Source organism: Drosophila rhopaloa, unplaced genomic scaffold (assembly GCF_018152115.1).
Source record: "Drosophila rhopaloa isolate 14029-0021.01 unplaced genomic scaffold, ASM1815211v1 contig_178, whole genome shotgun sequence".
In the NCBI taxonomy this organism is placed as follows: Eukaryota; Metazoa; Arthropoda; class Insecta; order Diptera; family Drosophilidae; genus Drosophila; species Drosophila rhopaloa.
In genome coordinates this window covers 10438603-10544449 of record NW_025335059.1, presented here as the reverse complement: position 1 = coordinate 10544449, position 105847 = coordinate 10438603, and the positions used below count along the sequence as shown (strand labels likewise).

At 39.3% G+C, this 105847-nt stretch overlaps 11 protein-coding genes and 1 non-coding gene across 27 annotated transcripts; 7 read left to right on the top strand and 5 right to left on the bottom strand.

Moving 5' to 3' along the window:
- Window positions 1-315: 315 nt before the first annotated feature.
- LOC108049070 (protein tipE) lies at window positions 316-34164 on the top strand. The gene is made up of 2 exons (XM_017130117.2): window positions 316-1140; window positions 31617-34164. Exons 1-2 carry the CDS (start codon window positions 371-373, stop codon window positions 31684-31686), a joined length of 840 nt encoding a protein of 279 aa, XP_016985606.1. The 5' UTR covers window positions 316-370; the 3' UTR covers window positions 31687-34164.
- A 3348-nt stretch (window positions 34165-37512) lies between these two features.
- LOC108049059 lies at window positions 37513-38056 on the top strand. The gene has a single exon (XM_017130091.2). It carries the CDS (start codon window positions 37550-37552, stop codon window positions 38039-38041), a length of 492 nt encoding a protein of 163 aa, XP_016985580.1. The 5' UTR covers window positions 37513-37549; the 3' UTR covers window positions 38042-38056.
- Window positions 38057-42530: 4474 nt separating this feature from the next.
- LOC108049051 lies at window positions 42531-43074 on the top strand. The gene is made up of 2 exons (XM_017130080.2): window positions 42531-42726; window positions 42785-43074. Exons 1-2 carry the CDS (start codon window positions 42531-42533, stop codon window positions 43072-43074), a joined length of 486 nt encoding a protein of 161 aa, XP_016985569.2.
- A 33-nt stretch (window positions 43075-43107) lies between these two features.
- LOC108049063 lies at window positions 43108-62537 on the bottom strand. Of its 9 annotated transcripts, XR_001769517.2 has the most exons (5): window positions 62429-62537; window positions 59777-61574; window positions 49956-50298; window positions 43357-44168; window positions 43108-43280 (listed from the first exon to the last, which is right to left on the bottom strand). XR_001769517.2 is itself a non-coding variant. In XM_017130095.2 (4 exons), the coding sequence occupies exons 2-4, from the start codon at window positions 61186-61188 to the stop codon at window positions 43773-43775; spliced, it is 2151 nt and encodes a 716-aa protein (XP_016985584.1). In that variant the 5' UTR covers window positions 61189-61574; window positions 62429-62537; the 3' UTR covers window positions 43108-43772. The 9 variants fall into 9 exon arrangements, 8 of the variants coding, with proteins under 8 accessions (XP_016985584.1, XP_016985585.1, XP_016985586.1 ...); XM_017130095.2 differs by having other exon boundaries at window positions 43108-44168; XM_017130096.2 differs by having other exon boundaries at window positions 43108-44168; window positions 62433-62537.
- Window positions 62538-64622: 2085 nt separating this feature from the next.
- LOC108049067 (WD repeat-containing protein 44) lies at window positions 64623-70280 on the bottom strand. 2 transcript variants are annotated; one of them, XM_017130109.2, is made up of 10 exons: window positions 69865-70280; window positions 69604-69808; window positions 68636-68725; window positions 68409-68547; window positions 67563-68340; window positions 67301-67501; window positions 66518-67241; window positions 65639-66457; window positions 65450-65578; window positions 64623-65373 (listed from the first exon to the last, which is right to left on the bottom strand). In XM_017130109.2, exons 1-10 carry the CDS (start codon window positions 69948-69950, stop codon window positions 65218-65220), a joined length of 3327 nt encoding a protein of 1108 aa, XP_016985598.1. In that variant the 5' UTR covers window positions 69951-70280; the 3' UTR covers window positions 64623-65217. The 2 variants fall into 2 exon arrangements, with proteins under 2 accessions (XP_016985598.1, XP_016985599.1); XM_017130110.2 differs by lacking the exon at window positions 68636-68725.
- Window positions 70281-71822: 1542 nt separating this feature from the next.
- On the top strand, window positions 71823-77322 carry LOC108049064 (zinc transporter ZIP13 homolog). Of its 5 annotated transcripts, none has more exons than XM_017130103.2 (6): window positions 71823-72191; window positions 75642-75980; window positions 76045-76152; window positions 76209-76622; window positions 76686-76841; window positions 76900-77322. In XM_017130103.2, the coding sequence occupies exons 2-6, from the start codon at window positions 75770-75772 to the stop codon at window positions 77076-77078; spliced, it is 1068 nt and encodes a 355-aa protein (XP_016985592.1). In that variant the 5' UTR covers window positions 71823-72191; window positions 75642-75769; the 3' UTR covers window positions 77079-77322. The 5 variants fall into 5 exon arrangements, with proteins under 5 accessions (XP_016985592.1, XP_016985596.1, XP_016985594.1 ...); XM_017130107.1 differs by lacking the exon at window positions 71823-72191 and adding an exon at window positions 73549-73628; XM_017130105.1 differs by lacking the exon at window positions 71823-72191 and adding an exon at window positions 74710-74820.
- A 115-nt stretch (window positions 77323-77437) lies between these two features.
- On the bottom strand, window positions 77438-79289 carry LOC108049065 (40S ribosomal protein S8). Its single transcript, XM_017130108.1, has 4 exons — window positions 79185-79289; window positions 78806-78912; window positions 77835-78246; window positions 77438-77617 (listed from the first exon to the last, which is right to left on the bottom strand). Exons 1-4 carry the CDS (start codon window positions 79186-79188, stop codon window positions 77514-77516), a joined length of 627 nt encoding a protein of 208 aa, XP_016985597.1. The 5' UTR covers window positions 79189-79289; the 3' UTR covers window positions 77438-77513.
- On the bottom strand, window positions 77689-77734 carry LOC123037596. Its single transcript, XR_006417569.1, has one exon. It is a non-coding gene; the product is annotated as a small nucleolar RNA R442 (small nucleolar RNA).
- A 451-nt stretch (window positions 79290-79740) lies between the features above and the next one.
- On the top strand, window positions 79741-81116 carry LOC108049071. Of its 2 annotated transcripts, none has more exons than XM_017130119.2 (2): window positions 79741-80538; window positions 80619-81116. In XM_017130119.2, exons 1-2 carry the CDS (start codon window positions 79750-79752, stop codon window positions 80877-80879), a joined length of 1050 nt encoding a protein of 349 aa, XP_016985608.2. In that variant the 5' UTR covers window positions 79741-79749; the 3' UTR covers window positions 80880-81116. The 2 variants fall into 2 exon arrangements, with proteins under 2 accessions (XP_016985608.2, XP_016985607.2); XM_017130118.2 differs by having other exon boundaries at window positions 80598-81116.
- An 851-nt stretch (window positions 81117-81967) lies between these two features.
- LOC108049056 lies at window positions 81968-83547 on the top strand. Its single transcript, XM_017130088.2, has 2 exons — window positions 81968-82099; window positions 82158-83547. Exons 1-2 carry the CDS (start codon window positions 82030-82032, stop codon window positions 83216-83218), a joined length of 1131 nt encoding a protein of 376 aa, XP_016985577.1. The 5' UTR covers window positions 81968-82029; the 3' UTR covers window positions 83219-83547.
- Window positions 83548-83808: 261 nt separating this feature from the next.
- On the top strand, window positions 83809-86809 carry LOC108049061 (KAT8 regulatory NSL complex subunit 2). 2 transcript variants are annotated; one of them, XM_017130094.2, is made up of 5 exons: window positions 83809-84417; window positions 84475-84667; window positions 84895-85058; window positions 85117-85517; window positions 86434-86809. In XM_017130094.2, the coding sequence occupies exons 1-5, from the start codon at window positions 83904-83906 to the stop codon at window positions 86629-86631; spliced, it is 1470 nt and encodes a 489-aa protein (XP_016985583.1). In that variant the 5' UTR covers window positions 83809-83903; the 3' UTR covers window positions 86632-86809. The 2 variants fall into 2 exon arrangements, with proteins under 2 accessions (XP_016985583.1, XP_016985582.1); XM_017130093.2 differs by lacking the exon at window positions 86434-86809 and adding an exon at window positions 85828-86346.
- A 14-nt stretch (window positions 86810-86823) lies between these two features.
- On the bottom strand, window positions 86824-101109 carry LOC108049060 (cadherin-99C). Its single transcript, XM_017130092.2, has 12 exons — window positions 101018-101109; window positions 99893-100045; window positions 96486-96643; window positions 95294-95472; window positions 95092-95214; window positions 92423-92599; window positions 92298-92363; window positions 89108-92017; window positions 88517-89044; window positions 88329-88447; window positions 87411-88139; window positions 86824-87346 (listed from the first exon to the last, which is right to left on the bottom strand). The coding sequence occupies exons 3-12, from the start codon at window positions 96637-96639 to the stop codon at window positions 87211-87213; spliced, it is 5121 nt and encodes a 1706-aa protein (XP_016985581.1). The 5' UTR covers window positions 96640-96643; window positions 99893-100045; window positions 101018-101109; the 3' UTR covers window positions 86824-87210.
- Window positions 101110-105847: the final 4738 nt, after the last annotated feature.

Below are 105847 nucleotides of genomic sequence, written 5' to 3'. Positions count from 1 at the left end.
TGTTGCGGTAGGCGGACGTCGCAGTTGCACACACAAGTGCAACGTCGGCAGCAGAGCAGCAGCAGAGCGGCAGCAGAGCGACGGAGCGGCGACGGAGCAGCGTTGATGCCGTTGCAGCTGATGCTGCGCAGTCAGCGACGACAGCAACAACAGCAACAGCAGCAGCAGCAGCAGCAGCAAAAGAAACAGCAGAACAACTCGCAGCAGCAGCAACAGCAGCTCTCGCAGCAGGAGCAACGCCAGCAGCAGCAGCAATACTAGCAGCAGCAACAGCAGCAGTACTCGCAGCAGCAGCAGCAACACTCGCGACAGCAGCAGCAGCAGCAGCAACAATCAGCAACATCAGCGCCCTGTGTGCACCGACAATAATATGAGGAGTGGCAGTTCGGAATTACTACTCGAGCAGCAACAACAAGAGCTACGGTTACGTAAAATCCGAGAACTGGCTCCGAAAAAGAAAAATGGCAATCGGCGCTTTCGTTCGTGGCGGGAACGTGCGCGTTTCTATGGCACCTCGACACTGGCCTTCTTCTCGGTGACCGCCGGCGCCTCGCTGCTCTTCCTCGTACCGCTCTACGTCGATCCGGCCATATCGACGCTGAGCCACGACTTTATCGAGAAGCCCACGCTGTGCACGACGACGCGTCGCGAGGATCTCGTGGGCATCTTCAACTGCTCGTGGAGTTCGTGTCGCGAGGGGTGCACCTCCGATTTGTACCGCTGCGTTCATATCTATGTGACGTTTGTCGAGCAGAACATTACGATACCAGAGAACATGACCGACTACAGCAACTTCACGTCGGACTTGGAGCAGTCCGGCGAGGCGACGCTCCTCGTCAACATCAAGGGATGCGGCTATCCGCCGTCGGTCACGTGCAAGAACTTCAACGGGTACTACGGCATCGAGGGCGCCATCTTCCCGTGCTTCTACTCGCGCAAGAACAAGACGGTGGTGCTGACGTCCTACAACCACGACGACCAGGTGGCCGTGATCATCCACTTCTTCGCGGTGCCCTTTGTGATAACGGTCATCTCGTCCATCGCCCTCTGCATCATGCACTGCGACTGCCGCTGCAAGAAGGATCGCAGCCACCGCCGCAATCGGCCGCAGTGCCGAAGGCCGCGCATCGAGAATCTCAGGTGAGTTACGAATTCCCCCCTGCGAAATGGTGCTTAATTAAAGGCCGGTATAGTCCGGAAGTTCTTCCCTAACTTCACTCATTACAACTTCGATTAAAGTTAATTAGACGGAAATATGGCACATTGCTTTTACACTTGAATTAAGGTTTCTACAAGCCGACTGTTATTACCTTATTAAAGTTTCAGGCAAGACGAAAACCTTTCTCTTATTTAAAATTTTGTAATAGCTGAAACATGTGGAAATATCGCACAATAGGATTGTTTGCATTACTAAACGTTTTCCTCCAAGCAGTTATGTATTACACACAAAAAAATAGCTACACAAGCTAAATTGATCAGAACATTTATCTTATAAGATAAATACACTTTACCACTTTATTTTGCATATTATATTGACAGGCAATTCTGAAATTATTAAACCGTTTTCAAAAATTGAAACTATAATTTTGGTTGTGAAATAACAAAATCGTTTGAAATCCAATTTATTTTAGAAAAAACTGACAGTTGCTTTCATACTTAAAGTAAAAGTAAGACCCTTTTACACTACAAGAAGATGCTTTAATTCGAAGATTGTATTAATGAGTAGAATGGTATATCAATTCAAAAAACAAGCTTAAGAAAATGCGACTACTCTGCTTTTCGATTATTTTATTCAAATATTCATGAAATTAGAGCGATATTTTCATTACAAACATTCCTTTCTTTGGGCAGTAAGTTAATTTAGCAAAACCTTCTCAGCAGGAAGTTCCTTCCTGGCTGAAATGTTTGCTTTCCTGGCGGCGGCGTAATTTAAATAATTCACTAATGACAGTTTTTGTGTGTGTGCGTACTGAGTGAACGTGTCAACGGAGGGGGTGTTGTTATTTTGGAGTAATATGCGGTCTAAATTATTTATAAGACCAGGCGTCGCATGTATGTGCCACCCTGCACCGCAGCCGAGGCATTAGAGCTCGCACCAAACACGCACCACATTGCGTATGATTGATATGTTGAGCTGTTGACAGAGCCGCCGGGGTTTGAGTTTGTATCTGGCATCGACTGCTAATGGAATGCGCGGAGTAAGGGGTGCGGGGCAGTACTGACAATTACATTTGGCCATCAAGTAAATGGAAAACAAAAGGCCATTGATTCGTGCTTCAAATCCACAGCCAGCTGGTCTTTAATGCCTGTTTTTATTGAATTCCCTTAGAATTGTGGCATTATCGAATCTGTGCCATTGTTTTGCCTTCCATTTTCCCTTTTCGAGGAAATTTCCATCAATTTTCAGTAGTCATTGCACATCGATTCAATCGATAATGAATTGGTGGTCTGTGTTCCCCCTCCTGTGCCCCCTCCCCTTTTGGGCTGCCCCCGCTGGCAGTTCCTGTGTCTACTCCTGTCCGCCCATTCACTTGGTACGTGCATTATTCAAATGTCATGGCAGCCAGGGCGCTCTCATATGCCAGCCAGGCTGGGCAATTTAAGTTCGTCGAGTGCTGCCCCTCCAATCCTTTGTCTTCCTCCGACTGGCTCTGGCTCATCCGATTGCTTGGCTTGGACTGGCCCAGAGGCTCTATCAATTATCGGTAAAGTGCTAGGAGTGCCATGCCTTGCAATCGCTCTTTGGGCGCAGAGATCGTCGAATAATTGCAGTACCTGAACGACCTTCGATTAAAAAAGTGACCCCATTTCGGTTCAGGTATTACACACGGAAAAAGGTTGCGTTTTGAAATGTTTTATTATTGTAGCATACTTATTGCCGTTTAGCTACGAAGGGCTATTTATATCAGTGTTTGAAATTCTTCTAGAAAAGCAGGAAAAGTAGTACAATTTCATCTCCTATTTTTTGAAAAGCTTCACTGGATAATTAAGTACAAATAAATGAGACAAAAATTGCATTCGGTTCGGCTTGTGGAATTTACATTTAGGATTTTCAAAAGAAAATCCCATTCCACGAAGCTTAAGATTAAGATTTTATATTGTGTAAAATATTATATCGCTAAGATTATAATAAATTTTAAATGGGCCGACGCGGAAAAGCATTATTTTTAAGCTTTGTTTATTTTATATAACTGATATTTAAATTTAATTTACCCTACTTCATGATTCATGAAATTACATCTCACGAGACCAAATTAGTTTTTAAACTTTAAAATGAGTTACTGTGCTTATATGTTAAAAAAGTATATTATAAATAATTTTTAATTTTTTTAGAAAGCTAAATCTTTTAAGAAACAAATTTGGCGTTCAATTTTTGAGCTATGCATGTGCAAGGCTGAATCAATATTAAATGTGCGAATAAGTCTGCGGACAGCGGCAGGTGCATGCTCAACATATTCTCCCACAAAAACTTTAAGTTGCAAAATCCTTCAGCCGCGGCGAGGGCAGGTGGTGCAGAAATGTATCTAATGCGCATATTTTAACTTGTTTTCAACGGAAATCACTAATAAAAACAGTTGAGAAAGAGCTGTTGAAAAGTTGCGAAACAAAATGGCGTCAGCGTGCGACGGTTTTTAGCGCTATCTGGCATGCACACAAGCACACACACTCAGGCACACCCACATCCACAACCACTCCGTGTGTGTTACATAATCAGCTTACCTTTCGCTGAAGCTTTTTCTCGTCACTGAATGCGACTTTGTTTCAGTCACAGTTGCCGTTGAAGGATTTGCAGGATATCATTCACACGACACTCGACTAAAAACTCGATCGACCGATATGCAAAACAATCAGCCAGCTCTTCAGCAGAAAGTTAAGTAGAACGAAAAGGTGGGCAAGAGTTGCAACTCATTGCCAGTTGGCTAATGATAATGGGGCAGCATTATGCCCCATTTCGAGTTCCTTGCCTTGGGCACTCTCCGCATTAGCGGCACTTTTAGGCCACTCAATCATTTGGCCATAACGCAACTAAATCGCAGCCAATAAAGAAACCAACTGCCTCCGCAACTAAGTAGCCAGCAGGAGTTAAGAGCCAAGTAGGCGAGTCTGGGCCAACGTGGAGTCGATGCCGAAATACCCTAGAGCTTTAACCGGTTCAGTTTTTGGCCACAATTGTAGTGATTTTTTTATTGTTAATTAACTTTTTTTTTATTAAAGTCTTCAACTATTTACTTCTTTTTACACTAACATATCTGTGTGACTTATTAGTAACAGCTACTTAGCATTTTTTATTTCTACTGAAGTCTATAAACTATTAAACTGTATCGTTAGCTAATTTTTCAACACTTTGCTCACGCTTTAGCCACACAAGTTGTCTTATAACTTTAATTGAGAAATTTGATATTACAAATAATGTGTTCAACAATATGCCAAACAGAGTCAGTTATTTAATACTAAAGCCCAGAAACTTTTATTGAAATAAATGTATCCTTTCATATTTTTATACCCGTTACTCGTAGAGTAAGGAGCGTTTCCGACCCTATAAAGTATATATATTCTTGATCAGGGTCACTAGCCGAGTCGATATAGCCATGTCCGTCTGTCCGTCCGTATGAACGCTGAGATCTCGGAAACTATAAAAGCTAGAGGATTGGCATTTTGCATGCAGATTCTAGGAGTTCCTACGCAGCGCAAGTTTGTTTCAAAAAGGTGCCACCCCCCTTTTAACGCCCACAATCGCTTATATACGATTTTAAAAATATAAATATTTCGGAAAAGTAAAAATGCAGTTTTATTGTGTTTATCAATACCTATCGAAATGTAGAAGAAATTTTTCAAATCGGACCATTCGTTAAAAAGTTATGCGTGATCAAAGTTTCTATCTCCATCTCCCTCGCACTCCCTTTACCTGAGTAACGGGTATCTGATAGTCGGGGCACCCGACTATAGCGTTCTCTCTTGTTCTATCTATATTTTATTCTGTTAATTCAAAAAACATGTTAATTTCATATAAAATTAGGTTTTGAAAAGTAAAAGAGAAATATGGTGTTAAATTAGACAAACCGTTAATAGATCCCAAGCGGTAAACTTATAAAAATCAGCAAGTTATAAAAAGATTCATCCGGGCAAGATTAAATCAGAGAGCTTGAAAAGTGCGATTTAGCGAAACTAGCTTCATGGTTTTGGGGTTCCCCCGACGAGGGTATAGCCACCATCAGCATCTTCTTCAAGTGCAGCTCAAACAAGAGTTTAAGGGTTCAGTAGTGGGTGGTGTTGTGGGTGGGGGGTGGCTAGTTGGTGGGTGGGTGTGTGGGTGCCACGAGGGAAATGCTCCTAGTGTGGCCTACTTCTGTTTCTGCTTTTGCGGCTGCCTAGAAGCGTTTTTCTTTGTGCACGGGTGTGTGTGTGTGTGTGCCTATGCAAGAGTGTGCCACTTTGTGCTGCTTTCCTTTCTTTTATTTTATTTTTTATAGAAAAATCAATTTTGCTCCTTTTATGAACATCTCAAGCAGCTGAGAATGCAACGAAGTCACGTCTTTCATTTTCCTAAATGATTTTTTACGAATTGTGTGTGTGTTTTTTTGGCCATCTATTTGGCAAAAATTTGATAGGCTTTGGTCAGAAAAAAGTCATTTTCGGCTACCAATATGAAGAGCTTATACATCAGCTTACAATCATTGCTCCCTTTAAAGAATGCTCACCTGCTCTGACCCTAAAAGCTCACATAATCATGTGGCTCGTGTTCGATTTGGGTTGGCAGCCTGCCGCACTCTAATGACAACAACAAAAGGACCCATGATTATTGCTGAAATGCCGTTTAGTTGCAGACAGATGTTGCCCGCTTTTGCGTTTGGGTGAGTGTCACGTATCCCTTTTGCGAAGCTGGAAACAATGGTGGCACAAAAAAGCGGATCCCCTTTTATCTGCAGATGCCCAAGAACCCATCGCCATTGTTGTAGGCCCCCATTTTTTATTTATATGTGCCGAAAGAGAACTAGAGAAGTGCAAGCTATCTCAATCTCGGACCGACACATGTATCGGGACACACAAGATGCGCCAGTCACCCTGAGACGCTCTTCGTCACGATTTGATTCGCCCACAACGCCCCCTAATCGATATTAATAATGCGCAGCATATGAATGCTGTTCAATAAATTTCCATTTCTTGTTCGGTTCAATTGGAGATTGCCTGGCTATATGGGCGTGGCTGGCAAGGAGCTCAGTCGTCGTCAGTCAATTCATGTAAATCCCCAGCAAATCCCTACACCTCCTCCCAGGCTATTTTCCGCAGTTCGTTTGGGAAAAGTCCGCCAAGTTAGTGGAGAGACGTTGCAAATGCTTCATTAATAACATGAGCACACAGATAGAGAGTCGCATTCCCCGGGGAATACATATTCATGAAGGTTCCTTACGTAAATGCGAAGAAGTTTCTGTCCCAACTACGAGTCCGGAATGAAACTGCAAACGGCCAGAGGATGAATAGCGGCGCATATGCGACCTCATTGAATCTCTTTGAGTTGAGCAGGGAAACAGAGCTCCGAAGAAATGTTGAAGTCCCGGAATTTCTAAGCGCTGTGGCCCGGATAATTAAGATGTCTGGATAACTCCGTAAAGTTTTCAGGCGTCCGACATTGCACAATCTAATCCACGACCATACAAAATATATATATCTGGAGAGGGTGCAAGCTTTAATATTGCACTAGAGGCGGATATTATCTAAATTTGAATATGTTATTAAAAGGAATTTATGGCACCGCCAGCATATTCCTTTTTTTGCTTGACGGCCCCTTAAGATGAAGCATCTCATAATAAATTGCGCACACACATACTTGAACATATACTCAGAAGGATACACAAACTCTCGAACCCACAGCTGTATTCAAAATAATAGCAGCTGTTTTTTATTGCCTCAGTATTTTAACAATAATTAAAAAAGTTTTCTTACCACTGAGGGTACTTCTGATAATGAACATATCAAACAAGACACTTAAATGAATTTCATATATTTTAAGTTTTTGATATATTTAAAAAATAAAAAAAAAATTGACTATTGTATTATATATTTATTTTAAATAATAATATTCATTTTTGACCAGTGCTGTCTGAATTTTGTTAAGAGAGCGCGTGCGATTTTTAATGGTCAGACATTTGGTTTAATACGCCTGTTAGAACATCATAATAAAGAACATAAGCATGTTAAGACATACGGACTGAATAAAACATAGAAAAAAGTCAACACGAAAAAGAAATGGCCTAAATCTGTGTCAATTCCTACCATCATGTGTTTTCAAATTTTCCAGAAACGTAAAACGAAATTTCAGCTTAAATGAACTGGGTTTCAAACTCCACCTAATTTCTTCAGATTACCACGAAAACACACTGAATTAGCAACATTTAAAGTTTTAACTGCACATTAAGGAATTCCGTTTTGAGTCCTCCATTTGCCACCCCCCACAATCGCAATTAAGCTGAAAATGTAAAGCGTTAAGTGTGAGTTGAGAGTCGCACCACGGGGCGTATGAGTTATTATCTGGGGGGAGACGCAGCTCAGTTCATCTGTTAGTTTGTTTGTCTGGGCCCGTGAAACAGGGCAAACAAAGCTTTTATTCAAAGCAATTCACGTATATAAAACATTTATCTTTATGGCCGTCTTCAAGTGTAGTCGTGTCTACGTGCGTTTTTGTGTTTCAGGAGTAAGTGAGATGGCAGGAAAAGGAGACAGAGACAGAAGAAGCACATACCACGTGTGTTTATTTAGGTTTAAATTGTCAACAGTGTCACATTGTTTGGCACTAATTTGGGGGCAGGAGAAGATTAAATTTCGATGCCGGGAAACCTGGATTTTTCTTTTACAAATTTAATTACAGCTGCGTGTCCTTTTGCCTGCCATTGCAGTCACTTCAGAGTGCTGTGAAGTGTTGCTGCAACAAGGACATGCAGCAAAACAATTTTTGTTGGCAATCAAGTGCAGCAGTGAGCAGTGAGCAGCGTGCAAGGACATTCAGCCAGCATCCTGAGGATAATGCAACAAATTTCAATGAGAGACCACCTGCCGCCATGTCCCCCGGCACCACCCAAAAACCACCCAAGCCACCCAAAGCCACCCGATCCGCCGCCCCACTCGAGAGCCCAATGAAATGCCTGGGGTGTGGCCTCGGTCACGACACGTTGCACTTGTTGTTGGCCGTGTTTTTGTCGGTTATGTTGCTGATGGTGGTGCTGCCTTGCTGCCTTGCTGCCGTGCTGCCGGTGGTGCATCCGCATCCGTCAGAGGCAGGACATGCCGCCAGGAGCAGGAGCAGCAGCAGAAGCAGGAGCTGAGCCGACCGGATATTGTAGAGCCACACCCCAAGGCTGATCCACCCACATTGTCCGCCTGCCAATCTATCTAGTCAGTCAGCTAGCCAGCCAGCCAGCCAGCCAGCCAGCCAGCCACCCATCCATTCATTTACTTTGGACAGTCCATCATGCATTTTTGGGGCCAGCTGTCGCTGTTTTAATTTCGTAATTACAAATCCTTTCTCTGTTTTGGCCAACTGCCAAAAATGCATTCGCTCTGATACGGCTTGCCAATATTTTGCAATGATTTCTGACAGTTCTTGCGGCCGGCCCTGCCAATTATCAAAGCCTTAAGGATATTTGATTTAATTAAAACCCACAAAAACACAAAATGGGAGCAGCTCAAAACTAATTACAAAATTCTTCGTTTCTTCGCTTGGCAGTGACAGGCAATTATAGCAAAAAGGCATATTTCGGGCCGAAAGGACCTTGTGGTTTGCCATCTGAAGGCTTTTATAGAAATCGATTACTGCCTACTTTCTGGGACTGATAAATAAAATTTAATTTAACATCCTTTAGCTTAAAAATGTAATATAAAAGTCAATGGGAAGCCTTAAATAAAGAATAAAACAAATTTCAAGTAAAAATATATTATCTTTATGCCCAAACAATCATGTCCTTGAATTTCCTTTGAAGGAAAGAAATTTTAGAATGTGGTTTAAAAAAAAAAATTGATAAAAATTGTAAGCATAATACATACTTAAAACGAGAACTATTTTTCGAGTTATTAATAATAAACAATATTTAAGTCATAAAATTTGATTATTTACACAGTTCATTAATGAGTAATGAGTAATGAGGATATGAAAACAATTTGATGATTTACACTTTAATAAAACATCAAAAAACAAAAGATTAAATTCAATAAAAAAGACTATTATTCTTATCTCTTTAAATTAACATTTCTATTTGAAAACTTTAAATTACTCAATTAATTATGCGTATAAATATTTGTATTTTTTTTTATTGTAACTACCACTTGTAAAAACTCACTTTTTAGTGGGTGTTAAAACCTCTCATTTCCCGAATCATTAAAATTTAAGCACCGATTCAAATAATTTATACAAGACGCCTTTTTTGCTATGTTATAAAAATAATTTTCCATTAGCTTTTTTCAATTAAAAATGGTAAAGCTTTTTTGCAATTTTCTTCTGAATTCATAAAAATGTTTGCAGCTTTAAATAATCAACAAATGTTTATTATACAAACAGCTCAAATAATTTTGGTTTCCCATAAGAGTTTAAGCACAAATTTAAATAATTTATGCAGTATTATTGCTCTTGTTGCCTGAATGGTCAAAACCTGTGTGCAATTGTGAACAATGGTTGTCCTTTTTGGTGATCAGCTTGTTCTTGCTGTCTTATTTGTTGTCCTCCCAATTTGTTATCCCTACGGACAAAGTGGGGTGTGAACCGGCCTAAATGCTGCCGTTTTAATAAGCGTGTTTCACCGGATATTCTAACGTTTAACGCCTGGCTACAAATTGTCGGGATTGCTCCGTTCTGTTCCCTGTCGTCCTCCGTTTCCCTTTTTTTTGTCTTTTTTTTAACAATGTGACATGTTGCCGTTGTCCAGGCCAGATCCATATATTTTTATTACAAAACGTTCCTTACACCCTTGTCCGCTAAACTCTGGAGGCGGACTCGCTCGAGCTTACACTGAGAAAAAAATCTCGATCTAAGTATAAAAAAAATATATTTTTCTTCCAGGAGCCCGTATCAATTTGTTTCTAGATATAAGATATCTTTGGCCAAGACAAACAATAAATGAATCAAGATATTCCCGTGCTTATAGATAGAATACTTTACACTTACAATTAACTTAAAATAAAGAACATAGAGCTAATACCAAGTTATAATTTAATTTTTAAACAACATACCTAGCATTTTTATACCCTTGCAGAGGGTATTATAATTTCAGTCAAAAGTTTGCAACGCAGTGAAGGAGACATTTCCGACCCTATAAAGTATATATATTCTTGATCAGCATCACCAGGAGAGTCGATCTAGCCATGTCCGTCTGTCCGTCTGTCCGTCTGTCCGTCCGTCTGTCCGTCCGTCTGTCCGTCCGTCCGTTTCTACGCAAACTAGTCCCTCAGTTTTAAAGCTATCTGCTTGAAACTTTCCCAAAAGTTGTCTTTCTATTGCAGGTAGTATATAAGTCGGAACGAGCCGGATCGGGCCACTATATCCTATAGCTGCCATATAACTGAACGATTGGAAATGCCATAACTTTGGTGTTTTTAAAGTTATCAAGTTGGGATTTTCTATGGGTTTTATTTTTGGCCAATCAATCCGACCTACCAAATTACATAAGGATCGGCCGACTATATCCTATAGCTGCCATATAACTGAACGATTGGAAATGCCATAACTTTGGTGTTTTTAAAGTTAGGAAGTTGAGACTTTTTATGAGTATTAAGAATACACCATATGAATAATTTTGAAGAATATAATTTACAGAATATTCTGCAAGGGTATATCAACTTCGGCTCCGTCCGAAGTTAGCTTTCCTTTCTTGTTAATAGTTGTTTTAAAGCTTTCTTAAATCAATAATACATGTTTGTAAGCTTAGTCGTATTCGTCTTACTTTAATTTCTTGTTATTCTAAAGTTTGAGACCAAAATGTACGTCAAACAAAGGATTCTGAACACTTTGTCTTGAAATTGTTTTAATTTTAATTTTTTTTTATTTCTGTGTAGGTGGGTGGCCGGGGCAGTTTGCATGTAGCTCACCTAAACAAGACGAACATTTGTATATTTCACAATTTCCGTTTCTGTTCCGGAACGTTGTCGTTTGCCGTTGTTCGTGTCACATATTTTTTGCCCTCTTTTTGCTGCCTTCATTTTTTTATTCGCTATTTTTTGCTGGCCTTTTCCCGACGACAACAACACCAACAACGGAAAAATGGGACATTCGGGAGCTTTCAACGCAATTTGAAAGGAGCCCGCCCCCGCAGTTCGGCATTGTTTGTCTGTGCCGCAACTTTGTCAGAATCTCGCTCCAAGTGCAACGCGCCGGAAACTAAAAGCACCCAGCAACAGAAATAAAAAAAAAACAGATGACAAAAAAACCCTGACAAAACATGCAAATAAGTCGACATCGTTTCGTGTCCATGCTAGTTCCATCCGGCTATGGCAATCTGTAAAGAGGGGAACGGCAAGAACAACATAATAATTTCTTAAAAGTTATTGTGGCTGCCCGCTTTTTGCTTAGCCGCCTTTGTCTATGCACCACCCACCGCCCTCGACCACCCTCAACCACACAAAACCACCGAAAACCACCCAACACCCACTATCCACCCCCGATGCCAACTCACCTGCTAGCTGAGATTTATGGGCGCCTTCACAGTTGGCTTTCAATTTGCCAGCGAGTCGAGAAGCCTTGCAAAACGCATCCCGACGCTCGTCTGGCAGGATGCCTCAACTTTTTGTTTGTTTTCGTCCTGGCTGGCTTGCCTTTGTCTTTTGGTCCTTTTAATGAATTGTTGTCGCTGGCAAAGCATTTTGTAATTTATTTAATTAAACTTTTTTCGCTCTTTTCTGGACCGCTTGAAACAAAAGTTTCCGCCCGGCGCTTTTGAAGTTTCCTCGAAATGATAAATGTTTGGGAAATGACAAAGCGAACCTACGATTACAAAGGTTAAGATTCTTAAAATAAACAATAAGAGGATTTGTTTCCTTTAATTATTATTTTAATTTTTATTAGATCTTCAAATTTAATTTTGCAACCAAATTAATAGGTATCTTCATTCGTCTAATTCTTATTCAATAAACTAAAAAAAAGAATTTAAAATTGTACCCAGAGAAAAAAAATGGTTCCCTATTAAAAATAAAATAGTTTGGAAAATAGTTTAATGGAACATATCTACGTTTAAAAACGAACCCTTTTAAAATAAGCCGTTTTTGAAATAACAGTTTTATATCCTTACCGTTTCATTTTCATTTATTTAAAATTTATAACACTCTTACAGTCGCTTACCTTCAAGATACCCGCTTTATACCAACATTTATTTTCTCATATGTTTAGTTGAAAAAATCTTACCCTCATTGAATATTTATAACTCATTTAACCAGAACCCAACCTCATTTAAACTCAAACAACATGTCACATATTTTAAAAAGGTCCCATGAGCAGTAAATCTGCGCTGGAACCTAATAAAGAAGTAAGCTTAGAATATTTTCATTAGGTATAAGCATTTCACTTATTGGGCAAAAACTGCAGCTGCTTCAAAAATCTCTCGACGGCAGGACAAAGGATTAAAGAAAACAGTTGGGTCCACTGGCAAACAGGACAAAGGAAATCCCCTTTGCACGATTTTGACAAATGTCCAAAATCATTTGTCTAATTTGTGGTCCCCAAAAACGTTGAACGGGAACAGTCCCGGAGAGTAAAGGCTGAAATTGATTTGCTGCTCGAGAACTGAATGGGTGGGAGACGGCAGCAAAGGGAAATTACAAAGGCGATCTGAATCGAACTTAATATCCCGGACCGGAGGACAGGATGTGGCCACTGTGGAGCCGGGGGTCCTTCGTAATTTCACCCGTTTTATGTGGCCAATAAATGTTTTATCTTCGTATCCAAATTGCCGCCAGCTGCGTGCATGCGTGCCGATAAGCACTGGCCCGCCCTTTATCCTTCTGCCCCTTCCTGATGCCAAAATTGGTAGCCCAACCAAGGCTGCAGTGCGTCGCTCTGCCTGCCGAAAGCAAATCGATTTATTGGCCATTAAACCCTGGCTTTTGCCACTAATATTTCAGCCCAGTTGCATTTAGGTTTTGGTCCAGGCTTTATCGCCTTAAATGTGTAAAATAATTTCGCTGTCCTGCGGCTGCTGTCCTTAGGCTGTGCGTGACTTCTGCCAACTGCTTGCATTTGGATTACGACTGCAAATTGCCTATTAAACCCGAGAAGCGTCCTCCACACAATTTCACTTTTTGGTCACGTTCTGGCTTTTAATTTGAATTTTAACAGCTCGCCAGACACTCTCTGTGCCAGCCAAATGAAATCGCAATTAAATCATTCTTATTGAGCCATTGATTTAAATTTATCGCTTATTTTTAAGTATTATTACAGCCATCAAAAGAATGGCAAACGAATGGACAATTTTTAAGTTCAATTTGGTTTTGCAATGACTTGGAATGTGTTTGAATTTTTCCCAGAAGAATTTAAATGTTGTAGGAATTTAAATATAAAGTTTTACAAACTGAATTCTAATAAGTATTTTATATTTACAAACTCATATATATCATTACATATACTCCTATAATACTAATTGCGTTTGCGTTATGGAAAATATTTTAAGGGTTATGTAAGAGACTTAAAATGTGTTTTGAATTTCTCCCCGAAGAATTCGAATTTTATATTATACATAAGTGAATAAAAATACCATTTATTACGAACTGCGGTGTTCATAACAATAAAAGCTTTTAAACTTATAGTACTTGGTAAGATGCTTAATTGGCAGCATCTTAATCTATACATACTTGGCAAAACTTCATAAAACCAACACAATTTTCACACCGAGTATGATGGGTTCAAAATTCATGGCAAATCGATTAACTTAATATGAAATTAATACCGGAGTATCATCCCTGACAGGCTATAAGTTAATTTTGAAAAGCCCCTCTCGGCCATATAATAAATGCCTGGCCATGTGAACAGAACATCAATCAGATTGCATTGGACTCGGTCCATTGAGACCGAGCAGACGGACTAATTGGGGTTAATAAAACAAACAATGAGTGGGCACTGAACCAGGCTCATCAGAAGCTGATTGGATCGAAAGAAGACGAATGCAGCTCTTGATAATAATAATTCGTTGGCAAAAGGCACAAATTAATACTAGCCACAGATCAAGGGGATTGGGTAGAATTTAATTGCCATAATCAGAGATAAAACTCGAGGTAATGAATTAAACAGAGAGAGTTCTGTCATTCGGGTCCTGAGTGCTGGACGTGTCCATAACCCGTTGGGGTTAGATTGGCAATGAGGAATCCTTGCAAGTTTGGGCTAAAAGTGTCCTTTTCCTCCCTACCCCCTCCTCCCTACCCCCTCCTCCTTACTCCACCCCTCCCATGACCATAAATCTCTTGACCTTGCCGGACGGTCGGCACGTGTCGAAACCAGCATGAATTCACAATGGCCATTTGTCGTCGCCCGGCGGAGAATCACTCCTCGTTGGTCCATGGCTAAGCCGCTAAGTAGCTTCCCTCTCCACCAATCTTCCTGCCACTGCAGTATAGGTAATGTGACCCCTTTATGAATTATAAATTAATAACTTTCAAATGAAGCAACATTTTATGGTTTGGTTTTTATACCCTTGCCGAGGGTATAATAATTTCTGTTATGAGTTTGCAACGCAGTTTCATATGTTCAGTTAAATAAGTCGTACCCTCATAGAATATTTATTACTCACTTAAGCAACTTACTACTCAACTCAACAGTCACCATATATGGACATATTTTAAAATACTCTAGAAGCAGCAAATCTTAATTATCACAAAATAGGTCTTAGAATATTTTCATTAATAATAGGCTTTTTGGGCCGAAAAATAAACACATATGTATACTGCAACGATATCAGATTTGCTCTTAAAGAACGATTAAAAAATCTTCCCAAAAATAATTATTTTAAATATTTGTAAATATGTAAATGGTATACATAGCTTGCATCTATAACTTATATAAGCTTCGTCAACTCGAAAGGTACTTGCCTTTTTTTTTGAAGTATTAGTAAAGAATATTTATTGTTAATATTCAATTTTTGACTTTTGGGCCTAAATAATTAAACAAGGAAGCATCCGGTATGGAAAAGTGATGAATGTGCCGATTGGAAATGAAAACTCGAATCGAAAACAAGCGCTCCATCACTGATTAATTTTTAAGCATGAACGAAGTGTCAATATAAATGGATCAATGCGTAAGGGCAGTTTGGTTGGGCCAACAATTAAGCACTCTCATCGATCGATTGGACTCGACCTTTCGCAGCAAATTGCCCATGACAACTGAAACTTGTCAGCCGATGTTTGTGTTTGTTTAAGTGTGTTTGCGTATGTTTGCGCGTGAGATTGGCTTTCATTCGTGTGAGCGGTGTAAATTGATTTTGCCTTATCACATCAATATTTTGTTATAATTAACCAAGGGACATGGAGCTCAAGGCAAAATATAATTGAAATACCTCATTATATCAATTTTAAGCTGGAGGCAGTAATTGGGTTATATTTGTATTTTATTATTTTATGTATGTACCTTAATAATGCTTGATTTAAAAAGATACGTTGACTTAAAGGTTTATTTAAATTGTGTTGTTAAACTTATGCAAACATTAAAATGTAATTACCATTTTAGACTGCATTTGATTGCACTTGAAATTATAGGATAAATCTATGAGCTAAACAATTTATTAAATTTTCAGCTTAAATACTGCTTTATAAAATAAACTAGAAAATCTATTTAAATATAATCAGATTTATAAACTAAAGACCCCATAATTTAAACTATTGTGGTTCAACGATAGTACATTTCTACTATTCCACTAAGAATAACGAATTTTTTCAAAGAAAGCGATAAAACAGTTCTAACTCCTTTAATCCTTCGCCAAACGCAGCTCCGCGAGCTCATTAAATTAATCTGCAGCTGTCAAAGTCGGGAATTAATGGTCAAGTTAAGCCAACATTAATTTGGTCCGTGTCAGGAGAAACTTCGTTTTGTACTCCACACAGGAGTATTACGTTTCTTTGCGGACTAATTGATTTGTTACCGAACTGACTGAGTGACTGACTGACTTTGGGTTGTCAGAGGAGTGGAGACCCGATCGGATAATTGACATGTGCCTGCCTAAGCACCTCAAATGCCAGATTGCAAATGGTAAAAGTCGAGCAGTCCGTAACAGAAACTTCAACTGGTGGATGGTTCTATTTTATGGCTCGACTTTCGCTTTCACATAATCAGAAACGAAGCGAAATGTAACCGAAATGCGAGGCGAAATCAACTTGTCGTGTGGAGTTTGCGAGGTGTGAGAAAATCAATTTGTATGGCCTATTCGAGTGGGTGGTGGCCGAAAGTAAAGTTCTTTGAAAGCGGCATTGGTCACCTTTGTGGGGGCGTTGAATGGGGGCTGGCTACTTAAGCTCGTAACTCGCAGAGCTTCACACGAATCGGAATTGCCTTTTGCTCTGTTTATGGCTGTTTATTGTTGCTTTCTGTTGGGTTAATGAAACCCAAGGCTCACAGTCCCTTCGCCAGTTCACTTGAACTCGATTTCCCTGCCAGCACATGCATTAGCCATTCATTCACATTCATTCCAATGACAAACCGTGGAAAATCGAGAGTGTGGGTTTGGGCAGGAACCAGTGGCCACCACATGTGAGCGGAAATGGTCAGTCATATGCCGTGCAAGAATGTGACATGTGGAATGACTGGCTGGCGATGACCCACAACACAAAGTTTCCACTCCCCCAATTTATGCGCTCTTTACTGTAATTGGCAAGGCACCGCGAATGTGACTGCAATTTATTTTCCCATTGTTTGCCTTACATTTTCCCCATTCGGCCGTGTAAACAAATCGTTATCGTTCTAAAAAAAGGACTTTACAATTTCTCTACATTTTACAGGTTGAAGGTTGGGGCAAAGGTTGTTTAGCTTTTTCTTTCATTTTGTCGTTTTCTTCCCATTCTTGTACCTCTAACTTTACAATTTTAAGCTGAACCACTTTGTAACTTTTATTGTTGTTTATATACATCACTTTGAAGTTTAGAGTGAATTGTTAGATTGATTAGAATAAAATTGCAATCAATGAAAATATTGTTCTTTGTTTATCAAAATGATACATTTTTAATAACGTTATAAAAAATACTTAAAAATTAGAATTTGTACATCAGAATTCTTAAATACTTTCAAAGAAATGTACATTTCTTTAAAAATGTTTTTTTGTAACCCCTATGAACTTTTCCTTCTCCGCTAAATAGCTTTTCTAGCCTTTCTAATTGCCCTTTTCTTTAATGTATTCGCACTTATTAACCTTTACGCCTGCTGCACTTTTTCTTTTTATTGAAATGAACGCCCTAAGTAGCGACCTGCAGGACCTCCGATTACACCGGAACAAAAGTCCCCGTCGGTTCCTTCGGGGTCAGTCTCCGAAAAACGGCGTAAACTGAACAATAAAATGGAAATTGTTGTACAATATTTGTTTTGTGTAATAAGTATTTCTAGCTGCCGCTGGCAGTCTTTGTGTTGTCCTTATAAATTTCACATAATTTATGCAGATCGACGTTACGTGCAGCAGCCGTTGGGTGGCAAAGGGAAATGTGGCGGTGTTTTGTGGGTGGTCGGGTTGGTTTGGTTTGGGTGGCCATTGTGAGGGCAGTGGAGCATTTAACATAGAAATAACAATAACAATTTAACAAATTGTCGCCATCGCTTTTGCTTTAGCTCTCCCTCTCGCTCGCTCACTGCGACTAAACGTCTAGCCGAGCAACAAAAGAAATTTACTCGCAATATATTTTACTTGGCTTCCTGCTCTATGTATATATATTTATATGTGTATTTCTGTGAATTATTTGCCTGCCTAAAAGTTCCTCAAATTGTGTGTGCTTGTGTGTGTGTGGGTGTGAGAGGAGGGGGTGGACGGAAGTGCCAGAACATTGGCAAAGAGGAGGAGGGGCAGTGGGCGGTATGGAGTAGGGAGGCGTCCACCCACGCGACGAACGCCCCAACACTCGACCCTTGGCACAAAAGCTGGTTAGTCAGCCAGGCGACTCTGCTTCGCATGTGTTGGTTACTGTTTCCGCGAGTGTGTGCGCGTGTGTGTGTGTGCGAGTGTGTGTTTGCTGGCCATACACACAAAAAAGCGATGAACTCATAAAAAACTTATGAAACTAATTTTGTTTTGCTTGCTTTTGCTTTTTGCTTTTACTTTTGGTTTCGGTTTTTGTTGCTATTTTTATACCCATTATAAGTAGCGTTTAAAGGGGATATGGGGTTCATAAAAAAGTAGATATAGCGTTTTTTAACTGCATAGAAAATATACATTCTGGCTCTTGACTCTTTTTAGCCATCTCCATAGCTAAAAATACTTTTTATGATTTTGTGCTAAGCTTTCAGCTATACAGAATGAAAATATTTGAATTTATATCATGACATCATTTTTTTTAATTAGAGAGAAGTTTTATTGCTCGAAATAAATTTTATTTCATATCATTTAAGTGTATATTGGCGTGTCGGTCTTTACTGACTAACGTTACCAAGCTTGATGGATTTTTTTCTTAAGATCGCCCTTTTAAGTAGGCAACATATTGCTTAAAATGACAGTAAGTAACGAGTATCTTTTAGTCGTGACTCTCAACAAATTTCTTGTTTTTTTTTTCGGATTTTTACTGTTGGCTTTGTTTGGCAACCCACTCGGCAAAAGTCGCATCACCCACAAAACATTTTCAGCGATATAGCCATGCTATAATTAAATGGGTGTACTGGACTAAAATTTAAATAAATTTTAGTTTTTACTTTAAGCTTGACCCAAAAACTAAAATATGAAATATAGGGATTACATTCGAAGAGCTTCCCGAAAAAGATAAAGAATTCGCAGTGCAAAATATTCACCAAAAACGATCGGTATTTTAAAGTCGCGACACAATGCGACTGTAAACTTTATGCTTGCCAGCGGCATAGGGAGTTGCCTTCGCCGACGCCAGCGTTGTTGTCCTTTGACTATTTAACTGGCCCCGGGACATGCCAATGGGTGGGTGTTCCATAATCGCTGTGTGTGTGATTGTTGGCTCATCGCTGGCTTTTGCACGGCATTTGGGCATGGCCAAGCCAAAAGCGTGTTGCCAGTCAACTTTTTGTTTTGGCCATTCGTTGGGCTTTAGTTTTTGCTGGCAATGAAACCGAAAATATAAAACCAAAGCCCAGGCGGAAAATGAAAAATCAATATTATTGCAAATTGGCCTGCGTAGCTGGGGCGCCCGTGGCCTATCCTTTCAGTAGCTGAAGCAGAAAACACGGCATTCGGATGCCCCTCACATGTCCTTTGGACTGTTGCTATGCGATTGGGATGTGGTTTCTTTGCCGCTGGCCAACGACGTGTCAGCTGTGTGTCCATGAGCGGAATACTAAGTGACCGACTCCTGTGCAGGACTCGAACACATACTTGCAGACTGGCACAAAAGGCGCCGTCAAGCGGAAATATTGCCATACGCTGCGTATGAGCAATGCGTAATTTTAAACACATTTATGCGCAATATTCTTGATTTATTCGTATTTTCCCCTTTATTTTTGCTTGTTTTACTGTGTCAATCGCTAGCAAATTGCATAGACGAATTTAATGATGCGTGCCGAACTCGGAGTTTTGTGCACTCCGAGCTGCTTTCAATTCAGTGCCTTACAAATAGGTCTCTTGGGGCAGTTTTCTTATATTTGATTTTTATTTCCATCGGAAGAGTTTTCTTAAATTTACGTCTGACTGATAAATAAAAAAATATTTTTGTGTTGAAGTGCCCGCAATTTGTTAAATTGTTTATTTCAAAGATTAAAGATTTATTAAAGAAAGGTAATTTATTTATTTTTAATAGGTTTCAGTCAATTGCAAATACAATTTACCGCAAAATAAATTCATTTTAATTTCCGGCCCAGGCTTCATTAAACTAATATATTAAACAATTAATTAACAAAGCAATAATTTATTTCTTTTGATTTATTTTAAAATGTTAAAAGAGATAGGAGATCAATACTCAATTAATATTTTTTATTGTTAGAACATGACAAAGTAAAGTAAAAATATTATATTAATATTGAACATTTGCTTGTGAAGATAAAACACTTATAAATATTGCAATATTTTATTACAACTGTGGCATTTAATTTAAGATATCTTGGCCAATTGGTTTGGTGCTCAAATCAAAATTCGCACAAAACCTTGCCGTTTCCACAATTAGGCTGCTCAAACTTTAAGGAATACGAATCCAAAAGAATCCCTGTTAATTAATATTGAAAGTCTTATGGGTCAGCTGTCCATTATAATCCAACAAAAAGGGGCCATCCCACTGGCAGTTGTCAAAGGTCCTCCTAATCCAACCATGTAAGCTCACCCCCGAAAACCAAACCATTTCTGAAAAGGAGCTCATTGTTTTCCTTTGGGCAAATGGCAGAGTTTTGAGACGGAAAACTTTTTAATTAGTAAATACCAATTAAAATGGAAAATGTAATATTATATCTGCGGGCCTGTCCTGCTACCAATTATTCTTCAATTTGCTGATTGGATTAAGACGCGAAATTGAATTAGGCTACCGCATTAACGAGCTGGAACTGGGGCGGGAATTGTATCTGGAGGAGATGGAATCTGTTTGCTGGCAATTAAAATGCTTCATAATTTATTTTTCCAAATAATTCCATTAAAAGCGCAAAAACCAAAGTCTAATGAGATGAGTTTGGCCGGCAACAATGCCAAAAGAGCAACGTCGAAAAACGAAAACTCGGTTAGATAGAAATCAGCCGGAGAAAAACTGCTCGAAACTTTTACAGATAGGGATAGGAAGGCGGCGGGGACGTGGAGGTGATGGAAAATCTGGAAAATTCAGTGCAAAGTGAAGCGCAAAAAGCAAAAGCATGCCCCGATCTAAGGACACGGCGGCTGCTTTTAAGCACTTTTATGCTGATGCTGTGATTTTTTACAGCTGCCATTTCGAGGCAGCTCCTCCAACTTCAAAATGGCATCGAATGGAATGGGATGGGATGGGATATGATGGGACCTGATGGAATGGTCTGGTGATGGTGCGTGCGGTCGTCGCATCTTCGACAAGTTGTAGGGATATGTCGCAAGTCGATGGTGGTGGGGTCGTTAGGCAAAACGAGTTCCAGCGCGACTATGCCAAATGATGTTTGACTACGGCAGCAGCTGTGCCTCCTCCTCCAGCCATCCATCCATTTTCAGGGTGGGTGGTATATATTGAATTTTGTGGTAATTACAAGTAACTCACTTGGGCTCATTCACAAGCGAGTTGGGCTCCCCAAACTTCCCCGTCCTCGGGCTCGTGCTTTGCATACTTTTTGGCGACCAAACTGCTGACTGGGTTTGTTGACTCGCCTACTCGTAATTGGCATCGCTTCACTTGGCCCATACCACAATGTTGGCCTATACACACACTCACACAGGCACAGAATGCCCGCCCTGCATTGATAATAGAAATGGGTTTAAAGCTTGTTTGCCAAAAGTTCCGAAAATGTTTTTATATTTTTTGGGGCAAACTTGTAGAAGCCAGCGCCTTACAATAGCCTGATTTTTCATTTAAAAACCCAAACATTTTGTGACACAATAGGGGTTATACAAAAATTTGTATTAAATATGTATCATTCTGAACTCTTTTTATAAAGTTAAAGGTTCAGAAATATTTAAATATTCTTTTGTCAAAGTTATGGAATGAAATAAATATGTTTTTTATAGGAGAATATTTTTTCTATTTAGCTTTATAATCTACACGCTTCGTTTGAAACAAATTGTATTTATAAAATACAAATAACAAAAAATAAGAATTTTGTTAAATCAAGAACTTGTTCTTAATTTTATATGTAAACTATTTTCTTGCACAAATACTGGTTTATATAATGTTTAATGGTATTTTGTAAATCAAAAAGGTCCAATTACATACAAATTTCTTGTCTAAGGACTGCAATCAAGCTAAATGTTACAGTCATTGAGGTTTTCATAATCTTTTTCCAAGTTGAATGAAATCACAGCATACTTAATTGCTCTTGCTTGCCCCCTAAAAGTGTACAAAATATGCAACATGACATAGCCTACATATAATCCTTTAATGATTCGCTCTGCACAGTGGCCGAAGTGGTAAATCTGCAACGCAATGATAAAAGCAAAACATTTTTTGTTAAAATGAAATAAAATACATTTATTTTAAAATGAAAACAAATTTTCTTTTCGGATCAGGCAAAGCTAAATCATCCTCAGATCATTTCATTTGTTTCCTTTGGAGAAAATTCTCAAAAGATTCGTAGTTTCCTCTGAATAAAAAAAATTTGATCGTAAAATTTAAAAATTAAAAATTATAACCTAATTTACATATCTTTCAGATGCTTCAAATTTCTTAGCCGTATTTGGTTCGTCTATCTTAATAGCGCTAAAATTTAGAATAGGCTACTTCTGGCATCTAACTTTATTTACTTGACATTTCCAATAGCCCAGATAACCGAAATACCAGGAAAAAACATGAATTTTGCTTCATAAAAATTTTGCAAAAAGGAAAAATGCATATTATCTAAAATACTTAGTTTTATGTCGTTGCACAACTAACCCAATTTAGTAAGACTTTGTGCCATTTTGCCCACTGTGCCGAGGCTCAGTCCTTCCAGCCCGCAAAAACTCTCGTCCTCAGCTTTATTATGTCATTCCCTGCTGGTCTCTTCCAAGACTCCAAAGAAGTAAGCCGCAATAATTGAGATAAAAATGTGCAATTAGTGAGGAATACGCGTTGGCTTCGCAGCTTTAGCTGCGGGGATTGTACGCAATTTACGTGGCCAGCAGAGCTCAGCTGGGAAAAGTGGTTGGAAAAGCGGGGGGAAGCCCCGGATGCAAGAGGTGCTTCTTGGCTTTCTGCCATTACTGTTGTGTGGTTTGCCCGTCAAAAAATAAAGGCGAGTGGCGAGAGTTTTGCCTTAAACGCTGCATTAGCACCCGTCCGTCGGTGCTTAGGTGTGGTGGCAGCGGAACGGGAAAGCGGAAAAGTGGAAAAGCGGAAAAGTGGAAAACTCGAATTGCGGAATGCTGCTGACGCTTTAACTGCTCTGCTGCAGGCTGCAGAATTTTCCCGCAACTTTCGGTGCAGGAGCCGTTTGGGGAAACCCAAACGCAAAGCGAAGCCAACCCAAGTTCTGCGGTGGAGCTCTGGTTTGCCCTTTGACCCGTGCGCTGCTCCGGGGGTCGAGTTGTGGTGCACCCGATTGTGTGCTCCTGCTTGTTGTTATTTTTGTTTTTTATTTGCCGCTTGGTATAATCACAATCGCACCAGTGGAACAAGGACATGCTATATTGCAGGAAGCAAACGAAAAAAAAAAGAAATACATAACTGAGGCCAAATAAATATAATAAAATAAAAGGACACCCCCGGGGGCAGAACAGCTGCGGCAGCAGTTATGGAAATAAATATTTGTTAATGTTTTATTCACTCAACTGTTATGGCACATTCGTTTGGGAAATATTTCATATTTGCTCTTTGCACCCACTCCCACGACAGCATGCCATTAAGCCCCGAACAGCTTAAAGGATGTGGGGAAGTGCATATAATTTATGAGTGGGATATAACATATTCCACTCCAGTTCCCCGCCACGAAAATCAAACCAGTTTAGTGTTCGCCGAATTCGATTTAAATTTAAGCACGGCCACGAATTTTAAACCGATGGTTTGGGATGCCACCTCGAGATCATAACTAAAATGTGTAATCCATTTGGAAGCGGTTTGTTGTCTGCGTTGTCTGTGTGTGTTCCGCAGAACAATGACAATCCAATTAAAATTCAAACTTGATTCCAATCAACACATTTCAATAATCGCATTACGCATACGCCGCGTTGTCGCGCACAGCCAAAGCTGCGAATTCGATTTAACAATTAAGAGGGTTGCACGTGCATCTGGAGTGCGGAGTGTCACGGAATGATTTCATTAGGGGCGTGAAAAGAGGGAGGCGTCGCGAAAAACCGTCAACCGACAACCAGAAATCGAAATCGAAATCGAAATGGAACTCGAAATCAATGCGGGAACGGCAAATAAATCATTTGACCGACCTTTTAACGAACATGGCCCAAAATTAAATTCAGACCCCGGGCTGAAATGATAGCCTCATTCCGCCACTCAACGCTCTTTTCAATAAGGTTCGATTTTCCACCGTCAAGTGGAAATCATATTATAAAGCGAGAAATATGCGAAAAAAGGAGAAACCTGATGATTGAGCTGTGAGCGGAAATTAATCAACGGAAACTAAATTTCTGGGTTTCCAAGGGTTTTCCAGAATTCTCTACACTACAAAATATGACAACGTTTTGTATTATATTGATGAAAAGATTTTTATTTATTTCACAATAGGGTTTTCATATTTAAATGAGGAAGGAAAAATTATCCATACAAAATTAATTTAATGAACTCCAATAATATTAATATTTTAAAGCTATTTTACATTCTAAATTGGTGTTCATTTTTTTCCAGAGAACGTGTTTCTAAAAAATATTATTTTGGTTGACTCTTCATTTTTGTCAGAAAAGGATTTCCAAACCAATTGTTCAATGCTAGCGATAAATTGCTTATATTGATTTTTTAGCATTTATTACTTATAATTTCTATTTGAACAATTTATTTTTTGGAAAATTTTCTTTCTGGGAATATTTTCTTGAATTTCATTTTTAGCACGATTTTTTTCCAGAATAAGATTAATTTAATTCTGAGTGCAGGTCCGCCGCCGGGTTTTCCTGGTTTCCTGCTTTCCTGCCACATCGATTGCATTTATACTGGCAATTGCCAGCCCATCACTCAGCATCGAGCTGAAAAAGTGTTTATTTGCATAAATCCTTTTCGGCCAGCTTAGATTTTTCTATTCCCTGGGAGCGGAACGGGTTTATTTATGGCCAGAAGGACTAGACATCACGTAGCTGGTTTGATTAATGGCTGCCGGGCGGACACATCTTCTTCATGTCTTGGCCCGCAGAGAAATGGCCGAGAAAAGTTTTCACTACACTCGCCAAAGTTTGCTGTGCGATGTTGTCCTCGATGATGAATAGTCGGTGCTTTCGGCCAGGGCTACTTAATATCAATGCCCCACTGTTGACTTGGCCAAGACAAGTGTACAGCCCCCCAAACGCCCCTCTTCATTTGAGTTTGAATTCTCTTATTTGAGTTCGACTCGAGTTCGATTGCAAGTTGGCAATTGAAACGGGCCACGCCCACGCAAATGACAAAACAAAACTTAGCAACGCCCCAGTTGTTTTTGGCTTCAAAAATGCAACCCGACTTTTGTTTGACTTGAGCCGAGGGGGGGGCATTGATTTGAAATGTCAGCCAGCAGCAGTGACCTACAGGCGAGCTGTCATTGGAAGTGTTCAAGGTGTTCGGAGCGAGCTAAATACATATCTCCCAGAACGAAGGCCAGGCTCAACAAGTATCTAAAGCACATTGTATCCGCAGTTGCAGTGCCTTGACACACAAAACTTTGGCCGTCCATGAGCCAGTCACGTGCCATCAGGACCGCAAGGAAAAAGCCTAACCGAATATTCATTCTAGTTGGGAGCTTTATGCAAATTTCGCCCCAACCATTTGAGGGCGAGGGGCGGACGAGCACTTCTCAAATCGTTGGCGACCTCGACGCACCACATTTTGCCAGCGCCGAGGACAAGCGCTCAGCGCTTTCATTTGCATTTAAAGTGCTGCCATATGGCCGGCAATATCAGTGGGACAGACAGACAACACCGATATATGGAGAACCCAGGGGGCATTTGCCACTTCCCACCCACTAAGTATATATACGAAGAAGTAGAGAAACGGAGGCTCAGAGAAACGGAGACCCAGAGAAATGGAGAAACGTGACCAGGCATATAGAAGCTGTTGAAAATTTAAATACCCAGTATATGCGCAAGTGTTTTCCAATGCACTTTTTCAGTTTGCAAACATCGCTTTTGCCCCTGGCTTAGTCAAACGCACAGAGAAGAATTATATTGCGAATTGGTATTTATTAATAAAGGTGTATAAAAAACTGTATGCATTTTAATTAAATACTTTAGTTTTGTCCTTGTGAAATATTGCTGTGGTGCTGTTAAAAACATTAAATACTTATTCAATATTCAAAATGTAACGTTTATGAGTATTTTAAAAAACCAAATTTTGCTTATATGTAAAACGTTTAAAAAAATGTAAAGTCATCTCTGGAAAAAAAGAGTTTCGATAGAGCACCCAAAAACAACGACCCATATTCGCAGTTCTTTTTAAATGTTTATGTTTATTTTCAACGAGGCACTAAAGGTTTAAGCATCTTTTAATTAAAAAAGCGAATAATTTCAGACTCTGTTGCCTTAAGTGGATGAAATCCAAAATGAAAAAACCATTTGTGTATTCTCTTTACCAAAAAAAAATATGTTATTTTAATTTTTCCCGTGGAAGAAAAATTTTGTGTTTTTGATTATTTTTGTTTTATGTTTAACTTTGAACTATGTAAACTTTAAATTTCATATTATTTTATCAAGTGTTACATGCTTTTAAATTGAAAACTTAAGGCCTCTACAAAACGTTACAAGCCAATAAACATTTTTAAACCAAAATTCTTAGTTCTTAATTTTGGGGGACTTTGGGTTTGAAAGGAAAAACTTTTGCAACCACTGAAAGAATTTGATTTTATCAGTTCAAACTTACACAGTCGAAAGAAACGCGGTCAGGCTGGCAAAGTGAATCCCGAAACGGTTTGCCAAGCTGCACAGATTTTCCGATTTCCCAGTCAACTTGGGCGCCAAAAACTTCAAGTTGTTGCTGTTCCGAACTGACAGCCAAATCTCGTGTCCTCTCAAAAATGTAACTAATGAGATTTTAAGTTTCTCCCAGTCCCACCTCTACCCGACACTTGTCAGTTTTGTGAGGGTGTTCCGGCGTTTTGGGTTGGCTGCTTCGGGTGTGGACGTTTGTGTTTACTTGTCGCCTGCAGGCTGCGGATTTGGATAGGAGCAGAGATTCTGGCTCCGGCCCAGGTGACGCGCCCCAAGCCCAAAGCCCCGAGCCCGCAGCATTTTGACCTCTGAGTTGATCCCCACTTTCGCACCCCTGAAATCAGACCGCCTGCCAGTTGTATCTATATCTCTATAGTTGAATCTGCACACTGAACTAAATTTGAAGGCAAAGTTCTTGATTTGAGACCTGCATTTTATATCTTTACCTCAGGTTAATTTAGTTTTTTATTTGAGATTTATCATTAAAAAAAACGAAAGCCAAAGTTATTTTTTCAATTCTATTCGTACGAAAGACCTTTATTCAACATTGGTTCATTTTCCTTTTTGTTACAAACAAAAATCAGATGACTTAGCAGCTATTTTGATTATTAAAAAACAATTATATTTTGTTTTTTATAAACATATTGCAAAATAATTAAGAATTGTTAAAAGTTCTTGAAACAACACTAAATGATATAATAATGAGAACTTCCATAACTCAAACTTTCCTATTCAGTTGAACCTAGAAGTGGGTTTTAATATAGTGTATAAATGCACGTGAAAAGTGTGCCAGATGTTGGTTTGAGTGATGGAGGTTCCACTGAATTTCGTATTAGCTTAAGTTTTTTTTGTAGAACTCAATTTCTTTTTCATTTCGTCTTTATTTTACAATCACTGTCTTGGCCTGTGATAGTTTTTTCTCTGTGTATCGCCGCCTGTTGTTGTTTTCACGCGCCCAAGGCTGATGTCCTTGCAGCGCCTGCGACTTGTTACCAAAGTTTGTGGGACTTTTGGCCAAATGAAAATTTAATGTACCTTGTTTCGGGTTGGCCGGCCTATCCCCAAGTCGCCGGGAAGGTGTGGCGCGTGTAATTTAATTTACACCGAGCATTCAGCACGCCGCAGTGTCACTGTCGCATTTTCAAATTAAATACATTGGGAAGTTTTGCAGTCCTGCGTCCTGCGGCCTCCAACTCGAACTCCACCTCCGCCTCTGCCACTCCCAGTCGAACCTGCACACACACACCTGTTTTGACCTGGTTTTCCAGCTTTTCCTCCTCACGGATGACGGCTCCTGGTCTTGGCCAAGTGGCGGTGATGCCTTTGGCCATTTCGCACTGCCAGTTGGCATTTACATTGCCTGTTGTCGTTTGTAATAAGCTTCCTCTGGCCTCCAGGTTGGCCAGTTGGATGGGAGTTAATTGCATAAAGTTGTTGTGCCTGTCCGCTTTGTGGAGTTAGTACAGAAATCTCCTGCGTCTTTGGTTTTGGGTCGAAATGAGTTCCTGGCTAAGGCAAAACTTTGACAAAGTTTTGTGGGAACTGGAACTGAAAGGAAATCAGATGGTTTTAATCAATTGCTACCGTTTTCCTCCTCAAATCTACTCTGCAATATGCATGTTCGCAATCGATTTCAATCATAAATTCAATGGAATAGTTCAAGTTTTATATGTATGCACACGTGCTACAAAGTGACACAAGGCAACCGACAGATAACCGCAGGCACTTTACCAGCTTTTCATGGTTTTTATAGCTCTCGAAACTAATTCCATGTTAAATGCAATTAAAAAAAGCATTTTAATTGCGTGGGCATCCTTTATACAGTAAGCATTCTATGTTATAAACTAATCTATAATATTTTTACAAAAAGCATATGGTGTTAAAGAAGCTGTTGATATAAAAAAAAATTAATTATTCTTTTTTAATCTTTAACATTATTAAATTAAACATTACTTATTAAAAATTATTATCTTGTATATACTATTACATCGAAGCTGATTCTTCTCTTTTCTTCTTTACAAAAATAAGACTTATTTAAAAGAAAGTTACTTTTATAAATGTGCGTATATAAAGTGTTTACTGTATTTTCAATTGCAGTTGCAGCAGCATGCCAGAAATTCGTGCTCGAATTTGTTGCATTTTTAATTGGAACACAGTTTCAACAGCTTGGCAACATTTTGCCCACTTTCCATGAGATGAGGGCTCCTGTCTTGTCCTTCGGTGCTCCCCTAATGCAACTGCATCCGCATCCTTTTTTCATGCTGATGAATGGTCAACGCCAGATGGTGTCCGCCTCCTAACTCTTATCTTCACCCCAAAGTGGAGCACTCAGCAGCTCTGGCACTTTGGCATGTGTTTGAATAGTGTCCAATCACAGGAAATAAAGCAATTAAATTAAATGCATAGTTAAAAGGAAAGTTAGTTTCGGCAGTTAAAAGACAGTTTTTTTTCAGTAACATTTAAGTGTAACAAAAAAGCTCAGAAAAGGAAAAAGAAACTGCAATTTAACGAAATGTATATATTATTATATATAAAAAAATCTTTTTTTTGCCACACAGAAGTTAATTTTGGTAAAAAATGTGTATTTTGTCTAAAAGGTTCTGAATCAATGAATTTGTATTTTTTGAAAATAAATGTAAAACATGATTTGCTTTAAAGCTTGCATTGACTCCAATAAGCAGAAATTATTACAATTATAATAATAATACTGCTCAAGATAATAATTGAAAAATCTGTTCCTACAACTATAGGTGCATTTTTAAAAATTTTTCCCTGTTAATATTTATGAAAAAAATGTATATATTAATGAAGGAACAAAATTTGGACTTAAGACTTCCGTTTGAGCATGGAAATACGCTTAATAATCTCTTCAATTCATATTTCAGTTCAACATTTTAAGCTTCTCGTTTTAATTATTTCCCTTAAGCGCATTTCGAGGAGTTGCCAACACTCGAAAGTTTCCATAATATCTTTCAGTTTTTGCCTGTTTTGTTTATTTTTGCCCAGAGCCGAACTTGTAGCAACTATTCCCAACTTTCTATGAACTGGGCAACAGAAGTGGGTGTGGATGTATGAATTTAAGTATGTAAGGATGGAAATTTATTAAAGCCAATTGCAGTGTTGCAAGGAGGTAGATGCAAAAAAACATGAACAACTTCCGTTCAAGAAATGAGATTTTTACTTAACTCAATATGAGATGGTAAGTGCAGTCAGATGGATGAACGAATGCGATCATAGACAGGAGCAGAGAGTAAACACAAATAAAACTAAAGTAGAGTGCCAATAAAGCGAACAGCTAGCGAACAATGCCATAAGTGCGCGTATAAATTACATTTGAAATAGTGAGCGAAAAGGCGATTGTTTCGCATTTCTCTTCTTTGTTTCGCTCCATCCCAAAACCCAATCTCCATCCACTTCCGCTTCCGCAGCGCTTGTCGCATGGAAATCCCCTAAATACAATAAATTTCACATTTCATTTAATTCCATTTCATTTACAATGCGAAACCGAATCCGCAACAAGCAAACAAAGGAGCTCCAATCCAGTGGGTGCCCATGATAAAGAAGCCAGAAGCCAACGAGAAATGGGGAAAAAGCGGGAAAATAAAGAAAATTCAGACGAAGAAGTAGAGAGTAACTGGCAGTCGTAGGTCGAGGGGTCAGGCAATGAAAGGAAAATATGTATATGTGTGTATAAAAAATAAATGTAACAATTGAACCGAATAAATGAAATCAGGACTCAGGAGCATTCACTCCCGCTGAGTAAAACGCATTGCAGCCATATTGTGTATTGTATCAGGTGCATACAAATAGGTTTACGTTCAAAAGGGAAACAAAAAACCGATTTAAGGTAAAATTAAATAGCAGTGTTGAATTGCATGATAACATTTTATCGAGCAAAAATAAATATAATAGCAGCTTAACAACAATTACAAACACTTAGAATAAATCTACTATTTCAAACATTTGTCCATCAATTGACTAAAAAACTAAAAATATAAGAATTCCAAGATTTCTAAAAAATTAATGCAAAAATTATTCGTAAAAGCACACTTTATATAAATTTTATAAATTAGCTAACTTGCGTTAAAATGTGTGTTTTGCTGAAAGTAATACCAGGGCTGTGCAATGCAATTAGTGAGGCACTGTTGACTGATGGTGAGACTGGAATTAGACTTTGTTGTTTGTATGGCTCAACGTGTTGCAAGTAGCAGCTGTCTGCCTGCACTCGGTGTGATAAAGTTTTCGGCTTTTCCATTTGCCCCTGCAGACAAAAGCACTGGCTAGATTTCCACTACTTTTTCCCTTTTGCGATGTGTCTTTAAACTTTTTATGTTTGCAAACTAAAGTGCAAAGAAGTTTATTTGTGACAATACCATAAGTCACTGAAATGTTAAACTCCTTTCCCAGATCTTTGATCAATAAAGTTGAAACACGAGAAAGGAGTTTTTCAATCATTGAGTTTAATATCTTTTGGAATCGGATTTAAATGGCTTCTTGTTACGATTTTATTAAATTTTTCTAAGCGAATTTAGCTGACCAATAAAATTAAAGTTCGAGATAGGAGTATTCAAATTACAGAATTCTTATTAAGATTAATTATGTTTGTTAATTATTACCAATATATGAATTGAGCGAATTTATCTGACCAATAAAGTTAAAACACGAATAGATAGTATTTGATTCTGTAAATTTAATAGCTTTTGCAAAAGCTTTATAATAAATGAAGTACTATGTTATTAAATATTACTAATATATCAATTGAGTGTATTTTTTTGATGATATTTTGCACTATCAATAACCTTTGTTTCCTTTCCATTACAGTGATACTTCGATATCAACGCGAGTGGATATGCTCACGCCTGCTATTGAAGTCTACAAGCCGCCCCTCTGACACAAGGACGACACTGTGGAGAGCAATCTAGGGAATCCCTCGACGAGTAGCGACTTCTAGCAGAACCTGATACGGAACCCTGCGGAACTAGCCAAGGATACTCTATTTGTTCTTCCAGCATAGTGTCTACCCAATCGAACTTCGAACGGATGTGGAAGATGGGCGGAGATGGCCAAAGAGCTCGAGACACGACGACCGACACTATCAGAGGTTTTAGTGCAACTAGCAGAACAGAAATGAATCAGATTAATGTGACACAAGCGAGCACACACATAAATTAATAATTGATCCAACTGAATAATTCCTAAGATTGATTAAATTTAGTTACTTTTTAGCGTAAATGATTTTTAAACCAGCCGACGGAGACGGAGAAACCAACAGAAGTGTTAATCGGTTAATAAAATAAATCGAAGTCTAGTTCTAAGCTACGGCAGTGGCATGTGTATTTGTATCTCTAGCCGCGTATGCAATATACATGTGTATATGTGTGCCTGTACGAATTCGAATATGCAAATTTGGCAATGTGTAAATTTAGTTAAAATGATTCCATTACGGATGGAAAGCAAAGGCAAAATGAGACAAAAAAAAAAAACAAACCACTAAACAGAAAATGCAATGAATAATTTTTGTACTGCTGAAAGAGAAACCAAACGGAAAACAGAATATTAACGTTAAGTGTACAATTTTGCATTAGGTAATGAATAAGTTTGTAATGCATTAGTAATTAAATACAATAAAATGTTCAGCTAATCACGAGGAAAGCAAAAGCAACCCAAACTACAAATGCAACCATAAATAAAGTTACGAAAATGCAATTGGAAATTCAAATGAAAATTCGGCCAGCGGCAGAAAACATTTTACGCTTCGGTTAATCGCTCCACACAGAAGTAGACTCGCCACGCCACGCCTCATTTTATAGAGAAACCGCCCACATTTTGTAACACCCACGACCGACCATCAATCGCTTTTGGTTTTGCTGTAGAAATCGGTATGAAGTTCGTCTTAGACGACATTCGTATGCCCTTCACAAAGTGCCCCAAGTTGAGAGAATTTGGTCAAATTTCAGTCATGAAATTTTTCGTATTTGCGTTACAGTTATTGTTGTTTTTTTTTTTTGGAGAAAACCGAATCTTTGTCATGTAGTAAAATGTAAAGGTTTAAATGTTTAAAATATAATTCAATAATCAACGTTTTTTGACTGTGATCATTTGAATGATATATAGAGAAATATGATATTATTGAGTATTGTTGTTGACAACAAAAAATTACGAAAAGCAATTATGTAACTTCTCGGTCTTGATTCAATCACTAATCACCAATCAACCAGCACGCCAGAGCACATTTCGCATAGAAGTTTCTACGATTCCCCATCAGTGTAGGTGTACTGTAGTTAGATAACTCCCCGATAATCCCACCCTCTTAACACTTTGACATTATTATGATTCTGTTTCATTTCGAGGCCGATCACACACACTCACTCACATTCGTGCTTGACAATATTTAATTTCCAAAAGGAGTTTTTCAATCATTCCATCACTGGCACATCTCACCGGACAGGACATGCTGCGCCCAATTTGTAACTAAACCGCTTATTCTGTTCCACATTGAGATACAGAGGCTTTGGACGAGGAGAGATTAGGAGATATTGAATGTTAACATTTATTTGTATAAGCTGCAGAACATTGTTGGAATTAGAGGAACCTGCATAGTTTTTTGATATTCATGTAGATACATGTAAATGCCACTCACTAAACTTAAGGAGATAGCTACCGATGGCATCAAGGATAATTGCATTATATTTGTAATATCAAACTGTTCATAGTTAAGACAAGGCAAGCCACAGGAAAAACAATTAACGGAGAACACAAATAACAACAAATGTATATAAGCTGACTAGAAAATTGGTAATAGAAACATTTGAAAACGAACTCAAATGAGACAAATGAAGCTACAACAAAGTGCATATAATTTTGATAGTTAAGATAATTTTAATACATTTTTTAAGACACAGCAAGAGGGCAAAGGTACTACGATAAGGAAACCAAATAGGAAAATTAAAACCAACTGAGGAGAAGCCGTGAAAATTATTCCATTTTTACACACCCTCAAGCAGGGCTCGTTAATTGGTTTTGTTGTTACAGTAAATAATGCAATAAACATTCGCGTATTTCTTACTATTATTGTTATTATAATTGTTGTTATAAAGGAAATTTGAATTTGAGAATTGCACAATGATTTTTTATACACCGCAAATTGGCTTTGTCAGTGCAAGGAAATTCGTTTTACAAATTCGATCAACTTGAAAGCATGTCTGGCATTTAAAGCGGACACCACACGCATTGAACAATGGACATTAATTTATACATATATAATGACGAGAGAAATAATGGAAAATAATAGAACTAGAACGCATATTGAATAATAAATGAGACATACATATTATTGAAAGAAATTAAAAAGAAAACATAACAAAACAGATGCATTCACTGGTGTTTTATTTTGTTATTGAAGGAGTTGATAGGTAAGTAAGACTGGTGAATTAAAGTGAAATGGATAACCTATTCCAATAGTAAGTTAAACAAATCCACTGCATTATACCCGAAACCATCAGGCAGCAGAAATTATGTCAAGCCATCGTCCGTCATTCCAGGCCGTTGGTTTTCCGGGAGGTTGGATCCATTGATATGACGTTGGAGGTGAGATTGGAGGTGGAGGATTGGAGGAGGAGGAGGATTGGGCGGCGGGTTGGCCTCTTGTGTATCGACGCAGCCGCGAGTTCGCCTCCATCCACAGCAAAATCAAATGAAGTGAAATGAAATCAAAGGCATACAACGTTGAGGGAGGCACCATAAGCCAACGCATAGAGGCACACACATGCACCATCGCAGCAAAGGGGATTTCAGATGGGAAGGAGCCGTACACTGAGCAAAATAGCTCGAGTTCAGGACACTTTGAAAGAGATTCTCAAAAGCTTGCTGTTAAAATGATGTATTTTTAATATAACTGAATTATTTGTAAAAAGTAATGGTTTTTATTTTCATAATAATAAGAATGCGTTTAGTTTCTTGAGTTTATTTAATTTGTCTTTTGTGACAAGTGTCTAAAACTGAGGTTTTTTTGAATCTTGTAGCACTTGGATAAAGATAAGTAAACCATATCATAGCATTAAACCAATACCAAACTCCTTATAAGCAATACAAATTTAAGCATATGCTAATTTTCTCTCTAACGTCATAAACGCTAATGCATAAGAATTCAGATGTGAGTTTTTAATTAACAAAACAAACTTTAAGATCAAGTGTGACAACGCTGAACTTCCTTAAAATCAAATCAAATCTCACAAAAAATTGTGTTTGTGCAGACATTCTCCGCTTTATGGGGAAGCTCGTCCGCACATCCTTGCCACCAGATGATGTTTACACTTGAGCTGCAGCAATGGCAAACACAATCTACATGCCACAGCCCCGGCAACCTCGATGTGCCACCGCCATTCCACCGATTTTCCTCCAGTTTCGTGCGTATGGGGAAAAGAAATTGCCGTGGTTTCGGTGGAGCTGGAGCCGCAGACTTCGATCCAAGTTGTATTTGCCTCGCACAACCAAAAAACTGAGTTAGCGGTCGCCCTGTGTGCAGGAATACACATTCCCCGGGAGTGGATAAGTGTGGTTGTTTTGGAGGCAGGCAACGATGTCATAACCGTAAGCCCCAGTTGATCCTGCATCGATTAGTCGGCCAGGAAGCGAGTGCCTCATACCGGATACTCGTCCACAAAATCCTGCCACAGAGTTGCGAACACAAATCGTAACAAGGACTCAGGACCTCGGGCCACGCATCCCTCAACAGGTAATCGAAAGACAGTGCTGGGAAGTACCTAACTGTTTTCCTTTTTTTAAAAAATGTGTACTTATTACTTTGCAAAGGTACAGCTTCTGAATTCGATGTTTAAAAGTTTATTTTTAACTTATTCATTTAAAAATCTCTACAGTAAGATGTCATTAAATTGCTGAAAAGTGAACCATGCAATTTATTGATCAAAGTTCTGAGAAAAGTATTTCTAAGTACACATTTTAGGGCTAATTTATTTCAGATAAATGGGATAGAAGTCTATGTTACAGTAAGGTAAGTGTTAATTTTTAATAGTATTTTTAAACTTAGGTACAAGTTTACCCATTTCTACAAATTTCTTAAAACATTTTGTTTCTGAAGAAAAATGTAATTATCAAATGAGTTAGAAATGAGTAGGTTATATTTTACAGATGTTTATTTAGCGATAGAGGAGCTTAAACATATGCCTTCTACATTTTAAATTCCTGAAGAATGTACCCATTCTCATCACTGCAAATACGCAGCGATTGATGGGCTTGGAAATGTGCATGTTTTTGGGGTGTTGGGCGAACGAAGAGCTCCACTTGGAGGAGCAATTGAGGGAACAACGAGCTTAACAAACTGCCAGAGCTCCAGGGGCGCTTTTTGTTTCCGACCGCTCTGTCTGTCTTCCTGTCGAGATGAACTGGTGGGGAAGTGGGGGAGAAAGGGCCGGCAGTTCGCACTTCAATTGAACACATTAATGTGTCACTTTCGTCGGATCCCGGAGCAGGTTTCGGTGCGTTGGGAATGCCATAAATCAACACCCCGGCCATCGCCATGGAGAGCTATCGATTAGCCGGGACTAACCTTCGGATTGAAGCATGCGGCATGGGGCATGGGGCGTGAGGTGTGCTGCTGCAGTGGTAAATGCGGCCACCAAAACCTGGACAGGAGCCCCTCCTCGGGCCTTGGGCCTCAATTTCACGAACTTGACTTTCGGTTAGCTAACAGCCATCAGCCATCAGAAGCCCACCTCCGCACCCGCTCGTCATCGCTTCCGTCCAAACACGAACGGGTATGAAAAGGCTCGCATGACTGCAGGAAATTACCATAATTTCAATTTAAGAAATTAAACGAATTCCGTTCTTGGCTGAAAAGAGAGCAGCGCCGACCGCCAAAAGAGTTGAGTTGAGTTAAGACCTTAACCGTGGAGCTAGAGATTTTAAGCAAGGTTTTACCCACATGACATGTGGGTGGAAGGTGCGGAAAAACTTGTAAATTTATTACTTATTTATTTATATTCTGTTCAACTGCAATGAAAAATGTTCATGAGAACTAAAATGTAGCTATAGCCCAAAGCTCTAAGTGGATAGCCAATTTGATTACTTATGCATTATAATATTTTATAAGATACAGAAGTTTAACTTTATGTGTTCATATTTGCAAGAAATTAATATCTCATATTACTAGAATATAGGTATCTGATAATTTCTTGTATTATAAATTAGTTTATTAGAGATCGAAAACGTATTGTAAATGGTTCATGAAAGTATCCTTAACAAAGGCGTATAATTTTTGAAAATATATGATTGACAAATCGGCCTCGGGTCGATTAAAATCTCGTATAGAGCAAAGGTCTGTGTTGTTCGGTTTTTAGAATTTTAATACACTGAAAGTTAAGAAACTCTAAAGATTTTTTGAAATTTTGCTCACGTGGTAAAACAAATTGCTGAAAAGAAAATTCTGAAACCTATATAAAAGGGGATCCTTTTATTAAATTTTTGTTGAGGTTAATTACCAAGTCGCCCTTTGAAATACGATTTAATGATTTGAGAACTGTCAAAAGTTAACAATTATTTTTTTCGAGTAATTGGTCTGGTTAGATAAAAACATACCAAAAAGTGTTGTCTTTAATCCAAAAAGTGTGAACCCTATAGTAGGGTTCCCTCCTCTTTAATATTTTTTGAAGTTAAGCCTTCAATGTTCCTTTTCCAATACTATTCGTTTAATTGTGAACTGTCAAGGCGAAATTTATTTTTCACGAGTACGTAGCCTGATGGACCTGTTCCGGCGTAACCCGATTCTGGAGGTGACCAAGTGCGAGATGTGCCCCAAACGGGTGTACCACTTCGTGACCGGACTGTGTGCCCGCTGTCTGCCCATTTGGGCCGGAAGGAGGCAGCAGGACAGGATGCGGCTGAGTCTGGATCAAACCCGGGCGGTGATTGTGGGCATGACCCGGGGTCACCAGAATCTGAGCCAGGTGGACCCCGTCTTCCGGCAGGCAATCGAGGAGGCCAGGCTGCTGCGCCTCCAGAAGGTCGATCTGTTCCAAAGGGTGCGCTATCAGTTCCAGCTCGGCATTCTCCCCGCACCGTTCCACGACCCACAGGGACCATTTGACACCGAGGAGGATTACTGGAATGTGCCGGAAGTCGCCGATATGAGTTTCAAGGCATTCCAGAACGAAATTGACCTGCTGAGCGATGTGCCCCGGCTGTCACTCGCTGACCTTGACCAAAACAACAATGAATATACACAAAAATAAAATTAAATAATGAAAGATGTGTTTAAATGATAGGCGTTAGACCAAAACTAATTTAATTGGGACAAAGCAGTATTTTAAAATAATATATTTCGCCTATTATACAGATTTTAAGTTAATGCTAACCTCAGAATTATTTACTATAATAATTATAAAACAGAAATAAAGTTTCCTAATTAAAATTTTTACACACACCTACACCAATTGCATTGGATTGCATTATATAATAAATAAAATAAAATCAAACTTAATACACTTATACAAAATCTGAACGCTTAAAATCAAAGTGAAACAGTCAGTCTTTGATTAGTTTAAACCTGTTTTAATGGAAAATCAAAATGTGCTAAGCTCAAAATCAAATTAGCCTGTTAGCAAGTGTTTATATGCAATTACCAATTCGACCGCAAGACAATTGCTTCCGAGGAATCTTTGAAAGGATTGGGTATAATGCTTCGTAATTGGCACTTTTAGTAGGTGTAATAAATTACCCAAATCCAGGCCGAAACATTTCGACGCACCGAGCGGCCAAGTCAAAACCAATTGAGCAAATGCGACGGCCAGGTCATCATTACCAGGCCAGAATGGCTGGCCATTGGCCATCGGCCATCAGCCATCAAGCTCTGAAGATCTCCAGGGGCTCATGGACATTTTGCTAATGAAAATGTTTATTCAAATTTACGTCAATGGATGTGTTTACACGAATGACCATCAATCTACATAAATAAACGCAAGTACAATCCGGCATGTGTGCGTGTGTGTCGCAAAGTACTGCGCATTGTTCTTTGCCCGGCATTGTTCAACAATTTGTTTAATGAGAAAACTAATAAATCAAATGCGCCATCAATTACAATCAAATATATTCTAGAATGCCACCGACAAGGGATCCACTAGGCTTTTGGATCGATGGATCAATAGTCGATTTAGTAAGGGAATAAATTCAACAGGACTAAGACAATACAAATAAAACAAAAATAAGTGTAAAATAGGTTTTCGAAACAGGGAATATATTGGAAATGAACTGTTATAATATTTTGTCATACTTTTATAGTGTTGACTAATGAGATAGTTTAATTCCATTTTATTCTTTTTTCTAAAGTCGTAAACCCACATCCGTTAAAAAAAAATAAACACTATGTTTAATTCCTTTAAAAAGCGTAATTTAAGCTTGATTTGGGTAGAATGATAAAATGGTTTCATTTTACTCCATAAATTTAAATGAACTCTTTCTTTTATTAATACAAGCAAAAGTTAATCAGTGAAAAATGTACTTATTTTTGAGATAAAACTAAATTTCAGCCATTTGGTGCGCAAAAACCAACTGTTACTGATGTTACTTAAACGCTTGAATGCTTTTATCTCAACCTCCCAAAGAGCTCCGTCTGCCCAGCGTCTGTCCCAAATGAGGCGGACTTGATTGTTCAAAAACCAGATGGCCAGAGTCCAAGAGGCGACTCGTCAGCCTCGGCCAACGGTCAACGGAGCTGGGGAAGACCCAGTTGGCTGCTAAGTGGCAGGATGAGAGGCCGGGCGGAGGACATTAGTCAAGTGCAACAGCTTTCAAATAAACATAAATTGAGCATGCTGCGCCGGAGGACGAAGAATGGGGCTTGGTGGACCCAGTTGCTCCTCTAGCCGCCTGGTGTCGTAATTAAAGGCAGTCGCGCAATAACGAAGAGAAATGTCCGCTGCCAAAGGAAAGGAGGATGCGCTTCTAATTTATTTGTTTTTCTCACTTGACTTTTATTTACACGGGCATTGGCATGTGAGTGGCGTGGAGCGGAACGAACGGGGTAAGTTGGGTGGTTTTGGGTGTTTTTGCGTGGTTTTGGGTGGCTTTCGAAGAGCTATTGCAGCATCCTGCCGCCGTTTGTTACCTTTGTTTGTGAAAGTTCTCCGTGCGCCTTTCTAGGCCAGGGCAAAGTGCCAAATTGGCCTAATGGCGTTAATGCGAATACGAGTCGAGACTAAACCAACGACCAGCCAGCCAGCCAATCCCACATCAAAGGTCGTTTACACAGCTCCAGTTTTGGTTTCAGTTTCAGTGTCGGATGTAGATGCAGATTCTGATGCAGATGCAGATGCCACTGCACTTGGAGATTGGGTGCAGTTGCCAAGCCAAAGCTTAAAGGGCCCAGTCCCACTCCCACTCACACTCACACTCCCAATCTCCCTCCCAAACACAATGTAATGCAAATCAAAGCACTTAAAAAGTTGAGCAATTTGGCAACGAATGCTAATGGAAGTCGAGAACATTCCTAGAATATATTTCGACTTTGCTTCATTTAAGTTTTAATTCCAAAGCCTTGGCATATTCATGAAATAAAACAAGCAATTGGCTATCCAAAAAAGTGAGAAAACTAACCGACTATTAGGCCGAGTATCACTTGAAAGGATTTTTAGCTGGAATTTATATTGCCTTTGTTGCACATTATTATTGGTTTTGAATGAATGCATCTGACACTTGTGCCCCTTTTTTAGTTTCATTTGCGAATTCTCTTTTTCTGCTTGTTTAATACACAAAGGCAATATTTGCATTACCTTAAGGCAAATTAACATTTGTCCGTAATAAAACCCTTTGACCATTTTCACTATATTTAAAAGAAATGCTTTAAACGCAAGGTCCAAAAGAAACGCATCCAGCTTAAGAAGATAATTTAAAAAAGGATGGGCAATGGAAAAGTAAAAATGAAAACTGCCAGGATATAAATAAAAAGAAAATGATTTCTCGTACCTGTATTCCTCGTAACGAATGTCCAACAATCAAGAGTAAAGGAAAAGAAAATCCACCAAGTTGAAGGCGAGAATGTCAAAAGCATACATAAAATCAGTCATGCAATTTCTGATTGTAAAGAATCAAAAACAAGAGGTTTTATTTTCATGTTATAAGCAACTAGACATGTATCATAAATAAAGTTCGCATTACTCCATTCTTTTAACCTAAAACACATATATATTTTCTGATATACAATTTTTAAAGAATTAGTCTCCCAATTTAAACTAATTCAACCTCATTTACTGGCTTTTAATTTCATGCCGGTATGCGCCCATATTTAGTTCAGAAATTTGTTTGGCTGTTCCCACTTTTGTTGCACCGGATGTGCGTGATGCGGCGGTATTTGTTTACGTCCCATTTCCGCATCCGCTTCAACTAGAAGCGCTGCAGTTGCAATTTCACTGCACCCACTGCGTAACTTGATGCGATTTCGCCCGCAAACGTAGCCACCACCACCACCCCCCGTCACCCTATCCGTATCCTTTCATGTTTCGCATGTGCGTGATTTTCGAACATTTCCAGGGAGCCCATTAAACTTTTAATGGAATTTCCATAATCATGTTTAAAGTTGCGAAGGGCCCTGGTAAGTTTCGTATTATTAGTATTGATGAAAGGCACGGGGTATCAATTTCCATGGTTATCTGTGTGAGGCTTATTAAACTGTCATCGGTTTGACATTTCATTGTGCGATTTCAAAGAACTCCTGCGAATTTATCAATTGTGTAATATTTATTTACTGAGTATTTTTAAAAAGGTTGAGTGCATCGACGTTAAAATAACTGATGCTCAACTATCAAAAACGAATAGAAATAAATATTTCTAATGAGAAAGTCAGCTATCTAATTACGATTACTTTATAATTACTTCTCTCACTTACCAATTTTGTTTTTATTATTACCTTTTTTTCAAGCATTGCAATGCATTGGTTGCATTGTTGATTATTATCCAAGAGTCAAATTAACATACTATTTATTATTTACAAAGAAAAGTAAAAATATGTTGAAATTTAGAAATTTTCGGAATGCTAGAAAACGTTTTTTTAAGGATTTGAGCGAAAATAGGCTTGTTAATTTTCAAGAAGCACAACGTGATATGCTAGTAACGAAAATACACATAAATTACACACAAGTCGAAGTTAAGGGCTACATTTTATTTTAATTGGGTTCATCGGCATTTTTATAATTTTGTATAGGTATGATGAATTTGTTTCAGAAAATTTAAAATCAAATAATTTCTCTGAAAACACGATTTAAAGGGTTTAAATAAGCACTCGTTTTTAGCTTTTATAACGGTTTCTTAAAAAAAATTTAAAATATGTTTAGTAGCTGAATGACAAAAAGCTTAACTGTACGATAAGTAAAATAATCTACATGCATTCTACACATTTGACAGCTTACGTCGATAGGGGGCGCCCCTTATGTAGATGCTTGTAGGATGTATACATTTATACGCAAACTTTTAAAACGTCTATTTCAAATATATAAAACAATATTTACAATTTTTTTTTAAGAAATAGCCGCACAGCTTAATGAGTTTTTTACCTACCATAAATTAATCTAAACAGCGGGTCATTTCGAATTAAATGACCCTTATGGAAACTAATTAAATTTGTATTACAAGCAATTAAAATTTAAATTACTGCTTGAAAAGACCAGTTGACAAAAAGTGAATGGTTAAATATCTGGTGAACAGTCGGTGATTAATTTTAGAAGCATCACAATGGTAACTTGCCATGCCATCCTTACTGGATATTTGGCCATATTAGTAACTTTAAGTTATGCAGAAGCTGACGCAGGATTGGATCTGGGACCGATATCCTTGCCGGCAAACGATCAGGTTTGCCAGTGCTCCCTGACGATGTCCTGCAGCTGTTGCCAAAGTGTTACGGTTGACCTTATGAATCAAACCAGTACTGGTATGTCTCATTCAGATATTATTCGATATCCCTAGCCCTTTATTAATTCAACTGTTAGTTTGTCTTACCGTCCAGATTGGTCTAACTACCGGATCGATAGATTTGGAGGCTACAATGGATGGTAATTCGGTGGCCAAGTTATCCATGAGCACCCTGAAACCGCCCAAATTTTGCCTGCCAGTGGTCTCGCTGGCTTCCCTGGACATGTGCCTCAAAGTGAACTTCCAGTTTGAAGGAGTCGGGGTCAAGGTCTGCCCCAACATCTATACCAACTATGCCACCAGTCAGGTCGTCAGCTACGATTTTCCCTGCATTCAGGCGGGACTGGATGGCGTGAGCCTGGCTTAGAAACCAAATCCCAAATTGAATAAATACACCACGCTTCTTTCAAGTTTTTTATTCTTTATACTTTTCGTTAGGTTTATAAAATGTTCAGCAGCTAGCCAGGAAAATTTCTATATACAAATGTTACTGGTCAAATGCATGGTGTAACATAAACACAGGATCAAGAACGATCCAGGACATAATTTGACAGCATCGCTTAACTAGTAAGGCTATTAAACAAAAACAAAAGTTATCGGTGAACCAATCAAGCCCAAACCACAAGAGAAAAATGTACAATAAACTTACAACTGAAGATCACAAAGGACTCCTAACCATAGAGGTTGGTCTTACGAATTCTACCAATTACATTATGTTGGGTCTTCCTATATTGAGGTAAGCAGCAGATAATTTAGGCTTCGTATCAGGATTTTTTCAGGGCACTTAGAGAACTGCTAGTTCACCCAAAAATTTAGATCAGTTCGCTCGTAAATCGCTCGTACACCTTATTTATCGGTATGTATCAACTAAAACTAAGCTTGGAGTAGGCCACTCCGATTGGCGCCCAAGCAGCTCTTCTGGTCCGACAAACTGGCCACGCCCAGGTCTGGCCAGGGGGCCACCCCGCCCCCAAAGGACGAGGACGTGGAGGAGGCGGGCACATCGCTCACGATCGCCTTGCACATGACCATCCTGACTCCGGCGAGGAAGTCCGAGAGGTAACATCATGTGGGCCGTGAAGGTGCCGGCGGCTTTCGCTCCATGGAGGACTGCAGGACGGCGGGTGGCGGCGGGGGTGGGGCACTCCGCATCCTTGGCACCGGCTTCTGGTCCTTGCTGCTGGCCAGCTCATCCCTCAGCACCTTCGGCTGCGTCGTTATGACCTTTGGTATGGTTCCCAGATGCTTCGCCCTGGCATCCGCACCGCCCTCGAATCGCACCGATTCGACGGACGAGGATATCCGGCTGTTGCCCTCCTCGTCCACCTCGTTGCCATTGTCCACCTCGTCGTCCTCATCCTCGTTCTCCTGGTCCTCGATCAAGGCACGGAACTCTTGGATCGATTCGTTAAGCACCCACAGTTGTGACAACAACGAGAGATCTAGCTGACGCAGGCCGTTCTAGAATTAAAAGGGAAATATTTTACAATAAGACGGTCTTAGCTTTGATTTTTAATATATAATATATAGTTATGCTTGCAGATAATTAACTTATACAGTATTACGCTAGTCACAATACATTGGTATTTAATCAGAAAGAAGAAAATTGAAATAAACACAAGGATTATTCAATACTTAGATACCGTATATGGTTCAAAAAAAGTTGTGTTTTGTTTGTATAATCTTTGGTCTAATAATAAAAATACATTTTTATAAGGCTTTTACAATAAATGCATCGAATTTAAAAGCCACTATGGGTGTATCTTGTTGATTTATCATTGTAAAGTAGTTACTTTACATTTTATAGATTTAGATTGTCTTATCCGAAATATATATCGTCTGGCTGGTCATGAATAATCCCAAATATTCATGTCCTCTTAAAGCCTTGGCCTGTATTTTCGCCAACATGACGCTTGTGGTCAAAATGAAAGTTCCCCCTGTCGCTGTCGAGTAGGAAGGAAAAATCTCATTTGTCAATTAATATCGCGGCATAATATCGCGCGAAAAGAAAAGCAGAAAAACTTTCTGCAACCGCCGCAGCATCGTGGTATTAACAAAATCCGCTCAAGCCTGCGTTTCGCCTCAACCAACTCCCACCGGGCTGCTAATGCATTCAGATTGGATACAAGAGCAAATTAAAATGAAATAAAATACTAAAAAAAGAATTGCATGCTATTAATTAAGAAGAAGGTATTTAATTAACATGGAAACTTAAAAACTTCATGAATTTGTTCATAAATTAGACCATGAAACTTTAATGGTATTTAAATATTTATATATTTATAAGACCATAAATTAACTCAGAAGCTTTCCCTTTGCGGTTGCGGACTTTGGTTCATAAAAACCGCAAAACTACATTTTCTTTACTTCCGACTAGAATACGGTTAGAAATTATTAATTTAAGGTTTCTTCTTCAACGTTCAATACTTCTGCAGCTGCTTTTTTCGCTTTTCCTCAACTTTCCCAACAATCAGGAAGTATCTACGTGTTCTCAAGTAAAAACTGCCTATCTGCGTTTTTTCTCTTTACCATTTGCTTTGAGCCACGTTAAGTGTGTGCCAGTTTTTACCAGATTAATGCCGGTTGTACAAAACCTTTTTCGCCACATTTGGCGGGGGCGTCGCCTTGGGTCGAATGTGAATTGGTTGCGAATTAACATACTTGCAGGGTTATCCGTGGGAAGTTGATCCAAATAGAATTGTGCTAATACCATTAGTTGGCTTGACTAGAAAGTGCAAATCAGGCCAGAATGTAGGTCAACTGTTCGCAAATAAACCACTTTATTACACTTTTATCACACAACAAAATAATTAGATAAGTTGAAAAATATTAACAATGGCTGGCAAATATTTTATCACCACAGACAAATGTATTATATAAAAATATATAATGAATTCTATTTGAAAATATACATTCTACAGCTTTAAAGCCTTTATTTTGGGTAAAGAACTGTGAAGTTTATTACAGTCACAAATGATAAGTTCTCGATACTCAAGAAAGCTCCTATTTTATTAAGTGTCCCCTTTACTCTCTAAAATTAAAATAGATTTATTTAGAATTTTATCTTTGTCACATGTACTTCCATTTAATAAACAATATTAAAAATCGGCCGCTGTAGAAGTTATCTTTTTGGCGCTTCAGTCATAAATCAAATCGATCCGGTTGAAAATTTAATTAGCCCTAAGCTCTTTGCGCTAAAATTGCTTAGGGGTTCGAAGTGCTTATATTACGTGCCCGGTGGTAATAGGAGGTTTTGACACAAGCAGAAGCCCTAAAAGTATTTCTTAAATGCAACAGCGCCAAATGGCAATGAACGCTGCAAATGCCAGACAAGGCCCTCTCCGACTGCATAAATATATGTCCACATATATACGTATATATCTATCTGCCCAAGATCCAAGATAAATAGTGGCGCGTTCTATCTTTAGCCGGGAAGCCATTCAGTTTACATCAAACATTTCTGCACTGATGCGTGAACTCTGCAGCTGAACGGCGGCACCTTTGCTAAAAATGCGGAAGATCAGGAAACGGGAAGGAATGAAAACAAGCCGGGAATTTCAGCATTTGTCTGTAGAAAGAGGGGATCCCAGATGCGTTGCCATTTGCCAAACTCACATTTGGAATCTCCAGACATTTGCATTTTAAAATTAGCATAGGGAAATGAATCGTAGGTTTTTATAGCCCCATTCCACTTGTGGCATTTATCAATGATTTGTCTTTTTAGGTGATTTTTATCTATATTTACTTTATAGGTAAACAGTTTCTCTAAAATATCTAAATAAAAATGTATGACTACCCATACCATAATTTGTAAAAACAATGAAATATTCCACTTTTGTAGATCAATCAAAAACAGCGTAATTGATTAGAGCTCTCTAGTTATTAGATATGGTTCTTACAATTTTATAATGCTATTAAGAATTTGTTAAACCATTAATTTTGCGTTAATTGATTTTAAAACTAATTCACTAAATAAATTGTGCAAATAAAAACAATCCTATAAAGTTTCTATGATTTTCAATGTTAACGTTTTCTAATATTAAATATATAAAACCAATTATGTGCAAATAAAAGCCAAGCCAATGTTGCTTTTTCTATCCCCCACAGATTTAATTAACTAGGCAAGGTGGGCAAATGAAGCAATAGACCGAGGCAAGGTGGGCAAATGAAGCAATAGACCGATTGCAGAACGCACATATATCTTTTTAAAACCCTCGGCAAGAGGTTGGCGTGTCATGTTCGCGGTCTGATAAACTGAGCTCGGTTCGTATGTGCCAAATAAAGTGAAACAAGTGAGAAGCGATTAGCCGCAAATGGGGGTCTTTCTTGGCCAAGAGGGGCTTAATCGGTAGCCGACGATCTTACAGGCTGGAGAAAGAATGCCGGGCGCGTTCAAGGCCATTTTATGTAAGCCATAAAAATCCATTTCATGCATTGATGCATTTCTTCTCACCAACTGTCCGCTGGCTCTTTAGTTACTTTGGCCGTTGCTGCTGCTGCTGCCTTTTTTCGTTCATAAATTTAATTTGCTGCCATAACCGAGGTATATGGGAAACCAACAACAATAACAAAATAACCAAACACCAGGCAACATAAATTAGCTGAAGCGGACCCGCTTTGTTGCTTTCTTGCTTTGTTGCTTTACTTGCCAGCTTGCTTACTTGCTCACTTGCCAGCTTGCCAACTTACCAACTTGCTGGATTGCCTGGCTTAATGGCTGCGCATGCGCTGATTAGCCTTACTCCTGTTTTCTCCCATTGTGGCCCGCCTTTACCTGCTGCTTTTTATTTCTCCCCGATGCGTTGTATTGCATTAACCAGGTTTATTACTTCATTTTCATCGCTGTACACATTAGAGATGGTGCCGCTGATGACGATGGGAATGGTGGCTTTAACAATTGAGCGTAATTTTACTTGACAATTATCTATTAATATGGAGGTAAAGTTTCTGGCTTTATGAGTTCTGCACTTCAAGTGGTGGAAAAGCAACTACATGGAACAAGTTTAAATGTCATAAAGAGAAATAAGTCTGCTGTTCTTTCATGTGGTAACCAAACTTTATTTAGAATGAAAAAAAACTTTTTAAAGTAAAATGTCCAATATCAAATAATCTCCCCTTTAAGATGTACATCCGTAGCATTTTATTTTGTTATGTACAAAATGCCAGGGAACTATTGGATTTCAGTTTTTAGTTATTATAGTAAAGAGAAATAAGTCCTGCGGCTTGTTTATGGGGTAATAAAACATTAAAATAATAAAACAAACATAAAAAAACGAATTAAAAACTGAAATATCGAATTTCAAATACTTTGGGTAATATATATATTTTTTTGTTAACCTTAGGTAACAACAACAAATCTTTTCTGCACACTGTTAATGCGGTTAGAAAAAACATAAAGCTATAGAATGGATAATAGCATTATACATAGGTGGTTCGTCGAAAACTCATTGTGCCCCAACTGAAAGCTGATCTAATAACCCAATAATAACCAGCTACCGCACTGACCTTCAGCAAATATTTACTTTCAATTCGTGCTCGAAATAGAGTGAGTAAAAGCGGCTTTATATCAAATACAGTGCACATAAATAGACGTGAGTGAACAATGCATATCGATGTCTTGGGTTCACCAAGAAGGGTAACCACTCAATCTCTGCCCAGTTCGGCATTTCGGAAAGCAAAAGCGGCCAACTAACATAATTGCAAAACACATTCACACACCGGACCCATACTTACTGGCTTACACACCCACCGAACTGAACGATCAGAGCTCGAATCGTTAATCAACCGACCGAAACATTTGCGAAAACCAAGGAAAGATAGTTCAGATAGGTCAGCAAACGGATACCCTAACCAGTAATTAGTTTAAAAAATAAATAAATAAATCACTTCCCTATTGATTGAAATCTATTTTTCCAAGAAACTTGTGATTTCCTTTCAATGGTGTCTAAACAATCGGGGCTTATCTTCCCCTTAATGGCATTTCAACTGTTTTCGGCTTAAGTTGGCCAGAAAATAACTAAGACCCGGTAGAGTTAGATAAACAAATCGCTATTGTGGCAACGAATAAATTTAAATGCCTCGCAGAAATAACACACAATAATAAATGGTTGGGCAAATACAATGACCAATTAAAGTGTCATTGGGCCTGCGTTGGCGAACTGATGGAAACTTTAATGTAACGAAAACTAAGAGCTAATAGAACTACTTATACGAAATGCGTTAAGCGAATAATTATAATAATAATAATATTATTACACGGGAAATGTGGCCCACAAAATTGCCATTTGGGCCCAAGACTTGGCCAAGTCTCGATAGCCATATTGCACAACAGCAGACATGCAAATTGCGCAAAATGCTTTAAATGGTGCACAATTTAGTATTTATTTCCAATTGTTCACCACCGCCACAGATCGACGTCTAAATCGGAGCAGCACGAAAAAGTCAGCATTTTTATTCAGAAGACTTTGGTTTTGATTTGATCCGAGACAATACAGAAAATGGCCGCTCCTAACTCAAGGCTTACTGGGGTATTTACACCTACGCCTAAGCGAGTATTAAACAGGTTCTTACGGCCATAATACGATAGGCAATAGGTATTGAACAAATGCTGTTGCCAGCAAAAGCTAGCAAAATTAAATGTGAAAGGTTTTGCCAACTTAGACTTTGGCCCCCACTCGCAGAAGTTTGGTATTAGGCGGCTGAGCTAAAGTTTACTAAGGCAGGTCAATAAAGTTCACTTCCAAATGCAGCTTATACCCTTAAGAAGTGTGTTATATTTTGGCACAAGAGTGACAACATTCAAATAAAAATAACTTTGCACGTCAGAGAACTGGTTTCGGTTGCTAAACGAGGCGATTAAATTGTTTAGCTTTCAATGCAAATTTTTTGAAATATCTTAGGGAGAAACTGTGTCATTGGAAATATTTAGGACATTTTAATTTCAGAACGAAATAAGTGAAATTTCAGGTGATGTTTTGGCAGTAGATTTATAGATCAAAAGCTTATTATACCTTTCGATTTTAAGCAAAACTGAAAACAATTTTATGCCGTTTAAAGGTATAATCTTGATAAAATCAAAAGTTGGTAAGATCACCAATATCAAGTCTTCTTGAAATCTAAGAGATAAACCTTATATTTATACATAATTTTAAGATCGTATCGTGGACCTATGGTAGCTTATCGTAAAAGCTATTGGTTTGGTTTTCATTTACAAATTAAACATACAATAAAATATGATGGAGATCTTACCATTTCCTTCCGCAGCGTCGCAATTTGTGCATCCAGAGTGCTGCCTGCTTCGACTGCTTGGGGGTTTCCTTTGGCGGATAAACTGGGGGACTTCGCCTCGGATTTCGCAGTCATTGGTGGTATTGCTGTGTTTCCGATCGGCGAGGAGGGCAGTGACTTATCGTTGCCATTCTCATTGTCATCCTGGATCTCCAATGCAAAAGAGTTGTTTGGTTTTTGGCTGATCTCGCTGCTGTTGTTGTTTCCCTCCACATCACTGAGAAGTCCCGAATCGGAACACAATAGTTTGTTGAAGCCAATCAGAGATTTTGGCAGCGGTGGCAGCTCGCAAACAGAATTTCCACTGCAAAGAGAAGATAGTAGAAGACAGTAATTAGTCATAGGAAGTAGTCCACTTTAGAGGCAATACATACAATTTAGTTTCAACCCAACTATACCTTTGCTTGCCACCCAAATAGCCATAACCTTGCCAATAACCAATCACATGACCATCTAGACCATCATCACTCTCCTTCTCAAAATCATCCTCCTCATTTCGATTGATGATTTCGCTTAGAGTCAGGGGTAATACGGTCCCCGCCTCACCGAAATCACTCTCATCCTCGTATTCACTGCACGTGGTTGGGGTTTCTCCACGCCCGATCCTCAGTTCCTCGTCGTCCTTCTCGTCTATGTTGAAGAATCCGTCTTGGAACCGCTGATGCCACTTGGCCACATACTGGGCACTGGGGCAGAAGGGCCCGAAGGCGTTCCGACACTCCTCGAAAATCTGGGCGGGATGGAGGCGGCGTCGGAACCCAAACAAGATGCACTGCTGCAGTTCCACGGCCGAGGGCGCCGGAATGGGCGACAGGAACAGCTCGTCCAGGTCCTCGGACATTTTCGGTGACTTTGTGAGATGGCGTTTGAAACGACCTATGACATTAGCTGCAAAGTTTCCATTGGGGATAAGATAGGTGGTTCTTTTAGATTTCATATTGGCACGCAAAGCTGGTCGATTTCAAAGTTTCAACGCATTCCCTTAGTTTCAACAGAAAACAGAACACAGGAACGAAATACAGAACAGTGGATGAGGTGATGGGTTCTTTCAGCATGGGGTATTATCGGATGTTGGTTAGGCACAGCTCATGTTATGGCATATTTGTATTATTTTCAATGAAACGACTTATGACATAAGCTGCAAAGAATTTTGTACATATCATAGGGTTTTACTTTATTATCCATTGTGCCAACACAGAACCAAATTGAAAAAAAACAGGAACAGCAAACAGAACATCGCAAACGGTAGGTAATCTTATAAGGCTGATAATTATCAATATGTCAGGGTATTATCAGATGTTGCTTAAGCAGATAAGATAGCCATAGCCTTAATCCCTTTCTGACTTTTATCCTTCGTTACAAAAAGCTGGCATGGAAAAACACAACAAATCGTTACTTGTAAATTATTGGTTAAGCAATTAGATTATATTATCATTGTAAGATCGGAATTCTCATTGTAAAATCAGAGCTTTAAGAATGGCATTTCAGTCTCAATCTGTAATGTTAGCACAGGCATTTAAGATACATGAAAACATGGGCCGGTATGAAAAAAAGATATAGTTATGTACATAATGCAAGCACAACTCCATTCGTAAAAGAAACCAGACACGAAGGCCATCAACTTATGGCTTTTAGAATGCTAACAAACGAGTTCAAAAAATTGGTTAAACAGTCTGATCAGTCAGTTGCATCAAAGGCCATAATACAGTCACAAAAACGTGGTCAATGCAAGAGATAATTTAGTTTGTGACTTCATTTATTCGTAATGGAGATTACCAAATGAAGTTGAAGTGAGTAGTAAACAAATTATTGGCTTGCAAATTGTCAATTTTTCACTCTAAATTGATTTTCGGCGAAGAAGATGTTGTGCTTGCTTTGTCATTAATGACGAATACGTAAATATTAAAAATGCCTTTAAAGATCTTAAAAGGAATTTTTTTAACGCAGTTAAGTAACTTCAAACATATTGTGCAATCCATTTGTTTGTCATAACATTTATAACCTTTAATAAAAAGTCGTTTAGCTAAATAAAACACAGCTGGTTCTACAATAGTTCAATAGGGCTGACCGCCAATATCCATAGCCATAATCAACACCTTTCATCTATTTTCAACCCACACGTCAAACTATTTTAAAAATTCAAATTAAATCCGTCAGCACATGTTGAAAGCTCTATATCCCCACCTTCGTGATGCCTAATTAAACTGAATGTTTAGATAGTCGTCAATTCTTTCAACTAGTATTAAAACAAAGAATACAACAACCGATCATAATCATAAATTCCATTCAAATTTCTACCGAACTGATATTACGTCATGAGATTTTCACAAGCACATTGGGAAAAGCAATATTCTGCGCAGGGCAAGGCTGGAGGTCAACGAAAATGATTTTATACAAACGTAAATGATGTCTTTATCTGAAATGTCTCACATGTCGGTTAATCAAAACACATGTATATCCGCAAGTTGTTACTTTTCAAATAGCCGATGCTGTGAAGTAATAACACATTGGAAAAACACTGCGGCAACATTTTTTTAGACAATACACAAATCAACACGAAAACTTTGTATTTTTCTTGTATTTATTTTGCAAAGCAAAGGCAGCAGAAAAAAATATTATTTTTACTATTCGCAGCATGTCTAATTTGGTTTGCTAATCTGTCATTTTTATCTGAAGAATTCACACAGCTGCGTAAACATTGTCATTAAAAGGGTCTGCGATTCAGCGCGTACTCACAAATTACGATTTGTACAAACAGTATGGGAAAAATGAACATATAATCTGTATTTCCTAGTTCCGTTTGGCGTGGATATTGTTTGTTTCGCTGCGAAATTCGCGTGCAACTAAAAATTAAATGCTGCCACTTTCGGCCACGTTGGATCACCCAAATCCCCCAAGAGAGAGCCCCAAGGAGCCCCAAAAACGCAAAACAGCAAAACAGAGACACGAAAGCCACGCGATCGGTGAACACTCTCGAGAGTGAGAATCAGGCATCGAGACAAAAATAAAAATATATAAGAAATGAGCAAATTGATTTAATAAAAAACAAAATGACAAACAGGGTGTATTTCGGTTCGAAAAGGTGAAAGTAAGTGAGTTAATTTGGTTACCTCAATTTATTATTGGGTTTAACGACATGAAGATTTATTTAAAGAGATTTTTCTATTGATATTTGGTTAATTGTTTGTATGGTAATATCAAGTTTAACGACATTTACATGTTTCTAAGCAGATTTCCTTATTTACGTTATTTTGGGATTAAAAGGTAATAGTCAAACAGTTCTTTAATAATAATACTAATAATCTAAAAATTCTGAACTTGTTTTCCTATTTCTTTACTAGACATTACCAATTTAGACTCTAAATTAAAATAAAACAAATACATTTTAAAGTTAATATATTATAGAATTGTAAATAGCAAACCATTTTATAGATATCCATTTAACTTCATGGACATAAAAACATGGCATGACACGACTATTTACTTCAGCAAGAGAATAATGAAATTATAAAGCTTAATTTCACTCAAGTACAATACAAACTCACCTAGCTCATTGTTTTTATTAGAAATTTCTACAACATGGTCCCAAAATTGTCATAGATGATCTAGAAGATCCCCAGAATTGCACCACCCTGTGCGCCCCTGTCACCAGCGGATCTCCAGATATTTTTAGACATAACAAAATAACACGCTCGCGCCGCTGTAGTACATCATGTACGAAATAATCAGGCAGCTCTTCAACGAGACCTTAGGGCGATCCGTATAGCCGGCAATACAATAACAGAGAATAACAGAGATTCTGGCGCAGGGGAGCGTTCCCATTCCCATTCAGAAATATCCGAACATGATGGCGAGTGATGCAGCCGTCAAATTTGTCTTATTTCGGACCCCAACAGCGCTTTTTTTTTTACTTTTTTTGTTTTAGCCTTGCTTGGGTAGAGAGACCAAAGCGAATTGGGAGCGTGCGGAATGCGGCAATCTATATATAAACCGGGTAGAATCAGATCCACGCATTGAATGCCGGCGACATCCGCTGTGACCCACAGAAGAAGTGCATCGAATGCGGAATGGGCAAATTACACAGACAATTGCGCAGGTGGCGAATCGGAGCACGCACATTGCAGGATGTCTTAACAGAACAATGCAATATATATATACAAAAAATATATATATATTAGCGCCATGGCGATTTCTCGACAGGCTGGCTTCTACCTACGTGATCATAATACCAATAGTTGACCCAAAAATTTCACCAGACATTTATGAGCTTTCCTTGGCTAAATGCTTGGCGAAAACAAATGGCACTCAAGTCGCTCAAGAAGGTGATAAAAGGGGGATTTAAATGGCTGCGTAGAAATCTCTGGGTCAGTTCTCCGAGACTCTTTCTCAGCCATTTAATGAGGGCACGGTAAAGACTAATAACGCCGCCTCAAGTTGGGAATTGACGCCACAATCGGGTTCCAGTTTCTCACAGTAACTTTCTCACGCATTCTAATAAGGCATCGTTTTCCATTGTCTTGAAAACGGCCGAAGAGTCCGGTGCAAATTAAGTGAGAAGTTGCGGAGTTGGATAAGTCTTCGAGGAGTTATTATCGCCAGTTACTCACGTATTGTCGCCCTCTACGTGAGCCACTCCCAAAAAAAAATAAGAAAATAAAAACCACCTCAAAATCGCTCATATCGAAACGTTTTCGCTTTCATTCAAAATACCCCACCAACTACTCACCGCAGAGCCCATAAATTTCTATTTTCTAACTTTTATTTCGCCTCTGCCCGAAGAGTTTCTAAACAAATAACCAATAGTATGCAAATGAACCACCGACTAGAGCGGTTTAGTTACCCAAATAAATTGTGTTGTGCGGCATACGATTAGTCGCGCGTTTCTCTTTCGAATCCAACAAAAAGCGAAATTTTGATTTCGGTTTCCTGATTAGTAGAACGAAGCCGGCCAATAGCCACCACCTTACAAATAGCTCTTCGAATGGCTTAATTTATGCAGATTGTTCATCATAGCTATGTTCAGGCCCCATATAGCATGATATCGGCATAAGGCCACTGCTGAGACTTTGTTTGCCTGAAACTCAAAAGCGAAAGCACCGCAATCTGAGCGGGACATTTTTGAGAATGCCCCAACACCCAAAATATGCAAGACACGCTATTGATCCCATTAAAAACAACAAGTAACAATACGAAAGAGCGGCTTCGATGATTAATTGCCTTTTAAAACAATCGTGGTATACCAATTTAGATCATTATAGAGGCTATAAGATATTATCAACAAATCAAATTTGTAAGGGAGGTAACGTTTTTGTGAACTCATTTATTTGTAAGGCCGAAATTCCTGATATCTAAAATCGGAATATTGAATGTTTCAAAATGTTTTTAAGCAATAGTATGAAAAAGGAAAAAGGAAAGAAACAATTAAATCATTTATTTAATTCACCTTAAAGAGTACGATCAGTAAAATAGCAATATACTTCTTTTATAAGGCCGAAATTCCTGATACCAAAAAATGGTATAACTCACATATAATTAGTAATATGCAATTTATGAATTGACTATTCATATTATGATTTTTTTTAAACATAAAAAAATATTCTGTGCATATGATAGACCTATGAACTCTGGTTATTAAAAACCGCTAAAATGGTTACAAAATCCATCTGCCCCAACATTTTTCTCCTAGCTTTAAGAAACGAAGGTGTATAAATAAAAAGACTAATAGCATATGTGCTATTAAAATTTCCTTATGTGAAAGTAAAATGTTCAGTGTGGAGCTTGGCAACAACAAACGAATAAATCCGTCCACTTGACCACCGAACGGAACAGGAAACTTGGGCAATACTCGCGCACCTGAGATACATATCTACAAATCTGCGCCAGCTTGGCTCAGACTGCTATTTTTGGCCAGACATCTGCGTGGAGTTGTTGGCATTAAAAAATTAAAGAAAAAATCAAGTAAGGTACCACAAGTGCAGAGTGATGGCAAATTAAATGTGAAACGAGGTCTCTGCGCCGAAAACACATGGAATCTATTCGCCTGAAAGACCTTAATTGCTATTGAAAACAATATCAAGAAATCAAGTAAAACAAAGCTTTGTGTAACTTATACTCAAGTGCATTAAACCGACTGCTGTTCTGGGTATTCAATGCAGTTGTTAAATTTCAATGCTAAAAATATATAAAACCCTTAAATAGAGGGTATTCCCAACTGCCTTACTCAAAGCCTAGATTATGTCATTAGCTTATACTGCCAAATTTCTTTATAAACTGTAACAGAGCATACAAATAAAAGTGTGCTCAAAGTTTTCGGTTTATGTAAGCCCAGTCAGCCTATACTCGTAGACGAAGTGGAGTAGAGTCCAAAAACATCATCCACTTTTGGCTTCCAGGTCCAGGCTGCTTTTCCGCATGTTTTGTTTTCCGTTAAAATCAAGTTTATAGTGTCTTTGGGTATTTTGGCCACTTTTTGGCAAAGTTTGTTTTTAACTGGAGAGTGGTTTGGTCTGTATTCCTCACCTTGTAAACTAGTAACACTCATTTGGGCATTCATTTCTGGTACAAGTGGTTAACACTTCACTAATCATGCAATTAATTGACTTGATCTTTCCCAGAAGTTTCTTTTTGAAAGGTTGTAGGGGGACAGCTTAAGATCCATTGACCCGATACTTTCCTGCAGAGAGAACAAAGCGGTAGTTGAACTCTGGATATCTGTCGCATCATCATCTTGGGATATTTAGCTGCTAGCCAAGTGAAACAGAAGCATATTACGCAGAAATACTCGTACGCCAGAAAGTCAGTCAGTTAGGCCGACTGGAGAGCTTTGTCGAGTCACCTGTCGTACTTTAACGGTTCTCACACTCGTAACAGCCTCAAAAACCTGACTTGTGTATCTTTGGCAAACACAGAAATTACAACTCTGCCACCTGAAACTACTCAGTGGCTGACAGCCATCAAGACTCCGGACCGGCCATGATTTTAATCGTAGTTGAAGGTGTTTCTGCATCTAGTTTTTGGGTGAGTCCAAATCAGTGGTATTGCCTTTACAGTATAGTATATTACATTATATGTAATTCCAAGGCATAAATACCATTTAGAAAGGTTTATAGCTTAAATCGCTTTATTCAACGAATAAATGTTAATAAAAGCTGCATGGATTGTTGACCGATTTAGCAGTATATGTTTATACTTATAAAAACTTCGGTGAAAGCCTGCTAATCACCTGAAACCCTTGTTCAATATAAATGAACTTTTGACCGAACACAATCTCTCCAAAATCGAACTGAGGTACCAGCTAATAAAAAAAGCCTACAGTTTCTGTTATGGGTTTTAAAAGTGGCTTGCATTTACATTAAATTTCTAAGATATGTAAATCGGAATCTGCATTTTGTGATTGGCTTTCATTCGCTTTGCAATTCCCAGAAAATGATGTTGGAAAATGATTGGTGCCAACAAGCAATGCGAAGCAATAATCAAGTTGCAGTCGACATTATTCAAGACATTACCACATGCAAACATTCCATTTCGCTTTTAATAATAGCTTACAAATGACAATTAAGCTCAGTTTTCAAAAGAAAATTTCTTAGGTAAGTTCTTTAAACTCGAACAAAGACTGAATGAAACTTTTGTATGCAATAACACAGAAATAAATTCACGGAAATGTCTAAATAAAAGTTTTACGACTTTTATTCAAACTGCTGAGCCAAAGAGCAAGCATTCTATATATAGAAGAACGAGGAAACGGTAAACGCGAACGTAAACCATTCTTGATAACGGCAACCATTATGCAAATTGAAATCGAAGGAGCAATAACTGGGGAATCATGTTGGGATTGGTGCAACAACATTGCTTTCGCCATGTGATTGAATTTATTTTATAACGCTTGCGTCGAAGTTGCAACAGTTAGCCACAGCCGATGCCATGAAAATATATATAGATATATATATAGTTATATATGTGTATATGCGACTGCACTTATCTGCGAATCACCTCATATGCATAAGACCCAATCTACACGTTCAGGCATTTGAAAGATGCAATTTGCCAGTTGCATCTCGCTGTAGGAAATGACTTCTCGGCAATGTTCGTTTAAATATGCATTGATTGAGTGAGTAATATACATCAAGTAAAATACATTATTATCGGCACAAAATGCTTGCATGAGAAAAGAGAGTCAGAGTCTTATTATTATTAAAATGCAATTGTGTAGTGCATGAAAAAATTTAATATTTTTCTCCGCTATTATTCATATTTCATGAATAATACAAATTCCTAAATGTACCTATTATTAAGCTTTTAGTAAAACCTGTTACATAAAACATTTAATCCACCATTTTCTTATTAGTTAATTAATCATTAATTATAACCTTAGGATCATAAATCATCTTATACTTTGGTCCACTCAAATTGCAGTTTTCTGAGTGCATTTGATCAAATTTTCGGGAGATAAGCACGGAAACGGATTTTTATTAAGACGAACTCTAGCAACTTTCTAACGAGAAACCCACATGATTAGAGACGATTAACTCGTGATTTATTGACAGTGTAAAGCCAACTTCTATCGGCCATTCTGATGGCCTGCCAATGAAAGCTATACTTCGTGTGAATAAGCAAATATTGGAACATACATATATGCACGATATATGAAGTATCTTGGTCGTGTGTGCGATGGCGCAAATGCCAAGCACTGTGAGTCACGATAATCACTTTTCGCGGCGACAAACACGTACCGCAAGCGGAATACATATAAGTATTTATATGTTAATATAAACACAGGCCCATTGTGTGTACCCGCTAAAATCCGAATCATTCGAGTCGTAAAAGAGCGCCTCAAAACGGGTTTTTGGCCACTTCGATTCTGCTGTTCAAAATACTAACGAGTAAACCTAAATTGTTAATATCGCAAGCCTTTGCGGCGGCTACTTGCGGCAATCGCGGGCCCAAAAGCTCGCACATGCAATGTGCAATCTGCAATGTGCAACATGCAACAAACCACATTCGAAATGATGTCAGCACAGATAAATTAATGTAAGCCAAGCCCGCTTCTGTGAGAGATCTCACTCCGAAAGTGCGCGATGAGAGCTAGAGACAATGGTGGCCCCCAGTTGCACGTGAAGATGGAGAGGTGCTCGGCATTCCGTGGGATGCGCACGGTCGATCAAAACCATGTCAATGGAGCCCAGCGAAACTCGGTGAAATAATTGCGGTAGCTCAATAACGAGTTCGAGATCGGCTAATACTGACTATCGGATATGGTGCGCCAAAGTCATTTTCAGTTCAAAAGTATTACGACCTCTAACTCTATCTCCCATTAACCAAGACCTTAACAAGTTTTCCGTTTATTGGCAAGACGAAACTTGCATTTTTCTTCTCTTTTACCATATTCAAATTTTCATATTTACTAGCAATAAATAATCGGCGATAACAATACATTTTTTTATTGTGGTGGTAATGGATGTTAACTTATTTTCTCAAAAATACCCATTTCTTCATCATAAAATCCATTTTAGTCTGTTAATTCGAATGTATACAGATCAAAGAAAATTGAAAAATTTTAATGTTATTTCTGAAAATAAAACTTAATAAATTATATACTGGATAACTAAATTTGGATGAAGAAACTATTAAAAATAATGTTCTACTTCAGACTATAAAAGAAGCCTATAAATTTATAATTTTAATCTGCAAATCTGAAGAGGAATTTTTAAACGTACATTTTAGTTATAAGTATTTAATGCACCTAAAGTTTTTGTGAATTATTGCGTAGAGTTTTTAAAACTCACCGTTTTCCGTTGCGAGAACGTTTCTCGGTCTCCGCTTCCTTCACGCTGTCCCAACTATCGCCCACTCCCGAGGACATGTCGTCCAGCCGCTCCTCGTCCTCCATGCCCGAATCTTCGAGGCTGATGTGGCAGCTGGTTAAGGTCACCGCCGTGCCATTGTCGCCCACCTCGATCCAATCCGAGGTGCGGATGCGCTGGGATCTCTCGGTGCCATAGGGCGACGAATCTGTGGAGCATCCAGAAGGACAACGCTTCCTTGAAGACACTCCCTCTTTGCCCATGTTTTCCTTCAGCGATTTGTTAACCGCATAGGTCAGCGTATCCTCCTCATCGACATCTCCATCCGCATCCTCGACGTTGTCCGCATCCACGTCCTCGGCATCCTCGGCATCATCGATGGAGTTGTATCGCCTGCGCGATATGACACTCTTGGGTGTGGATGTGGTCGGGGGCGAAAGGGACTTGGTGGGCAGCTGCTCCAGGGAACAGGACTTGTTCCGCATGGCAGCCAGCTCCGAGATGAGCATCTCGTGGAAGGCCTGCTTCTTCTGCGGAGTATTGCCCACGCTAATAGAACTCTTCATGGTGCTGGTGGTCTGGCCACCATTCACATTGATCCTCATGCAGTTTCCCGTAGACTGAATGGAAAGGACATCCGCCTCCTGTTTCAGGGCCTCGTGTTTGGTTATAATGGTGGTATCGGTGGCAGCCTGTTTCTGGCTCTGATTGATGATTATCTCCGAAAACAAACGCTCTGCGGCGTTCTTCAAGTTGTTCTTGATCTCCACAGTTCGGCCAGCCAGGAATCCTCCGTTGTGAGGGGAGGGGGTCGACTCCTTTTGGCAGCCATCCAGTGTAGTTTTGGATCTTCTGAATAACCCAGTGGATGGGTGGGTAGTGGCTACTGGTATATCCTCCACATCCAGAGTGGCAACGGGAAGTTGGACAATTTTCCGGGGTCTGGGTAGAGGCTGGCTGGTGGGCTGAAGACCAGCCCGCTCGAAGTCCACCTTTCCCAGGCTCAAGCGGGTGTCCTTGCGGGGCGTGGTTTGCGGGGAACCCCCAATCACGCTTATCGAGTTATGACGATTCACAGTGACCACCGAAGTTATGGCCTCCCTGGGCTTGGCCGTTGGCACATCGGGAGCTTTACGTAGCTTCAGCGGTTTGACCGGAGGAGCTGGTACCGCCGTTGTGGGGGTCTGGGTTTGGGCCTGCTTCTTGGGCAGATTAACTGTCGGAGATTTGTAGACCAGGGTGCGGCCCACGGCACTCAGTTGGCTCACAAAGGTGGGCTTCTTCTGGATGATCGGTGGTGCTCCATTGGCGGACTGGGCCGCTTTGGGCCTGGGTGGAACCGGTGGTCCGGGGCGCTTCACCACCACGGCTGCGGATCCGGCGGTTGTGGCCATTGGTGGTAGCTTTGCTGCACGTTCTCACGCCAAACCGCACTCGAAACCAGTATTTTTAGGTCACTTCTCAACGGCGAACAACGACTGCGCTTATTTATTATTATTACTTAGCATAAGCGCGCAAATGGGAAACTAGTTTTGCTCTTCTCACATGGCGATCTCCTCATTGCCGCCTCATCTCCTCCAGCCTTTTGATGCAGCTGCCGTCGATCTCTGATCTATTTTGAATATAGGCCACCACGTCGCTGCAACGGAGCTAGTTGGATTCAGCCAAGTAACACTTTATTGGTCGGTTATTCGATATGGAATATGGCCGCTTTGCAAAACTCTGCTCTTTAGCGAAACTCGTTTTCGTCGCTTTATTTGCACACTCGATCTTTGGGGTTCTGTGGATTTTAAAGTGAAAGGGTTCCGTTTATTTTGGTTTTGTGTCTCTACTTCAGGCCATGGAAACTTTGGGGCCTACGAATGCCACCAAGCCATTTTAATTGTTCATTATGTTTGAAAGAATTGTTAGGTCTGCAACCCATAAACGATCTAATGGCTCTAACACAATCAAAAATGTCTTCAACTCTTGTGTTCTTTGGTTTTTAAAGTGAAAGGATTTTAGTTGGTTAATTGGGATTTATGCCTTATCTTTAAAATGTATGCCTGTTACAGGCCAGTTAAATCAATTTACTAAGCTCTACCGCTAAGAACATCATTAAAAGGGGTAAGAATGTCAGGCCATACAATTTATAAGCTGACATATGAATACGCTAAACTATAAACAAAAGATTTTCAAAGTATTTGCATTGTTATATTAAACAAATAGGCACTAAAAATATACAACCACACACACGAACCCACTTTAAAAGTGGCTTTAAAAGAATGGCGTTGGCAATTAACGTTATTTTTGTTGTTTGTACAAAGAAGTTTCACTTTAGCACTGATCTCGGCACTTGCTGAGACTCGAGTTTACGATCTTTTAACAGCCTTTATTTGTTTAAATTTTATGTATATTATTTATGCACTGCACCCACACCAACACATAAATCACTGAGCCGTATTTTTTAAGGCAGGGGAGTTTGATATAGGGTTTTTATGATCAGTTCCTCTCGAAAAACCACAAAAACTTAAATTATCTCGGAAAATTCTAATGACTTGTTCTGCCGCCTAGTGATTCATCTGCGTTTGTCAAATAGTAAATATTGCATTTTGCGCTTCAAATAGCTAAAACCATCGCATCGGAAACACTCACACACCCACACTCAGGCACACACACACGCAGACAAAGACAAAGCCGTCCCGATTTGAACCGATACGGATACTATATAACGTATCCGCTATACGTTGCGCTTTGCACGAGAGCCAGAAATAAACTGAAACGGAGAAAAACGAATCGAAAGAGCGGCCAGTTAAGCGCACCTTGCTCAATATTGTTGTTGCTACACGGTCGACTGTGTGTGTTTGCTTGTGTTAGTGTTTGCGGGTGTGTGAGATGCGGTAGTGTGGGTGCTTTGGATAAACGAGTGACGCGGCAAAACTCGAAAAGTCTGCACTTTAAAGATTCGTTGATATCCCAGGCAGACTATGAGCTACTCTAGACCTTTTGTAAAATTGATAAACCAAATGAAGATATTTTTTATCCTATAACATAATAAATTTTAAAATTTAACACAACACAAATAAAAATACCAAATTGCACAAAGTTTTAATTCTTAATTATCAAAAATTAGCAGTGTAAACATTTTTCCACTATATTATCTGCTATTTTAAATGTTTGATTTTCTATTTGCAAAAAATTTGTACATGAATCCTAATGAAAGATATTCCCGTTCCAGCTTTTTTAGGAAATACCCATTTAAACTTCGGAGTAGTAATTCTTCTATTAAAGATTAAAATAAATCTAAATAAGTTAAATAAACAAATACATGCGCGAGATCTCATGTTTCTTTAATGGCGGTATTTTTTGCTTTTAACTTTTTACAGAATACCGTCAAATAAATACATTAAAATTCGAGTTTTGAGAAGTTAGAAACAAAACGAGTTGAACTTTAATTTACTTTACCTTCTCAACCGAAACCGAACCCAAACCAACTCTTTTACACTGGTTTCTGGTTTTTCTCTTTCAAATGGCTCTCAGAGTTTTCCGAAGAGAAACTTGGCACATGGCCAGAAGTGCATTGATTGCCTTCTTGAAACGGGTGTATGCTGATGATGAGGTCCGCCGGTTGCCGGCGTCTGGCTGCTGCTCGTTTTTTTGGGGGGTCGTCTGGCGTTGCAACAGCTGTTGTTGCCGCATCGCGACAAAACACCCGCCACCCCAACTCCCAAAATAAAATCTTTATTGATTACATGTCCAAGTACTCGGGAATGCACCATAGGGTGGACTTCCATTAGCATTGTTTACATTAATAATAAATGGCGAAACTTAAACCTAATGTCTTTAATATATTACTCATTCGCAAAAAAATCACTCATACGACGTGTTTTCTATATCAACATTTTCTTTGGAACCTAAATACAATTTGAAAGAATTAAGTAAGTGGGATTTTTTTGATGCTTTTTTAAAAGACTTAAAAGATATTTTGTATTTTGCCGTTACTTCTTTGTATTCGACTTCTTCTTCACAATAACTAAATATATTCTTAGTGAATCAGATTTTTAACAGAATCGGTTATAAGAATTCGACATAATAGGTACAATTTTGTATTGTTTTAAAGAATAACTTTTCAAAATGCAAGACTACAAATGAGTGATTAATTTTAAAAACAGTCAGAAATGGAGGTAGTAAAACCTAAACATGACAAACAACTCAGGTCCACCCCTATGTATATGCACAGATTTTGCAGATGTAATTCGCCATGAATCCATGTTACATATAAATGTGCACATTGCGAGTTAAAGTAATCGCTCTAATCGTACTTCTTCTTTTGAGGAACTCTTTTTAATGTCACTACTAACCAAAAAGACCTACAAAAATAATTCTTTAGATTGTCAGTATGTAATTTTTGGGCTCACATAGCAATGTAAAGTTTTTGGGGTAATGCCATTTAAAACTGGTTCATTTATTATTTAGCAAGTAGACGGCCAGCCCCAAACTATGTAAATAAGGTAAGAAACCAAAAAATGTTTCAACAGGAGTCAAACCATTTAAAGCAATGTCTGATTCACTCCTCTTTGCATTTCATTTACTCCGTCATGTTTTTTTATATTTCAACCCTTCTAGCAATTATAATACCTAAGATTTACAAATGTCTGCAGAGCTCTTGCCAATATCGAATTACACCCACCTTTGCTTACTTGTGTACTTTTTACTAGTACGCACCTTAGGAAGCCCCAAATATGAAGGTTAAGCTGTTGTTAAATAGCAGAGGGAATGGTTTAGGCATACTCTAATCCAGAAGCACTTCAAAACCGTGCCCCTTTCCATTATCATAAAACAAAATAAGCAGAATTAAAGTTGCAGTTTATGTCCTGTTTGCACATTTTTAATTTACACAAAATATATATTGTTTAAAAGTTAATTATATTAAGTTAGTTAGGTTAAGTTCGAAGACTTTAAAAATAACTTATATTCGATTCGGCTTACCGAGTCGTTCGTACCCTTGGAGGTTGGCCAGTAGTTAAATTGTTACTAGATTTCATATCAGAGTGGTGACTTGAGGCCAAACGGACAGATTTAATAGTAATCGAGAATATCAAAACCAAAGCTTCTGTACAGTCAAAAATCACCTTACAAGGGTATAACAATAAACAATTGACTTTTAAAATAATCAACTTTTAAACAAATACCTATACACATATTCACACACTCAGCGTTAAAAATACATAACATATTTTCCGTAAGATTAAACAGTTCGCGCCAGCAGCAATTGTTAACAACTTTTAGAATGGGAATAAAATTGGTGTGGGACAGACCGAAATTATTAATTATTATGAATATAAATAAGCGATGGCGCTAGTTACTAACGATACAAAATGTCAAAAATACAAAAATAATATTTTACTTTTACTCTTCTATTTTTCTCATCTTCTACCTACAGACTAATCCGCAATTGCCGTGTAGGGCAGACTGCTGTGTTTCGGCTTCGTCTTGTTGATAAAGACCTTAATGGCGCCAGTAAAATCGGCGCTGACCAACACATAACCACATCCCTTTTTGTGCTGCTCGACCAGTGGATCCGGCTGATTGTGAGCCAACTGTAATAAGTAACACCATCATTAGAAGTACTCTATTTTAGTCAAAAGAATTGGATTTGGATGGATTATCACACACCTTCTCATTCGAAATTTCATCCGGTTCGGGCTTAATGATAGCCTCCGGGTGCGGCGCGAATATGGCACAATTGACCGTAGCATTGTGTGCTTTAATGCCTTCCCAGAAATCGCTGCGATCACGTCGAACCTGGAGGTACAAACATAAGCAATATAATTTTTTTTAAGCAAACAGTTTAATGTTACCCACCGAGCTGAGTTTCGAATAGTCGTGGTTTGTTTTCCATATGTAGATGCATTGATTCTCGGATCCGGCAATAATATATTTTCCATCGTGACTAAACGATCCCTTGATTTGCGAGGACTCATTCAAATAGCCTTTGTACTTGCAAGACAAGTTTAAATCCCGCAAATCATAAAGGCGTACTCTGCTGTCGTTAGAGGTTACTAGAATTTTGTCCTCTCCGGGCATCGGTTCAATGCCACTGATCTTGCGACCAATGCGGTTTTTGCCCCTGGTGGAGCGCACATGAATTTGCGTGTGGTATTTTAGCTGATCCGTGTTATAAAATATGCATCGGCCATCGTAGCTTCCCACAACAGCAAACTGTCCGTTCTGGCAGAAATTGGCAGCCGTTATAAGCTTCGTCTGGCCATCTACCTCATTCCACAGAGCCACCTTCTTGTCGGGTATATTCCACAACCTTAGCTTGCCATCGAGGCTGCCACTCAAGAAGTAGCGATCATCGCGTGGATGGAACGCAATAGCGGTGACAAAATCGATATGCTGAAAACAGCAAAGGCACTCCTTTCTGGATATGTGCCAGAGCCGCACAGTCTTGTCCATGCTGCTTGACAGAATGAAGTAATTCTTTGACCAGCTGACGTCCAGTAGATCGGAGGTGTGTCCATTGTAGGTGCAAAAAGGTTTCGGCATGAATGGACCCGGGCATTTTTCGGCGGCTGTGGCCATGGCAATGGCTTCCTCCACTGAATGCTGTGAGACGAGAGACTCCTGGGATGGCGTAGGCGAGGATTTTTGGTCTGCATTATATTTGTTGCGCATGTCCTAAAAAGAGATAATACGCATTACAAAAATTTATAAATAAGATTTTTTACCTAAAATTACCTGAAAAAACGGATAGGCATCTTTAAGAACCCAAATCCTTAGCACCTTGTCCTGTCCAGCAGTGGCCAACAGTCGTCCGCAGGAACTGAATTTCATACACCACACAGCACCTCTGTCTTCGCCATTCAAATCTTGGACATGCTGAAGCTTGGTAAACTCGTAGGGACCTTTGTTGGACGATGAAGCCTTGATTTTAATATTTTGCTCGGGATTCATAGCATCAACAATATCAGCCACATCTTCTTTGTGTCGCGCATGCGACACCTCTGACGCAATCGACTTGGCCTTGTCCACTGTTTTTCGCATTGTGGTGCCGAAGAAGCGTTTAATCCTGGCCGTCTTCTTTTTCAGCCGACTGCCATCCTCCGCCTCCAGCTCCTCTTCGTCGGGCTGCTGACCCTCGATACTGGGCGGTATGCCAACCACACTCTCCTCGTCGGACTCCTTCTGTATTGCCTCCAGATGGGAGGTCAGTTTTAGAATGTGTAGCGAGAGCGGATTCCATCCCTCAGGCACTGGTGGTGAACGCATTTCAGATAGCGGCAAATTTTCTCCTGTATCTAAATTTTTAACAGGAACTTGTTCAAGGATCTCAAAGTCAGTCAGCTGTTTGCCAGAGCTGGTTCGCGTGCGCACATAAATGTTCATCTGCCTGAGTTCATCCTCGTCGCCAGCGGACTTGCGACGCTCCTTGTCATTAACACCACGACAGAATCCGGGATAGCTGGAAATTTAGGATTTCGAGAATAAACTAAAAATAAAACATTATTCAAGATAACTTACCGTGTGGAGCTGCCCAAGCTGTTTGATCCTGTTCCCGCCAGCTTCGGTCGATTTGCGTTCTCCATTAACATTTTCTCGATGCGCTCGATTTCATCCTGAGACGGACCCTGTGCCTTGTTGCTGGCCTCATCACGTGGTTTGACCACATAACCCCCCTGAATAGCCTTATACAGGTTCAGACCCTGATTTGGATCGATGGAACTGCAAGAGATCGTTTTATGTGAATATCCTTTCTGCATGAACATTAATGTTATTAAATTACCTAACCCTTCCTGGTGCCGAGTTACTCTTCGCCGAGTTCGATGGACTTGGCTTTGAGTGAACCGACGTTGAACTGCTGCCCAGAGATTGCGTTGGTTTTGGTCCACCAATTGTTACCGAAGCTGCATTGGTACGCATATGAATTGCACTTGTCGATGGCATGGACGAAGAAGCTGCCGCAGTCGAGGCCGAAGCCGAGACAATCGTATTAGTGGAGGAGCAGGTCAATGTACTGCTAGCGGTTGAAGGGGTTACATTATTTAGGGAGCTCTCAAACTCCATGACAAAGTCATCTCGCAACTTTTGCTGAAGACCCTGCACACTCTTCACAGATCGGGTATCACTATCGGTGTCTTCATTGTCCGCCGGTGGCAAACTGTACTGATCCGAGGAACTAATGGAACAATTTCGAGACTTCTTTTTTCTTCGAGGTGGCGCCACGGGACCAGACAAGGTAATGGAATCAGTGGTTTTGGACTGGGCAAGCTTAGTGCTTGCTATCACATCCGGCTCCTGCAGCATTATGGCGCCAGTAGATGAGGATTGTATGGAGAACGAAGCACTTGGAATCCCTACCGTGGTAGCCGCTGCCTCCTGACCGCTCTGCTGATGCTTGGGCGAAACCCTGGGCGTGCTCATCCCAGAGGAAGTGTTTCCAGTGCTTGGCGGAGTGTTAGAGCTAGTAGACGATGCAGGCAGCGACTGTTGTTGCTGCTGGGCCTGTTGCTTCTGCTGCTGTGCATTTAACGAGGCTAGAGACTCGCGATCTATGCTGATAGCTGGGATCGGATAAAATAAAATTGTCAGGGGCTGCTTTGTTTGCTTGCAAATACACATATCTACTCACCAGATGGATCAATGCTGCCCGCCAAAATTCGGCCCACGCGACCCAGTGATGTCATGCTCTGTATGCTCATCGTATCTGTCTCAATGACTTTAAACGGATGCGACGAGCGGTTGGTAAAAATGCCATCCGTTGAGCTATTCTGTAAATTAAATTAAATTTGTAAGTATACCTGGGAGAACCATGGCAAGAAAAAGCTGAGCAAACAGGCTAGATTACAAAATTTATACCTGAGAATCAGGTGTGAGTGTATTTCCTGGATTATCATCTTCATCGTTTTGCATGCACTGACGTAGTTCGTGAAAGCGCTGTCTACCATACTATATGCGATATTTATGTCATTTTTTGAACGTATGCATATTTAACATTGGTCGAGATTTAAGTTTAAGTTGATTTCCATTTTTAAAGATGGGTATTGTTTTTTATTCGTAGGATTTACGAAATGAGGCGGAGAAAATATGAAAGTAAAGAACACAAATATGGACACAAAATTAAGGGGGTGATTTGTCTATTGTTCATTAGATAGTGCTTTTTGGCATATAAATATGTTGCAAATAAACTTAACTAGTGAAAAATGAAAACCACCGAATTATAATTTGCGAAAACCATGTATGCAAAGAGGGTAGATATGAATTTGCTATATAACCATGAAAACAATTTTTTGCTAAATAAACCAAAAAAATAACTGCTTTATTTTATTTACGTTTACAAGGTTTCGCATTTGGAAATAAAAACTGGGTAAAGTCTATAAGCCATATCATGTCGGTTTTTAATCAATTTCTTCGAAGGTGATACAATATTTTCATAAAGGTCGCCAATGGAGCAATTAGACATTTTATGGCGTTTGGCTTTGATAATACTATGAGTACTGGTATATGTTATACTGGGTTGAAAGGAATATACAAGGAAAATGACTAACTTTACAAACCACAAATATGGTATATATTGGATTTACTAAAGACAGTTCAGTTGTCCCAAGTCAATAACATTAAAAAAAATTAACTGAAACATTACAAAAACTAGTTAAAATTCTACAAAAAAAAACAAAAAAATGTCATGTGAACTGCATGAGGGTTTTGCCGTATGAAAATGGTTTCCCAAGGCCATACATGATAAATCACCGCCCTATCCGATGACATCATAACTGGGTCTAGCAAAACGGAAACTAAGACCTTTCATTTAGACCCCATCCACTTACTGATCCGGCCACGGGTTTGGGCTCAACGAACAATCCCGCATCCTGCTGTTTTAGTCGGGCACCCAGGCTGTTGGTCGGACTCCGGGTGGCGGGCGTTCCAGCGCCAATGGGCGTCGCGTCGCTGTCGGAGGAGGCTGCCGCATTTACTCGGACGGCGGGATCGGGGAAGATGAACTCCTGGACAACCTCAGGCGGTAGTTTTCGACTGAAAGTGGGATCATTTAGATAGAGCTTTCCAAAGAGTACCCCACAAATACCCACCATAATGTCGAATGACGATTGGGCGTAGTGTCCTCGGCATCGAAAAACTCCTCTGAACTGTCCGAGTCCGTTTCCAGCTTACTCATTTCAGGTGTTGTGCGTTTCTGATGGCTATCGCTATTACCTAACCACCCAACCGTATGCAAATTGTTCACAAAATTACGTTTTTCTTTCTTTTTTGTTATTGATTCCCCTTTTGTTTCTGCGGCGCCCCACTGATTTATTTTGGTTGATTTCTACTCGTGTGACGTCACTAGCTGCCGCACTAGCGCTAAAGGCACGGCATTTAACATTTTGCTGTCGCCTGGTATTTAATAAACATAATCACACTGTTAATTTAAGTCCAAATCAATTTTTAATTGAGTTTTACGCTTGATACGCGTAAATACTAGTGGTGTCAAATGTGCAATAATGTGTTCGATTACATTGGGTATGATTCATGAACAATCGATTTAGCTAAGGATGGGCAGGTTTGTTTGCCGTGACACGATCACGAATGAGTAAATGGGCGCGTATTTAAACGAAAAGATTACGAATAATTATGGGATTTTTATTCGTTATAAGTTTAAACAATGAAATACTTTTTTATACAAATCTTATTAAAGACCAATTTTCTAAATTAATAATAAGTTAGACTGAAGAAAATTTAATATTCTTGCCGATTATGGAGACAAATAGTAAAAACGGTGCTTAACACTTTTTATACCCTTGCAGAGGGTATTATAATTTTGGTCAAAAGTGTGCAACGCAGTGAAGGAGACATCTCCGACCCTATAAAGTATATATATTCTTGATCAGGATCACCTCCTGAGTTGATATAGCCATGTCCGTCTGTCCGTCTGTCCGTCTGTCCGTCTGTCTGTTTCTACGCAAACTAGTCTCTCAGTTTTAAAGCTATCGAGTTGAAACTTTGCACACGCCCTTCTTTCCTTTGCACGCAGTATATAAGTCGGAACGGCCGGGATCGGCCGACTATATCCTATAGCTGCCATATAACTGATTGATCGGAAATGCCATAACTCTGCTGTTTGTTAAGTTAGGAAGTTGGGACTTTCTGTGGGTTCTATATTTGGCCAATCAATCCGACCTACCAAATTTCATAAGGATCGGCCGACTATATCCTATAGCTGCTATATAACTGATTGATCGGAAATGCCATAACTTTGGTGTTTGTAAAGTTAGGAAGTTGGAATTTTCTATGGGTTTTATATTTGGCCAATCAATCCGACCTACCAAATTTCATAAGGATCGGCCGACTATATCTTATAGCTGCCATATAACTGATTGATCGGAAATGCCATAACTTTGGTGTTTGTAAAGTTAGGAAGTTGGGATTTTCTATGGGTTTTATTTTTGCCCAATCAATTCGACATATTAAATTTCATAAGGATCGGCCTACTATATCCTATAGCTGCCATATAACTGATTGTTCGGAAATGAAATAACTTTGGTGTTTTTAAAGTTAGGAAGGTGGGATTTTTTATGAGTATTAAAAATGCATCATATGAATAATTTTGGAGAATATAATTTGCAGAATATTCTGCAAGGGTATTTCAACTTCGGCTCCGCCCGAAGTTAGCTTTCCTTTCTTGTTTTAACTGAGTTAACTTATAGCAAAATTGCAAAGATGCTTTTATAATATATTAAGTGGTCTATAATTTCGACTTTCATGCTTTTCTTGCAGATAGAAATAAAAAAAAGGCATGTTTTAATTTCCAATTATTTTAAATAAATTATACTCAGTATTGATTTGGCCAATTCCTTTTGCAATAAAATTTAAAATAGAATTAAATTTTCATAGAAGGATCAAATATCCCCTTTCTGGAATTCCCCTCTAATATTATAGTTTTCAACCTGGGTTTAAGTCTGTGATAAATTTAGCATACGATACGCTCAAAACTATCGATATTTCGACATTTTGTTTTATTTTTCCATCCCAAATGCACCATATTGTTGTTATTGTATTTTCCGCACGGCACTCGACCAAAGTAAACAAATGTATAAATGCATATGTTTTTAGCGAGCTTGTAACTTTCAGTAAAGCGACGCGCGGTGCGAAGGTATTAAACCCGTGAATTCCGCGGGGCCATGATAATACATATTTAACTTTTGGAAGAGCCCAAACGATATATAAGTGAATCCCAGCTATTACTGCGGAGTAAAACGGGTGCCAATGATCGCTACTACGCAATAGGAAAGTAATTTATCAAACAATTTCGCGACCGCACAAAAGCCAATAGAAACAAAACCGAAAGTTTGGTGTATTGCTCGCAACCATAAAATTGATAAGAGCACGTTAACCCGTTCCTGCTGCAATTTAAATTACGGTAAAAATAACTACATAATAATCCGAATAGATTTCACAAGAATCGAGTTTAAACAAAGTCTGAAATACAGTGAAAATTGCTGGTGCTATAGTAACTTTATGATTATGTCACAATTTACTATATATTTTATATGAATTTGTTACGTTGTAACACAAAGAACAGGAACAATAAACCCAAATATTCGTATATAAATCGTCTCAGCTGGGTGGTGCTTATCAGTGCAGACATGCATTTGTATCAAATAAAAAAAATGTTCGGGAATTCTTTTGTCGAACATTTCAATTTATCACTTGGCTGTTTAATACAAAGACAATCCAATTAAAAAAAAAAGAGTTATTTGAATATATCTACAAAGAAAATATTGTGTACTATAGTTCTACTTCCTATTTCCGCCTTGAGCTTTTAGCATGCGGCATAACTAACCTAGTATAAGATTATCATCCACACGTCACTTATAGCGGCCATATTTGATAAATTTTCAACAGTTCTAAATCTAATCTGAAATCTGTGCGCTTAGCACTATAATAATATGCGTGTATTGCTCTTTATCAGCGGTAAATACATATAGAATAACAAATCAACTAGAGTTCGTTAAACAACAAAACAATGATAACTTGTTTTGCAAACTGGTTTCGCGGCTTCAATCTTGTTTAATAATTTTAATGGAGAATCGAAGGGTTTTGATTTTCTATGTTGGTAAATAAGAAGTATATATGTACACATGTGGTATTTAGTAGCTCTGGTTTTACAAGTACATTATCAGCCTATAAAGATTGAAGAGAAATCAAAACAGAGAATTTCCTCAGAAAAAGGGGTTTACAGTGTTGACAAATATACAAATAAATGATGAGTATTTCAGGGTTAAAGCTTGATTAAAGGCCGGGAAAGTACATATGTTTATTTTGTCGATATGTTTACCGTCCTCCCACATCCATGTCAATGCAGAGAGAATTCTTTGTTTATGCATATTTAAAAACAGAATGTATATCTTGGTCATATGCTAGCCTTATCTCTAAAGGGAACCAGTTTCTCACTTAAACTCAGTGATCCACACGTTTTCATTGATAATTAAAGCTTGTTCACTCCGCCATGTCTCTTTTTTAGTGCAGCGTGCAAAATAATCTCTGCCATTTTGATGATCCATTGAAAAATGACATTATTAGCGACAATAATGATTCACATTTGATTTGCCTGTGCGCAACACTTACAAATCCACAAAATTTGTACGAACTTATTGATGTAGCTAGCTTTGGAACCCTCCAATTCAATTTTTTATTTAATTATTCTATAAGAACGAATGTAGATGACGATTTCTCCCCCATAACGAGCTTAGTTACCGGCGCGATAACACACGACTTGTGGAGCTTGGAGCATAAATTTCCGCATTAGCGACAGTCAAGTGTGTTATAGTGACTGTATTGTGTTAACAGTTGAAAGGTATACAAATACCCACACGCCACAAATCAACTTGAAACCGCAGAAGAAATCTATTGTCCTCGACTTGCATAAAACAAATTTTCTGCCTTATGTACATCAATACTTACGCCACTCGTTAGAATAAATATAAAGTGCTGTGCAAATTTGGGATATATGTATATACAGGATTACCGGAAAGAATCCGCTCCAACTTTTTTTCTTTTCTGAATCTAGACTGTCGTTTATTTAAGGCTCGCCCGAAAAATACAATACAATATAGAGTTCAACAGCTAAATACATACTCCTCAGTTATTGTGATGAAATTGGGGTATTTATTCAAGTGATCAACTGATATATACAAACAAACTTGAGTGGCTTCCTAGGAAATAATTTTGACAGTTTTTAATAAAGCCCTATAAATTGTCTTTAAATTCGAACAAAATTTTTTCAGCGCAGTTTTTAGAATTTTGCAAAGATTGTCTTGAATTGGTGTAATTAACAATTACACAGTTAAATTTGCAAGTGTAAAATTGTAATATATTGAAAAGAGTTTAGCTTTCTAGAATTCATGTCAACAGAAATACATGTCAAATGAAATGACTAAAGAAGTAATTTTAATAGAATGCATTTAGAATCCACAAGTCTTTGATGATTCACTTGTTTTTACAGCCTCTCAGTTTTAGTCTATAAAGATCTTCAGACGGACCCGCCTCCCTCTCCATTTTCATGTAATTACCCGACGACTAAATCTAATCTAAATAATTTGCTTTGTGATAGTTCAATGACAAAGACTATGATAGATAAGAGTGGGCCAGTAGTTATAGTATTTTCCTTTTACTCACGGGTTTGTCTTTCGCATCGCTTGTTGGGTTCCAACTTCAGGTAGAATTTTTGAGACGGTGGCAGTAACATATTCCCCGATTCCCCAATACACATGTGTAGTATTGCCGTTTAACAAAGTCGCCAATATCGAACCACTCCAGCGCCATCGTAATCTTATCGCTAGAAAAAGTGAACAGTTTAAGCTGCATCGTGCACATCAAATCAGAAATCAAATGGAAACACAAAGTATCTTGACGTGGGCGTTCTAGACCAGCGTCTTCTGAAATTTCGTTTAGTCAGTTTGTGCACATTATAGGCTACGGTTATCGAGTTTGGCAATTTGCTCCGTCTTGCTGGAAATATTTGTTGCTTTGTTTACGGTGATATAAGTGTAATTTATGGTTTTTATAAGGGTGATTTACAAGGAATATTTATCTTACCCTTGCTCGTTTTTCACTGAAAGGACTTAAATACTTGTTCTTGACATTATAAAACAGTTAAGCAAGATTATCAAAACTTTAAAAGTGAATTATAATTGTGACACTCGAATTATAACAATGTATGTGAGCAAATGTATTTAATCGTATATAAAATAAATAAGGAAGTATCTCTTAACAGTTAAGCACATAAGCATAATTTTGTAATTTGTGGGAACAAGAAAATGAACCTATATTATAGCTATCAATTGCATCCTATTCATTTAAAAAAATCTTTAGTCATAATTAATTTTAATTGTGCTTAATAAAATTGAACAAAATCTGAAAAGATAGTTAGGATAATGTCTAATGGTTTTCTGTGATATGGATATTATCCATATAGAGGACATAAGTGAGGAAGGACATGCATACTCATCCTGACGAATAAGCTATCGGGCAATGGTCTTAGTTTGATTGACTGCTGTTCCTTATAAAAACATCTAGTCACATTTAAGCCGCTGTGCTTAAATTTTACAGAGACTTGCTTATCGAACATGACAACAGGCCCAGTTGGGAGTTCTTGCTGCCCCTATATTGATTATGGCTGACATTGTCCATATCTAAAAGATTTTCCCATCACCGTATGTCTGATACTGAGCAACCCATCTAGTTATTCAATGAGTTAGTTGCCAGGTGGTGGATTTAGGAAAACTAATCGCTTGACTTCGTATTCGATCAAAATTTACGTGTTAACTACCATTTCTTAAGCAACAAAAAATTAATTTTCGACTTTCAGCTGGCTCAAGTCGTCGCACACGACACATATTCCTTTATAAGGCACAGGAAATGAGAAGTAGTGACTGAAGAATATCCTTAGTACCAACACAAAGCAGCTCATAAGTAGCCGTAGAAAGGCAGCCAAAAATGACCACCAATAGCAGCTTCTTCGATGAACACTTCGCCATGATATACTCAAACATTATGGATCAGTACATGCCCGAGTACTTCAAAAGCTTCGAGTACACGCCATGGGTCTTCTCTCTGCTGGGATCGGTCGTAATCGGTCTGAGCGGCATATTCCCACTGATCATCATTCCTACTGAGGAAAAAATGGCAAAAGAAGGGTACAAAGATCGTAAGTTTCCCACTTAAAATCATCATATTATAGTTCCAATTGTAACCCATTTCTTCTCATCCAGCTGCAGAATCAAAGCTCCTGCGAGTTCTCCTAAGTTTTGCAGTCGGCGGACTTCTAGGTGATGTGTTCCTTCATTTGCTGCCAGAAGCCTGGGAAGGCGATAATCAAGGTGAGATATGAGAACGTTAGTTTAAATTTGATTTTAATAGAATGCCTTTTCCTTAGATCCATCTAGTCATCCATCTTTGCGGTCGGGTCTCTGGGTCCTTTCCGGCATACTCATCTTCACAATAGTAGAGAAAATATTCTCCGGATACGCCAGCGCGGATGATGAAAATCCCCAACCCAAGTGCGTCGAAATAGCCAACTGCCTATTGCGTCGACATGGAGGAAAAATGCCTGAAGGAGGGACCTCCGAGAGTTGTGGCGGTGCCTGCGATATCGAAGATGTGGATAAAGTGTGCTTTCTCCGCGAACGGGAGCTGAAGTCGAAGGAGAAGAAAGAACAGCCAAAGAAAGTGGCTGGGTATCTCAACCTCTTGGCCAACTCTATTGACAATTTCACGCATGGTCTAGCCGTGGCTGGTTCCTTTTTGGTATCCTTCAGACATGGAATCCTGGCCACATTTGCCATATTATGTAAGCTCTTTAAGAAAACTCTTGGCCGAATAAGTTATTTAACTTGAAAGTCTTTTTTTACAGTGCATGAGATTCCGCACGAGGTAGGGGATTTCGCTATCTTGCTTCGATCCGGATTCAGTCGCTGGGACGCAGCGCGTGCGCAGCTTCTAACGGCGGGAGCTGGTCTTCTGGGCGCTCTGGTAGCCATCGGAGGCTCCGGCGTAACGTCGGCCATGGGTAAGCTTAAAGGGGCTTTACAAGTGATAACCAACTGAACTTATCTTTACATTTACAGAGGCACGTACTTCGTGGATCATGCCGTTCACCGCCGGAGGCTTTCTGCACATTGCTCTGGTCACAGTATTACCTGATCTCTTGAAGGAAGAGGAGCGGAAGGAGTCTATCAAACAGCTGCTAGCACTGATATTTGGCATTGCGCTAATGGCCGTGATGACCATGCTATTCGAACATTAGGAACTTTAGATGACAGCAGCATAAGATGAAAATTTAACCACACAGATTGTCATTGGCAGTTTCAAATTTACATGAATTTGTTGTACTTTATGGGATTCACCATCCTGTCTGCGTTATGTAATTATAGCCAATATGAATGATATTTAAACTATTGTTAATGATTACGTATTATTGTATCATACTTATGAAAAGAAAATTCAATAGACATTTAAGGGAGAGTCTCCTTCTCCACTATCCACGAAAATGTTTTCTCTTCTAACTGCATTTATTTGAAGAAATTTTTTCTACAAAACATTCACATGACTTGTGGATGTCATATCTTTGTCACCTGGCAAATTGCAAGAAAAAAATCAGACAAATGCACTTCCTATAAAAACAAGTTGTTTTATTCCGTTTTTCTTTGCAAATCATGTCTTGCAAGCTTATCTAGCGCCTTTATTTCTTAGACTTGATCTTCTTAAGGTAGAATTCCAACTCCTTGCCTTCCAAAATGTAGCCGTCGGAGCGACCGCATTGTCCAGGGCGGGAAGAAATGCAAGCTGGAAGATAAAAGAATATAAAATAAGACAAAGGCAACTAACTTTAAATTAATAATCATGTTCAGTAAGGAAATCAGAGTAACTATGACAAGCCGAATCACGCCCAACAGGCTTGCATCTTTCTTAAAACAAGATCGATGCAATAAAGTAGCTGGATCGCTAGGGTTTTTACATCACTTAAACGGGATTTGATTATGAGCAAGCAAAAAATACACACCCAAGATACGGCCGGAGGTGAACTGATCCTCGAGGGCTTGCTCGACCTTGCCGTACTTCTGGCGCTCCAGGTACTTCTTCATGACCTTTTCGCTGCGCTTCTTGGTCAGCACGTCGTTCTCATCCTCCTTCTGCGCGTGCTTGGGGTTGCGCTTGCGTCCCAGGGGCAGAACGTAGTGCGCCTCGTACCACTGGCGGAAAGGCGTGGCATCGATCACCACGATGCTGTTCTTCACCAGAGTCTTGGTGCGCACCAGCTCGTTGTTGGAGGCGTTGTACACCACATCGGCGATACGGGTCTTGCGGGCGACGCCCTCGGAGGCCCAGGCGAAGTTGCCGGTCTCCAGGCGCAGAGCACGGAGCTTGGTGTTACCACCACGAGTGCGCACCTTGTGGACGCGGCCGGAGCCAAGCTGAAAGCAGGGAAGATTTCTGGGTTAGTCCACGTTTTCTTGACAGTGAGTGAAAGCAGTTATAAGAATAGTTTTATAATCAGTAGTCCGAACATAAAGCTTTTCAATCATCAAGAAGAGTGCTCGAGAGCACAATTGCAGTTGACACGCGTTAACATCACTTTATATTTTATGGAAATCTGAGAACCGGTTTTCTTATACTCCTGGGGCAGTGTCGAAAAAAGAACATAAGTTCACCTATCATCAGTTAAGATAAAACCCTATTTATTGCAAACATATTATTGAGTAAGGTTAACAATACATTTTTTTTTTAAGGTAATGCTTCTTAGGTGCCATTATAAGACTTAGGTGCCAGTGTAAGACTTAAGTTTCAATGTATTGAATATTATTGATAAAGTAATCAACGATATAATGCAATAATCATACAAACATGTGCATGGTTTAAAAACACTAAAATAAGTGGAGTTCATAGAAAGAATTAAAAGGATCCACACTAGGAGTATGAGAAATTGGATCTCTAGATTATAGGTATAGGGATTATCCGGGGGATTGTCTTTACCTTGGTGTTGGCGGCGGGGCGGCCCAACTCGAACTTGCGCTTCTTGCGGAGCGACTTGCGCTTGCCTCCGGTTGCCCGGCGTTTGTGTGCACTATCGCGGCTAATACCTGGTATCAAAAAATAATAACAAATTAGTACAGGTCACAAGAAGTCTAACCGAAAAACCAAGAACATGGGCACGTTGTCTGAGCACTCAAAACAGCCGTATTGCACGCGCACCAAGTTAGTTTCACTTATATTTTGTTAAATGCACATATTCTCAGTTGCCGCTTTGTGGATGCTGTTGTAAACGTACTTTGTGCGCACTTTCATGTTGTTTGCAGGCAAATTTCAGCCCATTTTCTTGATATTTCGACGCATTTTGCGAGAGCTGACTTACCCATGGTCGAGTAAAAAGCGAGAAAGAAAGGAAAAGACACGCACAGCACCTCGTGTCAAAAAAGTGGGGTTATCTTTTTGACATTTGCTGCGGAGTGGCAACTCCGCTCTGTTAACTCAGCGCTCAACAGTACACAAAGTGCTGTCAAATAAATTAAATAAATATTTAAACCAATTAAAGCAGTCACAATAGAACCAAATATTAAATCAGACATTTTCTCACTTGTTCAAAGCATTCTAATAGCCTAAGGGCCCGTTACGAATAAAATTATTTAATTGAAAGCTACAATATTCAAAAGACTACCATTTTTTCTTAAATATAATTTTAAAATTAATCTAGTTGAGTGTCAAATGATAACTTTTTTTTTATTGTAGAAATTAAAAATTATATACATAAACTAAACTTAACTACCTAATGTTCACAGAATATTAATTAAAATCGATAGTATCGAATAAATATCTGGCAACATTCCCATAGACGATTGGTCTGGCAGTACCGTTTAAGGAGCTGCCAGATCGACGTTATTACATATCAAATGATAATCGATAGTATCGAATAGGGACCGATGTTTCTTCCAGCACTATTTTGCACCGAAAATAATTGCAATTTGATAAATAAACGCGACAATCGCAAACAAGTGGGCCAGGAGCTGCCGAAGGCGTCGATAGGATTTGCCCCCGGAATTGCTAATGCAACTATGGTTGGGAAAAACTTCAAGGCTCTCGCGCACTTTCACCGCCTGACCGAATACATAGTACAGTGCAAGCACTGCGACAAAACACTGTCCTCCAAGCACACCTCCTCCAATCTGACGCGCCATTTGATCCGGAACCATAAGCTCTTGGCCCGCACCATTTTCGCCGGCGAGGAGGGCAAGATGTTGGCGGAGCTCAAGGACGAGCTGGAGGCCTCCGTCTCCGAGGATCTCAGCATGGAGCTCGCAGAGGGCGAGGGCGAGACCAAGTCGGCGGTGCGCGGTATCATGGGCGTGAAAAGGGAGCAGCAGGAAATGGAGCGTCACAACCATGAGGTGGAGATGCGCAACAAGGTGATCGGGAAGAACAACAAGCTGTGGGCCCACTTTATCCGCATCTCGGAGTTCATGGCCAAGTGCATGCACTGCGGGAAAACGCTCTCCTCGAAGCACTCTTCCTCCAATCTGATGCGCCACATCGTGAGGAGACACAACAATCTGGCCAAGACCCTAAATCACTCACATCAGCACTTGATGACGCCCAAAAAGGAGGTATTTGGCAGCCTGGAGCGACGGCAGGCTGCTGATCCTCTGGAGAAAGTCAACTTTGATGATGTGGACAGCATCATCGAGAAAGTTGCCGATCACCTGGACGAAGAGGTTTGTCCCGGGGCTTTTAACCGACTCACATTCTACATACTTTCGATCTCTGGTTCAAGGTCACTTCGATTTCGCTGCAGGAACCCTTCTACGAGTACGTGGTGGACAACTCTGATTCTGTGGTTGTGGACAGGTGCGATGAGACGGAACCAGCGGAAATGCAGAACATGATTCCGCCGGATAGCGCCTCACTAGCGGATACCACCACCCAGCTAGACGAGAAGCTTAAGGCGGAGACGATATACTACAACGAAATGGCCGAATTGGCCAGGGCCAAGCGCCGGCTCATCGATCTGCAGACCAAGAAACTTCTCCTCGACATGAACGTGGTGGACAACTAAGCATCTGACGATTATTACGGCTTGTATTTGTAGGAGGATAAGGCGGGCAATATGATAATTAACTCTTAGGTACTATTATACTTTTAACGACATAACGATCTGTGCATTTACTCAGCGGGGTATTTCTTGATTTCCAATAGGTCATGCAAATGTAAATAGCTTTCACGACTAAAACAAGTGAAAGATTGCCAAAAACCTGGAAAAGATATATATATATTTGCATTTGCCGCATTTTAATACATTTTTTTTAAGTTTTTCTGTAATTTTCTATTCTAATTTCCCTTGTAATTAGATTGTTGTATTTCACGAATTGATTCTTGATAGGAGATTATGCGAATTCAGATGAGGCGATAACAATCCGAACCATTTCATATAAATAGTTTCTCACGACATGATCATGTGGTCGTTTGTACTAGTGGCGACGGTGGCCAGTTGTTTGGTAGTCGACAAACCTGAATTATTTGTGCTTGCCAATCCATGACGGTTTCCTTTTATGATTCAAAATGATGCGTTTTGATCTTACAACGGCACTCAAAAGCTATATGGAATATGTTATATGGAATGTTGATTATGCAGCAATAAGGTGGAAACGGTGCAACACAATAATCATACACAGAATGCCTAAAGCCATGAATGATTTTTAGCGGTACATAGCCAAAAAAAGGGTAAATGCATTCGTTGTAAAACAATATCGATAGGGAAAATAGAAATTTTAGATAATAACTTCTTCTAGTTTCCCAGAATAAAGTATTCTTTTATTTTATTATTTATGATGCATATGTTAACTTACTTATTGGACGATAAACTCCCCCAATATAAATGCGTGTAAAGCTTTAAAAGATGAAGTTGTGTATATTTGGGGTTAAGTAAATGGAAAAAATATTGTGCAAAAAACATTACGCGCATTTGTATTTTAGTAAAAAAGGAAGATTTCTTTTTATATTTAAAACTTTTTGGGAATCAAACTGAAATATATTCTAAATGGTCTACGGTTTGAGACAGCACTAAAGTTCTATCAGGGAACTCCACCATTTGGTTTAAACCTTCATGGGTTTAATTTGTTGTATTTTTTAGGCACTTTTTTACGATTTGCGTGTTATTTTGATTTGATTTGTTAGTCAAAGCACATCATTGAATTAATTCTGTCGAAATGAATCAGAATCCTGGCTCCTGGGAGAAAGTAAAGGCTGAACAGGACGATGGTATAATTGACCATTATGGTTAGTAACATATTGCCTTATTTTCCTATCCTAACACATGTGCCCTTGGTTTTCCAAGATCTGAAGAGTACTCCCTGGCGTCGTCGTTTGAAATCCGAATTCCCAAGTGACCCTTACGAAGAAAAGGGGTCGTATTTTCCACAGGGCAATAGCCAATCTAATGGCATCATAGATCTGGATCAGCCGAATAGCTCCAACAAAAGTCCCCGTCAGCCCCGAAAGGAGAATGTCGGCTGGGCTCGCTTTACGCTGAGAAAGATTGCCAGAAACAAAGCGGAGGGCAGGACAGAACCCAGGGATGCAGAGGACAAGGCTCGTAGCCGAAGGACGCTCCGGAAGCAGAAAAAAAAATTGAAAAAGAAGCAGCTCAAGGCCGTCCAGCCTAAACAACAGAAGCAAAAAAAATCGCTTGGGAAAAAAAGCAGAGCGTCCAAAAAGTCAAAGGGTGCTCCACTAGCAGTCAGGGAGCCCAATGAGGTGGTCACGGATAACCTGGCAATGGCCCTGGTGGACGAGTTCCACGATGACGGACGTTTACTAAACGAAAAGTGGGAGGAGATCGAGAGCGTACTGGCAGATATGGTGACAGATAGAATCATGGCTACTCCAGAGGGTCCCATCCCGTCCTTCGACTGCTCAAATGTAATCCGTGGTCATCGGGTGATCAGGTGCGACGACGGGTTCTCGAAAGTCTTCCTGGCGGATTGCGTGTCCAGAATCGGCGACAGTTGGAATGGCTTACGTATCAGCCTAGTGCACGCCAGCGAAATTCCCTGGCGTCCTACAGCTCGCATCTGGTTGCCAAAGGGGCAAACAGATCACAATAGGATCATTAGCTGTCTCAGAGCTCAGAACCTGGATGTGGACATGGCGGACTGGGTCATTCTCAAGGGAGAACAAGCCATAAAGACAAGTCAGCCTTTTGTTGTACTTATTAACCAGCGATGCCTGCCACAACTGGAGGCAGCGGACTACAAGGTTCGCTACGGCATAAGAATGGCGAAGATCAAGGTCCTTTTAACCGAGGCAGATGAGTTATCGGGCGAAGACGAAGAGTCCTGGAAACGCGAAGAGGACTTGCCATGCTCGAGTAAATCTCGCCGTTTTTCCAGAGAATAACCTCGACATCCACATACGGATGGTAACCTAGACTAGAAGCAAGAAAGCCTCAGGTTTGAAACCATATTAGCCATAATATGCTCGAAGTCAACAAATAGACCGTTAGTCCTTAAGAAATAAGGATAAGGATAAGAATAATATTAATTAATTCTGTTACTTATGTTATAGCAGTAGCAAGATTCAAGATGATTGGGTCGGAAGAAAATTTTCATGCGTTTCATTTATATCATGAAAACGATATACACTTTTGTTTTTAAAAGGACACACATGTCCTGCAGTATTAAATATAAAAAAACTTAATTCGGAACTCTGAATTAATAAAACATGTAAAGTTCTTCAGAATAAAAATAAAACAAAAGTTTATAATTAACCATTATCTATTAATTATTTAAACTATATTATTTTTTCATAAGTAGAAAAGAACAGAATATATTAGTTAGTAACCGAGAAAGAATTTTAACTGCTAAACTGGAATATCCTCTATGACTTATAGCCGCGCTGATTGTTAGCGAAGTTTCTTACCAACTTTCGTAGGCATTTGCTGTAAAATTAAGTCCGTATTTCTCGGTATTTTCCGATTGGTGGTAAAGGGTCACACTCATTCCCTAGTGGGCTTCGCATTTTTTGTTTCAGACGGAAAATCAAGAAAATAACTCTGGGTTTAAGTCATTATAAATAAAACAAAATGTCCAGCTTTTCGCCGAACCAACTGCGTCAGTGCACCCGCTTCACCGGCACGCCATGCACGCCGGACAAGGAGCAGCAGCTGCGGGAGCAGATCCACAGCGAGCTGGCCAAGATCAAGTACTGCGCCAATCCCACCTACGAGTGCAGCTTGATGCGAATTGAGGGCTACGACTACTGCATGCGGCACATCCTGCGTGATCCCCGCGCCAACTACCGCCAGTGCTCGCATGTCTACTCGAACGGAAGGAAGTGCATCAACGCGGTGGCCAAGTACGACAACAAGAAGGAGCAGATCCTTACCACCTTGTGTTTCGAGCACAACCGCCAGACACAGCTCCAAAAGACCCATCTGAATGTGGGTCGCATTCGCAGTCGCGTGGAGACCAACGAGACCCTGCTCCACAGCCTCTCGTCCCACATCAACGTGGAGGACATTAAGCCGGAGGCCCCCAAAACCGAACCCCATGATGATGATGAAATTGATGTGGTCTCGCCTCATGTAACTCCATTTGGTAGGTCTCACTGGTAGTGGATTCACTAAGTAGTAAATAAAATTTTCTCTTCCTTAGTCACCCAAGATCACCGAAACACCATTGACCACGTTGTGGATAGCTCACGCAAGCGCCGTCGCATTTTGGATTATGCTTCTGATAGTTCCAGCAATGATGAGGATCCACCTTGTCTTAGGAACACCGCCCAAGACATAGAGTTTTACGAATCAGACTACGAAAGCGTTGATTCTGAAGATGATGATCCTCTAAAGTAAGTTTTATTGAGGCCTATTCCGGTTTTCACTTTTAGGAAATGTTTTTAACTTGTTTTTGAGTTTCTGCCAATTTATAATTTTACTGTGTGCATCTTAAAAAAATATATTTAAGCTGGTTTAAAAGAATACTTCCCAAAATCATATAAAAAAAACAGTGAAAATGGGAACGAGCCAATACAAATCGTTCTATAAAGTATTCAACTAACACAAGTTATTTTTTCAGACATGCTGGCGTCTTTACGCGTGCTGAGGCTGTTAAAATTGCCGAGACCAAATTGATTAAGCTTAAGGAACTTTATCGCGATCAGATTTCCCATCTGCAGCATGTTCTGAAGCAGCGCCGTCGCAAGTATTTGCACGACATACGACGAGAGCGAGAACTATATTGTAAGCTTAAAACGAGTGAAATATTAGTAAGCAAGTTAATCTAATCCCTTTTTTTTAGGCAGCATTCATGACCAGCTGAAGGACACGCCACACGAGCGGAAGTTGTACGAACAACTAAAGGCGCTGAATAGCTACCATCGTCGACAGGGCATGGAGGCTGTGCTTTACAAGAAACTAAAGGAGAAGCGCGCCAGGGACACCTTGTATGCATCCAAGTCGTCGAGCAACCCAAAGTGCATCTTCACTGAGGGCGGTGTTAAGTGCGGAGAGCGAACGCTACCCTGCTGCAAGCACTGCCGGAAGCACATCCTGGAGGACAAGCGCCAGGTCCTGTTCCGGGCATGCGGCGTGGAACGAAGTGGGGTGGTCTGTCAGGAACCGGTGGCCAGCATTCTTGAAGACTCCAGTTGCGTACTGCATCTGACCGTGGCGCCGGCTAAGCGCCAGTATATACAAAAGGTGCGTTGATCAAAAACTAAACCTAACCCACGCCATACCCACCACACGTTTCTACTTAAATATTCCAACTGCCTCTTCATACATTGCCATAAGTTGTGTTGCACATAACTGCATATACTACAGTAATTGAACTGTAAAACAGTTTTAACATACATACATACTGCGTAACTAGCATTTAGATTTGATTTGTAGTAAAGCTAAGTATATCTACTGAGAAACAAACACGAAACACATGTACATAAGTGCTAGTATTGTCTAATAAGCTTTTTGTGATCGACCCTGAATAAATTGCCGACATCTCATCCTCCAGTTTTATGAACTCCCAAGCACTCCGCCGCTAGAAAGTATTTTCGCAGCAGGCCGTGGTGTCGATAATTTTGTCGGAAAAGACCCACGGATTGAACAGCGTGCGGAGGGCGATGATCTGTTGGATTTTGCAAGTGGTATATTCGAGTTTGATCTCGATACAGCTGATGATTTAGCAAACTCCCTCGACGAAGAGTGCGCCATGTTTCTTGACATGGACAATGACCTGGGCTTAGCCATTGATGATCGCAGTGTGGACAGTGCCCATGCAGACTTAGGCCTCGACCAAGATGGCGAAGAAGTATCCAATGATTTTTATGACCCCGGTGAAACTCAAGCTCAAGACAATCTTATTGAAAGCCAACTAGGTTTGGACGAATCATCGGTGCAGGACAGTAGCGAACTTAACTTTGAAATCGACGAGACCGACAGCAATGTTAACGAAGTGTTGAGAATGCTTGAGGGCATTGAGCAAATGCCCTGGTTTGATGCTCTGATGAACTAGTTCGATATTATAGTAAATGTAATAACCCACAATCCTAACCATAATCCAAGTATTAGTTTTTTGTACTCAAGTATTTACATTGTTGATAAACACTTTATTTCACAGAAATGCGAGTCAGAGACTGAAGAAGATGAGACGGTGTCAGCAAGCGTTAGTACCATTATAAAAACCGAAAAAAAGGAGCCTACAGATAATCTATTTGTGGGCCAAGTTCTTAACGTCACCACAGCTCATGGCGAAGACAACAAAGACGATATCAAACTTCTCAAGTGCATACAAAAGCAAACTAGCACTACTTCTTAAAACTTCGTAGAATAAATGTTTACTGTTGCAATCATAAATCCATATATATTAAATAAAAAACGTAGATTTAAATCTCTTATCTGAAAATGTCAATTGGCTTTGTAAGCATCTATTGTATTTTTTGTTTCTTCGGGAAAAAAGAATTCCTTAATAAATAGTTTCTTATTTAATCAAACTATTTTGTCGGTTTACGTAATTATTTATTTACATTTATTGGCGTTTTATAATTTATACAACTTAATATTTGTTTTACATTTATGCATGTATATATTTAACAATTCACATTTTACAGAGAAAATGCATAGCTTTTGCAGATTCTTAGAAAATAAAAAATATGCACTCTGTTTGCTTAAAAGTAATGACTGTAATTATTTGATCTTAAAGCACAGTTAAATATATCAGTTATCAGTTCCTCCATTCAGTATCTCTACTCAAATATTTACAGATTGCATATGCTATGATCATAGATTGATGGCAACCGCTCTCGTTGTTAAAATGCACTATTAAAATTATAAATTGGCAGCTAAATATATTAACAAAGTCTGTTAAAAGTTGAAACCAGTTTTCTTAATCATTTCCCTACAGCTCCGTTGTAGTCTCTACCTCTGAACGATCCAAATCGTTCAGATAGGAAAAGCCTATTTGGCCATAGTCCCTTTTGCCAAAGGAAACGTTTTCGTTTGTGCTGCTTAAGTGGTTGTGATCAGAACTGGATCTGTAAAAAGACAATAGTTATATAGATTGTACAATTAGACGTGTAAAAGCTTTAAGATGCATACCTCTGAAAAAGCGGATTTGTGATGGGCACTTCTCCACCATAAAGTCGATTGTTGAGCTGTCCATTTCGACCCAGCGTGGCATTCATCAGCTCACCATTGCCATTGAGCAATCCCACGTCGCAGAATGTGTTTCCCCGCCTACCCATCGTGCTGTAGGCATTATTTTTAGCATTGGCCATATTGTTGGGTCCAGTGGGATCTATGTTGTAAGCGCCGTTCTGATAATGGTTACTGTTCTGGTGCTTGATGCGACCCAAAGTGAGGGTGCCTGAAAGGGCGCCTCCATTCGGAGGGGATCCCAGTGGGTTGGCATTGTTGCGAGTGTTCATTTCCAGAGTCCGATTGAAGGTGTTCTGTCTGTTATTTATGGCCAGATTGTTGTTCATGTTGGCGTTGTTGAGATTCTTGTGCCGACGAAGAGTGGCAATGGTAGCCGTCGTGGCATCCGAGTGAGATGGACTAGACTGACCACCGCCATTGGTGTTCTCCTTGTGCGTTATGTAGCTGACGTTGTCCAGCGAGAAGGCATGGTTCTTGGCACTAAAGTCCAGCTGGAGATCGTCATCCACATCCGGTGGCACTGCCATCGCCAGCATCTGGGTCTCGTACTCCTTCATGTTGGCTATGGTTTCGCTGGCATTCGAGGCCTGCTGGTTAACGATCACAGGATCGTAGCGGGTTGGATTCGTAGAGGAGTACTGTCGCATGCGTTGCTTAAAGTTTTTGTATCTATAACGAGGAAAAAATAAATACATTTTAATGGAGATTACTGTTATTCGATTTTAATTAAGTTGTATTGCCATTAAATAAAGAATTAGAGACTCGCACGGGTTAGTGTTGATTCTACTATTTTCTTTGACTTTTAAGCTATTTAAATGTTCACAGTTAATTTAGGCTTTAAAAACTGTCTGTACTTACTTTGACCAAGAAATGCATATATAGATGATGCCGATTGTGCCAAGAATAAGTATAACAAGTGATATGGCAATAAGAGTGAAGGGAAAGACTTCATTATCGATGGCCACAGCGGCTTTAACCTGAAAATTAATGAAAAAAGAAAGGATTGATAGATACCCAAATGATATATATCATAAGTAGTAACCCACCTTATGAACCTGTTCTTTTCTTTCAAGGGGAAATGAAATATTGTCGGCGGTGGCCCTTGGTAAGGCAATATTTAGCTCGGATCGGGAAGCTGGTTGCAATAAAGTGGTCTCCACAATGCTATCTTTACGGCTCACCAACAGCTCTGTCTTCGGATCGATAAGATAGAACCATATATCCGTTGCGGCTGGGTTCTCGATCACCGTTCCATTCTTGGCCAGATACTTCTGACTGCTCATTCGTTCAATGCCGCTGACTAGTCCGGTTTTCTTGTCCAGCAGTTCTTCCAGTTCCGTGTAGTAGTTACGAAGATCGCTGGGTGCCGAGTTCGGGAATGATAATGCCATTCGATTTATGTCCGCCAATTTATTGACAACGATGCGGGCTCTCGTGCGATGAGATCCCTGTTCTTGGGCATCGCTATCACGAGCCTCCACCAAAAATGTCATCGGAAAGTCGTTTTCGTTTTTGAAATGCCTTGCAGTGCGCAGAACTCCAGTATCTTCAGACATCACGAAAAAGCTAGTGGGCTGGATATAATACACATATGGTGGTGAAAAGAAAAAGGTTTAGTAGGTTGATAGATTACTTACCATATTAACCCGGTTTTCGTCATCATCGTAGAGAGTGTATCGAACGGTTCCAAATTTACCTGAATCACGATCTGTGGCTCGCACCTGCAAAATGGTTGTGTCAACATCCATTTCTTCGGTTACCACCGTGTAGAAAGTGTCTTGTTGACCGCGTAGCCTATTAAACTCGAACTCTGGGGCATTATCGTTCTCATCCTGAACTATTATCTCCACGGTGGTGGTGTCTTTTTGTGGGTTGATAAAATAACGATGGGATGTTAGGCGCAACTGAAGGGTGTACGAGGTCTTGTTCTCAAAGTCCAGTGGTTGGATGAGCAACAAGTTACACCCATGATCAGCAGAACTTAAATTGAAGATTCCCTCTTCGTTTCCGCGGACAAATTCGCACTTGAAAGCCGGTGGCCCATCGGTTGATGTCTTTGAATTCACTATTTGAATGAGTTTGAGGGTGCTATTTGTTTCCATTGACTCTGGCACACTGGTGGTGTAGCTATCATCGCTGAAGGCCAAGCCTATACTTTCACTACTCATAACCAATCCGCTTTCCAGCTTATTGTCCAATTTAATTTCGTTATTGCCGTTGGACAAAAGGTGATGTACATCCACTCGCAGGGGAGCCACCGAACTCAGCTGGGGTTCACCCAAATCGTATGCCCTGATGTCCACCTGGTACTCCGTATCCTCTTCTTTGCGCAGTTCATCTCTTATCCGAATCGCCCCTGTATCCGGATCCACTTGGAAGTACTTGGGGGCCTTGCCACGACCCACAATCTCGTAGCGAACCACATTTCCCGGCGAAGTACCATCCCCATCGATCGCTGGCAGAGTGGCTATGATGGTTCCTATGCTCTGGTCATCATTTACGGTCACGGGATCGGGAACGGTTAAGAATCTCGGGGGTAAGTCGTTGCGATCCTCTACATCTACTACTAATTGAACTGTATCTCCGGGGCCGTCGCCATCGTTCTCAATAGTTCCAATGGTCAGCTGGTGTTGCTTCTGGCTTTCATAATCCAATCCCTTGATCGTCCTTACTTCTCCAGTTTTGTCCGAGACCCTGAAAAGTTCCGCATTGCCCTTGCGAAGGACATAGGTTATTTCCGGAACAGTATCGGGGTCGAAGGCCTGTACAGTGGCCACCAGGAAGTTTTCCTCATTTTCCGGAATGTGCACATCAATACGGGCATCAGTGAACTTTGGCACCTCATCTGGGAGATCTAGTACCTTCACCGTAACACTAGCCGTTCCTAGTCGGGCATCAGGAGCACCATCCTTGGCGGTGACCACAAACTTGTACTCGTTCAACTGCTCGTAGTCCAGTTCCTTGGCGGTCAGTATCTCCCCAGAAGTGGCATTAATGGTGAACGGTATGTCCGTGGGTATGGAGTAGGTAATCTCAGCATTGATACCTTCATCGGCGTCGGTGGCGTGAACAACTCCCACGGAGGCCTGAGCTTTGCCCTCGTCCACTTGGAAGACATATGGCAGGGTAGATGCATCGAATTCCGGGTTCTTATCATTGATATCCGTCACCTTGATATTTACGGTGGCACTGCTTGAGAGACCACCAGTGTCCTCTGCCCTCAGGATCAGTTGGTAGCGGGTCAAACTCTCTCTGTCCAACTTTCGGATGACTATGATAACGCCGCTTTCCTGACCCACTGCGAATTGCCGCAGATCATTGCCCGATATTATGGAGTAGACAACTGCATCGTTTTCCGGATCCTCGGCGTGAACCACCGTAACCGTGGAGTTGATCTCCGCACCCTCGCTGACCTGAACCTCGTAGATGGGTTTCTGGAAGCGCGGTGGCTTTGTGTTCGGTCCCGGGGTCACACTCACCTCGACGATCGCCTGCGAGGATAATCCCCCGATATCGGTGGCCTGCACTGTAATGCTATATTGTTCACCGGCCAGCAAACGTCCTTGGGTCTTGATCTCACCCGTCGTCTCGTTGATTGTGAACTTTTGAATGCCATTGTTGGAGACATGGTAAATGGAGTAGGTCACCACGGCATTTGGACCCTCATCGTTGTCAGTGGCGATGACCTGGGTGACCAGCCGACTTTCGCTCTGATCCCCAGCCGTAATGGAGATCGGTGGCACCATGGCCAGCTTGGGGGCATTGTCGTTCACGTCCCGTAGGTGGACCGTGAGACTCAGTGGAGCACTGGCCGCATTGGTTCGTGGTTCTCGGGCCACCACTTGAAACTTGAAACGTCCTGGCGCAGGAGGGTCGCGATCAAGGTTATCCTCGTTCACAATCAGTATCCCATCGCTAGTCACATTGAACGACGGCGTGGTCAGTTCGTATATATAGTCTGGCTTCGGATCGGTGTCACTCAGGTCGGCATCTGTGGTTTTGAATGATATAGGGTTTCCGTTCAAGTCCAACACCCTAGTTCCGATGGGCGAGTTCTCATCCACGTAGCCCTCAGTTTGAGAGGATGATATTACGGGGGGATTGGCATCCACTGGCTTAACGGAAATGGCCAGCTTTGCTGTCGTGAATCGTTGTGGTCCTGGGGAAACCTCCTCTGCTTTCACTATTATATCATACTTTTTCGCCGTCGAAGTATCAATAGCTTTGGTTTGCTTCAGCACTCCTGTATTCTCATCAATCTGGAAATAATCTGCGTAATTTCCTGGCATACCACTTGCAAAACTATATCGTATTGGGGAATTGATGGTGTCAAGATCCACTGCCTGAATCCTTTCGGGAAGAACAGTAAGTACTCCTAGCAAGGAACCTGCTGGCACGGATGCAGAATACTCTGGATTTATGCAGGCCCCATCAAGGGAGGCACATCCGCTATATATAAACGATGGATCCAAATCGTTTGAATCGGCTATATTGACTGTCAATGTTGTGGTCGATGAAAGGCGATCTGCGGTATTGCGCGCCCGATCCTGAAAGTAGATAAATGATATTTCATTTATATAAAAAAAATGCCCATAAATTTATAATGCAGTATTCATTTGCATTACCGATAACTATAGGTATATGTTTTCAGACTAGATCCCAAGTGAAAGGTATGGAACTTTAAAAAATGCCGTCGGCAAAAGGGCCGGTAAAAGTAGGCAGATAATTGGGGCCTTTTTGGCACAACATTTAATTGTTGCAATAACAAAGTAGGCAGTTTAATAAACCCTTTGTAATAATTTAATTAATAATCAAGCCTTCACTTACCGAAGCCACAATTGTGAGATAATAGGTTTGTATTTTCTCAAAGTCCAAAGTCTTGGCAACAGTGACCTAAAAGAAGTGGAGAGAAATTATAATGTATGATTCTCAAATAAACTTTCTAGACTTACCTGACCCTGGTGTGGAAATGATATGGCAAAGGTGCCATAGCCATCCGTACTATACTTTTCAATATCTGTCGAGTTTGCACTTCCCTCGGCTATAAAATACTCAACCAGTCCGTTGACACCTGCGTCCTTATCGAGGGCCTGAATGTTTCGAAAAATAGTGGTTCCCACCGGTGTGCTCTGTAAAAAATTATTAAAAGCCATTGAAATGTCAGTTAATTCGACATGGGAAGCGACGGGGGGTTTTCTTCAGAGCCTGGGGTTTATTCAAGAACCGAAAGTGTTTCCTGCCTGCTTAATAAATTGTTTCTAGTTCAGCAAGATGATACCATAAGCTATTTTTTCCCTCACTGAAGGTACATTTCTAACATTTCCCATGGAACGCAATTGGGAGCCAACGGAAACTCTGAGATCATTAGTTTATTCGCATTGTTTCAGCGTCAAGTGGCTGCAGTGAAGATTCAAAAGCCTGCTGGGCTGTTATGTAACGGTCGCAGCCTCTTAAACTCATGTTAAGGAGCAGCTTTGCTACTTGTATGGGGAGTTCGGAGTTTGCAGTCTGGAGTCTGCCGTTTCTTCTGTACAGTGTACACTCGAGTCGGTAATTTAGCATCCACAGTGCATCCCCAGAATTGCAGCTGAGCTCATGCACAAGACATTGTTCATTCGCTGAACTTTGCGATTTGTTTCTCAGTTAAATGGCATGCAAGCTTAGGTCATCTTTTTTCGCTTTTCATAATTTTCGGTTTTATTGCATGGTGTTTGGGCATTTACTTTTCGAATTCCCATGGCTGAATCCAGCCATTTATTATGGGTATTGATTTTGCAGATACCATATTGTTTCGGTAGCTCTCTGGAGGTATAATTTATCTCGGTTCTTGTAATTATTTGATAGAGCGGGAATGAAATGCGATTCTGTTGTGTTGTTCTGTCTTGTCGTTTCTGCTCGAACATCGGGTCCCTTGGGAGTGTTCGCCTAAGCCGGCAAGTGCATACCAATTATATTCCAGTTTGACTGGCAGAACGCCATATAAAGGGACCTGGATCACGAATTTACAATGCACTATATACTTTTTTCTGCGAAGAATCGATGACGCAGGTAGCCAGCCAGCCCTTTTGTTTATTCTCCACCAGGCTTCTTAAACTTTAAGGCTTCACATTGTTAAATAAATTTTGTATGGGTAAACGTCCTGATTGCAAATTCCGATGAACCATTTATATTCTGCTTTATAGCATTACTTTACAATTTTATTTACTATCCGATAAATCTACTCTCAAGGTCTTAGGTATAATCAGGTCCTCAATAAGAAAACAAAATGTATAAACTATAATTGGCTTTTGTTTTCGAATTTAAATTATTTAACGAGTGTAGTGATAGAATGAAAAAAGTGTTAAATATATGAGAGATTCTTACTAAACGTTCTTTATAATTCGCGATAATTTAATATCTATTAACAGTATTGACAAGCATTTATAACTGAAAGCCATTCCTTTCCTTACGATTGTATTCTTATGAAAATTGATTGCTCAAAAATTATCTAATTAATTAATTACTACTGGTTTAATGTCTTAATAGTGTGCGGCTTCTTATGTGAGGTTTCTTCAATTATGTAAAGACACAGGTGCGATTTAAGCACGTTTATTGGCAAGGTTTCTCTGATCTTGGCTAAGTCGTCGCAAAGTAATGCACTTTATAGGGGTTCTTTATGTTCGAGTTTGTATGTAGCACGTTTCCGCTTTGTTTTATGCTTTTTGCTGACGCTGCTTTCTAATATGTCAACAGTTCTGTAATTGAACGTTATTAGTCTAAATACGTGATTAAAAGCCGGCAGGCAATACTCTTGCACTTGCCGCCGGTCCCAAGATCCTCGGATGCTGGGGATTGGGGATTGCGGATTGGGGATCCGCTCGACATGCTATTGTGTTGCCGAAGCGCTGAAAACATGTTCACTACCACTTCATTAGTGTTCAGTATGTAGTTGCTGCTGTCGCGTCGAGAAGACTATGCACATTCACCTGACTCTTGCACAAGAAGAAAATGGGAGGATTTTGAAAACCCGATATGCTTACTATTTAAATTATTTGGGGAAATTCAAACCAATAAGTACTAAAAGGGCATTTCTTCCAATTTATCACACGATTATATACACTTGTTAACTAAGAATTTATCTAATAAAATTATAAGATATAAAACTCTTCAGTAACCCTTTTAACTTGAAGAGTAATATCACGTTTTAAAGCTTGAGGAATGTTGATATAGATTTAAGACTGTAAGATAAAAAGATATTATGCATGCTATCATTTCTCTGTTTTATAGGGCTTAATGTATAACTATACAAAATGTCTAAACATAAAATATATTAAAAAGCATCAAATTGAATATTCTTTAGATGAATTTAGCAAAGATCGAAACCATACCGGTATTAGACAAACTATTTATCAACATCTTTGTTCTTAAGATAGCATCTCATTATACGGTGGATCTCTGGTAAATAGCTCCTAAACACAATCTAAGATTATCTTAGTTCAATTGATCTCAGTGTATCTGTGACTTTTTGCAGCGTTAGTCCGTTTGGCACCCGGCTCAGAGGAACTATGGCGAGAAATGCGGGCAAACTTCGGGGTGGCGAAAAGCTGATCGTGCGGACGCTGGAAAATGTCTATTTACTTACCTCGGGAACGGTAACCTCGTAGGGCGTGTTCATGAAACGCGGCGCATTGTCATTTATGTCCGACACCCGAACAATAATGGGAATGGTGCGCTTTTTGTTCGTGGATCTAATGGTGCAGGAAACCTGAAACGATTTGAGCAGTCGTAGACATATTTTCATAAATATTTTCATCTGGCAAAATGGAGCAGAGAGAGTAATGTACCTGAAAGACAATGTGACTGAGATTTTCCTCATCTCGATCCAGGGGCTGCAGTAGTTGTAGTTTCTTGCCGTTTAACTGAAATATCGGCTGGCCTTTCGGAAAGACCAAATTCAAAGCGATTTCCGTCTCCGGATCGCCGAAAATTGGAAGCTCTGGCGGAGTGGTTGGCTGTCCAATAACTGCAAAAAACGCATAAATAATATAGTAAAAGTTGAAGTCTAATAAATAAAGCTAGGTTATTGGTACAAGTGGCTCCAAGCCGGCAAACATATCGGGATGGAAACGAGAAAACTGCAGACAGCTGCCTTTCTCTTTGCATTTGGGGTCAAGTTGCAGCGATCACTTGCGATGTATACGTGTGTGCACATATCGTAGATGCATCTCGCATCCACATGAAAGCCTTTAAAATTCGTGTGATCTTGTTGTTTCGCAGTAAGCGCCTCCATGAGTGATATCAGATATTACGTAACGAACCATAATGTTTTATTTAAATACATTAAAGTAGGAATTCAATGCCTTAAAGCTCCTTAAATATTTTATGAACTCTAAAACACAACTTCAATTTAAAATTAATGTGCCGTACATTTTTTGTAGTCTTGGCTTAAATCCTAAGTCTCTAGGATTAGATTTGTATATATCTAATCTGGAACTTTTTCAATTTTAAGATACCTTTTGCATAAATTATTTGTATGGCGATCTTATGACACCCTCCCTAAACTTCTGTGACCCAAGAGTTAATTAATGTTTTAAATTACTTAATTGCAGACCCAAAATCAACCAATTATGGTTTTGAGAGTTGGCCAGTTTTACCTTATAGAGGTGCACCTTAGCGAACATGAAAATTATACAATGTATCTACAATGTACATTTAATTTCTCTGGTCTGACGTGCTTTTCATTCTTTGATGTGAAGTGCTGCCTATGTGCATGAACACGTTTAAAATTATAATTATGGTGTTGCACCTTTCGTGCTTTTAGTCTATGATCTTGAAGTCGAGGTTGAACGCCGAGCATTTTGTCTAAAAAGTGAATAGCCATTCATGTTTTTGCATCCACGTAATAGATTTAAAGTTAAAGTAGTTTTAGAAGTCATATTTCCTGTTTAAAGCCATTTTAAACTGCTCAAATTGCATAGTTAGTTAGTCGATAACCTAAGCTAAATGGTTTATATAATCCGTTGAAGAAATACTTACAAGACTCACGGCTTTCTTCGATATCCAGAATGATATTCGTTTGACCGGTTTCCACTTCGCACATTTGCGACTTGCCCAAAACCGCCGAACAGAGCAGGATTAGGAGTCCGAAGAAGCCAAGTCCCTGCTGGGGAGTGAGGTTTCTCGCAGTCATTTTTCTGAAAATAAAAGTAAACAAATATTCCTTGTAAAATATATATTTGCCAGAGTCTGATTTAAATATTATTTTGAGCCACTAACAGCTTAACCTACGCCATGGGGCCCACACAGCGGATCTGGAAACCCGAGTCAAGCTCGAAATGTCTTCTGCATACGCTGCTTTTGTATGCAAAGACGGCTTCTCATACCTTAAATGGTGTGATATCAATATGCAATAAACAATTTAACAAACTTGGCGTTGTCTTAGCCGCAGCGCGTTCTTTTCTTCTCTCTATGCCGAAAAAAAATATATATATATTCGCGTATATGGACATGTGGAAATCTAAGATGCGAAGATCTGCGGAGGATAGCTATGCGGCTATTTGTTAGCGATAATAAATACTAAGTTGGTGTCGAAATTGGTGGCTAAATTGAAAATTCTCATAGTTCCGTTTTGAGCTCATCAAATGACTTGGCCAGGAAAATATTGACTGAGAGAAGTTCATAACGGTAGGATCATAAATTGGTTAATAAAGTGGGAAGGCAAGCCGTGCCAACAACTAGACAACGGGGCCCGCGATCAGGTGCACATTTTGCCCACCTCATCTCATCGAGCGCCTAAATGGCCAACTTGACTGCCCGATCAACTTTTGTGGCTGTGGCTGCGGCTGGGATACAGTTAGCCATGTTCTCCAAAGCCACCTCATGCGGCTTCTATCCCTAAGTTTCAGCTCTTTCTCTGCAGTTCAGCGCACATCCGCTGGCGTTGTGCCCCATCCCCAACTCCAACTCCATCTCCAACTCCCCATCCAAGACTCGTTGGCACCAGGAGCACTTCTATTTCTATCGTATCCGTTACCCGGATCGTTTGTTTAATGAAACAGATCGAAGCTAATCTCTGGTTTTCTCGCTTTTTCTTCGGCTTTTATTTGCTTGAGTTCATAAGTTATGGATGGGAATAAAATAGGTTCAGTAAGTTAGAAAAAAACCATGATATAAAGAAATAAACTTAACCCTCTAATTAAAGAAAATTAAAAAAAATATGTAAAAATGAAAGTAGAAGAGTTATTAAGTAAGTATTAAGTATTAATTTAAGTCTTAAGCTGATTAGATCAACATATAAACTAAATGATAATTAGGTTTTTAAAAAAAAAAATATATGACAACAATATTATTTAAAAGCACATTTAATGCATAAGTAAATTTAAGGTTTAATGCAAAAATTCAGAAGTTAATTAGATCTTTTAAATAAATATGATAGGATTTTTAAAGCAAGCATTTTATTTTTGTATTTCTTTAGTAGTGAGTATTTAAAAAGCATACAAAAAAAGAAAATTACTCATCCGCGATGTTGGTTATGTGGGTAGAAGTGTTGGAAGTCATGCTGTGAAGTATGCCATTTTTGTATTTTTGTAAATCAATAAGACTCTAGGCTTATGAAAGCTGTTAGTGAATATGGTCAAATTAAAAAAATGGTGTTTTATCGTTTCATTTAAGAATAGGGATTATGGATTTTGAATGTTTAAAAATAAGCTTGATCACTAAAGTTTTTATTGGTTCGGACTCCTTGCGGAGTCGGTTCCGTGATACAGTTCTCTTAATTTTAAAATCTAAAAGCCGAAATCATTGCTTATTTCTTAGATTCCCTAAATTATTTAATTTACGCAATTACACTACAGAATATTATTCCACCAATCAAAATATCTATTAATTTTAACGACTTATATAATTTTCTAAATGTCTGCCAGTGCCGCAATCTGGAATTAAATCAAACTTGTCTTAAAACGCAGCTATTGCTGAAATTATCTCCGAAATCATAAAAGCAACGATCGTGCATTGCGTAACGGCGAGATATCACATTGTATTGATATGGCTTAAATGTTTCGCCGTTCCTGTTTCTATTTGCGAAAATCGAGAAAATCGCGAAAAGCGCTGCGAGTCCTCCGCTTTCACTGAACATACCATGCCCCTCGCCGTATAAACAAAAGTCGCGATGAGGTGAAGCCGCGGAGCTCGGTGGCCACAGAAAGTCAGTTGCTGATTATGTTCAACCGGAAACTTATAGAAAAAGCCGAATGTGCCAAACTGGTTTGCAAAATAAACGAAAGCCGAGGTATCGCTTTGCTTTGAATGCCTATGCCTGTATGCCTTTGCCTGAAATGCTACTAGTGCTGGGTGCAGATTCGATATGTACGGGAAACCTGTTGCTTATTGATGCTGTTTTTGCCAACATTTTCTAGTTTTGAATGTGGTACAATACGTACCGAACTTAAATCTGAAATCTGTTGGAATGCGAACGATGGTTGCCACACAAATCTTAAATAAACAAGAAAGGAACGCTAGTTTTACGGTCCGAATCTCGGGATACCCTGGCCCACCAATCATACTCGAATCGTTCTGTCAGTCCCAACTTTGATTGTTATGCTAATTCTGCGGGTGTTTTATTGTATTTTAATTTTATTGAACAGGAGGACGCGCTCGCGACCATACAAAGTATTCGTTTATATGCGTATGTATTTACTCTGATCCGTGAGAAGTTTCATAATGCCTCATGACAATAAAATATTGTCGTATATCAGCGCATCTCAATCTAAGCAGATTAAAACTTCAAAGTAGTAGTAATGGTATTGTGAATTCATTTCAGGTTATATTAAATTTATGGCTGCTATTGAAATGTTTTGATAACCTTTTAATTTCGATCATTTCTGCAAAACTTTAATGCTGATAGGTCAAGTTTCTATAATTCTAATCGTTCTATTGAACTCAGCAAGTATCTAAGAGCCAATTTGCTGGGAATCATTTTTCTCGGTGGTTAATTTTCATGATTCGCTTTTTTGTTAAGAACGCCCATACTGACAAAACCTGAACCATCAACTGCTGAGTAACAGAAATAATCTTAAATGGTCAGCGGTTTAAAAGCCAACGTTCAGGGCTTAAAAAAAGTATGGAAATATCAAGACGCAAATTATACAAATTAACAATTAAATTAAATTCTCAAGAGTTCAAAAATATCTAGCGAGCTTAGTCGTTGAACTACGAAATTTTTGGTGACAATAAAATGAATCGAGCTGAATTGCCGCTTAAAACAACAGTTAGGTGATTATGCCTTCTTCTTTATTATTTGCTTCGAGGCATTTAACCAAATGAAGATTAATCTTTGAAGTAGACATCAGAACTTTAATCACAGAACATTGTTTTCTTTCATATTCTTTTTTCCGTATAAATGCTGTATAAATAAGTAAAGATAGGTTTTAATTCTCATAACTTACCGTTTATTCTAAAGATTAAAAATTGCAGTAGCTCAAAATATTTCTGCTATCCAACGTGAAAAGGTTCACACGCCGTTAATGAAGGACTTATTTATCCTTAATTACATTTCGGGCATTTGATATTCAAATGTGTATTTGCTCGCAACCCGTACGCTGAATATGAAATAAGGTTAAATTTAATTTAATACACACACGACACTATTATTTATCAATACTTATTTTATGTATGGTTTTATGAGAAAACTCAGGTTGAGTCCACACATCAAAAATTATGAACACAAGACAGGTTTAGGAGCGTTGTTTTCTCGTTTTTTCCACACTTGATTGATTATTAATGGCTTTATATTTTTACTTTTCGAGGTTGTCCTCATGGATTAATTATAAATCTTAATATTTCGCGAAATGTAACCAACAAAGCGGCGCGTGGGAGTTTTTGGTAGCATGTAGTAAAAGTAGCATGGCAAGTTGATGACTATCTATGTATGCCTGTACAAGAGTGTATAAGTTTTCTTACACAAATCTCGACATACGTGACCTCATTTGCCGATCTGACAGAAAACGTTTTTTGGTTTTGGTTGTTTCTTTGCAAATGTCGCAAAAAAATCCCGGTCGATAAATTAAATTCGTGTTGTGTGTTTTCTACAAAACGATAAACACATTGGCATTTAATACAGCGATCACGTTCACATTCCACATTACTGTTCTATCCTTTTTTTGTTTAATGATGATGGGCAAGTTGATGTGAAATTTTTGCTTGTATTTACACCATTGTTTTTTTGGGTAAACAATAAATTGGCAAGAGAAAGTCTTGCTTTCGGGGAATTATACATATAGTTATGTATGGGTACAATCTTCTTTTTTTAATGCTGGATGCTTCGTAGATGGGGGCTTTGTTTGCCAGGCGGGGTTTCTTTGTTATTTAAACGGGGATTGTTTTATTTTTATTCACTGGTATAGAGGATTGTGGGGTTTAATAAACCCAGTATTAGGCCCCTTCAAGGGTATTATAACTTTAAATAGCCTCGGATCTACACATCACACGTCGCCATAAACGGACCATTCTGAACTTTACACATTTTCTTGAGAGATAACTCTTAAAAAATTAGCTCTTAGGCATATTCATACCAGCTTGAAAACCGGTATCGCGGGAGCCACCTAAAATACGATTATGCACATACTACACTGCGCGAAAGTACGTGATGACGGTTCGGTGGTCGGATCGGAACTGTTTCGGTTCGGTTTATCTGTGTCTCTTGCGAGCAACAAGTGGGCGCTACCATCCAATCCCAGGCGGAACGAAGTGGAATCGGAACCGATCTCTCGCTGGCATTCGCTTTTGCGGTAAAACTGGTTTTTGGGACTAGTTTACCAGCTGATGCCACACAGCACACCACATAGCTAGATATACCCATTTTTCGAGTGCGAAAGGCCTATGTGGTACAGGTACTATGGACCGCGATCCCCGATCTGCAGGTGCATGTTGGTATGTATGTTTCTGGAAAAAATCAGCTAACAGCGGTCTGTTAAGTCAAAGGTAAATAAAAGACCACCATGTTTCATTTCCATAGGAGTAGGCTGCGGAACCAGTTTTCGGGCTTTTTTTTGCCTCTTTTGTTTTTAGCTGCAGTTTCTTCAGTGTGTTTGTGTTTGGGGCGCTGTGTAAAAGTTTTTATTAAAATGTTTTAGGTGATGTTGCTGCGATTTTGTGCAGCAATAGCAATACCAATCTGTGGCCGGACTTTGCCAGCCCGCTTACTCCGCCGATCCGGTGCATGAATGAAGTTCACTAAAGGGGCAGACAGCATTTTTGTACCTGTCAGGCGGCCACAGAGTCGCATATGCATATTCCATTGTATTGGGACAATGAGACAGTTGCTGTGCTATCCAATCCACGAAATTACCATCATTGGGAGGTGTCTGCAGTCGCACACCGGGCAAATATTATCATTTTCAACCGGATGCTATAAGACCAATCAAAGTAATATCATTTTTTTACAGCTTAAATATGGTTTAGATTATCTTTTATACATAAGGTATTTTGTAAAACTCAAAACGTAAATAGAACTACCAAACTAACTATCACCTCATGATATAATCTTTCATATATCGAGTTCTTTAAAATGCCAAACAATCAACTTAAACACCTAATTAAAGCAGTTTAATATTCTGACTCATATCTATAAGCTAAAGTACAGACAGAGCTTTAAAAGTTTTAAAATACAGAAACCAGTCCATAAAACCGTGTGTCTATGGCTAACTATATTTTAATCTGTGGCCCATTCAAACTGCCTTGGACAAGATTAAGACATGTACTAACTGGCTATTAACACAGTATCTTTATGGTGGTAAACCTCATGGGATGCAAACTTATTTTCATAATTTACTTGAAGAGAAAGTGCAAGAGTTTTCAGCAAGATGTACACCATTAGCTCATTTTACTGTTTCCCAACAGCCAAATTTGGCTCTTCACTCCGTCTTGCAAAATTTTCCTGAGCTGGGGATTAATTTGAGTTAAACCCACGGCCTCTTTAAACACGGATGTTATGCTTGTTCTTTCGTTATTATAAAAAGGTCGTCTCTTGACAAATTTAATGGAGGTTTAGATTACCACAATAGTAAGCTTCGCTTTTGTCTTTCGGCTCTGTCGACACATTTACAATTCGAATGTCCCATTTCCATGAAAATTTGAATCGTTGTGTCGATCATTTTACTTATTTCAAGTTCAGGTGAACTAGTGATTACGTTTCAATCCGAATTTTAGTACTCTAAGTATTGAGTATTTTGCAAGGACAATTTTAATAATAATAAAAGTTCTCTTTTTTCACTTTATTTATGCTGACATTTAATTATTTAGTAAGGTGAAATTCAGCAACCTAACTTGAAGCTTTGTGGTGATTACTTATGAAAATTAAAGGCGAATCATAATAATTTATGATTAAATACTTCCTCTTAAAATTAAGTGTACTTATTTATTCAAAGAACACCGGATACAAAACGGTGAAACGAAATGTGTCAGCCAAAACTTTGAGGTTTAATTTCCTCATAAGCTCGAATTGCTGTTTGAGCCAATTTAAAATCAGTTTACCTTCTTAAGAATTCTTGATAATATCAGACAAATAAAAAAATAAACGTATGGCAAAGTGTGGCAATAATGTTTGCTTATGCAATATAAGCAAAATAATTTGTATTTTAAGCAAATTTTGAATTAAACTCTGGGTTCCACAAATGCGGGGTAGGTGCATAATTTATACTTTTAGAATTAAGGTATCCAGTTTGAACAAAAAAACTCATAAAGACAATAGTTCAAAACGTAATAAATATATGTAGAGACACTCCACATGAGTACAAGACAGTTATACATAAGTCATTGGACGAATAAAAAATATGCAACCTGTTGGCTTTAAAAAAATATTACGTTTTCAGCACAAAATGCGAGTGAACTAATAAAAGCATATAATAAACTGGCTTTGCTCGGGTTCAAATTACTTCTGCAAAGCTCTACATTTTTATACAAAAAATATGATTGCAATTACAATTTAATATTTCTTTTATTGCCGAAAGCCAGTTCACAGAGCCTGCATTGTTCTGCACTCTCACATGATTGTTTTTGTTTTTTCAGGGGCTGTTAAATCATTCTTCGTCCGCTTTAATTGCTCCACAAAGTACAACTGCATTCCTATTCCTGGCACAGCAACTAAAAGTAACAACAATTCGATTTGGGACCAATGCACACCAAATAACCAAAAGATGCCTTGCTGGCGGACTGAACAATCACTTTGCCCAGATCAGTTTCGGTCCGGCCAAGAAAATATATATATATATAAACCATATAGGCGAGTGTGTGTGCACAGTTGCGGTCAGAAGAAAAGTACGGAGCGGATGGTAGATTTATAAGGTGGAAATTCAATCCGGTCTCGGTGAGAACGGGGAATACATCTCCTGGATGCTCACGTTATGTGGCTTCCCACCTATGTATTTACACATAAAGAAAAATGTATATTATAAGGTGATATGGTGTAATGTTATTGATTCTCTAATCATAAAATATTGGTATATTGCTATAGCTGTATTTTATCTAGGATTCATTCAACTCTCTGATTTTTGTTTTTTTAATAAGTCCCCAATTTTTGGGTATCTAAATTTAAAACAAAAATCAAAATTATATTTATTAATATCTTACAAATGTATTACAAATCAGTGGGAATTTAACTAGAGATCTTGTATCACAGGTAAACTTTATGAACTTTATTTTGTGACTTTATATATATGTAGCTTTCTTACAAATAAAGACTGCATGTTGATTAAACATGATTGATAATTCAAGTTAATAAGAGCTGAGTAGCTTAATATTTTTGTTCTCTGTACTACCCATGTACTACCTTTCTGACCGCAGCTGTACCCTTCCCGCTGCCAGGCCATTAACATTGCTTAATTGAATTAGATTCCGAATGCAGATTATGAGTACCATCGCATGCTCACTCCGGGACAAACCGAGTATGAGTGAGGCAGTTCGTAGAGTACAGAACGAATTACGCCGCCACTTCCCAGGCTCCTACGATCCCATGCAAATGAGGTACTCCTATAAAAAAGATCATTTTTGAAATCCTCCTTTATGGCGTACGGCATAAAATTCAGATTTGAAAATATCAAACCCTTGGGTATTACTAAACGGCACACGGTTCACTGAACCTGAAATCTAATTAGCTAACTTTTCGTACAAAAGCGGTTTCTGTAATCTAATTCGATGGCGTCAGCGGCACTTGGCGAACCACGAAACATTTCTGCAGCCAAAACGAGCAGAGACTTGTACATTGGCCATTCGATTGGATTGGATTGCGCCGGTGCGGTATTGGTATTAAAGGCCAACAATTGTGGCATGTCCTAGTGACAGCCTCGCCACAAAATGCACAAATGCACAAAATGCCCGTGCAATAACAGCCACAAGCGACTGCGAGCGTCGTGCCAGTAACGTAGGAACCGTAGGAAACGTAGGAGCTGCTGCTTCATTAGTTATGCATTAAGCATACGATATGTTGTACAACCGGGCTACAATGGCCAGTAGGGTACATGGCCTTTTTAATGGGCTTTAAATTGATCAGGGTGTTGCCATTAAAGTGAAGTTTTCCAGTCGTGTCTGTCATAGTTTTCCATGTTGTCGGTGCCTATAATAAAGACGTATATTTTATTACAAGACTCACCTCGAAAAATTAAATAAGAGCTGTTGTTGCATACATAAATGGCTCTTATGTAGTAATTAACAATACTTTAAGAGATAATGGTACAAATTAACGCTTGACTTTTAGGAGCGAATTCATCGATATTATTAACGACGGATTATTTTTCAAATTGAATCTTAATTACTTTTAATTTAATCTTAAGAAATGACTGATACTACAGTTTTATCTCAAAACTTTATTAAAAGTGGTTTGGTAAAGAATTTTAAGCTTAGAATATTTTCTTTTGATCTGTTTTATTCTGAACATAGACAAAAGAGTATTTTAAGAACTTTGATATTTAACTTTGATATTTAATAATATACAGATGCCCAAAAAATATTGCATAAAAAAAAAATAAATTAAATTAAGCAATATTGAATACTTTTTAAAATGCACCTACAATTTTTTCACATTTTACGTTGTATAACACCTCAAAAAAGCCAAAAGCTAAAAATCCAGCGATTCGAATTAAAATGTAATTAATTAATTTACTTTAATTTGAAAAGCTTTTGAATGGGTAGCGTTTGAAGTGTAACTAAGTTTCGGTGGCGCAATCGGGTGCACCTTTCCTGTTTTCCCGCATTGGGCTGCTGCAGTCAATCTTTTTGTGGGATGTCCAGCTCCCTGTTAACTGCGTGCAATTCGTGGGGGTTCGTATGTCGCTTAAAAATTTTAATTGCCTTTGCGTGTTTAGAAAACTTACACGTACGTATGTTCTGCGTAGTTTAGCAGCTGACCA

Bases quoted from the DNA above. Each gene is read 5' to 3' on its own strand.
- LOC108049070 (XM_017130117.2), top strand. From the start codon at position 371: ATGAGGAGTGGCAGTTCGGAATTACTACTCGAGCAGCAACAACAAGAG. The intron at 1,141-31,616 runs GTGAGTTACGAA...TTTCCATTACAG, and splicing joins CCGCGCATCGAGAATCTCAG to TGATACTTCGATATCAACGC.
- LOC108049071 (XM_017130118.2), top strand. From the start codon at position 79,750: ATGTTTCTTCCAGCACTATTTTGCACCGAAAATAATTGCAATTTGATA. The intron at 80,539-80,597 runs GTTTGTCCCGGG...CTCTGGTTCAAG, and splicing joins CCGATCACCTGGACGAAGAG to GTCACTTCGATTTCGCTGCA.
- LOC108049059 (XM_017130091.2), top strand. From the start codon at position 37,550: ATGGACCTGTTCCGGCGTAACCCGATTCTGGAGGTGACCAAGTGCGAG.
- LOC108049065 (XM_017130108.1), bottom strand. The intron at 78,247-78,805 runs GTAAAGACAATC...CCCTGCTTTCAG, and splicing joins GCCCCGCCGCCAACACCAAG to CTTGGCTCCGGCCGCGTCCA. The intron at 77,618-77,834 runs GTGTGTATTTTT...TTTATCTTCCAG, and splicing joins CACCTCCGGCCGTATCTTGG to CTTGCATTTCTTCCCGCCCT.
- LOC108049060 (XM_017130092.2), bottom strand. From the start codon at position 96,639: ATGACTGCGAGAAACCTCACTCCCCAGCAGGGACTTGGCTTCTTCGGA. The intron at 95,473-96,485 runs GTAAGTATTTCT...CGTTTTTTGCAG, and splicing joins CGAAGAAAGCCGTGAGTCTT to TTATTGGACAGCCAACCACT. The intron at 89,045-89,107 runs GTAAGTAATCTA...TATTATATCCAG, and splicing joins ACGAAAACCGGGTTAATATG to CCCACTAGCTTTTTCGTGAT.
- LOC108049067 (XM_017130109.2), bottom strand. From the start codon at position 69,950: ATGAGTAAGCTGGAAACGGACTCGGACAGTTCAGAGGAGTTTTTCGAT. The intron at 69,809-69,864 runs GTGGGTATTTGT...TCCCACTTTCAG, and splicing joins AATCGTCATTCGACATTATG to TCGAAAACTACCGCCTGAGG. The intron at 67,242-67,300 runs GTAAGTTATCTT...CTAAATTTCCAG, and splicing joins AGCTTGGGCAGCTCCACACG to CTATCCCGGATTCTGTCGTG.
- LOC108049064 (XM_017130103.2), top strand. From the start codon at position 75,770: ATGACCACCAATAGCAGCTTCTTCGATGAACACTTCGCCATGATATAC. The intron at 75,981-76,044 runs GTAAGTTTCCCA...CTTCTCATCCAG, and splicing joins AAAAGAAGGGTACAAAGATC to CTGCAGAATCAAAGCTCCTG. The intron at 76,842-76,899 runs GTAAGCTTAAAG...TTACATTTACAG, and splicing joins CGGCGTAACGTCGGCCATGG to AGGCACGTACTTCGTGGATC.
- LOC108049056 (XM_017130088.2), top strand. From the start codon at position 82,030: ATGAATCAGAATCCTGGCTCCTGGGAGAAAGTAAAGGCTGAACAGGAC. The intron at 82,100-82,157 runs GTTAGTAACATA...TGGTTTTCCAAG, and splicing joins TGGTATAATTGACCATTATG to ATCTGAAGAGTACTCCCTGG.
- LOC108049061 (XM_017130093.2), top strand. From the start codon at position 83,904: ATGTCCAGCTTTTCGCCGAACCAACTGCGTCAGTGCACCCGCTTCACC. The intron at 84,668-84,894 runs GTAAGTTTTATT...TTATTTTTTCAG, and splicing joins GAAGATGATGATCCTCTAAA to ACATGCTGGCGTCTTTACGC. The intron at 85,518-85,827 runs GTGCGTTGATCA...CTCATCCTCCAG, and splicing joins AGCGCCAGTATATACAAAAG to TTTTATGAACTCCCAAGCAC.
- LOC108049063 (XM_017130095.2), bottom strand. From the start codon at position 61,188: ATGGCCACAACCGCCGGATCCGCAGCCGTGGTGGTGAAGCGCCCCGGA. The intron at 50,299-59,776 runs GTGAGTTTTAAA...TTCTCTTTGCAG, and splicing joins CGTTCTCGCAACGGAAAACG to TGGAAATTCTGTTTGCGAGC. The intron at 44,169-49,955 runs GTAAGATCTCCA...TTTTAATTCTAG, and splicing joins CGACGCTGCGGAAGGAAATG to AACGGCCTGCGTCAGCTAGA.
- LOC108049051 (XM_017130080.2), top strand. From the start codon at position 42,531: ATGGTAACTTGCCATGCCATCCTTACTGGATATTTGGCCATATTAGTA. The intron at 42,727-42,784 runs GTATGTCTCATT...TTCAACTGTTAG, and splicing joins TATGAATCAAACCAGTACTG to TTTGTCTTACCGTCCAGATT.